Here is a 141480-nt window from a genome sequence, read left to right as displayed (position 1 = left end):
ATTTAAAGGCTATGTTTTACTGCTTTGTATTTTTAATAAGTTACTGTAGTAAAATATTTGGAGTGAAATTATATCTTACACGTCGCCTGACTTGTCACGAGCTATCCCCTCTAATCCTTGTGATGTTGACTGTCTGGTGTTGACTGTCAGGGAGATGCAGATATTTGATCGCGCTCTCTCGGTTTCTTAAAGCTGTTTCCAGCTCATTGTTCTGGAAACTGCTTCCATATGCTTAACATCAAGTGACATCTGCTCCTTGGGCAGGGATGGGAAGAGGACTTGGGAATAAGAAGCAGCAATTACTGGGCCTGCTCCCAGTGATTTGTTATCGTGATTCCTGGGGTGTGACTGGGGTTGTGCGGCCACAGTGGAAACACCATTATCATAGGCGGGGGAGGGGAGGGGAGGGGAAGCCTTTCATGTCAGGGCTCCTGAGACACCCCTGCTAACAGGGACACATGCCAGGAGAGGTGTGTCTGTGTGTGTGTGAACTCGGGCTGGGCTAACGAGGTACAGTTACAGATCTGAGCTGGTCCATACATCAGTATGTCATCAACTTCAGGTTCCACTTCCCAGCTGAACAAGAGACTGTTGTGGTCTCCACAGCTAGCGTATTTTGTACAGATATTTTAGATGATCCTAAAATCCTTTTGCTGTTTTCAAATACAGATGCTGTATCTATATTTTTCATGGTTTACAAAGATAATGTTTAAACGGAACGTGTCACAGGTCAGTGAATAAGGTTTGTTAATACTACTAATAATAATAATAAGAAGAAGAAGAAGAAGAAGAAGAAGAAGAAGAAGAAGAAGAAGATCAGAGTGTATACAGGTGCAAAAAATGGGCTGGCTGAACTATTTAAACATGTGATTGTAGAATTGTTCAATGTATGCAAGACATGTTTAATATCAAAAGTACAGTCAACACTTGAATCTCTTCTTTGAGAATGAAATGGCTTCTGTTTCTGTTAACTGGGCACTTCTGTCACTTTGTGTTTCCTATTATTGTCCCTATAAGAGCCTACAGTTCTGCCAAGACACACAAAACTGGCAAAGCAGATCAGTATTATTGCACTTAATGACCTGTAATGGTCAGACATGATCATGGTTCTAATACAAATACAAATAAAATAATAATATCTGTCCTGCACAATTCTAGAATGGGTTGGGTTTACCTGAACTATTCTAGAATGCTGTTTCCTGTGCATGAGAAGATTATTTTTATTTTTGATGAATCGTGCATTTTTATTGGCTAAGAGGGTACTGCTTATGCTGCACCAATTCTAAGAAATTGAATGACTCAATATGAGACTATGCATTTTGATTAAATAATCAAAACAGTGTGGTTTGTGGTTGGGTAACATCGCTCACCTGAAAATGAGTCCCTTTGTGTAAATCCCAAAACAGCCTCTGATCTCTGTCTGTAAATCACAAAAACAATTGTGATGGAGACGGTGTTTTGTATGGGGTTGTGGTGGGTGTTGTTCATGTGTTGCAATTCTTTACAAACACTGAATACAACAGGAGCAATATCTGTGTTTGTATGAACAATGTCTGCACCCTGCTCTGTAATTCACTTGTATGTACCTCCCAGAACATTCAAACTATGTTGATCGAATAGCCAACTTGCCTTTTGAGGGCGTTTAGACGCTTTTCTTTGTTATTCAATAATAGAATATAATTTCTTTATTTTTATATAGCGCCTTTCATAGTGGCCCACCATCACTAAGCACTTTCCAGAGGTAGGCTGTGCACTGTGCATTATATGCAGAGTCACTTACAATAGGACACTGATGTAACATTTGATCCACAGGACGGAGCACGAGGAGGTTAAGTGACTTGCTCAGGGTCACACAGTGAGTCAGTCAGTGGCAGAGTTGGGATTTGAACCTGGGACCTTCTGGCTACAAGCCCTGGACTTTAACCACTGGACCACACTGCCTCCTTAGCCCAATTATCACAGACAGGCTCAACATTTTGCCTTTAAGAATAAAAAAAAAAAATGCAATTTTATTGCTGGAGAAAACAGCACAGAGAATCTGCATGGAAATGTTTACTGAATTAAAGGACGTGACCATGTGATAATTGGGAAGCTAGTTTTGCAATATCACTGACGTGAATAAAAAGAGTTCGGAAAGAACCCTGGGCTCTATACAGTAAGTACTGGCTAATGAGCCTTATTCTGTATTATCCAATATTCAATGCATAACAGATATTGACTTTGTGCAACCCTAGCTCTATCCTCCTGAGTCTTGCATTGTTTACATACTTAAGCAAAGCAGTGTGTTAGAAATACACCCACAGAACCCGACTAACCCACAGAGCACATTATGGGTAGTATAGAGTTTCTCTTTATTTCACTCTCAGCTTTTACTGTCAACGTGGCCTAACCACGAATTACCAAACCGTGGAATATCGAGGGAGCTCTGTATACTGCGGAGTAATACAGCCAGTATAAACTGAAGTAGGGTCTACGTGTGTTAAAGTTTAATAAAACAATTGCTGTCATGAAACCCTTTAAGAGGGCTATGGCACCTCACAGATGGAAAATATATCCAAAGTCTAGTGATGTGAATCTTACAAAAAAAAAATGAATAGGGCTCCAGTATGATGTATTGCGCCTATGCCAAAAGGAAACGAAAAAGAAGCAGGTGTATACTGTTTTTGTAATTTCCTGCGATTACTACAGGATTCAGAGCAGTGTCATGTACACAGATACCGCTATATTTATAAGGTAAGTTATTAGGGTAGAGTGAATTTAGCAAGGCCAGGTGTTTTAATTAACTGGAATAACATTTTTATTTTGTCGTTACTCTGCCTCCGCGACCACTCATCGTTTGAATTTGCTGAAGAGTATTGGAAACTAGTGGTCTAAGACGGTTCATATCTATTTATAAACACAATATACAAAACACATAGATGGATGTGACTTAATCTATTTGCGTGTGACTGAAAGGGACACAAATAAATGCGGTCGATTCAGAACGTACAGCCACAGTACCACAAAGGTAGTTCGTGCGTCACTGTATGATAATTTATTTATTCACCCACCTCCAGTGTGAACGACAGAGTTCCTGCGTCGCAGAAATGCGGTGCGTTTCCCTTTAAGAGAATCTGCACTGTATCTGTTAAATAGATCAGAAACGGTGGAGCCGCCCCCGAGTGTGCGCGTTTATCCAGATCGGTGCACGCAAACAGTAGCGGCCGGGGAAGCTCGTATAGCACAGGCGATAGACATTTTAAAAGCAGTATCATGATTAACACTGTGTGACGGTATTGACAGAGCCATGCAATGACACAACAGCAAGGTAAGACGCGGTGCTTTCCTCATGCCCGGTTTCCAGTCATGGCATTGAACAGGCTGTGCGTCCTGTCAGGCAGTCGGGGTATTCATTGTGTGTGCAGTGGTCGGTAGCGTTAAGGGGACAGACAGTTTGTACAAGTCTAATTGACATCGCGAGGGGCAGAGGTTGCAGGGCTGCTGTAAATTTAGTGCCTGAGTGTGTTTTTTTTGCTTTACCGTCTCCGTTTACTCGCCAGACCACTGGTGCTGAACTAGGCACTAAGCAACAATCAAAGCGTGTATATCTTTACGGTTGTAAAATGTATTTTATTAGAAGAAGATCGTTAGAGAGGGTTTATAAGTAATCCATTTAGTAGAAAGAGAATAGACCTCCACCACAAGACTTCAAAGAAGTCGTCAAATTAAAGGTGTTTTTTTTTCTGTTTAAATCAAAAAGCGTAGATGAGTTCCAGGTGTCGTGGTTATCCCACGACCTTGGCTTGTTTTATATCAGAAAGGGTATTAAAAATCTGAGAGTGAGACAGACGTATTATTATTATTATTATTATTATTACTAGGGCAGGTCTGTCATATTCTCGAGATGAAAGATACACGCTTAAACCACCGAATCCCTATTCGGATTCTTATGAATGAAATACCGTACAATAGTAAATACAACTAGGTGGCTTATTATTATTATTATTGTTGTTGTTGTTGTTGTTGTTATTGGAGGAATGGTGCTGTGACGCCTTTTTTTTCAATTAGTGTTTGTGTAGACCATTTCATTAGAGACGGCAAATGTGGTATGCATATAGACTTATATATTTCTATATATTTTTTACCTCGGGTGGAGGTAATGTTTCAGTTACTGTAGCGTGTTATAGTCGCGTGCGTAGGCATTGAACTACCATGATACAGTATTTATTAGTTTCATATACCTCACAAAATTACCACAAACAAACACTGTACTAAGTAAAAACAACCAAGTGTGAAACAAAAGACACCCAGATAACAGCGAAAGCTGTCGTGCATGTGTGACACATCAATCATGCTGTGCATTGTATATTTACATAAACTATTTCACAGCAACACAAAGATCCCGTGTTATCTCTATTGTATTGAGCAGACCCGTGTTTAATATTCAGTTGTGCCGGAGAGCACTTGGGGATTAAGGGTTGGGGATTAATCCCAGGAGGGTTCTAAAAAAAATCCAGTGAATTTCTGTGTGACTGAATAGGAAGAACCACAGTTAACCCTGTTGAATAGAGCAGCAGTGGACACTGAGTGTAGCAGACCCTGTTCTGGATTGCTGCGTTTCCCTAATATGTATCCTCCCAAGCAACCTGCCCAAGCATTCCTGACCAACTTGGGGGGGGACATTATAATGAAACTATGAAAGAGGCATGCTGTGTGGGAAGTGTGGTGCTCCTGCCCTTCTGTCTGTATGGATGTATTTTGACATGCTGTGGCTGTAAGTCGTGATCTCATTTTCCATGATGGTGGGATTTCTCTCTAATGTTGTGTTTCCAGCCGTAGCAAGGGATGTCTGTGTGTGCGTGCGTGTCCCCGAGAGGCAGCGCTCGGTGTCTGAGAGTGAAACTGCCTCCTGGAATCTATTGATAGAACAGGAAGTATTTCCAAGCCATTTAGTTTCCTCTTCTGATGCCCGTGTTGCCTGCCTCCTTTTCCCACACGCTGTAAAGGTCACTCCCCTGCACTGGGAGCTCACAGTCCAGAGGTACTGCCAGCTCTGCTTGGCTTCAGTAATCTGGCCTGACAGTGTGGCTGAGAGGTGTGTTAAAACTGCACTCACACGATTGTAAATCTAGCTTCAGTACACAGTATTCAAATGGTTTCATGCTGCCTCTAGAGACTGGAATAAACAGATGTTACACACTGTTGTTTAAAAACAGCTCAAGGTGCACCAGTTCTGTGGGGTGTATTGAATGAATTAAACAGTGGGCTATATAAATACCTGTCTGCATATCTGTCTGTAAACATGCTAAATGCCAGAGGTGGTCCTGTTTAGTCATTTAAAGGACCTGGTATTTACATCCTTTTTGTTTCCCTTGATGTTTGTTTAGGAACACATGCACAGTTTTTAAACCAAGGCTTTAAACCCTCTGTCACCCTCAGCTTGGGGTGCATAGCCCCCGTGCCCGTACACTCTCTATTGAGAGTATAAGAATCTGGGGATGAAAGGAGCTGCTTATCTGTCTTTTCAAGTATATAAACTCCTCTGTCTACAGCTGTGGCATGATGTTTTGCATCACCTAGAATTATAGGATTAAAAAAAATAACTATATGAACATAATTTAGATTTATTTTTTTTATTTAACGTCATGTAATCAAAGAAACTACAAAATTATATTGCAAAAGTCTACCGGAAGCCATAATAGTAGTACCGTATTTCATGTTAGATTTCGAAATGTCACATTTTTTAAGTTGCTTAAGTGTATGGAACACTACAAAGTGGTTTGTAATTCAGTATATCAGCGTAACATTATTCAGCAGGTTTCATTCAACTTTGTGAAGTTAAAATTCGTTCATTCGATTGGGTGATGCAAAACTTTTGGCCATAGCTATAGATGATCTCTTACCCAGTTGTGAGAAAACTTAGCAAGGACATTCTTTAGAACAGAATAAAGGTCATTACTAAAACCTGCGTGGGTTTGGGACAGTGAAATGACTGTTGTAGCAATTGCTGCAATTTTCTATTATTTGTGTTTAAAAAAAAAAAACTTCCTCTTTTTTAATCTGAGCATCAGCATTCTTGTGAAATTCTTTTTTTCTTTTGCTGAATGAATGGAAATAAATATTTTATCAAACATCTGCTTTTAACTAATAGGGAAACATAAATGACAACACTTAGCATTCAAACAGGGGCAGACTGACGTGCATAGGGATTAACATGCATGAATTATTATGGGGTTGATTATCTAACTTTCAACACAGAATACGTGATGTGTCTTGAAGACGAGCGTTAGAAATAGGGGCTGAGGGTTTTAAGAGAAGGGGGGTGATTTGATCCACCTATGTACTCTATCGGGATGAACCACAGCATATTTTTAGCTTGTATTGAAAATGTATAGAAAAGATCTAGTTCCACTTTCAGACACCACACGTACTGCACTCACCAAGGCCAAGGCTGTTTCCGCTATCAGTGGTTCTTTGTCACACTTGAAAATATTTGCTTGTTCATGATGAGCTGACGTTGATTAGAGGTTTAGTCCATGAGGTTTGCAAATCCATTTCCGTCACTATGTTTAGCCTCAGTCCTATTTTCACTTCCGTCTCATCATTGTGTAATTGAACTTTTTCATTTTCTTTGAAAAAGGAGGTCTGACATGTTTGTCCACACATTAGTGTCCCTAATGAGAAGCTATGAGAAGTGAATTGCGTTCAGTGTGTCTTCTGAAAGGCACAACATGGGGGACTCACAACACTATAACTTCACTTCATCCTGTCACAGGTAATAGGACTCCACCTGCGCCTTATAGGAACTGATATCTCTGTATATGGTGAGGTGGGGTCTTATTGCCTGTAACACAGGAAGGACGTCAATGCGGATAGGAAACGAACTACCTGTATCAAACATTTGATTTGGTGGCAGTACTACAGATGGGTTTCATTCAAGTCGAAATGAAAAGAAAGATGAGCAGAGAATGTGAGAATGTTGTTCTGCAAATACGAGCCAGGGCAATGTTTTCATTAAAGACGTGGCTAGACCTGACCTACAGCACCATCCTGTTAACCCATCCATTTATTTTGATTACTATGAAGAAAACCGTGTACAGCACATCCCTTTTTCTGCCTGTTCAGTTTTCAAGAAATAAACCTGAAACCGAAAAACTAAAAAGCAGACAATATTATCTTCATACCTACAAATTCATTTTTATTCAAGGTTCCTTGTACATAATTGTACTGATTTAAATAATAACTGCAGGTCTCGCACGGTTCAGCAAACCTGTTTTATTGTCAGGTTGTCTTGCTCTTTGATTTTGTCTCCTACCCCATTGCTGCACTCTTTGCTGTCAATAAACAGCCAGCTGCTTCCCCTCACGACTGACATGCTTCCACTCCAAAGACTCTGCTCAGCTCAGGGGAAATGACATGGCAAGAGAAACACGTAACACGCTTTCTGGAAGTGAGCATGCACATTGAGGGATCTCTTTACCCTCGAATGAAACCAGATACCAGTTTTTAAAATGCACGTCTGGTCTACATGACGAATGGAAGTGTGTGACAGGTATGCTTTTTACAATCGTTCGCCCTCACTGGAGATGCTTGCTATAGTGGAGGCTGTCTGTCTGTCTGTCTGTCTGTCCGTGTGGCTCGCTGTGTAACTGGCACTGACGGCTCTAAGTTTCTATCTATAGTCCTGGCAGGGTATGAAAGTCGCTGACTTGCACGTTCCATTAGCTACCAGCCCTCTAAGCAGAAAGGGAAAAATAATTCTATAACAATAAAACAATCTCCTACTTGCATACCCAACTTTGCAAACCTGAGTCGAATTGCAGCAAGCAAACCAAAGATCTTTACAGTGTGGTCTAATGTATGTGTGTGAGTGTTTTGTGGCCTGTGCTGTCTGGCAGTCGGCCACACAGTAAGGACTGGAATGACCTTTCTCTTCAGCAGTCCCACTCACTCAGCACCTTCCCTGGCAGACAGTCTCCTCTCCTATCTGGAGGGCTGGGTGTTGCTGCATGTTTGTGTATGCTTGTAAAAGTGTTTGAAGCAATGCGTCATCGCTTTGGTTTACCTTGCACAAAAGAAGTATACTTTATCTTAAAGAATTTAGGGATGTATAATATAAAGGGGTACAGACTGAGGGAGAGTTGGGGTCTCTGTTACAGTGACGTATAGGGGTACAGGTGGAGCTGTTTGAAAGTTGTTAGCTCAACCGCACTGAATATCTCAGGTTGATGAATCAGTGACTGCCCTAACCTTCGCTGGCAAGTTGACCTATTCTGATTTTAAAAAAATATATTTTTAGACATGACAAGAAAGCCGTTTGCATGGAAAATTCCACCAGCACACTGTGAAGATACACACACACACACACACACACACACACACACACACACACTCACAGTGACACACACTTACGTCACCATAAATTCAAGGAGTAAATTGATTATCTTGTAACTGAGCCAAATAACTTGCAACAGTTTAAAGTCGAGGAAAACAGACAGTTTTTCATTTTTCTTAAGTAAAGTACATTTTTCAGAAATGATCGTCCTTGAGTTATTGCTGTTCAGAGGCAGAAAGTCCTCTGCAGGTGTATACGCAGACACACACGCTGCAGATTCTTTGGTGTGTAGCGAGTCTCAGCACTTTTTGTCAAACACAGTCATCAAATCCCATTCCCTCTCCATTTCTTTCTGTTCTGGGTGAAATTGAATGCTTCACTGTAGACCCTTTATTCCAACGACCCTCGCACCTGCACTCTCAATAGTGGGAAAGAAAAATTGAACCAACCGCCGCTATGCAAATTCCATTTCTCTCCTTGAGTCCTTCATGATCTTTCCTATCAGATTTGTAATTCTTGTGGGGAGCTACATTTTCTTACCCTTTTACAATCTTTGTGTTTTCTGTGTGATGCTATATTGTTTCAATGGCTGGAAAAACTGGCTTTGAAAATATTTTTCTGCAGTGAGGTGGTGGAAGTATGTACGAGTTGCACAGGCTGCAGTGCGCAGTGCTTCACCTGCGGGCTCCAGGGCACAGCGCAACGCCAGTCTGCTTCCCCACCTCACTTCTCCTCAATCAGCCTTGAGGTGTCTTTTCAGAAGTAAGTTGGAATCGTTGCTAAGCACGGCAGATAATGGAGAACAGAATACACTTGCTAAGATATGAAACCTGAAAGCAGTGACACATTAGGGGAATGTTGATGTATATATTAGGGATGATGTAAAGGATAAATTTAAACATGCTGCAGTTTCTTTTCATTCTTCCAGTAATGCTGCTGACTGGCCCTGATCTCCCATTGCTTCAGAAAACCACTATCAGCAGCCCTCCCAGTGCCTCTGCTCAGTATTTAGCTCTTCCACTGAGTGCAAGACGAGGCTTAACAATGATTAACCCCCACAGTGGCTGGTTGAGTGGAGAGGGCAGCACATGCAAGCCACTCTTCAGTTTTCCATATATCTGGAGGCCTGCTAATCCAATTGTGCTCGCCTTCTCTAGCGAGGTGTTGGGCGGGCCGGTTCAGGGGGGTATGGACGCATCTCTTGCATGTTAACATGTACATGTGATGTATGTAGCTCATGGATCTGCACTGTTACCTGTGGCTCTAACCATGTATTTTACAGAACATCTATAAAGAGGTCAGTGACACGATGCTACTAAGTGGTAATAAATGGATTTGAAAGCCTTGGTTATCCTTGCTGTCAGTGTCTAAATTAATGGGACCTCCAAAGGGGGAAGCTCATAGCTGTCTAGATTAGAAATTACACAATAGTGAGGTTAAAAAGTTCATCAATGCAGCATTATATTAAGTGTCTAGCAAACCAGTTTAAAGAAATGCTGACTCCAGCATTCAGGGATTGTAACTTTCATGATATTGAATTATCTTTTCACTTCTCTCCTGATATTTATTGTAAAGTTATTAATTATCACCAGTCCCTAGTAGGAGTGTAACGATACCCTAATGTCACGATGCGATGCGTGTCACGATATGTATCATGTTGCATGCGATGGTCCTGGTGGGCTACTTGTGTGATACATAATAAGATCAAATGATCAATTAATTATTATGTTAAAAAAAGTGTATTGAGTGGGGGAAGAGTATTAATTCATTCCAACTATAAAATACACTTTTCAAGAACTACTTGGTGAACTACAGTGTTGTGCTTTTGGTCTTGTGTCACAAACCAGACCTCTATTACTGTATGTTATGATATATCCTATTACACCCCAAGTCACCAGGATATATCAGTGTGTCTCGGTCTCTTTTCCAATTGTGATGACAATTGCAAAGGACATTCTTTTATTCTTTAATAATATCTGGGTGTATATGGAAGCGCTGGTTCTTCTGTATGTCCATAGCTGTAGGTCATGATAATTAGAAATGAGGATTTATGGGGTTTAACTGTTAAATTCAAACCCTGATGTGTATATTGCTGTGCCCTCACCCCTGCCCCCTCCTTTCCGCAGCCCTCCCTCCCCGCGGTGGAATGGAGCAGAAATGAATGGGGCCGCCCCTCCCAGCCCCGAGCTGCCTGACTGGAAGGAGTTCTGTGAGCTGCACGCCCGCGCCTCCGCCGCGGACTTCGCAGACAAGTTCCGCCGCTTCGTGAGCGAGAACCCCAGCTACGACTGTCCGGGGGCCGGCGCCTCCTTCTCGCAGCACTTTACCACGCACTTCCTGGACTGCTTCACCAGCGAGCTGAGCCGGGCGCACGCCCCGGGCTCCCCGGGCCTCGCCAAGTACAGCATTGTGCCCTTCGTGGGCATCCAGAGCTGCCCTCTACCCTACGGCCGAGACCTGTACCTGCGCAGGAGAGAGGCGGGCGCCTCCAGTGAGTCTCTGGACAGCATGGACAGCGGCCAGGGCAACCCCACCAGGGGGCCTCAAGCCCCGACGGCCCGCCCACACAAAGTGTCTGCGTTCGGGCAGTCGCGCAGCTCCGAGGACGTGTCGGCCGGGGGCCTCCCCAAGGCCAAGTTCAAGAAGGGCTTCTCCCTGCGCAACATGAGCTTGTGCGTGGTGGATGGGGTGCGGGAGATCTGGCACCGACGTGCCTCCCCCGAGCCCGAGCAGGGCAGGAGAGCCAATGGGGAGAGCGGGGAGCGCTGGAGCCAGAGGCTGCGCATGTCCAAGGCCTCACAGAGCCCCCGGGCCGAGCTGCTGGAGATCCAGAGGGAGGGCACGCTGCGCTACATGGTGGCCGACGACACCAGCTGCGTAGGCAGCTCTCAGTGGCAGAAGTGCAGGCTGCTGCTGCGCAAGGCCGTGCGCGTGGAGGGGGAGCGCTTCCTGCTGGAGTTCTACGTGCCGCCCAAGGTAGGGTTTCTAAGTGATTGTAGCTAACAGAATAAGTGCATACATTTTTTTATTTCAATGGTTTATTCCTAGTCAAGATGTGTATACGACCAAATAACTCAAAAATGCAGACTAGAAAACGAATTGAATACATTAATACGTATGCACGATTGTATTTACTTTTCAGTATAAGTCCCTGAAACTCTATTTTTAGTTATCCTAGGGAAGTCATGACAACCCCCAAAAATAGATCCACCGACTTGTCCTCTTTGACGATGGAAAAAGGCGCACTTTCTTGCATTCTGGACAGGAAGCTGATGTCACACTGTCTGGCTGCAAGTCAAAACGAAAGAGAGGTTTTCCTTTAATCATCAGATGAACTGTTAGCCCTCTCTCCCTCCTGCCTCCTCTCTCCCTTCCTCCCTGCCTCCTCTCTCTCTCCCTCCCTCCCTCCCTGCCTCCTCTCTCCCTTCCTCCCTCCCTCCCTGCCTCCTCTCTCCCTTCCTCCCTCCCTCCCTCCCTCCCTCTCACACACACTCTTCATTCTGAGTACCCACTGTGCAGCTTCCTTCATGCTCCAGCTGGAATGGCAGCCTGCTGTAATTTCCTTGGTTCAAAGTGCTTCTCTGTGTACTGTGATCCGTTCAGGAGAGACCTCTCCCTCTGGCCAGGCCTGCGGGGCTTCAGCGAGCTCCGTTGTGGGCTTTCACAATCGATTCTTCACTAGCGCAGAACAAAAAAAGAAAAGAAAAGAGTTTGTGTTTGAGTGAAGGGTTGCTGTGTAAACTGTGTGAGCTGCTGTGCTGAACTGCGTGTGTGTGTTGTGCGTGTGGATAACTGCAAAGCATACGACATGGTTTATTTAGATTTCCAGAAAGCTTTTGACAAAGTCCTGCATAAAAGATTAATTCTCAAACTGAACGCAGTAGGGATTCAAGGAAATGCATGCACATGGATTAGGGAGTGGTTAACAGGTAGAAAACAGAAAGTACTGATTAGAGGAGAAACCTCGAAATGGAGTGAGGTAACCAGTGGTGTACCACAGGGATCAGTATTAGGTCCTCTGCTATTCCTAATCTACATTAGTGATTTAGACTGATATAGTAAGCAAACTCGTTAAATTTGCAGACGACACAAAAATAGGAGGAGTGGCAGACACTGTTGAAGCAGCAAAGGTCATTCAAAATGATCTAGACAGCATTCAAAATTGGGCAGACACATGGCAAATGAAATTTAATAGAGAAAAGTGTAAAGTATTGCATGCGGGCAATAAAAATGTGCATTATAAATATCATATGGGAGATAGTGAAATTGAAGAAGGGAACTATGAAAAAGACCTAGGAGTTTATGTTGACTCAGAAATGTCTTCATCTAGACAACGTGGGGAAGCTATAAAAAAGGCTAACAAGATGCTCGGATATATTGTGAGAAGTGTTGAATTTAAATCAAGGGAAGTAATGTTAAAACTCTACAATGCATTAGTAAGACCTCACCTAGAATATTGTGTTCAGTTCTGGTCACCTCGTTACAAAAAGGATATTGCTGCTCTAGAAAGAGTGCAAAGAAGAGCAACCAGAATTATCCCAGGTTTAAAAGGCATGTCGTATGCAGACAGGCTAAAAGAATTGAATCTATTCAGTCTTGAACAAAGAAGACTACGCGGCGATCTGATTCAAACATTCAAAATCCTAAAAGGTATAGACAATGTCAACCCGGGGGACTTCTTTGACTTGAAAAAAGAAAAAAGGACCAGGGGTCATAAATGGAGATTAGATAAAGGGGCATTCAGAACAGAAAATAGGAGGCATTTTTTTACACAGAGAATTGTGAGGGTCTGGAACCAACTCCCCAGTAATGTTGTTGAAGCTGACACCCTGGGATCCTTCAAGAAGCTGGGATTCTGGGATCAATAAGCTACTAACAACCAAACGAGCAAGATGGGCTGAATGGCCTCCTCTCGTTTGTAAACTTTCTTATGTTCTTATGTTCTTATGTTGTGACCACAGTCGACGAAGCCCAAGGTGAGCGTGCCTCTGTCCGCCATCGTGGAGGTGAGGACCACCATGCCCCTGGAGATGCCAGATAAGGACAACACCTTCGTACTCAAGGTGAGACTCCACCACCCCATTGCAGTTTTCCATATAGAGCTAATGTGGGCTGCCTAGTTTCAAGTAGTGTTACAGAAGATAGCTGGGGGAAAACATCAAAGTATTGCTGTTTATCGCACAACCCTGTGGGTTCGCTGAGCTGCTGGCCACACACACAGCCACTGAGAACGAAACCTGAGCCCGGCGCATGATGTCAAACTGTAGAGATTTGTATTACACACTAGAAGCAACTTCTCAGATTCTGGTGAAACTTGCTGAAGATTGTAAGGCGATGTAATGTGTCATGTTCTCGGAATAAGGGGCGGTACGGTGGCGTAGTGGTTAGCGCTGCTGCCTCACAACGCCAGGATCCTAGGTTCGAATCCGGCCTAGGGTACTGTCTGTGTGGAGTTTGCATGTTCTCCCCGTGTTCGCGTGGGTTTTCTCCGGGTACTCCGGTTTCCTCCCACAGTCCAAAGACATGCTGTCCAGGTTGATTGGTCACTCTAAATTGCCCTGTGTGCGAGTGAGTGTGTGTGTGGTGCCCTGCGATGGACTGGCGTCCCGTCCAGGGTGTAGTCTCGCCTTGTGCCCTGTGTATGCCGGGTTAGGCTCTGGCTCACCACAACCCTGTAAAGGAGTAAGCTGTTAATGATAATGGATGGATGTTCTCAGAATAAACATATAATATATATATATATATATATATATATAATATATATATATATATATATATATATATATATATATATATAGGCTGTTTGTTTGTCTCTTTGACACTATGTATGTCACTCTTACTTTTTTCATTTATGCTAACCTGTTCATTTGCTAAGAACCTGCATTCGCACAAGGTGTATGTAGAATATTGTCAGGGTATAGGGAGGCTGTCTGTGTGACTGTCTGACACTTGCGTTATTACATAAATCTGGAGACCTGCTTATACAGGTGATGAAGCTTGAAAATAACATTCTTTAGTTTTGCAGAGCATCAGAATCTGGTGGTAAGTGGAGGCAGCCTGTATGTTTGTCTTTATCTGTTCATGTGTCACTAGGTTTTTACAAGTCTCTAGAACAGCTGTGATTCAATGCACATGGAGAGCCCCTTTATTGTGCTGTGTAAAGTGTCATGCTGCAAAAAAAGCACACCAGTGAATACACGTCATGAATAACTGGGGTGGAGAAGTGTGTGACTGCTCAGAAAGCATTAGCAGAAACGCATTCCAACAAAACAAGGAGCTGCTGTGAAATAAAAAACAGAAAACAAAAGCAGTCCTATTGAGAAATGAGCGCGAAGGCAAATCAGATCATCTTAACAGCTTAAACCGGTGAGAAATCACTCAGAATAAAGTGCTCCTGTCTGTAAATAAGCTGCGTTTTTAATGACATTTTGAGACAACGTTATGTCAATTGATAGTTGACAATACAACCTTCATAGAAAAAAATAATGTGAGGCTCGTCTCCGTCTGTTTCCTGTCGCGTTGTACTTGAAGCTTGTCTCCAGGGCAGCCAGGCGTTCCCACGGATGTGTGTGTGTGGGGGGGAGAACATGACAGATGTTTAAGCTGGAATAAAGAAATAAAGCAGATTTATGCTTTTGAAAACCATGCAAGTGTAAATCTACTACTATTTGATCATAGTAAACAGGATAACGTTTGAAGTTTTACTGAGCTTTTGCCACCAAATAAGGCCACGGTGACTGTTTTAAGAAGTTCAGTCTCCTAGCAGTGTAGTCCTTTTTAGGAAAATTCTACAACTCTGTAGAGCTGTGTGTTGCAGGTGGAGAATGGGGCGGAGTACATCCTGGAGACTATCGACTCTCTGCAGAAACACTCCTGGGTGGCCGACATACAGGACTGCATAGACCCGGGGTAGGTGTAGAGCACTGATTACACACACCACAGGACTGCATAGACCCGGGGTAGGTGTAGAGCACTGATTACACACACCACAGGACTGCATAGACCCGGGGTAGGTGTAGAGCACTGATTACACACACCACAGGACTGCATAGACCCGGGGTAGGTGTAGAGCACTGATTACACACACACCACAGGACTGCATAGACCCGGGGTAGGTGTAGAGCACTGATTACACACACCACAGGACTGCATAGACCCAGGGTAGGTGTAGAGCACTGATTACACACACCACGGGACTGCATAGACCCGGGGTAGGTGTAGAGCACTGATTACACACACCACAGGACTGCATAGACCCAGGGTAGGTGTAGAGCACTGATTACACACACCACAGGACTGCATAGACCCGGGGTAGGTGTAGAGCACTGATTACACACACCACAGGACTGCATAGACCCGGGGTAGGTGTAGAGCACTGATTACACACACCACAGGACTGCATAGACCCAGGGTAGGTGTAGAGCACTGATTACACACACCACAGGACTGCATAGACCCGGGGTAGGTGTAGAGCACTGATTACACACACCACAGGACTGCATAGACCCGGGGTAGGTGTAGAGCACTGATTACACACACCACAGGACTGCATAGAGGAATCAATTGCACACACAAATACAGTGAAAACAGATTGCTGCCTGCAATCTGTACCATACTAAAAAATGCCTTATCCAATCTTTGTTTTTATGTTTTTTTACATGATTTTTTCATCCAGAATTTGTATTAACCCTTTCAATAAAACAGACACAGCCAACTGCAACTGCTTCACACAGCTGGGACTGGCTGGTGCGTCTACTGAACTAACTCGCAGTGCACCTTGTGTTAACACAAGTGCGATTGTCTGCATTGTTTCAACTACAGACACGGACCCAGGCCCATTGTGACAGGTCACTGATCATCAATAATGTGCTGTTGAACTGGAGAACCTCGAGAGTCGCTTTACCTAAACAAACAGACAATGCAAAGCTCGTAGTGACTGTATAAAGAAGGATTGTATAGTGCTGTTTGTCCGCGGGAGTGCTTGAGCGTCTGTCTGTTCTTGTTGACAGGGACAGCGGAGATGATATTGAACTGGCCTCCTGTCCTCACGGCCCTGACCTGCCCTCCCGAGACTTCCCCATCGTCTCATCCTACAGCTGTGAGCTGCTCGACGAGGGTGAGCGACACGCTGACACACTCACACATGCTGAGAAACACACATGCTAACATACACACTCCCACATGCGACACATGCTAACACTCCCTCTCTCACACACACACACACACACACACACAGGCACTAACACTCCCTCTCACACACACACACACACACACACACACACACACACACACAGGCACTAACACTCCCTCTCACACACACACACACACACAGGCACTAACACTCCCTCTCACACACACACACACAGGCACTAACACTCTCTCACGCACACACATGCTAACACAACACTCTCACTCTTCTTACCCCAGTTTCACACAGGGTCTCGATTCTCTCTCCTACCCCAGTTTCACACAGGGTCCCTATTCTCTCTCTCTCTCTCTCTCTCTCCTCAGGGGTACACAGAGTTCTAGAGAGGCCTTGCCCCACGACCACCCACGAGCCCCACAGCGCCCCCTCTGTCCGATGCAGGGAGGTCCCAGCCACGGAGCATCCAGCCCACATCCCCCTGGAGAGGTTTTTGCAGACCCTGGAGACCCCCAGCCCGGGCCAGACCCCCGGCCAGCCCCCCAGCCAGCCCCCCGCAGGTACAGAGGGCACTCCGCTGTGTGGACCCAGCATCAATCAGCAGTATAACACCTGGGCAGACCTTGTGCTGGAATGACCAGTAGGTCTGTGGGGCTGAATGTGAACAAACTGTGTTTCCCTAGAAAGAATATAAAAGAGTAACCCTGATGTGTTGAGTGCAGCGCTCAGGCTGTGGCGAGGCTCTCCTATCCGTGGTGCTCTCTGTTTTAAAGTCACTGTCCTGCCTGTTTGCAGGGGTGCCAGGTGAAGGCGGGGAGCCAGAGGGGGAGGTGTGCCTGACGGATTACCCATGGTTCCATGGGACGCTGTCTCGGGTGCAGGCAGCCCAGCTGGTGCTTGCGGGGGGACCTCGCAGTCACGGGCTCTTCGTGATCAGGCAGAGCGAGACGCGCCCGGGGGAGTACGTCCTCACCTTCAACTTCCAGGGCAAAGCCAAGGTAGTGCCGGGCTGGGTCATAGGTTTGAAAACACTGTATGCAGAGAGAAGGCCATACAGTGGAGCAACATCCAGAAAGAGGCGGACTCTACAGCTGTGGCCACAAGTTTTGCATCATCCAGAATTTTAAGATTGAAAAATATGATTTTTTATGTAACGTCATGTAATCAAAGTAACTACAAAATGATATCGCAGAAGCCAGAATAGTAGCACAGTATTTCGTGTTAGATTTCAAAATGTCATGTGGAAAACTACAAAGCAGTATGAAGCTCAACATGTTAACATAACATTATTCAGCAGGTTTTATTTGACTTTATGAAGCAAAATGTGTTCATTCTACAGGGTGATGCAAAGCCTTTGGCCAGAGCTGTATATTGTTCCGTAGAGTGGTTCTCATTTAGAATCTTGAATACATCTACAGAACCAAATGTCAAATTACGATGCTTTTTTTAGCACAGGTTATTAGAGGATTAGAAATCAGTGATATTAGGAGATACCTGTCTGTCTGTCTTTACATACAAGCACTTTCATTTTTACCACAATCTATTTACAGCATTACGATCTGGTTTAGAGGGAGTGTAGCTGTTTGCTTCTGTAGAAACAGTTGACCATTTTCACTGAAATTAAGGGGTTGAAATAAAGCAAAGGAAAACTGCAGAATCGCTGTACAAATTGACCACGGTAAACTTACATCCGGGACTCTGCACATGAATTCCTGTCTTGTGTGTTTGCTCTATTTCTGTGTTGCTGCTGCTGTCCCTGTGAATGATTAAGAAGAGCTTGCAATGCATCAATAATAACTGCGGAATCATTGCTCCTCTGCCTGCAGCACCTGCGTCTCTCAGTGAACGAGAGTGGACAGTGCCACGTGCACCACCTGTGGTTCCAGACCGTCTCGGACATGCTGCGCCACTTCCACACCCACCCCATCCCCCTGGAGTCTGGCGGCTCGGCTGACATTACCCTGCGCAGCTACGTGCAGGCACAGCGCCCCCTGCCAGGTACACACGCACACTGCAGGCCACCAGTGGGATACTATACTGTATAAGAGCAGATTTTTAAAGCGTTCGCTCCCAAGAGAAAAAAACACCAGTTTATTTTACAAAACTAAAACAACTAGGCTCTTAAAGGGGTTCTCTATATCAGCAATGTTTTCCTGATACTGAGTTTCTTACATGTTTAATATCCTGTTGTGTGATCTTCATCGTTCTCTGCTGCATTGCTTCCAGCAGAAAGTGTGAGTTTTCAAGGATGATTTTAAGGGAAGTGAGGTTTACATGCATGTGCTGTGCACGGTAGCCCATAGGGGAGGCATTATGGACTGAAGCAGTAGAGTAACTGCTTTTCTTTCCTACCTGAAGTTGCCATAGAACTATGACGCAGGCGCTGTAGTTTCTAGTAACTGAATGCACTCCCGAATGTGAAGCATTTCGTTTTTCATGCCAGAGGCCTAGCCTCCCTTCTCTTCCTCTCTCTCATTCTCTCCATCATTATCAATGTGTAGGTCAAATGTCTTTGTAGTGCTGATATAGATTTATTAAGTATGTAAAGGTATGGATGAGCCTCGCCTTTGTTTTGGGAGTTCACATTTTTTGCCTTTCAAGCCAAAGTACCTTCTGTAATATTGTTTTTGTTTTAAGTTGAATCCATAGGTAAGCGTGTTGGAGTTAAATTGACCAATAAATGCTGTATTGAATCTGGGAATGAATGTCTCTGAAACCATAAAGCATTCCTCTGGGAGCGCTGATGAATTGGAAACAGCTCTGCAGCTCTGAGAGCCAGACTGCGGGCAGGGAGCAGGGAAATGAAACTCTCCCTGCCGCGTGAGGACAGGCCGCTCATTATTTATTGGTTTGGTTTACTTCTCATCAGCTAACCTCCTGCAGAGACTGAGCTGGAATCTTAACCACAGCCTCCCTCCCTGCTCTCGCCAGCAGTGTGGCAGAGTTACTGCACTGTGCCTGCACTCAGCCGTCAACTGAGAGGAAACAAACTATAAAGAAGACGGGGATCCCGAGTGGCTCCCCGTGTGGCGAGTGGTACAGTCAGGGGAGCGCGGATTTGTGTCCTGACCGTGCAGAGTCACTGGTCTTCACTGGGGACTCCAGAAGGAGCGGCACATTGGCTCTGGTGCACCCACGGGTTAGGGAAGCAAAACCGGCAAGGACGGTTTCTCCTCTCCCTAGTGAGCTTGGGCGGACACCTGCAAGGCTGGCCTTTTATAAAAGAAGCTTACTGTTTCCTCCTGTTTCCCTCCTACACCCTTAAGCTCCATGTGTAGCGGTTGAGTCCCACCTAATCTGGGCCAAACAGAACTCACATTCAGTGCACTCTGAGAGTGTCAGTGTAGGACTGCACTGAGTAGGTGGAGGGTCAGACACATCAAGCCTAACTCTCTCTGTCTCTCTCCAGACCCCGGCGCCCCTCCACTCCTCACACCTCCCAGCCAGCCCGGCTGCCGAAACGAAGCCCACAAATCGCAGCACTACTTCTCCGGAGCCTTCCAGCCTATCGCTTCCCCGTCTGAGGGCCCGGTGTCCTCCTCCTCCTCCTCTCCCTCCTCCATGCCTCCGTTCCCCCGAGGGGAGGGCCCCGGGCTGCCCAGCCGCAGTAACAGCTCCGAGCGCCTGCTGGAGCCCCCTAGTGTCGGCTCGGAGGACTACCACGAGAGTGACGGCTCCCGGAGAGCACGGGCGGTGGAGAACCAGTACTCCTTCTACTGAGGGCTGCAGTGCCAACCGGGGCCTGGGACAGGAAGAGGAGGGAACCCCACCCCCAGAAGTGATGGCAAGGGCTCTGCTGAATTCGATTAGTTTTGTTTAGTTTTTTACAAGATGTACATGTAAATCTAGAGCCCCTGTGTTTATGACACCACTTTTCGTTCGCTATGTAGATGGGTTCTAATTCACTAATTCTGAAGTACCCCTGGAATTTGTTTTATTTCCAGATTATTTCTTTCATGCGCTACCCACGCAGAAGTGACTAGGGGATAAAGTGGGACTTACCCAAAACATTGGCTTACTGAACCTTTTAAAAAATGTAACCAAGAAAAAAACATGACAGTACAGTGTTAATATACGCATACATGTCCTTTGGTAAACAAAGGGTTACTGCTTTCCAAGCTACAGTGCCATTCACCTCTCCTTTACCTCGAATTTGCACTGTATTGAATCAGTCATCCTGCAGTGCACGCAACTTCAGGGACTTGTTTGACAGTCCAGTTTGTTTACCCGCCCCAATGCTTTTCCACAATGTCAGTCAGTGAGCCATACAGTGAAGGAGGTTCTAAGTGGTACTTTTAGAATGTGTGAAGAAAGCAAAAAGGAAATAAAGGCATACAAGTGTTTTGTTTACAGGAAACAGCTGCAGAATTGATTTTAGATGTGTAAAAACTATTTATAAAACCGTCTAAGGCACTACACATTGAGCATCACGCCGTGACTCTGACACCAGGGAAAACTCCACAGCGATCAGAGGCGAGGTGATCATGGTACTGGAGCAGAGGAAAGGTTGGGGAATGTCTTTGACAATGCTAGCAGGTACACCTTCATTTGAACGACTACTACTGAGAAGCGATCTGCACTGCAGCAGCTGCATGGCATGCGAAGGACACTGCTTCAGAGACGTATGTTGTGTACTTCAATGCAGTCAATATTGCAGCATATGTCCCTGCAGATTATATACCCCGGATTCTTAACCTCAGCGCTGTCGTATACTGATTGCACCAGATCACTAACACATTGAAGTGAATGCAGTGCGATGCAGCTGGATAGAGAATAGGAATTCTAGGGTCCTATTCACAAAGCTTGAAACTGATTTATTTAGCCCTTTCATGCATGGCAACCTCCTATGGGGACGGATACAAAAACTCTTCTAGTCTTTATATGGAAGATGCACATGCATGATACCCTCATGTGGATGCCAATTTCCCCCCATATAAAGCAATGGGAAAAAAAAACATTTCAATAAAGCCTTCAAAACTTTTTTCAGCTGTTTTCAATATTTAATGCATGAAAGGGTTAAAAAATGTTTTTTAAACTGCTTCAGTGGTTTAAGTATTTCACCAATGATATTGAATCTGTCAAATCAGACTTGAACTCTTTCAACACTGCAGACCTGCATAGAGATCTGTGAATGATAACTCCTCTTCAAATAGCAGAACTGTAAACTAATCGAATATACCGATATGCCCATTTTCTTATTTCTTTTTGAGCCTGAGATGCTGGAAGTGTTTATGTAGGACTCCTAACGTAATCTTTCTGTAAAATTCCGTATCCCAAGAGTCAATCTGAATGATGGCACTGCTTTCAAACAGTACAAAAACTAAACCTCGAACTGCGTGCAATTATTTATTTGTGTAGCGCTGCTTACAATGCCAAAAAACGTCGGTTGTGTTTCACAGAGTTGTTTGCTTTGGTCTACGGTACTTTTTAAAAGCTGCAGTAAGGACAGCACTGGCGTCATTGGAATGTGACCTTCGTGTTGGTGCTGAGAGAGAGCAGTCACTCGAGAGGTCTGCTTTGTGAAGAGGCCCATTGAGCCAGGTCACTGTAATAGTCATTAATGACAATGTTACAGTTCATCTAGATGTTGATGCTGCGCTCGTTTCCCCTCTGTTGTCTGTGTTGCTCTCGTTTGTTTGTTGTTCTGGTTTCTGTGTTCTGTGGTAAGGCTGTGGAAGAGTTGGGAAGCATTGGCAGCAGAGGGTTAGCAATGAATGAACACGTGTACGATGATTTACGGCTCTCAGTGTTTACTATTTATTATTATTAAAATAAAGACTTCAGGTGTGTGTTATTTGTTGAAGTGCTCAGTAAGCATCACTGAAAGCGGGTCGGGTTTAATGATCCAAACAGACAGATGTACATGAAACCCTCTGATACACACCGTGGATCTGAACAAAGAGAATGTGGGCTCCATTACATTTGAAAGATTCCTACGAAATCTCCTGTGCAACCATTATCTATCTGTGCCGTTTCCCCCAGGGGTGAGTCATTAACAACAAAATACAGAGAGGCTCACGAGTATAAAGGCTGGTGGTGAGATCATTAGATCAAAAAAGTAACTGCATTCCCAGTTCGGTCTGTCCCAGCAGCAGAGGATTGGGGGGGTGGGGGAGGTTGTGAAGGTCAAAGTTTTGAACTTGTCTGTTTTGTTTGTTTTTAAAAAACTGAACTGAATAATTTGTCCAGCTAACCGTCAGTGCACTTTTGTATAAAGTGATGTATTTCTTTATATTTCTGTGAATAAACACAGTGACAAATCTGTTTAAAAAACACCAGTCTGTGGTTTTACTGTAAAAAAAAACAAAAAAAAAAAAAACTTGAACAAAGCAAAACATGAAGTAAACCAAACAAACCATTTTGAAAGCTTGTACACGATTTAGACTTGACACATCTACACAAACAATGAGGAAAACAAGGCGGCGTGGTTCTGCAGTGGGGCGTTGTGGTACAGTTAGCTCTAACATGTGCAGAATGAATGAGTTTCGAAAGGGCATGTCTACCCAGTCAGGGTCGGGGTCGATTCCTGTTTCTCCATTCCTGTTCCAGTTCCAATTCCTTTTTAAAATGAGCTTCTCACGGCGGCAACAAATGACTCAAATGACCATCGATTCAAATGAAATCACAACAAATATTATGTCTCTAAAACATCAATTCCAATTCCTTTGAAGAAATTGGAACTGGGAATTGATTTTAAAAAGGAACTGCAGCATCATTCTTATGATTCAATGTTACAGATTTCAGAGGATCAAACTATATCGAGCACCAGTGTAATGCAAGTTGAGGTGGCAGCTGTGAGCAGATCTATATAAATATCTACAGGAGATGTAGAAGGGGAGTGAATCCTGGGCTTCACAAGAAAAGTCTAAATTGCATTGTGTAAATATATTCACTATTGAGGCTTATTACGTCATCATAAATTAAAGTGATTTGACTGATTTCAACACTTCACACGATATACTGTGTGTGTATATATATATATATATATATAAAATCTGCATAAGTGTACAGCTTTTTGAAGCCTCGCTGACCATCAACATGGGTGTTTATTACCTATGTTACACATCAAGTGTAATTCAGTTAACTTAACATTCTAGATGTATTGTCAGTTATTTCAGAGTGTTCTTTTTAATAATAAAACCCCAACACATTGTTGCACTGTGTACTATATGTCACATTTTCTACCGATGGGTCACCTTTATTCATTAAATACACATTGAACATTCCTCTTTGCATTTACATTATGATACAGTAAAAACACTGGCTTTTTCAAATGAGACCGAGGCACCTCTCACACAATCAGGCCTGATTCACGACACACAACGTGGGGTCCTTCCAACACCCGTCCCCTTGAGAAAGAAAAAACATTAGTCTAACAATATACAATATCTGAGAGCCAGGGTCCTTGCAATCTCTATTTACAATACAGTGACACAATGTATTTCTACTGTACAGTACAGCTACAATGGTAGGGTTAAAGAACCAAACCAATGTGGCACTAGTGTAGTAATGATATTAATCATTAATCGATTAAAATCCCATGTCTATCTATGTATCTATCTGTGACTGCAATCCCCAGCGTTATAACTGCAGAAGGAAACAGCAGGCTCTACCTAACAGAATACATTCTTTATGCACAGATGAGTAACAGGACTGTGAACAGAGACTAGGAGATGCATTGGCCTACTGGATTCTCACAGAGAAGACCCTAAGAGTGCCTTATAGTCTTTAATAAGAAAGCTACAGTTACAGTAACTGCCTCAATAGTTTATGCCACTGTACACATTATTTTTTCCCCTGTAAATTGCTGACTCTCTAATAAGCATAATCGCTTTCATTGATTCAAACATTAACAAACTCTCCATTTAGTAAAATTGAGGATACATTGGTGATCTAGACAGAGCACCGAATCATATTAACACTTAAATGTGATGATTCTAAAAACTGATTAGGGATTCCATTTAGATAAAACAGAGGATGGGCTGAATACCGTACCCCTTTATACCAGATCAATACAATAGGATCATTTTTGTACCTAGGTTATAAAACCAACAGTTCTGGGAGTGTGTTAGTCTATATACCAGACAGAGTCCTGTCTACTAACTGAACAATTTATAACCCGTTTTTTGCATCAAAAACCTGAGCAGCATTACCAAGTGTGTCCACTAGATGGAGCAATTGTGCCCCTTATTACAGTAATCAACTGTACTATCTTATTTTGCATGCAGGGAAAGGTGTTTTGTTAAAGCTGCAGTACCACCACAAAAGCCCCTTGTCTTCAAAACCATTTTCACTGCTCCACTTGTCACTGTGTAGCTGAAGTTGTTATACATTCTCAAAGGCACGTTTCATCAAACTCACAGAGCACTGCATTGCTTAAAAATGAAAACATCTGAAACTAAAACTTGAACTTAACAATAAAGGGGGTAGTGAAAAGGTACTGAAGCTATAGAGGGATGAACACATTTCAGAACAGTGACAGAGTGTTCACTGGGAATGGGTTCCAGAGCAGGAAATATAATTAACAAGGCCTTCTGAAGAAGTGTTCATCACAGTCAAGTAAACCAAACAAACCATTTTGAAAGCTTGTACACGATTTAGACTTGACACATCTACACAAACAATGAGGAAAACAAGGCGGCGTGGTTCTGCAGTGGGGCGTTGTGGTACAGTTAGCTCTAACATGTGCAGAATGAATGAGTTTCGAAAGGGCATGTCTACCCAGTCAGGGTCGGGGTCGATTCCTGTTTCTCCATTCCTGTTCCAGTTCCAATTCCTTTTTAAAATGAGCTTCTCACGGCGGCAACAAATGACTTAAATGACCATCGATTCAAATGAAATCACAACAAATATTATGTCTCTAAAACATCAATTCCAATTCCTTTGAAGAAATTGGAACTGGGAATTGATTTTAAAAAGGAACTGCAGCATCATTCTTATGATTCAATGTTACAGATTTCAGAGGATCAAACTATATCGAGCACCAGTGTAATGCAAGTTGAGGTGGCAGCTGTGAGCAGATCTATATAAATATCTACAGGAGATGTAGAAGGGGAGTGAATCCTGGGCTTCACAAGAAAAGTCTAAATTGCATTGTATAAATATAATCACTATTGAGGCTTATTACGTCATCATAAATTAAAGTGATTTGACTGATTTCAACACTTCACACGATATACTGTGCGTGTATATATATATATATATATATATATATATATATATATATAAAATCTGCATAAGTGTACTGCTTTTTGAAGCCTCGCTGACCATCAACATGGGTGTTTATTACCTATGTTACACATCAAGTGTAATTCAGTTAACTTAACATTCTAGATGTATTGTCAGTTATTTCAGAGTGTTCTTTTTAATAATAAAACCCCAACACATTGTTGCACTGTGTACTATATGTCACATTTTCTACCGATGGGTCACCTTTATTCATTAAATACACATTGAACATTCCTCTTTGCATTTACATTATGATACAGTAAGAACACTGGCTTTTTCAAATGAGACCGAGGCACCTCTCACACAATCAGGCCTGATTCACGACACACAGCGTGGGGTCCTTCCAACACCCGTCCCCTTGAGAAAGAAAAAACATTAGTCTAACAATATACAATATCTGAGAGCCAGGGTCCTTGCAATCTCTATTTACAATACAGTGACACAATGTATTTCTACTGTACAGTACAGCTACAATGGTAGGGTTAAAGAACCAAACCAATGTGGCACTAGTGTAGTAATGATATTCAATATATATATATATATATATAAATAAATGTGGATTACTCCATTCTGCTGGCATTCTGCAGAGTATCATACTGCACTCAGGTAGACAAGGTTAATAGATCAGTTCTTTGTTTAACTGATCAAAGCCCACGGGTGTGATTAATTAAAGAATCATTAATCGATTAAAATCCCATGTCTATCTATGTATCTATCTGTGACTGCAATCCCCAGGGTTATAACTGCAGAAGGAAACAGCAGGCTCTACCTAACAGAATACATTCTTTATGCACAGATGAGTAACAGGACTGTGAACAGAGACTAGGAGATGCATTGGCCTACTGGATTCTCACAGAGAAGACCCTAAGAGTGCCTTATCGTCTTTAATAAGAAAGCTACAGTTACAGTAACTGCCTCAATAGTTTATGCCACCGTACACTATTTTTTCCCCTGTAAATTGCTGACTCTCTAATAAGCATAATCGCTTTCATTGATTCAAACATTAACAAACTCTCCATTTAGTAAAATTAAGGATACATTGGTGATCTAGACAGAGCACCGAATCATATTAACACTTAAATGTGATGATTCTAAAAACTGATTAGGGATTCCATTTAGATAAAACAGAGGATGGGCTGAATACCGTACCCCTTTATACCAGATCAATACAATAGGATCATTTTTGTACCTAGGTTATAAAACCAACAGTTATGGGAGTGTGTTAGTCTATATACCAGACAGAGTCCTGTCTACTAACTGAACAATTTATAACCCGTTTTTTGCATCAAAAACCTGAGCAGCATTACCAAGTGTGTCCACTAGATGGAGCAATTGTGCCCCTTATTACAGTAATCAACTGTACTATCTTATTTTGCATGCAGGGAAAGGTGTTTTGTTAAAGCTGCAGTACCACCACAAAAGCCCCTTGTCTTCAAAACCATTTTCACTGCTCCACTTGTCACTGTGTAGCTGAAGTTGTTATACATTCTCAAAGGCACGTTTCATCAAACTCACAGAGCACTGCATTGCTTAAAAATGAAAACATCTGAAACTAAAACTTGAACTTAACAATAAAGGGGGTAGTGAAAAGGTACTGAAGCTATAGAGGGATGAACACATTTCAGAACAGTGACAGAGTGTTCACTGGGAATGGGTTCCAGAGCAGGAAATATAATTAACAAGGCCTTCTGAAGAAGTGTTCATCACGGTCCCGCCTTTCAGAATCTGCTTTTAATTGTATTTTGTCACACTTGTATTTTGCTTGAACAAAAGTCATTGTATTTATCTTGCTCTTATTGTATTACTTGTACTGTAACACTTGAAATGTATTTGCTTATGATTGTAAGTCGCCCTGGATAAGGGCGTCTGCTGAGAAATAAATAATAATAATAATAATAATAATAATAATAATAGAGCAGCAACAGAAATCTGAAAATCCAGTTTCTTTCTCCACCTACGAGGAATAGGAGAGAATAGGGACAGTGCTGGATTGGACACTGCTTGGAGTTAGGGGTAGGTGCACGTCCCTGTTTCAGGACTCAAAGCAATATCCCCTATAAACCCCCCTCTTGTGCAAACTTCATATTACATGCAGGTGGAGCGGGGTGCGCTCTGGTTGCAATATAAGGCTTAAGAAAATCAGTGACACACGTTTCAAGTAGAAGTCATTTTCAATGTCTTGAAGACACTGAAATCACTTCTAGTCGCTCCATTTCTCATTGAATTTCTTACAATTCTTTTACTATTTTTAAATATAAGGCTTGCCTGGTGTGTCTCTTCTAGGGGAAGAAATGGGTTAAAAGTTGTCAATTACATGTCATTTAGCGCATTACAAAAAGCTGTTTGTGTGTATGCATTAATTACAAATAAAATGGCATTTTAATGTTTTTTAATTTGTGTTTTTCCACTCCCTTGTTATAAGGTGTGCATCTTTTCCTGTAGACTGTGTTGCTCCATTTGTGAGTTGATTCATTCTTTTGATAATTGTCTATATCAGCTCAATTGTTGTCTGTGCATATCTTTGGTTTCCTCATTGCAGAACGCACAGTCTGTGACCATTCAACCCCCAACCCCCAACCCCCAACCCCCAACCCCCAACCCCCAACCCCAACCCCAACCCCACCAGAGAGAGACCTGGCAAGGTTTGATCAATAAAGCACAGTCCCTCTCTTCCACAGCAAGCAGGGTATTTAAAGAAAATCCATCTCAAGAATTCATGCTAATCAGGATGCCAAACCCAAGCGCTACCAGCAACCCCATGGAGAGCTCGGTCATCTTGCCCATCTGCCAGCGCCGGTGCAGGTCCTGCTGCCGCTGCTGCTGCTGCTCCCGGCGCCAGCGCAGCAGCTTCTCCCGCTCCAGCTGCTCTCCGTAGTGCGCGCGATAGAAGGAATCGAAATCGAAGATGGGCTTGTTCCCCACCCCGGGGGTCGGCGTGGTGCGCGATGTCTTGCGCTGGCTGGTTGCGCTGGGGCCCGGCATGTCCTTCGGCGAGGGCCTGTCTGCTCTCTGGACGTCAGCCTGGCTCAGGATCCCATGGTCATACTTCCTCCGGAGCGCGATGCTGCCCAGCACGTTGTACGCCTCGCTGATCTCCGAGAAGCGCACGGAGGCCCCCTCGCTGCCCGCGTTTTTGTCCGGGTGGTAGATGAAGGACTGCTTGTAGTACGCGGTCTTGATCTGGGCCTGAGTGGCGCTGGGGCTCACCTCTAGGATGTCATAATAAGCCGTTTTGCTTTTACAGAGAGGAGGGCTGACGTTGGTTCTGTTGTTTTTGGTGTACGATCGAGCTGAAGAGAGACTCCAGAGGTTTTGAGGCTGCAGCAAGACCGCCTTCCAAACGCTGCACTGAGCTCCCTGCTGGAGCTGCTGCCTCCACCTGCTTTTATTAAACCCTGCTGCACCCGAACCGAGACAGGGGCTGCTCTTGAAGCCCGGGTTAGCTGCGTCAGTTGCAAACGACCCATTGCTATCTGCACACTGCCAGGGTCCTGCTCCATTTGTATCATTAAAGTCCAAGTAAGCGCCAGCACAGTCAAGAGCACTGGCTTTGCAGACAGGGAAGGCTTCAGCCAGTGAATGCAGCTGCACGTCCCTTTGTTTCCTAACAGCCCTCTCCTTTAATAACAGCCTGTCACTAACAAAAACAAACACCGCGTCCTCAAAGGCAGACGTGGGTCCTAGCAAGTTGAGGGTGCTTCTCTTTACGCCCCAATCTAAATCTGCCGTTGAAAAGGACGCATCTTCGCAGCTGTGTGCAGTTTCGTTGCGCAGTACCCCAGCTTTATCACAGCTACTACTCGAGGTCGGCTTCCGCGCACGACTTACCGAGATCCGCAAACTTTGCTGACCGACCTCAGACAGTTTACACAGCTGACATTGGCACCGGTCGCCGGCGGGTATCAAGAGCAAAGTTCCGCTGTCTAATAAAGCTCGGGCTCCAGCGGGCGGGTCCCCCTTGTGTTGTCTCTTTTGTTCTCGCTGATTGACTGTGCGTGGGTCGCCGCTGCTTACTGAGTTTAACGCGTTATACTGGTTATTCAAGACCACATACACTCCCCTCCCCAATCTCCGGCTGACCTCCGCCATCTTGGCTAGCCGGCCATCCGGAATTATGGGAAAGCTACCAATCAGAAAAGAGGTTGATGGGTAATGGGCGGGGAGATCAATAGTGGCTGAAAAACATCCAATCAAATAGGGAGCAGGTGATTGACACCATTATTATCCATTCGTGTGTCTATATGAGGGCATGGCCCCGGATGTTACGCAATGTCGCGCCCCATCATGATGTCATCCTAGTCCTCTGTTCCTAAAGGGAGTACAATCTATTTATACATACCAATAAAGTAAATACAATAGAACGTGTAATTTTTCTTCAAAAACAAAAGCGCGTATTCTTGTTCTTATTATTGTGAGCTGCGACAGGTTGCTTTGAACATGCAGCAGCACAGTTTTGGACTTAAATCTTACTGCTATATCTGATCCTGACACTGCTGCGTGCATTTCTAAAAATAAAAAGCGACAAAACCACCCATATACTCCAGCTCATAATAAGGGTTACACTTTCCAATAATTCTTAAAAATGTCAAGGCGACTTTATTATTATTATTATTTGTTTATTTAGGGTGTGTGGACTATGCATCAGCTGCAGAGTTACTTACAATTACATCTCACCCGAAAGACGGAGCACAAGGAGGTGAAGTGACTTGCTCAGGGTCACACAATGAGTCAGTGGCTGAGGTGGGATTTGAACCAGGGACCTCCTGGTTACAAGCCCTTTTCTTTAACCACACAGACTCCTGGCCTACTTTCATTTAGAATACTATTAGCTTGACAGCTAGTACTTGACTGCACAATTTAAAAAAATACAAACTCATACCTGTCTTGAGTATTTTAGACCATGAGGCAATCACGTGTCATGGACAACCCATCATACTTTCTATTCCGTTTCAAAGAAATGTGACACCTGCCCTTTAAATTAAACCCCCTCCCACGTCACTGTCGCGAGCAGATGATGTCAGGAAGGTTTCTGTCCATGCGGTGTCTGTATTGCTTAGTTTGTAAAACGAGTGCTCTAGTAAATGTAAAAGCATGTCTTCCAGTAGCCGTAGACCCGAGCACACAGCGCCTCCAGAACTGGTAAATACACATTTTTCTTATAGGGATTAAGTGTGCCGCACTGTGTTACTGTTGATCAGAATTGTGGTTGTGATTGGTGTTGTAGAATTGTTAAATGTCCATAATAATAAAAACAGTTTCTGCGGCTATACTGAAACCTGCATGTTGGTGGTTGGGTGATTCGTAGGACACAGTATTTACAGATACAGTATACGGGTAGTGCTGGTGATTGTTCATGTAAACAAGTCCCGTGAGCTGAAACTTTTATTAAAACCGTAAATCACGTGTCTTTCGTCTACATACACGGGTCTCATTCGAGTTATAGAGAACTGAACGAGAATCTTACCAGTTGCGTGATCATTTCAACTTCCTGTGCAATTTAGCCCGCTGCCCACCCCAAAACACACCAATATCCAACCCCAGAGAACAACAGTTTATTATTTACTGAGTTCCGAGACAGACGAGATCAACAGCAGGTGTGTGGGGGAATGCATGTTAACATGTATAAGTGAGCTGTGATATATCATGGTGTATTTAGGCGGTCAGTAAGCGGTCCCTGGATCTGAGCAGTAGATCTTGAGTTACACATGAGATGGTGAAGAGTATAAAACGATGATAACCCTTCTGTCTTTTTTCTCTCCAGTTTTACAATGAAGCGGAAGCCAGGAAGTACTCCCAAAAGTACGTCAAATTTGATTTATTGTAATGTTTCCAGGTTACAGTCCCTTATATATAAAATACTCCTAAAGATCGAGGCATACGGTACAGTATATAGTACAGTTACAAGTTCACATTGTTCTGAATTGGAGCTTCTGTTTTGAACTCTAATCTCTGCGGTCTCCTTTCTCCCCCAGTTCTCGTATGATTGAGATTCAGAGCCAGATGTCAGAGAGAGCTGTGGAGCTCCTGAACCTGCCAGAGGATCAGCCCTGCCTCCTGCTGGACGTGGGGTAAAACTGCGCTAGAGTAAAGCTGGGAGGGGGAAGTGTGGCTGAGTGGTTAGGGCTGAGGGACTGGGAGGCAGTGTGGACTTGTAGTTAGAGCTGAGTGACTGGGAAGGTGGCATAGTGGCTAACAAATGCTTATTTTTTTTTCCAAGATTAGATGTGTGAAAATGTTTATTTATATTACAGGGAGTTTGTGAAAAGTGCTGAAGTAACATCGTGGTTTTTCATGTGTTTCAGGTGTGGCTCAGGACTCAGTGGAGACCACCTCTCCGAGCAGGGACACTGCTGGGTGGGAGTGGACATCAGCCCTGCCATGCTGGGTAAGTCAGTCTCCTCTTAGTGGCGTGGAGTCTGTTTCTTTGCCTCTCATTAGCACGTCTGTCCAGAAGATCTTTGGGTTCTTTGCCTACACATGTGTTTCTCAATTCCAGAGGTTGCTTTGGACAGAGAGGTGGAGGGAGACCTCATTCTGGGAGACATGGGCCAGGGAATCCCGTTCAGACCGGGCACCTTCGATGGCTGTATCAGGTAGGACAGGGGTTTGACTAGCACAGAGCCACTAACCCCAGATATAGGGGAGTGGTTACCTAGCATAACACAGGTCTGTGTGTATATCTGGAGGTATACTGTGCTGTTTTGGATGTAAACAGAAGGTTTAAATGATTGAAAAAAACATTTATTTCAGGACATTTCTGATCATTTAAATCTTTGGTGTACATCAAAATTTTTTTTTTTTTTTTTTTAAAGTGCGGTCATGGTAAGTGAACCTGTATGGAATAATATCTAACATAACCCCCTTTGCTTTCCTGACAGCATCTCGGCCCTGCAGTGGCTGTGCAATGCTGATAAGAAGTCCCACAGCCCCCCCAGGCGGCTCTACAGATTCTTCAGCACGCTCTACTCAGCACTGGTATGTAGCAGCCCTGTCCCGGGGGTGCAATGGAAAGAGTGCTTTAGTCCAGTCCCTCACAGCTGAGTGAGAATTGAAGCAGATCTCTTAAACGCTGCTCTCTGTGTGTTTTAGGCGCGGGGATCCCGAGCGGTGTTCCAGCTGTACCCTGAGAATTCAGACCAGGTGAGGACTGACACAGTGACGCAGTCAGGGGGATAGGACTGACACAGTGACACAGTCAGGGGGATAGGACTGACACAGTGATGCAGTCACGGGGATAGGACTGACACAGTGACACAGTCAGGGGGATAGGACTGACAGTGACGCAGTCAGGGGGATAGGACTGACACAGTGACACAGTCACAGGGATAGGACTGACACAGTGACGCAGTCAGGGGGATAGGACTGACACAGTGACGCAGTCAGGGGGATAGGACTGACACAGTGACACAGTCAGGGGGATAGGACTGACACAGTGACGCAGTCAGGGGGATAGGACTGACACAGTGACACAGTCAGGGGGATAGGACTGACACAGTGATGCAGTCACGGGGATAGGACTGACACAGTGACCCAGTCAGGGGGATAGGACTGACACAGTGACCCAGTCAGGGGGATAGGACTGACACAGTGACACAGTCAGGGGGATAGGACTGACACAGTGACCCAGTCAGGGGGATAGGACTGACACAGTGACCCAGTCAGGGGGATAGGACTGACCCAGTGACACAGTCTGGGATAGGACTGACACAGTGACCCAGTCAGGGGGATAGGACTGACACAGTGATGCAGTCAGGAGGATAGGACTGACACAGTGACCCAGTCAGGGGGATAGGACACACACAGTGAAGCAGTGAGGGGGATAGGACACACACAGTGAAGCAGTGAGGGGGATAGGACACACACAGTGAAGCAGTGAGGGGGATAGGACTGACACAGTGACCCAGTCAGGGGGATAGGACTGACACAGTGACCCAGTCAGGGGGATAGGACTGACACAGTGACACAGTCAGGGGGATAGGACTGACACAGTGACACAGTGATGCAGTCAGGGGGATAGGACTGACACAGTGACCCAGTCAGGGGGATAGGACTGACACAGTGACCCAGTCAGGGGGATAGGACTGACACAGTGACACAGTCAGGGGGATAGGACTGACACAGTGACACAGTGACCCAGTCAGGGGGATAGGACTGACACAGTGACACAGTGACACAGTCAGGGGGATAGGACTGACACAGTGACACAGTCAGGGGGATAGGACTGACACAGTGACCCAGTCAGGGGGATAGGACTGACACAGTGACCCAGTCAGGGGGATAGGACTGACACAGTGACACAGTCAGGGGGATAGGACTGACACAGTGACACAGTGACCCAGTCAGGGGGATAGGACTGACACAGTGACACAGTGATGCAGTCAGGGGGATAGGACTGACACAGTGACCCAGTCAGGGGGATAGGACTGACACAGTGACCCAGTCAGGGGGATAGGACTGACACAGTGACACAGTCAGGGGGATAGGACTGACACAGTGACACAGTGACCCAGTCAGGGGGATAGGACTGACACAGTGACACAGTGACACAGTCAGGGGGATAGGACTGACACAGTGACACAGTCAGGGGGATAGGACTGACACAGTGACCCAGTCAGGGGGATAGGACTGACACAGTGACCCAGTCAGGGGGATAGGACTGACACAGTGACACAGTCAGGGGGATAGGACTGACACAGTGACACAGTGACCCAGTCAGGGGGATAGGACTGACACAGTGACACAGTGATGCAGTCAGGGGGATAGGACTGACACAGTGACCCAGTCAGGGGGATAGGACTGACACAGTGACCCAGTCAGGGGGATAGGACTGACACAGTGACACAGTCAGGGGGATAGGACTGACACAGTGACACAGTGACCCAGTCAGGGGGATAGGACTGACACAGTGACCCAGTCAGGGGGATAGGACTGACCCAGTGACACAGTCTGGGATAGGACTGACACAGTGACCCAGTCAGGGGGATAGGACTGACACAGTGACCCAGTCAGGGGGATAGGACTGACACAGTGACCCAGTCAGGGGGATAGGACTAACACAGTGACCCAGTCAGGGGGATAGGACTGACACAGTGACCCAGTCAGGGGGATAGGACTGACACAGTGACCCAGTCAGGGGGATAGGACTGACACAGTGACCCAGTCAGGGGGATAGGACTGACACAGTGACGCAGTCAGGGGGATAGGACTGACACAGTGACACAGTGACCCAGTCAGGGGGATAGGACTGACACAGTGACACAGTGACACAGTCAGGGGGATAGGACTGAGACAGTGACACAGTGATGCAGTCAGGGGGATAGGACTGACACAGTGACACAGTCAGGGGGATAGGACTGACACAGTGACCCAGTCAGGGGGATAGGACTGACACAGTGACACAGTCAGGGGGATAGGACTGACCCAGTGACACAGTGACACAGTCAGGGGGATAGGACTGACACAGTGACACAGTCAGGGGGATAGGACTGACACAGTGACCCAGTCAGGGGGATAGGACTGACACAGTGACACAGTCAGGGGGATAGGACTGACCCAGTGACACAGTGACACAGTCAGGGGGATAGGACTGACACAGTGACCCAGTCAGGGGGATAGGACTGACACAGTGACACAGTGAGGGGGATAGGACTGACACAGTGACCCAGTCAGGGGGATAGGACTGACACAGTGACACAGTGATGCAGTCAGGGGGATAGGACTGACACAGTGACCCAGTCAGGGGGATAGGGCTGACACAGTGACCCAGTCAGGGGGATAGGGCTGACACAGTGACCCAGTCAGGGGGATAGGACTGACACAGTGACCCAGTCAGGGGGATAGGACTGACACAGTGACACAGTCAGGGGGATAGGACTGACACAGTGACACAGTGACCCAGTCAGGGGGATAGGACTGACACAGTGACCCAGTCAGGGGGATAGGACTGACACAGTGACGCAGTGAGGGGGATAGGACTGACACAGTGACGCAGTGAGGGGGATAGGACTGACACAGTGACCCAGTCAGGGGGATAGGACTGACACAGTGACACAGTCAGGGGGATAGGACTGACACAGTGACACAGTCTGGGATAGGACTGACGCAGTCAGGGGGATAGGACTGGACTTGACAACAGCAAGTCCTGACTCTCGGCTGCTCCTCACACATGGATGGGATTCCGAGAGCATTCCAAATTGTTAATTCTCAAGTTAATAACACATTTATGTATGTATTCTATTTTAGATAAAACTAAGTGAGTCTCTTTGTGCTGCGCTTTGGTACAGCCTGATTCAGGGATTCAAAAATGTGTATTTATTTGAATGCTTTGGGGTAAACTGTTAGGATAATTCCATAACCTACGGGGCTTTTAAGATATATCTATATAATGTATCTCTTGTTCCCATGCTGTGTTTAAAGCCCCTGGATTGTCTCCAGTGTGCATTCAGCATGTTTGATCTCTTGTGCAGGTGGAGCTCATCACATCCCAGGCTATGAAGGCTGGCTTCACTGGAGGCATGGTGGTCGATTATCCCAACAGCACCAAGGCCAAGAAGTGAGTCCTGTTTCCTGTAGTTTTAATTAAAGCCGTTATGCAGAACTTGGATCATACAAACCCACTGTAACCACTGGTTTAAAAAAAGGGTTAATCAAAATGTTGTTGGCAGAATATTTTTACAAATGTTAGTACGGTTGGCATTTTATTCGTTCCAGACTGGAATTCAACACTGTGTTGTAAATGATCCCAGTATTTCTGGGTATTGTAACAGCATGTTGACAGTGGTAAACCTTCTTCATTAGGAACTCACTCTTTCCTGTTTCTTCCTCTATCAGGTTTTTCCTGTGCCTGTTTTCTGGCATCTCTGGAGCCCTGCCAAAGGTAACCATTAACCCCTAAAGTGCTGGTCCTGTGAATGGACCAGGTAGCCTAAGAACTGGAAGACAGTTAGCTTAGGAGACTACGGTTCTGGATCGCAGATGCTTTTTTTCTTTAATGAAAAACAAAATGTTATATATTAGTGAATTTAGTGAGAGTGTTTGCACCCAAAGGAGTAATTACTAATATGTGTTTGTGCTTGAATGGTTTTGCATAAAGATTTCACAAGCAGACGTATCATAGGTGATTTTGCATTCATTTGTAGATCTAAGCTGCCCACAGATAATGTGCTTAAATGAAATTGGGTGTGGTTGTAATTCTCCATTGACCTGTGTTTCAGGGGCTTGGCTCAGAGACTGTGGAGAGAGGGGTGTCTAATCAGGCCCTGTTCACAGGGGAGAGGTAAGGGCACGGTGTGCTTCTCCTGATCTCCTGTAGGGGGTGCTGCAGGTCTCTGCCCACACTGCAGTGCAGGGCTGTCTCCCTCCTGCCCTGGTGTAGAGACCGAGAGAGATGCTCAGAGGTTAAACGTCGTGGCTGCCCTCAGAACCTGCAGTCACGTTTTCCTGCCTCTTACACCAGCTTCAGAGGAGCCAGATACTTAGTGTAGAAATACAACAGATTGTTAAAGTTTTTATGAAACAAGGTTCTAAAAAATGCAGCTTTTCAGGAATGTTTGTCCTCAAATATAAAATAGGCATGTCCCATTTCCCGTAGGCTCATACTAACCTGTGTGTGTCTGTGTGGTGTTTTTCCCCCAGGTCGCGGTTTAGACAGATGAAAGGGAAATCAGTGAAGAAGAGCAAGGACTGGATTGTGGAGAAGAAAGAGAGGAGGCGAAGGCAGGGCAGGTGAGTAGGAGAGAGCTGCAGAAGGGGTGCTTTCACACAAACACATGGATATATAATGTATGCAACCTGGTGGAACAGGCTTTAATACAACTGTCACGTTATATATCAGTTGTTACTTTGTGGGACTTCTGGTTTGAATGTGTGCTAAATGATAAAATCAGTCGCCACCTTACAAAGTTCTGTTCCATCTGTGAGGCGGGTTGTTTCTGTTGCTGTTTGTGACGTCTTTGCGTTTTCTTTCCCCAGGGAGGTTCGGGCCGACACCAAGTACACTGGGAGGCAGAGGAAGACCCGCTTTTAACGGATTTCAAGTGCAAACTGGGTTTGACTGCAGAGCGTTTTTAATTTTGATTTAATAGCTGAAGCACCCCTTCATTAACCTGGCCACCAGAATGGTTCAGTTTAGTGGTGGAGACTGGACTCCTTTCACGCGTGACTTAAAGGGGTTATCTCTCATAGACTTTACACAGCCCAGGACGTTGCTGGACAATCACAGCAATGCTTCTATAAATGAGTCACCGCCTGATCAGAACATACAGACTCTGATCTAGAAAACATAAAAATACAAACGATATCGGGTTCATTATAAACCCAGGCCCTAGACACTTCACATAATCAAAACTAGAGAGTACAAATTCAGGCTTTGTTTCACTATATATAAAAAAAACATAGGCTGTGAGTAATCTTTTTCTGTGTGCTGGAAAGCAGTTCACAGTGGTAAATTATGCTTTGATTAGAACAAACCCCAGGACTGGAGTAGCTCAGAAGGGTCAGGAGTGGGTGTGCCTGGGATGAATGGCACTGAAGCTGGCCTCTGTGTGTGCACACGTTACCAGCTCCAGCAGATCATTAGAAACATGCATTTTCCACACTCCCACAGCAGTGTGCACATGTATTACAACACCCCATTGCTTCTGTAGGTGCATATGAAATCAAACCACTGTGACTGAGAATCTTGGAAAACTGTCAAAATATGCATACTGGTGATTGTCTAATTGAATTGATGACTTTAATAGGCCACACATGTAATTCATTTAAAACAGAGAAAAGGAACACTTCGCCACAAATGGTAAAAGTTGTTTCAGATGCTTAATTAAAGCACAAAGTGGTCTAACATTTTCACACACAAGTGCCTATTGTTTCTATATCTCTGATTACTGAGCAGAAATTGAAATTGTCTGGTTTTCATGCAGGTAGATATATAAAGGATATGAATGACACATCTTGAGGTGTTCTAATACATTTACACACGACTGTAGGCTCTGTTATGGATACTGTTGACATTGTAAAATAATAATAAAAACAAACTTTTTTTTTTTTTTTCTTTCTGAAAATGGTACTTGCCTTATTTTGTAGTCTCTCCCCTTCCACAGGCACAAACGTATTTCTTTGTTACAGTGGCCAGACAGCGTCACACTTCACTTTTTACACCAGAACCACAAAAGAACACGAGAACTCAAGCAGCTTTTATTCATATCATCATTTGTTTATTACACATACAAAAATGGGAAGCCATTTGCAACACAAGCTCCACACCAAACAAAAATCAAATCCAAATGAAAGTACAACTGATCGGGCCGTTCCGAGGTGCAGAACAAATTCACAACATCACATGAAGAGTAACCCGCTCAAGCTGCGGAGACAGCCAGCATCAGACCTCACGAGGAAAAAACAAGGACACTTGGATCACAGTACAGGAAGTACAAAAAAAAAAGTGCTTTGTATTTACAATCTTTATACAGGCAGGCACACACACCAACAGAACAGAGAACCAACAGCAACAATTAAAGCTTTTGATTTCTTAACATCCATAATAACACTTCAAATGATTCTTTAGTCCAGTGACGTTTCTTTGATCAGGGATCACACTAAATAGAGTGCCTTTACCGTTCTGCATTTGAGAATGATAAAAGACTGAACATTGCTACACAGGTGCACATGTGAAAGTTTGTTTCACTTTGTCCTAAAGGTAATCTGCAGAGGAGTTCTGTCTGAAATTCAACTGCAGTCTCCCTTGCACAGCTGCTGGAAGTCCTACCACAGATCCAGTGGGTGTGGTAAGAAGGGGAGCTCAGATTAGAATTGAAGAACGCTTTCCTCCTACTCTACACCTGAATAAATATCTGCGTGTTTCAAGAATCTTTGCAAAAGCAGACAGAACCGATGACGGGGATGCTTGTAAAAGAGGCACGACTGTATAAACCCAGTCAGGGTCGCTGGAAGCCATCCCACAGCTTCTAACAGATGCCACAAGAGGTTTCGATAGACTTTTGATGTGAAAAGAGCACTCATTTGTTTAGTTATACTTTCATTTACACATACTATAAATATGTACAAATCGATCGACAGGACAAGACCAAGCGAATATCAACGGCAATGTTCTACACTAAACACACAAGCTCGTCTTATACATTGGACAACACACAGCCTTCTCGCTGTTTTTGGAATGTAAATCTCATTTTGTTTGTCAAGAAGACTTCTCTGCCAGAGAAGATGCATAGAAGCAGCTCAGCATTGTACATACCTAATTATACATAATTATAAATATACATCAAATAGGTTTTTAATTTGTTTTAAAAAGAAAATGGCCAGAAAGCAATGTGTTTTTAATATATGTCTATATCTCTATAAAAAGGCATGTGCTGAAACTCTTAACTGCTTGTTGCACTCTGTATTTGCAGCCCATGTGAGGCTTGTTTGAATAGAATAGAATAGAAGGTAACATTTTTATTGGAAGAGATGAATGAATACAGCTACATAAAACAAGAACCACACTGCATTCAGATTGTTTCTAGTGTATTATTTCAAACATAATGTTCATATTTATATTTATGTGTATATAAAATAAACCTTGTTTTTGAAAGAATTCTATTTTTTTATAAATATTAAACTACTAAAGAGACTGCTAAACAGGGACACCAACTACCTTCCAAGCCAGGTGTAGTTTAGATAGCACATGCGCAAACACATTACAAAAACAGCAAGGCAGAATTTATACAAAGACCACAATATAAAGTGGAGGGCTTCTGCAGGAATGATGGGACTACAAACAACACCATTGAATGCAGCCTGACAGCCTGTCCAGGTGGCACATATTGAGCATGGCTTTCTGACAGCCAGCGTATGAACTGATATAGTGGCTGCATATGAGAAGTATGAAATGAGAAATTTCCTATGCACACCTTGAATTGCATAGGACTGGGCGCTCTATTAGGAAACAAAGCCTGCACATTCACGTTATGCAATGGAGCTGCACTACTTAAAAGGACTTACAATGGCTAGAATCTATGGTTTAGTTTGAAAAGGGTATAACATACAGTAGCGTATCCAAGACTCATTGGTGCATATATATTCTGGACTGCAACTGCAAACAGGACATCATGGATCACAGTCTCGTGCATCCGTACTTAATGGAAAACGACTGGGGTAAGGACTGTAAGTACCGTCGGAAGCACCTGGTGACTGATGGGAAGATGACAGCTGCAGAGGACTGGCATACGGACAGCAACCCAGTTAGTGTTAGGTAGACACAGGATGGAGTTTCACTCACTTATGAGGGTGGCACTCTTTATTAGAGACACACCGTGCATAATGGAAGTAAAGAGGTTTTTCTGCATTGCTGTTTGTTGGATGTTGTCATTTGCTAGTAAAATATATTTCAATCTAATGGAATGAGCGTCCTGAAATTGCTGTTTGGCAAAAACCAAAGACGACTACCTGTTGTTGTTTTTGTGTTGCTGTTGATCCAGCATGGTTACAGACTCGTATCTGATATGGTAAGATCTTATAAAATCAGGCTGTGTTCTTGCAGAGCCTTGGAGAGTGTATGTGGTGCAGCTCACACAGTAGATATATACAGTCCTGTAAAGCATTGCAAACCATGGCGGGCCAGACACCTGCTTCCTCCAATAGCTCCTTACTGATGTAACAGGAGGCGAAGGAAAAAATATACTTGGGTATGAAACAAGACTGTCAATGTGTTCGGATTGTTTTAGGGTTAAACATGTGCAAGAACGTGCCCCAGTACATCCATGACAGAGCGTGTGGTGCTGCTGTAACAGGACGGAGGCTGGGCACGAACCAGCAACCCTGCACACTGCAAGCGAGTGTCTGCATTCGTGGTGTTCGAGCTTTAACCTCATCTCATGTCACCGACAGGGGGCAGAGCAGACTCTGTAACTGCAGGGCATCACACATCACTGCCCGTCTCACTGACCGTGGTCTATGCAGCCTCTGAACTTGACATCAGTTCCAAGACATTGTGCTGCATGCATAAAGCACTGTCATAATTATCCACTGCCTTTAGTGCTGTGACCATACTTTATGAACAAAGCCAGCTTTATCTTGGCGAGAGTCCAATATCAGCATGACGTTTTACCACCTACTCTCATGTAATGGAAATCACACACACTGTCTCTTGGGAGTGGGTTGCACTGTAAGCCTTTCCTCCTACAGACAGTGGGGTCCATTCAATTGCTCTCAACATTGTCGGATCTAAACACAACCACCCTTTACATCACGAATAGGACTCTGTGTTGGCGTTTAACATTTTAACAGTCCAATGTTTGATTTTCTCACTTTCCAATGATCTCAATTATTAGTGCTATTTAAACCTGCCAACATTGAGATCAACTGAAAAGACCCTCAACATCTCGTCTTAAGAGCCTCACAGGCAGAATAAACCCAGGCTTTGTTTAGTAACTGTCTGAATGCAGACACTGGCTGAGAGTCCCTTAGCTGAACCCTTCTCTAGGGAGGAAGCATCATTACAACTACATTTAGAAGCTGCTTCTATTGCCCAGATTGAGAACGGCCTCAATGCCATTTCCACCCGACTCCTTCTTAAGCTGGCCCTTTTATAATGGTGGCTCCTTCCTTGTACCCACAGCTTGCTTTTCATCTGCATTGTGCTAAAGGCAGAAAATGATTATATTGGACAAAATGTAAGATTTTATTCCCGTTTTGGGGTGTATGCACAATGAATTCATGATGATATACAATAGCATGGCACTCTTTATAAACAATTGTAATACCCAGTGCCCACCATAGAACCCTTGATATAATGATTGAATCATGTGCTGTTAACTGCTTTCACTGTTTTTTATATGTTACAGTGTCTAAGATGCGGTTACTGCAGCTTCTATTGGTCCTTTTCAATCCTTAGTAAAGTTTCGAATCAGTTTCCCTTCTCTTTTTCACACTAGCAATGCTATCACCGCCCTGCTGTTGTTCTGAAGAGCCTTTGGTTCCTTGCTTGCTTTTTCAGAATATTTGGATTTGCAGGACAATGCTATGGAAGTTGAAGCTTCAGACCATCTGTCCTACAGTACAGGAAGTAGTTATCTATATATCTATACATTTGCATTGAAAGCAAAGGCCAATGAGGTCTTTGGCACATCATGTTATAGGGGCAGTGATAATGTTGCCAGTGTCGATAAGCGCTTTTATTTTTGGAATGTATGCAGAATACAGTATAACATTTTGAATTGCAAAACCACTGCCCCTTTATAAAAATGAAAAAAAAATTCAAACACATTTCTTCATATGACATCCAACACTCAAGTAAACTCACATTGCAGAACCACAGATTTACAAAAAGAAACCATGCATAACAAATACTCCTCTTTAAAATGTTATTATCTCAAAAGATCACTGCGCTCTATGCAGAACTGTGTGTGTGCGTGTGTGTGTGTGTCTGTGAGTGCGTAAGAGTGTGTGTGTGTGTGTGTGTGTGTGCGAGTGCGTGTGTGTGAGTGCGTGTGCATGTGCGCGTGTGTGCGTGTGTGTGTAGAGTTGGTAATGGATATTTTGTTGCTGCTGCTTTTTAGGTTTTAGGCTAACGTCCCCCCGACACTGGACGCGATTACGATCCCCAGCACTACGCAGCACACAATGATCATGATTTTCTTCTGTGAGTCCGGAGAGCAAATTATAATAAATCCATTTAGAAAATAAAATATTACAAATCCAGGCAGCATGAAAATAGAATAGAAAGAAGAAAACAGTTAAAGCCTTGTCTGATCATATTTATTATTACAGCATCTGCACAATATTAAAGTAAGAAAGTCCAAGAAATCCACAGGTATTTAGTGCTCTATTATCAGCGGCCCCACATGTATTTAGTGCTCTATTATCAGCGGCCCCACATGTATTTAGTGCACTATTATCAGTGGCCCTCAGAACTGTTTGGCCCAGGCAGGCACATGTGTATTCCTCAAAAGATCAAGATCATTTTACTCATTTCTAATACGGATTAGTCAGCTGGAATGGAGACAGAGACTGAGCTCAACAGTAGTAGATTGATGATCTCAGCTACTCATCACATATGCTGTGCCCTGTAAACCCATGAACCCCCTTTTATCTGTGCGCCAATCATTTGAGCTCATTGCTCTAGGTCTATTAAAGCAGCAGATTAAATAGCTGCTAGTTTCAATGTACTGTATACTGTGCAATACAACAGCTGGAAAAAAAATGATGACTAATTTGGTCGGGGGTATAGAGGGGTTTACAGTTACATAATCAAACCAAGGATAGAATTTTCAACCATGGATGTGCTAAAAAAACAATTCATATTATGGCTGAGATCAGCACCCTTTAACACAGTTTACTTACCTTGTTCTCCACCAGGACATGTGCACGCAGTGCAAAGTGTAAAACACTGGAACTGCAGCGTGAAAGGGTGGGACAGTCTCATGGCTTGGCAATGTTGTGAGTCTAATAGAAACAGCTGCATTATTAATGCAATGTTACTATAAAGGGATATTTCCTTATTAAAGAGACTGAAAACACTAAATGCTAAAAGCCTCTCCATGGTTGCAAACTCGTTTTCCAGCTAAAATATACAGTAAACACGGCACATTCACAATGCATTCACAATGCATTCACAATGCATTCACAATGTATTTACAATGCATTCACAATGCATTCACAATGCATTCACAAATGCATTCACAGCAAGGAGAAATACATTTGGCAAGCTACACAACACAGTGAGCAAAAGCCTTCACAGAAGGATAAATAAATACAAATTTCAATGAAAAGCACACAATAGCACAAGACTGAAACAAATGAATGAAAAAAGTACTACTCAATCCCTGCTGAGTTGCTGTAGCAGAGCCCAGACTATATCCTATTTCCTGTGAGAGCTACACTGAGGATCTCTGGAGAGCATGTTGTATACATTCATGCTGATCATATGGTTTTGGATATGATCAGCATTAAGCAGTGATTATTTTACACAGTTTTCATAGTTATTAAACTACTTGGATATAAATGAATGGCCACTGGTGTGCTACTCAACCTCTGATACTCAACAAGTACGACCCCACAGGATTAATGAAAGAGCCGATCACCGTGACCTACATCCACAGGATGTGCATGAAAAATGTAAGTGTGACAAACTGCTTAACAAGCTTAACAAGTTTCAACATCACTGGACAAGTGCTTCTCTTTTAAAAATGCAATTGATCTCAATCACAACTGAGAAACGTGTTTATAGTAAAGTTGATTTAATTTACAGGGTTTTTATTAATGTAAATATAGTCACGCAGAACAATTGTAATAAGGTGTATCCTTCATAAAATACTTTTGATTCTAGCTTTAATAAAGATGAGTCGCTTATTAACATGTTGCGATCTCGTTTGTACGTTCAGCTTGTTAATCAATTAAATCAATTTTACTATCAACGCGTTTCTCTGTCATTGAGACACACAAGTGGCTTAACATGTATTAATTGAATTCTTAAAGGAGAGTAGAAAAGTCGAGGGAAAGCACCGGAAATCAGAAGCCCTAGATATATAGAACAGTCATCAAAAAGGAAATGCCTGACATATTACCTAACCATAGTACCTAACAAACGTGTAACCAACAGCATACTGAACAAGAATCCTTTCAATAACCAGGTAACCCTCATCCTCAAAGCTGTTTAGAGCTGTATTCAGAAAGCATTAGTGTTCCAGTACCTGCATAGGAGTTACTGGAACACCATCTCTATATGAATACACAACATTATAACAATGACATCGGAATTAAAACCACAATACCTATTCATACACATACAAGGACTGAGGAGAATGCAGGATGCTTATGAAGCTCTGCAAATCTGCATGCCTGCTGTAGAGGTACAGTAATACCATTACTAGCTAGATCCCAAGCTCTTTCTATGGTGATCCTGTCAAAACACAAGGCTCCCCAAATCCTTTCCCTTCCTCCAGCTGTTCAGCAGCCCTCACACCTCATGGACAGAGAACTGTGCCCAGTATGCATGCTTCATGCTGTGGACAGGACATGCCCTGAGGGCTGTTTGAGATCCTATGGAACTATAAGACTCTAACACCACAGAGTAAACACTATCACACTGCGTGCCATTGCCCTCATTTCAGGACAGGCTACTTTGTAATTTATTTGGAGCATTTTTAAACCTTAAAATTTCTCTTTAATTATATTGCTATGATAACGTATTCTAATTTTTTTAACCGTGAAAGTTAAGTCTAAATGTAACTGTTAATTCTGTAGCTATAGCCCTCCAGATTATTTTATTACACCTCAATATAAAATAAGAAACTGAACCTTAATAACAATACATTTCTTGGTGTTTTCCTGCCCACAGTGATGATGAAGCTCCATTTTCTACGTGTTGAGCTTCATAGCCGTCTGATGACTGTCCTCAAATAGTTTATGTTCATATTTTTTCAAAGAAAAGTGTATTTGGTACTTAATTGTTGTCAACATATCTTTACAGCAAATATGTGTAGATTAATTTTATATAAAAAAAAAATAAAGGCAAGTCAATTGACTGTTCAGTAAAAAAAAAAAAAAAAAAAAACGAAAGAAAAAATGTTTTTTTTTAATTACAAATTTAAATTCCAGTAGCAACATGACAGACAAATGCTGAACCAGAAATACTTTTGGTTTGGTTCTTATTTTTTCAAAAGGTTAAAGCATGAAGAACAATTATAAAACCAGCTTCTTAATTCACAGACAAACAGAAATAATAATAATAATAATAATAATAATAATAATAATAATAATAATAATAATAATAATAATAATAATAATAATAATAAAACACATCTATTTTCAGTCTTATTTGGTGTCTTGGGAGACGGTGTCTTTGCTCGTTAACTGAGTGTAGCCGCCAAGGAAATGAGAAGAATCGCTAGCGTGACTGCAAGGCAGATTCCTATAAAGAGCATCTTCTGTGGGAGGGAAAACAAAACACACAGGAATAAATACTGTGCAGCAGGGTCTCCCACAGGGCTGAGCACTCCCTCCCTCCCTCTCACACACACACACACACACTGATACAGGAATAAATACTGTGCAGCAGGGTTTCCCACAGGGCTGAGCACTCCCTCCCTCCCTCACACACACACACACACACTGATACAGGAATAAATACTGTGCAGCAGGGTCTCCCACAGGGCTGAGCACTCCCTCCCTCCCTCTCTCTCACACACACACACACTGATACAGGAATAAATACTGTGCAGCAGGGTCTCCCACAGGGCTGAGCACTCCCTCCCTCCCTCTCTCTCACACACACACACACTGATACAGGAATAAATACTGTGCAGCAGGGTCTCCCACAGGGCTGAGCACTCCCTCCCTCCCTCTCATACACACACACACACACATGCACGCACGCACACACACACACACACGCACACACACACGCACAGGCCCACACTAGCTATTGTGATGCAGACCTTGCTTCCACTCTAATGAAGTGGAGATTTTCTGCAGAGGAGCATGGATCTTTTACTAATTACCATCACTGTGCGGACCAATTAGTCCACATGAAGAAAGCTATAAAAGTAGACACACACACACACACAGACACTGACTCACAAACACAGACACTCACGCACGCACACACACACACACACACACACACACACACAGACACTGACTCACACACACAGACACTCACTCACGCACGCACACACACACACACACACACACACACAGACACACACAGACACTGACTCACACACACACAGACACTCACGCACGCACGCAAACACACACACACACACACACACACACACACACACACAGACACTCACTCACAGACACAGGCTCACACACATACACAGACACACACACACAATACTCTCTCATACACACAGACACACGCACTGATACACACTGACACTCACACACACATAGACACACACACAGACTCACACACACACACACACACACACACACAGAGTCCATGCTTCTCAGAGATGAATTCTGCTCATTCCGTTCTCATAACAAGGGGCTGAGCGAAACAAAAAGAAAGAGATCTTTCCATTTTCAGAGCTGAAACCTTTTTAATGCCGGACCGATATTCTTGAAGTGAAAATGCAAGACCGGTGTGATAACAAATCCTATTTAGGTAATCTTGTGCTGCTAACGAATGGAAAAACCTGAAACCTTTAAAACAGCGAGAATTCAATTGAGGCTGTGACCACGTGTCCTAACTCTGCAAAACAGCCAGGCTCATCTGTAAGTGTGCGATTTGAACCTCATCCCACCAGCCGGGGTCAGTGCACCACCACGGCCCATTCACCACGGCCCATTACACAAACATGACATTCAGAGCATTTCAACGAGAGAAACAAACTCAGAGACAGCACAACCGAAGAGACGGACCACAAGAACGAAAACTACGTGTGAAAGAAGTAGCATCAAATTCAAAAACACAACGCTTAGTGTCGAGTTTCAAAGTAAAAAAAAACTTTAAAAAAATATAAATGATAAACATACAGCATGAATACAGCGTATCAGCGTTTACTTTTAGTTTTGTAAAAATGTAACTTTTCTTCTCACAATCCACGTCTGCTGATAGTTATGAAGCCTGCATTTCAATGGGAATATACCACAGCTCTGCCTTTTAGTCTAATTATAACAGAACATCTGCTTTTCTATTCTCATACACTGTGAAGATTCTACTGCACTTGACGACTTCATTGTACTCCATTTGACAATACCGCTGAGAACTGTGCAGGGAGCTGTACTGATGAAGAGTGCCGTACAATTTACAATGTACCAGGAGAAAGAGACCACAACAGCTGTGTAAACTCAAATAGCTACGCCAACAAGAACACTGGAAACCTCCATTGTAGTTTTATCCTTCAAGTGAACACTGGCTTATTGCGAAGACCAAATTAGAGCAAGTGCCATGAGTTGTAATGCTGTTAACTTCCAAAAGGTGGTGCTGTTGATTTAATGATCATATCTGGAAAAATTCACTTGCAGCCAACTAGTTTGTTAGGCACAACACGTCAACCCATCATATTTCCATGTACCCACAAGACAAATGAAGTCTCAGTTAGTAATTATTTCATTTTTTATAATCAATGTGCTGTGCTGTTGTAAAGGCACAGGAGATCTAAGAAGCAGGACAGAGAGGGTCAGTGGTTAGGATTGTATGCTGTGTTTAGGAAGGTAGTGGGTTTCAGTGTAGAAGGCAGTGGGTTGAAATAGAGTGCTGGGCTGCAGTGTGGAAGGCAGTGGGTTTGAGGAGCTCAGTGGTTAGTGCTGGGCTGCAGTGTGGAAGGCAGTGGGTTTGAGGAGCTCAGTGGTTAGTGCTGGGCTGAAGTGTGGAAAGTAGTGGGTTTCAGTAGCTCAGTGGTTAGCGTGCTGGGCTGCAGTGTGGAAGGCAGTGGGTTTGAGGAGCTAAGTGATTAAAGTGCTGGGCTGCAGTGTGGAAGGCAGTTGGTTTGAGGAGATCAGTGGTTAGTGCTGTGCTGCAGTGTGGAAGGTAGTGGGTTTCAGTAGCTCAGTGGTTAGCATGCTGGGCTGCAGTGTGGAAGGCAGTGGGTTTGAGGAGCTAAGTGATTAAAGTGCTGGGCTGCAGTGTGGAAGGCAGTGGGTTTGAGGAGCTCAGTGGTTAGTGCTGGGCTGCAGTGTGGAAGGTAGTGGGTTTCAGTAGCTCAGTGGTTAGCGTACTGGGCTGCAGTGTGGAAGGCAGTGGGTTTGAGGAGCTCAGTGATTAAAGTGCTGGGCTGCAGTGTGGAAGGCAGTGGGTTTGAGGAGCTCAGTGGTTAGTACTGGGCTGCAGTGTGGAAGGTGGTGGGTTTCAGTAGCTCAGTGGTTGGAGTGCTGGGCTGCAGTGTAGAAGGCAGTGGGTTTGAGTAGCTCAGTGGTTAGAGTGCTGGGCTGCAGTGTAGAAGGCAGTGTGTTTGAGTAGCTCAGTGGTTAAAGTGCTGGGCTGCAGTGTGGTTACTTGGAGGTTCTACTGTAGTAGGCTTTTATTGCATGCTTAACCTACTTGGAGATTTCAAAATGTTCTGTGGGAGACAAAGTATTCTCAAAGCTCTACACAGATGAGGCAAACCACGCCACGGCTCGCCATGCCTCATCACGCCACGCCCCGCCACGCTCTGCCACGCCACGCCACATGCACAGACCGGCCAGAGCTGCAGGCCTCTCCCCCTTACTCACCCGCCGCGCTTTGCTCTGGTACTTAACAGCCTTTTTCGTGTCAGAGACGGCGCGCTCCACGTAATCGACGGAGTGCTCCACGTTATACTCGATGCGGTCGATCATCTCCCCCTGGTTTGGGCAGCAGTGAGGAGAGACACAGAGAGAGAGAGACAGAGATGGGTTGAGAGCGGCGGTTTGGACCGGAGACTAGCCACTCACCCGGCGGCTCTTGCCCTTAAGGCTCACGGCTTTCTTAGTTTCCTCCTTAGCTCGCTCCACGTAGTCCACCGATGACATCACGTTCTTCTCAATGTTGTTCACCAGCTCCCCCTGCAGTCAAGGAAGGATACAGCTCTGTAAACTGCACAATTACACTTGATAGGTTTAGACTGATGGAGATTTCTAGATATTCTCCTGTAAGGGGCGTTTATATTTTATACATTTGCACAAGTATTGGAATTTTATTTAACTGCATGCATATCACACACACACACATATAGGCGTTCCCTTAGTGTGTTTGCAGTAGTGTGTAAAGTGTATGGTTCATTTTTTGCCATGTGAATTATTCTCTACTGCTGTTTCTGATTTGACCATTATTGGCCATGCTAACAAGCTATTCCATCCAAAACTGAGGGCATGTGAGGCGGGGGAGCATAGCAGTGTTGCACACGCTTCAGGGCACAAGGTTTCCCCTATGGGCTCTGTGCACAGCGCGACGCTGATATGCTTCCCCGCCTCACATCACAAAACCTTTTCAGAAGCAATGCGTGCTGAAATAGCTTGTAATGATCTGAGCAGAAACAGAAACACAGAACACACAATAAAACATGAAATATTCACAGAGTGTAGTGGATACTCTTTGCACTGACTGCTTGAGACAGAGATAAACAGTGAAGGAGAAATAGAGAGAGAGAGAGAGATAGCAAGTAAGAGACAGAGAGAAAGGGAGGGGGAGAGAGATAGCAAGAAAGACAGAGAGAGAGAAAGGGAGAGTGAGAGATAGCATGTAAGATAGATAAAAAGGGACCGATAGCAAGTAAGAATTGCCCTTGTGATATCAATGCCCCTTTAAGGGTCACTGCATTGAAGAAGGGATTGGTGAACAGATAATCAAATAAAGCAACAAAGTTTGCCATAGTTTCACTGTCTTTAAATGAACTGAATATTGTCAGCAACATTAACTTTTATTTTCAAGTGTGCCATTACCTTCCAAGTTGTAATCTGCTGCCCAAAATGCTTTTCCAGTTTCTGCATTAATGATATGGTATGGCACTGCTTTTAATTTGTCAAGGACACACAGCAAATGATGAGATGAAAGATGTATCTCTTCATCGTGACACACACTGGGTCCTGTTCACAAAGTCACAATTCTTTTCCAGGTTGTTTCGATCAATTCAATAGAAGTGTTCTAAAGGGTGGGTGACTTTCTTCACAAGCGTCACTTATATCTAACTTTATTTTTTTCTTTGATATAATTGATTTGTTGTGGCAGCACTACCCTTAAGTTTCCCACAGGAAAATCCCTGCAAGTGTAATAAAGCACAATGAAAGCATGATAAAGCATAGGCAAGCCTTGTAAAGCACAGTGAAAGCACGATAAAGCATAGGCAAGCTTTGTAAAGCACAGTGAAAGCACGATAAAGCATGATAAAGCATGACACTATGGTAAATGCATTGTATAAACACTGGAAAGGTTTGGGATAACTGCACAATTACTGTTCAAATTGACAGTGGTAAACTTCCATAAGGGTAGCTACCTTGCTACCATACCATCCTGTGAATACATGGAGGTCTAGTGCACAGAAACACACATGCACAAACACACACATGCAACAGCATGCAGAAGGAAAGCTCACAAAGCAAAGCAGTGTTAGTAGAGTGAGACTGGGTTACCTTGTGTGAACCAGGCCGTCTTCAACAGGGGAGCAGCAGAGAGCTTACGAAGCTTTACAAGGTTAGGGGGAGAGAGACAGAGACAGAGGCAGCACGGGCAGAGACCGAGTCTGTAAAGTTATTCATATTATTGGATAATTACAGAACCTCAACCAATTTCTGGCTAGACTAATTTCATTAGTACATTAGTATTTCATTTTTGTAAAAACAAAAACACAATCATATTGGATTAGGTACAAACATTATAATTACGATCTTTATTTACTCATGCTTTTAACAAATGTGTACATTCAATCACCATCAAAATGAGCTCTAGGGGGAACACATGCAAACTAGGAAACCATTCAGACACACCTGTGAATTTACCCGTTTAGCAACAATCATACGTTTATTTTCCTTTCACAAAAAATGGTGCTAAATTGCAGTTTGGTGTAAAGACCTTGGTGAAGTGAGTGTTCTGTATTACCTCGAGGAGCACCTGTGTTTTCTAATTTCTCTCTCAACGGGCTAAACGAGGTCACAACACTGCACACCTCCATTTGAAACCACAACGAAACTGACAGGGTTACAGTCATAGCAGCTCCAAAGAACCCCCCTTCCACCAGTTCCAGACTTGCTACATTTTTAATGTAAAGTCTGTGTGTGCGCCCAGCCAGCCGTGGAGATGGAGGAGGCAGCGTGTTCCAGTGTGTCTCGACAAGATAGCTGCCACCCCCGATTGCCCTCTGCTGATTTCAGGATTGCCAATTACTGGAGAGACAGACGGCTTCTATTCCCCTGGCAGGAAGGGATCTTCATCGATTGCTGGCGCTGGGATAGCTCATAGTGAGCACAATGCACTGCAATGTAATGTACTGCAATATACTGCAATATACTGCAATATAAGGCAATGCACTGCAATGTAATGTACTGTAGTACACTGCCCCTCACTCTCCCAGCCAGACCGCCCTGATAGCTTTTGTATGTTTGCTGGAGAGGTACAGTAAGCTGATCCTCCATGTCTTCAAACAATCGGACATTCCAGTGTAAAACACTTACATTTCATATACAGTCGCAGACCAAAGTATTGGCACCCTACACTTAATATAAGATCATCCAAGATAACGGGGCTCCCGAGTGGCGCATCCAGTAAAAGCACTCGCTAGAGTGCAGGATGCGCTCTATAGCTTGGACGTCCCCAGTTCGAGTCCAGGCTATTCCACAGCCGACCGTGGACGGGAGCTCCCAGGTGGCGGCGCTCAATTGGCCGAACGTCGCCCGGGGGGAGGTAGGGTTAGGTCGGCCAGGGTGTCCTCGGCTCACCGCGCATCAGCGACCCCTGTAGTCTGGCCGGGCGCCTGCGGGCTTGCCTGTAAGCTGCCCAGAGCTGCGTTGTCCTCCGACGCTGTAGCTCTGAGGCGGCTGCACGGTGAGTCTGCAGAGTGTAAAGAAGCGGGCAGCTGACGGCACACGCTTCGGAGGACAGCGTGTGTTCATCTTCGCCCCTCCCGAGTCAGCGCAGGGGTGGTAGCGGTGAGCTGAGCCTAAAAATAATTGGGCATTTCAAATTGGGGAGAAAATAATAAAAAAAAACTAATTGGCAATGACTAAATCTTAAAAAATAAATAAATAAATAAATAAGATCATTCTAGATAACATGTTAAGGGGGTCCCTGAGTGGCTCCTCCAGTTAAAGCGCTGCCGCTGGGAGCGCAGGGTGAGTCACACAGCTTGGACGCCGCTGGTTCATATCCAGGCTGTGCAAAGAAGCTGAACTTTGCTGGGGACTCCGAAGGGTGCGTCACATTGGCTCTGACTCTTCCGGGGTGGGGGATGGGAAACCAACAGGGATTCCTTCTCCTCATCGTGCAACAGCGAACCCTACTGGCCAGACACAGAGCACATTCAGAGTGGATAAGAGGCAGGGCTGGTCTGTGTTCTCTGGGATCGGTAGCCCGCCCACCTCTGCTCTGGATTGCTCAGCGTAAAAGCGATTCTGGCTTTAGGCTTGTGAGATCGGAGGACGCTCACACGCCCTCAGAACACCTGTGCTGTGTGGTGACTCGCTGCGGCGAGGAGAGAAAACATAATTGGACATTCCAAATTAGAGGAAAAATAAAGATAAATAATAATTGGTCACTAAATAAAAAAATAAAAAAAACATGTTAAATACAAGCATTTAGTGAATATTAGCCACTAATTAATACGACAAAGACCAAAATATACAATTTCTGATAGTTTAACAATCTTTACAAAAATAAAAAAGCACTTAAGCAATTTCAAATATTATTTTTTTAGTTAGTTTAAATTAGTGGCTAATGTTCACTAAATGAACATGTTTTCTTGAATTATCTTATATTAAGTGTAGGGTGCCAATGCTTTTGTCTGTTTTCTGCCCGTAGGAGGTAAAAGTACCCCTCGCCCCCTCTGCTTTACATGTTTAGTTTGTTGGCAGTAAGATTTTCTGCTTTCTTTCTGCGTCTGGTACACAGTATGTAGTAAAATCAGTACTGGGTGAAATTGGCTGTACATATGCTTTCTATGAGTGTAATCAAAATTGATTCTCCAGAGCTGGGGTAAAGAACTTGGGTCCTGCAGTGTGGTTCAGCTCCAGGTGAGATAGGGACTATATGAGTTGTCCTGTAACCAGCCCTGGCAGTGCAGGAAGCCCCTCCCCAGGTTCCCAGAGTCCTGCTCTCACCTGGCTCTCCACCAGCATGGCCATGTCCACGAACATGTCATGCAGCTCGCGGATGCTGTTCTCCAGCTTGATGATCTCGGTGTGCCGCGTCTCGATCTCGTTCATCGCCTGCTTTGTGATGTTCGAGTCCATGATGATCTGGGGGGAGGAGAAAGGCAGGGTCAGAGGGCGTAGCCACACACAATACAGACACAGTGGCATGGGTTCAGAGAGTCTGAGGAGCTAAATGAGAAAAACACGCTGTGTATAGAAATCTAATTTTTATGTTTTATTTAACATCTTGTAATCAAAGAAACTACAAAATGATATTGCAAAAGTCTACCGGAAGCCATAATAGTACTGTAGTGCAGTATTTCATGTTTGATTTTGAAATGTCACATTTTTTAATTTTTGTCAGTTATTCGTTAAGCAGTGTGTAATTCAATATGTTAACGTAACATTCAGCATGTTTCGACTTTATGAAGCAAAATGAGTCAATTCTATAGGGTGATGCAAAACTTTCGGCCATAAGTAGAAAGAAAAGAAAGACAGGTGATAAAACGTCTGTCATTTTTGTAGCATTTTATTTTCTGTCTCAGTGCTATCCCTGCGTACCTCCACAGTGGAATACTTTTGGAAACAATGTCTTTTCTTGCTTGATATGTGTGACAACAGAGTGCACAGCTCGCCTGCAGACCTGAGCTCTGACTCAATGGGCCAGGTCTGTTTGCTGAGAAATCGATCAAACAGCCAGGCTTCCTCTCTCAAACCATCTTTTCACAATGACACTGTCTGCCCTGACAGACAGGTGAAGCCGGGGAGCAGAGCTGAAGCAATGCTGGAACAGGACATTGTTTCCAGATCCCTCCGAGCTCCTTTCCGTCTGTGTCTGGAATTCCAATCCTTCGTCTGCTGGCAGGCTGACAGGTATCTCTGTCATTGCCAGTCTGGGGCTTTTAAAAGCTGAGACCATTATATATAGAATATGGTCTAGGGTGCTGCATTATAAAAGCTGACCCATATTATATATTGTTTTAGAATATATTGCAAAACGAGAATTATTAAAAAGTACAGCTAATGTTAATGTGACATCATTTCTATCTGGTACAAGCTATCTGATATAAAGACATTTCCGATGGCTGTATCACATCAATAGCAGGGTCTACTATGTATTACATAGAAATATTGTAAGACTAGCTCTCAGAGAGGGACAGGACCTTTTCCCAAACCACAGACACTTTTACAGCAACTTAACCAACTGTCTGGAAAAACTCTAGCTGGAAGCACTAGAATTATATAATAAATAATTAACGGTATGTTAGAGCTAACAGTAAAAAAAGATCACCATGACCTACATCTACTGTAGTTACATTTCAAAATGTATGGACAGATTCTGGAGACAGACAGACACCTCCTTATGTCTCCAGATTCTGACACTCCGAATAACTATGCAAAACTGTGTGACGTAGATATGGGAGTCACCAGGGTTCTGTATCCCCAGCAGTCTGTGTGGAGTTCAGGAGCCCCATGCTGTCGGGTGTGTTGCATGAATATCAGAGTGGCTCTGCTCAGGCTCTGTGTGGAGATCAGGAGCCCCATGCTGTCGAGTGTGTTGCATGAATATCAGAGTGGCTCTGCTCAGGCTCTGTGTGGAGTGTGGGAGCCCCGTGCTGTCGGGTGTGTTGCATTAATAGAGTGGCTCTGCTCAGGCTCTGTGTGGAGATCAGGAGCCCCATGCTGTCGGGTGTGTTGCATGAATATCAGAGTGGCTCTGCTCAGGCTCTGTGCGGAGTTCAGGAGCCCCATGCTGTCGAGTGTGTTGCATGAATATCAGAGTGGCTGTGCTCAGGCTCTGCGTGGAGTTTGGGAGCCCCGTGCTGTCGGGTGTGTTGCATGAATATCAGAGTGGCTGTGCTCAGGCTCTGCGTGGAGTTTGGGAGCCCCGTGCTGTCGGGTGTGTTGCATGAATATCAGAGTGGCTCTGCTCAGTCTCTGCGTGGAGTTCGGGAGCAGCGTGCTGTCGGGTGTGTTGCATGAATATCAGAGTGGCTCTGCTCAGTCTCTGCGTGGAGTTCGGGAGCCCCATGCTGTCGGGTGTGTTGCATGAATATCAGAGTGGCTCTGCTCAGGCTCTGCGTGGAGTTCGGGAGCAGCGTGCTGTCGGGTGTGTTGCATGAATATCAGAGTGGCTGTGCTCAGGCTCTGCAGCAGCAGGGAATGGAGATGCTCATTTTCCCTGGCAGCAGTTCATGTGTGAGCGCAGGCTGCTGCAGACCCTGCTGTACACACACACCCACACCTGTCAGTACACACAGGGCACACGTACCTGAGATCTCCACACACACACGCACGCACGCATGCACGCACCTGTCAGTACACACAGGGCACACGTACCTGAGATCTCTCACACACACACGCACGCACACACACACACACCTGTCAGTACACACAGGGCACACGTACCTGAGATCTCTCACACGCACACACACACACCCACACCTGTCAGTACACACAGGGCACACGTACCTGAGATCTCTCACACGCACACACACACACACACCTGTCAGTACACACAGGGGACACGTACCTGAGATCTCACATACACAGACACGCACATGTACAGCTATGGCCAAAAGTTTTGCATTACCCTATAGATTGAACAATTTTTGGCCATAGCTGTAGGGACAAATAGTGTGCTATGAAGGGACGAGCCTCAATAAGTCAAACTGCTTCTTGTCTTTCCCACACTTTTCATCTGATCTTGTTCTGCTTTTAGGTTTCCCTGCACTCTCTGGTGTAGGTCGGTTTCCCTACAGTTGCCAGCCTGAGGGTTAGGTTCACTGTACACTTTCAATGCTCACTCCACTGCCCTTGCTTGAAGCAGACACAACAGACACGTGAACTTGAATCAAAGAGATACAGGGAGGAGGGGTGACAGCGAGAGCGGAGGCGTCCTCCAGGATGTGAAGGTGCTGGTACTCACCCCGGAGGTGAAGATGGCAGGGTTATCGCTCTCCAGCATGCTCTCCAGCTCCTCATTGGTCGTGTTTCTGCCGGCTGAAACAACAGGAGCGGCTTGGGTCACTCACACAGACATCACTCCAGGACACATTTATCAAGGCCTTCACACCAAGAGGCAATTTGCACTACATTCTCAAAGCTATTTACACCAAATCACCATCAGCACTGCTGCTTTCAAAGAGGAACAGAAACATGAATTACAATTCTAATAAGAATAAAAAACAACGCAAGGTTTATTTGTGGTTCAGTGGCTTCATTGGGTGCAGTTGTCCTTGTGCTAATCAGCTCCTGAAGGGCTCTGCTACGCTCCTCTCAGGGTAGAGCCACTGAGCACTTTCCAGACATGGGTCCCACTGTTACCCCAGAGGCCACCCCCTCTCAGCGATGGCTGAGGGAGAGAAGACACTTTTCCACTTTCCCTTTAGAAGCTATGAACCACAAGATTATCAGCTCAATAAAGCTTTTGGATTTTAAAGCACTCCTTCACAATAATGGTTGTGTTAACTTGCAGACGGCTGCAATTGTCTTAGATGTACCCCTACACACTGACTGGTGTGGCTACGCTCAAACCTATAGTGCTGCTTTAGCTACAAAGTTTGGCACACAAAGGTAATCCGATTAAATAAAATACCACTTAGACTGTATTGAATACTTTTGTAATACTCTCATTTGGACACCTCAGATTGGTTTGCAGTGAGAGTCCTTTGGGAGAACTCAGCATCAGAACACTGAAACTCTGCACCGACACCTCGGCAATTAACCTACAAATGAGTTCCTGCAGGGTGCGAATAATTGATCGCAGAGGACGCTTGTATTCAGACTTCATCATTGTGTGCAGCCCGGTGGTGTTATTAAAAGTCATGTAGTAAAACAGGTCTGATAAAGAAATAACATGAGCACGCTTCAATGGTTCTGCACACTCCGCTTTCACAGCTTATTAACACAGACCTGGGTGTCGATACTCAACTACTCAACTCAAACATCCAGTGGGATTTTGTAGTGGTCTAGCTTTAAATGTTTCTTTTATTATAATTATTTTTTGGAGGCAAGGCTCTGGCTAAACTTTATTTAAATTAAAAAAACAAAAGCAAAGGACCTTGCTTACAGTATCTGAAATCTCTGGATAACCACAGTTAAAGAATTCAAAGACAAGCAAAGGAGTGAAAGACCTTCCACATAAGGACACGGGGAGATCAGGAATGATGTTGCTCGAGCTAATGAGATAACGCATGTTAACAGCTTTGGACAGCACTCCTTTAATGCAGATATGCAGAGAACCCAAATATCTTCAGCACAGTAATGATGTTGCTAATGCTAGTAAGAGATAAGGAAATGCATTTGAAAGCCTTGGTTAGAACTCTTCTTAAAGGCAGTGTCCTCGTTTTCCACTTCCCTTCATGGAAATACCCCTACGTTTAAGTTAAGTGTCTCTGTTTAAAGCATGGAGTATCTAGGAGTAAACATTTATCATTACAGTAAGTGAGATTACAGCATCCTTTTTTGATCTTACTAAATTAACTAAGTCATGCCTTATCTTTACAGCAGTGTGGAAAATTGGACCTGGTGTCTTCTCTTGTAACCTGCTGTGCCCAGGCTTAATTCACTGGGATCAAACACAATCCTGACTTGCCCTGTCTCATGAAGTTACTAAAAAAGGGCCGGTATGGGCTCTATGGGTGATGCGCTGATGTGCGTTGACAGCTGGTGATCTCTGTCTTGATTTAACAACTGACAGGAGCGCAATGAAAAAAACAATCCCTGATGAAATGTTCACCCAGGATGCGCAGAGACACATCCTTGCGCTCATTTGACAGCCTCTAATTAAGGCTCAAGGAAGGCGGGAGGGAGGGAGGAAGGCAGATGGAGAGGCCGGGAGAATCAGGGAGAGAGAGAGAGAGAGTCACAGCAGCCCGGGCCTGACTGTGAATAATAGAGAGGAGAGGCACAGAACCAGCAGACTCCTGATTGAATTCATGGGCTGCATACAGATGGCGCCCGTCAGTGACATTTGGAGAGCCCTGATGTGAGTGCATGTGAAGGCTGCTGAGCTGCTGCAGGTATTAAATCAGGTCCGCGCTGCAGCACACAGCTTTCTGAAACACCATGTTATATACTGTATGCATGTGCCCTACAATCGAGTCCCAGCCCATAAATAAAGCACTCGATGATACGTCAAATGTGTCGTCACATTCAGTAACTTTGACTTCTCCGAGCGCTGCAGTGGCCTGTTTTAGTCATCAACCAACAAGAAAATAAAACCCAAGGAAGAACAGCCTTTGACATAGCCTTCGTGAAGAGACACACAGGTACCTACAACAAGGCACTGCAGGCTACTTGGGACTATTATTTTCGTGTTGTTTTACTTTTATTGGTAACACTGTCTCTAATTACTGTGTATTTACATAGTAGTTACTTAGTAAATACATTTGTATTTACACAATTATAATGGTATTATGCATAGTTTAAATGTACTTAATGTATAATTTTTTTTGCATTATATAACCCTAACCCTAACCCTAACCCTTTCCAAAACAATTGTGTACTTATACATATCGTGCAAAACGATTCACATATTAAGTACATTGTAACTATGCATAATAACATTGTAATTATGTGCAAGTAAATATGTAAGTAAATAGTTTCCTATATTATAAAAAAACAAAACAAATGGAGCTGCTGTGATTATATTTTCCATCTCGGGTTTTGGGTGATTTAATAATAACCTAGAAATTCACTGCAGCCCATCTCTATATAATACAGCAGGATCCACAGTACATAGGGTTAAGCCACTTGTGTTAGCTACACCTGTGCTTTTTTACCACCTGTATCATAAACCTACCTTACCTCTCAAACCAACACGGTGCCTCCCTATCCCCCAGCATGCTGATACTTAATAGATTGGCTGTTAAAAAGATCTGCCCACCTCCACGATATCCCCAGGGGCGTTTATGCATCCCCATCGGAGGTTAGAAAAGCAAATTAAAGTGAAAGCAAGTGGTTGATGTAGAGAAGGAGGATGCTGGGGCTGGAGAGAGCTGTTATTATAGAGCGTGCATTATTAATGCAGCAGTGCGGTTTGAGGCTGCATTCTCATCATCACAAGGGCCCTGGGAGTCTCCACAGCCAGTGGCTCTTTCCCTTTCTTCTGCACAATAAATGTTTACCACCTCCCAGGACATCAGCAATCGATTTACTTGCTTTAGTGCTTCTCGCTCGCATGCGAATGAACTACCCTGTACGAGGATTATAAATCTCACACATTCGGAGCCTTCCAGGCACTTTCTCTAACCACTGAGCTACTCAAACCTACTCACACTTAGATTGCATTCAATACTTTTGGAATATTCTCATTTGGACACCTCAGATTGGTTTGCAGTGAGAGTCCTTTGGGAGAACTCAGCATCAGAACATTGAAACTCTGCACCGACACCTCGGCAATTAACCTACAAATGAGTTCCTACAGGGTGCGAATAATTGATCGCAGAGGACGCTTGTATTCAGACTTCATCATTGTGTGCAGCCCGGTGGTGTTATTAAAAGTCATGTAGTAAAACAGGTCTGATAAAGAAATAACATGAGCACGCTTCAATGGTTCTGCACACTCCGCTTTCACAGCTTATCAACACAGACCTGGGTGACGTGGAATTTTTGTAGTGGTTTCTTTTATTATTATTATTTTTTGGAGGTGAGACTGGCTAAATTTGACTTCAAATAAAAAACAAAAGCAAAGGATCTTACAGCATCTGTACGAGTATTATAAATCTCACACATTCGGAGGCTTCTAGGGACTGGCCCTCAGGAATCTTATTGAGGTATTGAAATACTGGTTTTTTATCTTGCTTGTTTCGCCATGCAGCGCGTCTGACTCACAGTGTTTCATGTATTCTAGAACTAAAGGACAGTGTTTAGCCTTCCCAGGTCCAAGAGCATTATCAAATCTGAAAAGCTGTAATTAACTTGGAATAACCTGCGTGGGAAGTGTGAGGATAATGGCTCAGGGATAACAGATGCTGATAGGAGGATTGTAGAGCTTGAAATTAACTTTAAAGTATTTTAATGAGAGAACCCATTTTAAATTGATAGATCACTTCTCAATGATTTAACCCCAGTTTAAATTCTGAATGTCCAATTACGTTGCTGTAGCAACTCCCAAGAACAGCTCGGGAGAACTGAAGGGCTGTGGTCCTCCTCCATTCCCACAACCAAGATGTGGAAGGGTGAGGGTATTCACTGACACAGGAGACAGAAGATTTTATTTGGAAACACCGCACAGGTGCCCAGATTTATTTAGTTTTCCTGTTACTTGTTTTATTTACTTTAGCCCGCAGAGGGCGCTGTTGTCCGTGGTCTGGATACTGCCGACAGTAAACCAGGACCACGGGGTTACCAACACAGGTATCCCAGTCCGTGCACCTTCAAGTGCTTCAAAATAATAATGAAAACAGAAGGCGAAAGAAAAAGGGAAAATAAAACACAGTAATAAAACTACAAACAAAAGTGCTGCTTATGCAGTGCCCCCGCTGCCGCTAAGCCGGTCAGCATGGGTCTCCGTCCTACACTCCGCTGTGCTTATACACTGGGGTTGGCCAGGGTTCCCCGTATATCTATACACGTCCCCGCGGGTACGTAATTATTTCTTTTATTTATTTCTTTTTAAATTATTTTTACAGACGGCTGTCCCCTCAGTCGGGCTCGCCTGCTCCTTATTTCACGCTGACCTCTTCCGCCAGCGACACTGTACTTTCCCCAACCCGGCCACCCGAGTGCATAACTAAGCCAGTTCTTATGGGCCGAGCAGTCTCCCAAGGCCCGCCCCTCAGCCACTCAGAGAGGGAAAGCACACACACACTCTTCCCCACCTCTCCGTGTCATCGCCATGGCCGACAGGCGGATCCCACGAGACTGCTGCCCTCTACCTGCAGTAATACGGATGTGCCAGACAGTCAGTCCAGATCTCCCCTGTTACACAAGACAATAGCTTCTTTACACCCTGAAGCTCCACGATGGATGTTGATGAGCTAGCGGCCCCTGGAGGACAAAGGCCCTGCAGGACTCCGCTTGAGCTCACCAGGCACCCGGCCAATAGGGTCTGATGTTTTGCCTCCTTAACCCACAGGAACGCCAGCGCCAATGCCACGCTCCCTAGGGAATACCAAGCAGAGACAGGACATGAACCCACATGGTCGTGCTTTATAGCCACTCGGTGGCCAGAGATATCATTTCTGTATCAGAACCTGTTTTAAGAGGCAGCAAAAACAATTGCAATTAGGGGTTGTTGTATTGCTTTTTTTACAGCCCAAGAGCCACACTTATATTGGATATTGCACGGCTGATCCAGCAGACACAAACACTGCTGAATACCTGCGCTTTCCTCCACTGCATCTCGCTTGCCTAACAGATTGAATGTGAAAAAATAACCTTTCCTGATGTAATTAGCCAGCACTCACTTGACTCCTCAAAGTGCCAATCAGTCACCTCGCTAAGCAGAATAGAATAAACTGTTTGAGTCGCCGCTCTTCATCTTTTCAAAGGAGTGCCGCTGTGAGCAATCTAGTGCTGACTGAGGGGAGGGGGCTGCGTTCGCCTTGTAGAGCAGACTGGCACCGTGAACCACACTGAAACCAGGACTCCATCGCCCATCAATCACTAGGGCTCTATTTTTTTGACAGGCTAAATAAGTTATTCTAATAAACAGTCAATCAGTTCTATATTTAACGCATATTATTATTTTCATTTTGTAACTTGAAAGGTTGTTATTTTTCACTGGAACAAATAAAAATCCCCCTGATACTGTATCGTAATGAATCTTCAGTAATTTGTGCAGTCTTGAATACGGAAGCGTCTACATAGTCTATCAGATCTGCTATTTGCTCCCTGTGATCAAAACTCACCTGCAGCAGGGAGATGCAGTTTTATACATTACAGAATATATACCTGGGATTCAATTTTACGTGAGCAATTAATCATTCCTAGAGCCTTTTCACACAAAAGTGTGTGCTTCATGTTGCAGGCATTTCTGTTTCTTTTTATTTTTATCAGACCACTTCAAACCTAGCCGAGTCTTTAACTGGTCTTTGGCTAGCTTCTGATTTAGCCAGCTCCAAGACATTCAAAATACAACCAGCTTTACTCCGAACAACTGCCATTGGCAGTCTTGGGGGTTGTCATGGAGACTGCTGAATTAGTATTGGCTGCTGCAAACTCTTTTAAGCTCACCTGAGCAATTCATTACAGTATTTATTACATTATTTTACTGAATAAAAAAGCATTTTCAGAATTTACATATTGTGCAGGAGAGTGTCCTGGGGGCTGCAAGCAATGGAATGGAAGGGGAATATTAAATTAGGCTCCTGTTTCAAAGTTAGGTCAGTCGCTGCATGTGGCTGTATAATCTAAGTGGGAACATGAGCTGTTAAAGGACTAGCACTTTGGATCTATACTGAACGTGCTGGGGACCCACAGGGGGCTGTCACCCTGCTCTACAGAGAGTGCTGGGGACACACAGGGGCTGTCTCTCTGCTCTACAGGGGCAGTGCTGGGGACACACAGGGCTGTCTCTCTGCTCTATAGGGGCAGTGCCCGGGACACACAGGGGCTGTCTCTCTGCTCTACAGGGGCAGTGCTGGGGACACACAGGGGCTGTCTCTCTGCTCTACAGGAGCAGTGCTGGGGACACACAGGGGCTTTATATCTTTTTAAATCTCGCAAGCATGTTACAATCCTCCAATAGCAATGTAGCAATTTGCTGCCACTCAGCAGTTGGGGTGGGTGTAAAGTATTCAGAACGAATCAATGATAGATACAAGTCAGGAAGGAGGGACACTGCCCAGCTGCACTGGAAAAGGGGTCAAGTCAACGTGCACTGAGTAACCATTTCCAGTGTTTCCCCGGTGTTTATTGGATATACACCGATTTCATTTTTAACACCGAAAATCAGAAGCCCTAAATATATCTTGGTGTTCATTAAAGACGCTGAGTTGGCAGCCCTGCTGTGGGAGCACAGACAACGGCAATGTGAGCTCATTCTGCCTGGATTGGAGGGACCTGTCCTTTCTCAAGTCAAAGTCAATGGCACTGCAAATTACAAATGTGAAGTCTGTATCTCAAATGGTATCTCACCTGTAGAAGATTTACTGCATAATAGCAGGATGTTAAATTGCAGTTCTGAAACGCAATGATGTACCAACTCTACATACCCCCCTCTCCTCCAAATTAAATATGTGATTAAAACAATTTATTGGAAAAGATTGGATAGCTCTCATTCGCCCTGGGAGTTCAGGTTAAATCTATATAAGGGTCAATAAAACTCTTGCCTTGCAAATTCTCAAAACAGGTGTTCAGTTCCCCTTCGCCTTTAAATGGGGGCTGCACTTCTCTTAGTGGATCCATCCAGCAAAAACATTGATCACATAAAATCAAACCATAAAATCACGGTACCGTACACACAGCGGTATCAGAAAGTGAATAAAAAACTAAAATAAATACATTTGCTTACAGAAACACAGACATGTCAAAGCGGCTGTCTATCAGTGGCTAAGGCTCCTGAGCTGTCCAAGGCAATGTGTAGGAGTGAGAGCCTGTCAGATGAATTTAATGGAAATGACCCCCGAACACACAAACACAGTGCAAACACAATGCCCAGGGAGAGGTCTCACCAGCCTCTTAACATCTGGAACCACAAACAATCATTACAAATAAAATGTCCATGGGCATTAACTCCACTGCTGTCTGCACTCAAGAGCCCATGGCTTTGACATCCAGGAAGCCACTTTGTGTTTGTGTTGAGTAAACACATTGCTCCCCTCCCAGTCGCTCAGCTCTAACCACTGAATTGTGTGCTGTAGACTCTGGGACTGCTGCTATAATTGATTACAGTTTGGTTAAACAGTAGTCTAACACAGCTAATCAGCCTAGTTTAACAGCCTTTCAGTGCAGTCAGAATGCTGTGGTTTCAGATATGTGTTCTGTACAGGGTGTAGCCTGTGAGGTGAGCACCCCTGCAGGTGCACAGGAAGTCGGGCGGCTCCCCCACAGTCTGAGAGGGATTAGCTGGTCTCTCGCTACTCGCTCCTGCTGTTGACAGGCTGCAGACGACCTTCACCAAAGGACAGCACTGCATGGAGCATATGATAGATAACACTGACCTCAACAGATTGTGTCTCTGTGTGTGTGCTGTCTGTGTGCATGCATGCTTTACAACTCCATTCTTCATTCACTGATTCAGTAATTCAGTCTTTGATTCACCCAATTTATTTGCAGAGGACATTCCCGAATAATAGCGGTTGCACAGTAACAGAAAGCATCCTTTTCTGTTCTTTGTTATCTGTCCAATGACACCAATCTTCAAGAGAAAACAGTCCTGCTGGAATGATCATACCCCTTTGAACATCAGTCGACCCATACAATATATCTAACACGGTTGGCTAGCTTGGAAATATTACAACTAAAATAACAGACAAGTGACTTTTTCAATACATTTTTTATGACTGATTGACAGTCATCAACAAACAACATGCCCCTCTCTATTAGGGAAGTGAAAGTGCCCCACTGACAGGGGCTGAACACACTGGCTGGGGACTGGCACAAAAACACCAATCAATAAGAAACCTGGTGCTGGAATCTGTTCTGGTCTTCATTAGCAGATAAAGAGAGAAACCGAGCAACAGATGGTAAAAATAAACAATGTGCCAGAGAAAGAGAGAGAGGGACAGAGAGAGAGAGAGAGAGGGAGGGACAGAGAGAGAGAGGGACACAGAGAGTGAGAGACAGAGATAGAGAGAGAGAGTGAGAGAGAGATGGACAGAGGGACAGAGAGAGAGAGGGACAGAGAGAGAGAGAGAGAGGCACAGAGGGACAGACAGAGAGAGCAGCAGTGTGGAGTAGTGGTTAGGGCTCTGGACTCTTGACCGGAGGGTCGTGGGTTCAATCCCAGGTGGGGGACACTGCTGCTGTACCCTTGAGCAAGGTACTTTACCTAGATTGCTCCAGTAAAAAACCCAACTGTACAAATGGGTAATTGTATGTAAAAATAATGTGATATCTTGTAACAATTGTAAGTTGCCCTGGATAAGGGGATCTGCTAAGAAATAAATAATAATAATATAGCCAGAACTCTTAAGCAAAAACTACTGAATGGCATCCTTCCTTTGTTTTGTAGTTAATTCACGGGGGTAAAGTAAGGCCTTTCTTACTTTGATAACATTCGTCAAGTGAATGATTCTTTGAATCTGAATCTTGCACAGATATCCGAACATGATATATTAAAGAACGCATACGTTTGCATAACAAACGCATCAGTCCTGCTTACACAGACCTGTGTGGTAAAAATGGCAGGTTTTTCTATGGCTGGTGGAAGGGTTGGGAGGTGGGTGGGGTGTTACTCACTGATCTCCAGTTGCCGCTGGATCCTCCCCTTGCAGCGCTCCCTGTAATCTGATTGGGTGGCGTTGTACTCCGACATCACTTCCACAAACTTGCGAGACAGCGTGGAATGCTGGGACAAGATGACCAGAGTAAAGAAACAAGTAGGTCAGTAACAACATACTTCCATAAGTTGTGTCCCTGGAGATTCTTAGCAGACTAATCATTTGGCCTTACACAAGACCTCGTATCACTAATTCCTCAAGTCATTTCCCTATCTTGACTTAAACTGGGACTGGCATATCCGATGCCTGTATCATCTTACTGTCTTATCAATCGATCTGATGTACCTCTTAGGGCTTTTATGATGTCTACTGGCATCAACAGGAGTTAATTCAGTTGGAGACCTTTGCTGTAGAATGAAGGGAAAGAGTCAAAGGTGAAAGAGCTGTGTTCACTTCTGGTTAGCACATCAGCAAAATGACATTGTTGCTCTGGAGAGAGTCCAACAAAGAGCAGCAAGACTAGCCCTGAGCTCTGAAATAGAGTGCGGGAACTGAATTAATTTAGCTTCGAACAAAAAAGAATTAGGGGGATCTGATTAAAGTTTTTAAAATGTAGAAGATTGAACTGGAAATGAGGTCGTGAGAATCAGGACAGAGGGCAGGAGACACTTCTTTACACGGAGTGGTGAGAGTTATTCATGCTGAATAATCAGCCACCATCATTTCAAGGTAAAATTTACAAAGTCAATGTATCAGCTTGCAGTCCTTTAAGTGGCACTAACTCCAGACAGGCTGTGAGAGGGGCTGAGGCTTTAGAGCCAGTCAGGTTTATCAGTGGAGAAACAAGGGATTGAAGAGGAGCCAGTGAAACTCATTAACTCCAGGGCAATGAGGGCTGAACCCTGAGCCCGCCCACGCAGGCCAGACTAATCTCCACTTATTGCATGCATTACTGTTGAATTAATAACTGCTGGTCTGCCACACTCTCTCTGCACGCCTCTTAAAGGCCATGTAACAGAACTTTTAGGCAACGATTGTTTTCTGTCTGCTGCTGAAGGAAGCAGTTTTCATGAGTCCAACATTGTTTAAATTGCTGTAATGACAACTCTCGCAAATTCATGGCGAGACACGCGATTTCTAATTTAAATTAAAACCCGTTCGCGATCTCTCGACAGTACTGTGGGATCTCAGGATTTTTCGCTTTTCGAAAGATATACGTTAGTCAAGGTGGCAAACTCAAAGAAGCGCAAACACTGTAGATGCAAATTCACCCAGACTGGAGCAGTTGCTTTCCAGCTCCTTCATATTGCTAAACATGCAACACTCCAGTAGCTGTCATTGCAGCAGCTGTCTGCGCAGCAGTAACAGGTACGATAATAGATAATATTAAATTATCTGGATTGTCTGATTTTGTTAGGTTTGTAAAGAGATTTTGAGGTGTTATAGACACAACTCAAAATATTGGTTGTCTCTTAGCATTGAAATATTGGTTTATGTTTTGAAAAATAAAATCTCGCAAATCGGACGCCAAATCTCTTAATTTGTAAGAGTTTGTCTCATGATTTCTTTTAATTTATTTTTAATTTAGTAGTCGCCAATTGATTTTTACCCAATTTTTCTCCCAATTTGAAATAGCCAATTGTATTATTTTAGGCTCAGCTCACCGCTACCACCCCCGCGCTGACTTGGGATCAGCGAAGATGACCACACGCTGTCTTCCGAAATGTGTGCCGTCAGCCAACCACTTCTTTTCACTCTGCAGGCCCGCCATGCAGCCAACCCAGAGCTACAGTGTCGGAGGACAATGCAGCTCTGGGCAGCTTACAAGCAAGCCCGCAGGTGCCCGGCCAGCCTACAGGGGTTGCTGGTGCGCGGTGAGCCGAGGACACCCTGGCCAACCTATGCACTCCCCACCCAGGCGACGCTTGGCCAATTGTGTGCTGCCCCCTGGGAACTCTCGTCCACGGTCGGCAGTGAAATAGCCTGGACTCGAACTGGCGACTTCCAGGCTATAGGGCGCATCCTACACTCCACGCGGAGCGCCTTTACCAGATGCGCCACTCGGGAGACCCCTTGTCTCATGATTTATGCAGTGGTGGGGTTGGCAATGCTGAATTTGATGTAGCTTGAACTTGTCACATGGGGGAAATTGATCAGGATATTAACCAGGCACACTGAAAGTAAACTAAAACAGGAAGCGAGACTAGCAGAGGGAAAAAGGGGTAAGAACGGAGAGGAAAAACTTAAAATAGCCACTAAAACAAGTAAGAAAAGTAAAAAGCCAGTCATTAATGCCTTGATTCCAGGTATAGCTGAGCTGGCTGGTCTAGGTGAGGTGCAGCTGGAGGGTGTTTCCACTAACACTCAGCTACACCTCAGACAGCACAGTTTCGTATCTCATACCCAACAGGTGCAAACTGTGCTGTGTGGAAGCACACCATCAAAAGGCATGTGCTAAAGAGACAAACTGTTTTCAACAGTGGAGGCTGTTTTCCACCTCTTTTCTCTTATTGCGTGACGAAACCTCATTAAGACTACTGACAGCTGTGTAAAGATGGAAAATAAAAACAGCCACAAATGTTTGTTCAACATCGTCCATCTTCACTTGTTTGCATTTATTCAATCAATCCCATAATCCAAAGTGACCTTTTACTGACACCCTATGACATTTACTGATGCACTACTACTTCCTGGGTCAGCTATAGCTGACAAAATTACACTGGAACACAGACAGCCATCTTTAACTATAACTACACCACACCCAGACCAGCCAGCTCAGCTATACCTGAGAAAAGACAGTGGAAACAAGGCATTAGTCCACTGTCTTTTCTCAGCTACACTTCACCCAGACCGTCCTATTCATCTATACCTGGGTAAAGGCACTAGAATCGAGGCATTATTTACAAACCCCAGTAAATTGTAGTTTTAACACATAGCCATTCTTCCCTCTCACCTGAGTCTTTCGTATTCGAAGGTCAGCCGACGATCTGTTCAGCCCTTCCTCATGTTCGATGCTCTGCTCAATGCCTGCAACCAACAGAAAAGACTGTCAGGGTCCCGATCGCTGCCGTCTTTGCTGCCCGATAATAAACAAGGACAGTACAGCCAAAGATCTGCTGTGGAGTGGTTGACCCTCGTCACTCAGTCCCCTAGAGAGACCCTTCTGTACAACACACTGCAGTGCCCGCTGGTGTGTCAGCTGGGCTTTGAGGGATGGATTGTGCTCTTTGGAAAAGGCAGAAAGCAATCCCCTATTCTGAAGGGAAGGACAGCCCTTGGGGCTTGCTACACAGCAGGCTTACCTACTAGATCTGTAGCCTTCCACTTGTTTCCATTAGAGAACCACACTATCAGCCTGTCACTGTCACAGGGCGCAAACTAAAATGTCATGTTACACAACAGCATCACATCAGATCACAACCCTGCTAGTGCTTCATATCTCACTCTGCTCTGCATGTGCACCAAATTGTATTAATTACATTGCAGTGTTGTGGGTGCTATATACATGGGTGCTATATAAATGATAAATATACAGCAAAACACATACTGTACCTTGCAGTGTTGTGTGTGCTACATATTGATAAATACACAGCAGTGTAAATCGTACATGTAGCACTGTTATTTTCCAAAGCGGTATTAGGAGGAGTAGAAATCAGCTGTATGACCAGTGAGTGATATTAGGTGTGACATTAACTGAGTGATATTATCAGCAGCTCATCCTCACTGACTGCCATGGTACTCTGGCCGGGACTCTGCGCTGGGGTGACACTGCGCTGGGGATATAAAGAAGGTCTGACTGTCGCAACAAATGTCATTTACTTTGTTTTTTATTTAGTGTTTCCAGTCACTTGGAGTGGTTCCCAGCCAGGTTTATTTAGTATTTCTTATGTTTTTTGTGATACCTAATTGGCGGTGCACTCTACGTGTGGTGTGGGCTGTACTGCAGGGTTGACGTTCTTGACCAGTAATTCAATTTGTTTGACAATTAAATATAATTGCCTTTATTAAACTCTCCATCATATTTTAATTGACTGGGTTCAATTACAAAAGGGGTAGGTCATTTTCACACTGGGTATGCTTGTAAAGGTACCAAGTACAGCACACTTACCAAGTGCACTCATCTTTTTCCAGGGGAAACATCCTCAGATCATTTCTCTTTCACACTGGAGGTGTGCTGAGTACGCTTGGAAATGTACTGAGCACACTTGCGTCTTTCCAGGAGTCCTGAGAACATTTCCCTTTCACACTACACACCAGCAAGAGTACTGAGAACACAAAAACACATCATCTCCTTGAAGTGCATGCTGGGACCTTAACATGTTTACAGCCATTGGGAAGATCCTGGTTTTTTGGGTTTTAATGCTGTGCTATTTGACACATTTTGTGGACAAAATAAATGCACAGGCAAAGGTGACTTGCACCCAGACGAAGGCATGACAGGAATTGTAGAATATTTCTACAGTTGCAGAAGAGGCCACAGAACACTTTTCTTCATGCACACCAAATGATGTCAATATCTTCAAACCCATCTCAAGTTCCAAGGTAAGTAATAATAAATTAATGAATGAATGTATTTGTTTTTACCAGAGAGCTCCATGAACTCCAAGCCTGGAATATTTACTGCTCGTGGATTTACCACTAACATAGCAACAGCTTCCGAACCGAGTACACTTTTCTATCACACTGAAGCAAAAATAAGTGAACCGTAGTGAGTACGGAGGCAAGGTGTCTCAGTACGGTTTGTTTAAACGTACCCGTGAACATCCGTACCGAACCCTACTCAGGCACGGATTGTCTGGGAAAACGTACCCAGTGTGAAAGGACCCCAAGAATCATCTCTTTGTAGAACCAGACACACTGACCTTTCAGGGGAAATAACTTAACTTTATTTGTGTTCCATATGTTCTAATAGTATTTTGGTGCTGTTTCCATGGCAATGACAGTTGGCACAGGTCTCCAGGAAGAACAGCCAAGTATACTGCTGATTTAAAGGCCAGGGGGTCGGCCATTGATTGAATTGTGACCCAAATAGGCTGAAATTAAATAGTTTTTTTGTTTGCCTGAAATAACCTTCAGTACTGTGTTTGGTATAAATGGGAGGTGGTAAGGTTTTAAATCCATTGTATTGTGGTGCTTTCTGTTGGAATGAGCCTTCAGTAATTCATGCTTAAACAAGGTTACTTATTGAGTTTTTTATTAACAGCACAGGAGAATGATCGAACCAGTGACAAATACATTAATCCCACAGAAACACCCAGAGATAGAGAGACACGTGGAATAGATGCATTTCAGTAGATTCAGCAGATGGATTGATTATAGTTCTGAGGACTGGTGTTGACTGCTTTTGAACAGGAGGATGATTATGTGTTTCTCAAGATGAGAGCAAGTACTCCCCCCTTGTCTTTGTTTGAAGTTCATACTGCTATTTAATCCTAACGACTTCAGTCACTGTGCTGTGCACAACCCTTCCAAGTTTCCCTTTAACTCGTGTCAATTATCCCCCCACACAATCCCACAGCCTGTCCTCTCTCTTGAAAAGTAATCAGTGTGAAAATGACATGTTTTAACCCTTCAATCCCTGGGATACCTGTCAGCATCTTGAATTCTATAAGCTTTACATGTTGAGTTATTTAAATGTTTTATTAAAAGTCTCTGTAGGTCTCACTTGTGTAGTTTTGAGAATGAATATGTTCAGGTTGTGCTCTATACTTACACTTCCTAGGTCACTTGCCCTGCAGAGCACAATTCTCTCCACCCTGTATTTTACCAACCAGCTAATTTCCCTAATGACTGGCGTGCTTGGCTTTGAGACCATTGCTGGGTTAAAGTGTTGCATACTTTTAACCTAACAGGCTACCAGACATCATTAAAAAATAAAACATATCAAAACTACACACACAGCAGACAGAAGTGCAGGGCAGGTAGGGAATCATTCCATTAGCTAGAACCCCTTTAAAGAAACTACCCAAGCTCCCTAACCACTGCACAAAAGCCATTTCCAGAGCTTCTAACTCAACCCAAGCTGCAGGATGCTTGCATGGGGAGGGGCTCAGGTCTGCAGGATGCTTGCATGGGGAGGGGCTCAGTTCTGCAGGATGCTTGCATGGGGAGGGGCTCAGGTCTGCAGGATGCTTGCATGGGGAGGGGCTCAGGTCTGCAGGATGCTTGCATGGGGAGGGGTTCAGGTCTGCAGGATGCTTGCATGAGGAGGGACTCAGGTTTGCAGGATGCTTACATGGGGAGGGGCTCTGGTCTGCAGAATGCTTGCATGGGGAGGGGCTCAGGTCTGCAGGATGCTTGCATGGGGAGGGGCTCAGGTCTGCAGGATGCTTGCATGGGGAGGGGCTCCGGTCACTTACTCTTTAACTTGGAGCGCACTTTGTTAGCCAGTTTCTTGATGTCAGTCATCAGCTCCTCCAGCTCCTGCTTGGTTTCTGTAAAGCAGACAGGAAGAGGCTGTTAGACAATGCAGAGGCAGCTGAGGGAGTAGTGAGAACAACCAGGGATAACATTCCTCATCCGTTAGCAGCATTATCACTGGGGATGAGAAAACATCTGGCTTGGCAGCAGTGAGGAGTAGTGGTTAGGGCTCTGGACCCTTGACTGGAGGGTTGTGGGTTCAATCCCAGGTGGGGTACACTACTGCTGTACCCTTGAGCAAGGTACTTTACCTAGATTGCTCCAGTAAAAACCCAACTGTATAAATGGGTAATTGTATGAAAAAAATAATGATATAATTGTAACAATTGGAAGTCGTCCTGGATAAGGGCGTCTACTAATAATTTTTTTTTTTTTTTTTTCAATTCAGGGTTATGCAGATTTTATTTAAAATACAAAGTTTAGTTAAAAGTTAAAACAGTGTTTTCCTGTTACCTAAATTACACTGGTACTTCCTGTGATGCAGGTCACTTGGTCCATTCAGTTAAACAAACGGTGCACTACTATAGAGAGGAGCCATGCAGAAAACTGTCTAATAAGTTATACTGCATCTGATCTGAAATATCCAAGTCATTGTTATATCTTCTAGCCAATAACAGTTTGTATTGGAATCATATTTGAATTGAATATGGGAATATATATTCAGCACCCATCTCTATTCCAAAACAAAATAATACATTTTAATATTGGAGGCACAAAAGGTAAAAATACATAAATACAAATGAAAAAGCCATTTCCCCTTCATCGATATTGTGACCTTATAGCAGTGGTGCAGTCCTAAATCTAAATGTACCGGAACGACACTAAAATATCGATTTTCCTAAACAAGAATCATTAATAGGAATTCACATCTTCTTTTGAAGAGTGCTTCATCGGTCACTACAGTAACTGCTTCACTGTATGCCATTCCAGGAAGAGCTTTGTTTGTGTTTGTGTCCACAGCCGTAGTCGATGCGCTGCTGCTTTTGTCTTTGTCAGCATTTTTAGCATTCATAAAGACATGTTTCGTAATAGATGAAGTTCCTAATGCGATTATCATTGCATCAAGAGGACTGTACTGACTGAACCAGACAGTTGTGTGGGAGGTGGGAGTCATGTGGCTTAGCTTGCCTATTATGCAAGTTCCAGTTCGACTTCAAAATAGTGCTTGGCATGTTAAAGACTGAAATGTATACTCTTTAACTGTAAATAAACACTTGAATTTGTACTGGTCTACTTTGACAGGGAATTTCTGTTGTATACTCCAAGCATACCGGGTCACTGACTCATTGTGTGACCCTGAGCAACTCACTTAACCTCCTTGTGCTCCATCTTTCGTGTGAGACGTAGTTGTAAGTGACTCTGCAGCTGATGCATAGTTCACACACCCTAATCTCTGTAAGTCGCCTTGGATAAAGGCAGCTGCTACATAAACAAATAATAATGGAAACTATACTGTTGTGGATATCAGCTTGTACAGAACAGCAGCCTGCCCTATATTCTAAGGGTTAACTCGATTTCCATCATTTTTAAGGGACCTCTTCATATTTAGTCCTGGATCTCAGGGTGAGAATCTTTATGCTTTGCATTAAGTCCAGTTAACGTAACGGTTACTGTATAGCTTGTAATGCCTGCTGCAGGGGATATTAATGCTTCATTGCAAACACCTGTGCCACTGCAATGCCAGTCTGTCACTGTAAAAACCTACTAATGTAGAACTGTATGCCAAAGACCACAATCCCAATTAACATTACTGCCAGCAGACTGTTCCATCTATTCAAACTGCAGAGAAAATAAAGAGAAACAGGAATCAAATGCCAGTTCCCCCGCAGTACAGACCATGATATTGAGTCTGGTTTGTGTTGCGGTGCAGTCTGGGTGCACACTGTGGTATTGAGTCTGGTTTGTGTTGCAGTGCAGTCTGGGTGTTGTGGTGCAGTCTGGGTGCTGTGGTATTGAACCTGGTTTGTGTTGTGGTGCAGTCTGGGTGCACGCTGTGGTATTGAGTCTGGTTTGTGTTGCAGTGCAGTCTGGGTGCACGCTGTGGTATTGAGTCTGGTTTGTGTTGCAGTGCAGTCTGGGTGCTGTGGTATTGAGTCTGGTTTGTGTTGTGGTGCAGTCTGGGTGCACGCTGTGGTATTGAGTCTGGTTTGTGTTGCAGTGCAGTCTGGGTGCTGTGGTATTGAGTCTGGTTTGTGTTGCGGTGCAGTCTGGGTGCTGTGGTATTGAGTCTGGTTTGTGTTGTGGTGCAGTCTGGGTGCTGTGGTATTGAGTCTGGTTTGTGTTGCGGTGCAGTCTGGGTGCACGCTGTGGTATTAAGTCTGGTTTGTGTTGCGGTGCAGTCTGGGTGCACGCTGTGGTATTGAGTCTGGTTTGTGTTGCGGTGCAGTCTGGGTGCACGCTGTGGTATTGAGTCTGGTTTGTGTTGCGGTGCAGTCTGGGTGCACGCTGTGGTATTGAGTCTGGTTTGTGTTGCGGTGCAGTCTGGGTGCACGCTGTGGTATTGAGTCTGGTTTGTGTTGCGGTGCAGTCTGGGTGCACGCTGTGGTATTGAGTCTGGTTTGTGTTGCGGTGCAGTCTGGGTGCACGCTGTGGTATTGAGTCTGGTTTGTGTTGCGGTGCAGTCTGGGTGCACGCTGTGGTATTGAGTCTGGTTTGTGTTGCGGTGCAGTCTGGGTGCTGTGGTATTGAGTCTGGTTTGTGTTGCAGTGCAGTCTGGGTGCTGTGGTATTGAGTCTGGTTTGTGTTGTGGTGCAGTCTGGGTGCACGCTGTGGTATTGAGTCTGGTTTGTGTTGTGGTGCAGTCTGGGTGCACGCTGTGGTATTGAGTCTGGTTTGTGTTGCAGTGCAGTCTGGGTGCACGCTGTGGTATTGAGTCTGGTTTGTGTTGCAGTGCAGTCTGGGTGCACGCTGTGGTATTGAGTCTGGTTTGTGTTGCAGTGCAGTCTGGGTGCACGCTGTGGTATTGAGTCTGGTTTGTGTTGCAGTGCAGTCTGGGTGCACGCTGTGGTATTGAGTCTGGTTTGTGTTGCAGTGCAGTCTGGGTGCACGCTGTGGTATTGAGTCTGGTTTGTGTTGCAGTGCAGTCTGGGTGCACGCTGTGGTATTGAGTCTGGTTTGTGTTGTGGTGCAGTCTTATCTTTCGTACACTCAGTCATTTCCACTTGACATTTTTATTTTCTATACATAGTTCACTGAGCACATAATTCAAACTCCCACTTATTGCTAATTATTCTCCACTCAGCTATAAAACACTCTCACTCCAGTTGCTGGTCCACTTGTTATGCATGATCCAACTCAACCCTGCACATACAGGTACTGACCCGACTTAACCCCTCCACATACAGGTACTGACCCGACCCAACCCTGCACATATAGGTACTGACCCGACTCAACCCCTCCACATACAGGTACTGTTCCGACCCAACCCTACACATACAGGTACTGACCTGACTCAACCCCTCCACATACAGGTACTGATCCGACCCAACCCTGCACATACAGGTACTGACCTGACTCAATCCCTCCACATACAGGTACTGATCCGACCCAACCCTGCACATACAGGTACTGACCCGACTCAACTCTCCACATACAGGTACTGTTCCGACCCAACCCTGCACATACAGGTACTGACCCGACTCAACCCTTCCACATACAGGTACTGTTCTGACCCAACCCTGCACATACAGGTACTGACCTGACTCAACCCCTCCACATACAGGTACTGATCCGACCCAACCCTGCACATACAGGTACTGACCCGACTCAACTCTCCACATACAGGTACTGACCTGACCCAACCCTGCATAGCTTCTGATATCCACCAAGCTCAGAATTAAGCAAACCGGTGGTTCTGGCAGGGAACTTTATCAAACTTCATGTAAATATGAAGCATATTTTAGGCGCTTACAATACCAGATCAAATTATCAATCGAACACCTAGCATCTTATTTGTCCTTCGATAAACAATGTCCAATGATCGGCAAGGAATGGACTTATATCTTAGCTCAATCCATTACGTCCCGCTGTGTGCCAGGTTTCGCCTCCTCCTTACCAGCCTCCACCTGCTTTTTGGCTTTGTATAACAGGGGAGGGCAGCTCTCCTATCCCCCTGCCCATGGCTTCCCTACAGCCAGCCTTCCCACTTATCTGCCAGGTAATTTATGGGCAGGGGTACCTCGAAAGACGAGGCCAAAGAATGCAGTGTAAAATATGTATAATGTAGTAGTGTTGTGTAGTCTATGTTTTAATAAATAATCTAGCACATGCGTTCCCTGACTGAACAGCTATGGCTGCAGACAGGGATTCATGACCAAGGTCCTTGTGCCTCCCTGGGGGGGGGTGCATCACTACCACTCTCGTTCTGGCTGAGAGGCCATGAACACAACCATATTGACCTGGAAGGAAGGAGGGAGGGAGGGGTGTTTATTTTGCACTGAAAGATTGATTGTGGTGCCAAAGTGAGATCAGAAGAATGATCCTGGAAACCTTGAGGTTTGTTCAGATTTCTGATTCCAGGGCTTGATATCCAGCTCTTCAGCAGTGTCTCTGATAAAGGGATGGATTCCTTGAACAACAAACTGCACGTAGACTTCAGTAAACAGACTGCAGGGTGCACTGAGCTGAGATAGATGCTGGACTGGCTACATATTACAGCTGCAATATTCAGCAATTATGTTAAATTTTATAGGGACTCCCAGTGCACAGCAGTTTTATCTAATCCAGGTTTTACTGCCTGAATTAGCTACAGTGTATAGACAAGAGGTTTAAGTGTGAGGCTTGTAGTAAAATGGCTCTAAATGCCAGGCAAAGGGAGCCTTGCAGTATGTCGATTACGCTTCAATGCTTCAATCTTTATCACAAAGCGGGCCGTGTAGGCATGCGTCTGTTTACATTCCCTGAAGGTAGCTTCTTGGCAGTGGAGCTCAATGAGAACCAGCAGCTGTTTAATCAGCTCTCAGTCCAGGCCTGCGAGTCGTGGGTCGTTTCAATCTAAAACACATTATAGACTGACTACACATGAAAGTGGAGTCCAGTTTAATAATGCAATCAGAGCTGCATGTTTCATGCTTATTTAGAGGGAATGCGGCTGCTTTTATGCAATGGAAAAATAACATGATTGCTTTGCATGCTCAGCTCATCCATAACATTTCATATTTAGTGCTTATAAAAGGTGATGGACAACGGCACTGGCTACAGCCAGGCTCTGTGCCATTGGAGCTCTGCAGGTGAGTGAGAGCATCTCAGTCCTGACCTGAGCAGCCCCTTGCCTGCCGTTCAGTCTGTGTGCTGGTTTTGTGACCTGATTCAAGTGAAAGGCACAAGGGTCTAGTGAATTAGCCTGCTGCGTCACTTACAGCCTCCATAATGTGTACTGGACCTCATAAAGTATTAGATTTCCACACACTGGTGTTAACCTGGTCTTTATCACACACAAGCATGCTAGGATCAATGCAAGGTCTGCCTGCACGCCCCATTATTACTGCAGCATCAAAGTCAGCTAGCAAGCAGGAGTCAGAGCCCACTAATCTACCATCAAAACCAGCCAACTGGGACCAGAGCAAGAAGGATCAGTCACTTCCTCTCAGGTGCTTTGATTTCAAATGTGACTCATATTGGAAATCAGGCGATGGAATAAAGAGCCTGCCTCTGCTGTCAATGCTGCTTTTCCAGCCAAGACCGCTGCAGAGTCTTCTTTCACTCTCATTCAAAAAGATGCACAAGCATCCGGAACCTTATTTGTTTTTAAGGGTTCTGGTTAAAAAAATGGGGACTCTTACGCACTGATGGTGTCTGTCTGTCTCACACACTCGACATGAACACATCTGTCTCACACACTCTACATGAACACAACAACTGCCTTGATTTTTATCATGCACTCCTAGCCTCCTATAGACGTGTTGGATAACATTTGGCTACGACTCTTGATTTTATATAAATATTTTGAATCTTTCAGGTACTGTGCATTTATGAGGACCCTCTGTGTGTACATGCACTGTTTTTTTTTTGTAGTTTTCTTGCCCTGAGAAAGCCTTTGGGGAAATGAGTGACTGTGGACCATACTTATTATGATGACATCAGTACCAGGCCCCAAATTTGAGTCAATATAAAACATTTCCCCCTAAGCTAAGAGCTTTTAACTAGATTAGAGACTAGAAAGAAAGACAAAAGAATTCTGATAATGAATAATGCAAGAGAAGCAGCAGCACAGATGCCACAGACAGAGCCGGAGACTTTCCTTTTCACACACAGCCATTAACAGATGTTGCCAGAAGCCATTAAAATCTCATTTTATCTGGATTTCGATCTCAGCTGCTTAAACATTTGAATTATCCTTGTAACTGTTTGTGTACGATAAGCTTTGTTTTCAGCAGAGCGGTTTACGAAGGTGTTCACAGACCACTCTCAAGTTTAAGTAATCATGTGTTCAAAAACAAAACCCTAGGAGATTTCTATAGCCAATTAGAAAATGAGCGAGATGAGATATGTGCTGAACTTTTCATGTATAATTCAGGTCGGGTGGGTAATTTGGTTTGGATCAGGGCACTGTAAAGGCAGCCTGCTGCTGTTCATACAAAATCTAGATAAACTAGGTCACCATGACCTACATCAGCTTAATGCATATGTGAAATAAGTGTGACAGAGACTATCAGAGCTCTTTTTACCCCCTAGAGTCCATAAATTCTGATGCACAGATTTATGTAAAAATGTAAGAGTGACAGTAGGATTGACAGATCTACAGACAGACAGAAAATTCCACATTAAACATGCTTGTTGCTGTGAGGATCTCTGGATTCAAAGCATGTCGTTATAGTGATGTCACTACGCCGACAGCATCTGACTCCCTTCTGTAAAACCAGACATTTCTTAAGCCTTCACTAGCTCAAGTGTCAGGACCGATAGCTTGCGGTTCTACCATCAACAGGAAGGGAAATGCGTGACAGGCAAGTGTACGAGGATAGTGCTGTGCAATTGATTTCAAATGGGACTGTTTCAAGTTTGTCAAGTAGTAGCTATGGATTTGCTGTGGATAATGTGATTGTAAGGTATGGGTCTTCTGGTGCAGTAATCACAGCCTCATCAGGTTATTATCTCAGCCATCGCTCCAGTGTGTGAGTAGGAAGCTGCAGCCATTTACATTAAACAGACGTCGGACAAAATATTGAACACCTGCCATAACACTGTCAACAGGGTGAAGAGCTACTATGAGCATTCCTTGAGGGAAGCTGGAGGTGGGAATCTGCAGGGGAGGCCATGCTCCAGATAGGTCTGTGCCCTTATGAAAGTTAACTGTAGTAAAAGCATAGCAGAGTTTAATAAGGTAAAAATTAAAAAGCCCAGAGAGGTATGATAAAGCGCTTCACAAACTGATGATTCGATTATTCAGATTAAGCTCTCCACAATCAGATGAGGGTCACTGGTGTTGATTCACTATTCAAAGTGAAACGAGTGAATAAACAGCTGCTTGGATTTGTGATGATTGTTGCTATTCTTAGTCTCAGTGGAGAACAGCAGTCATCACAGATCCAAGCACCTGTTTCTTCACTTATTTCACTTGACATGGTAAATTAGCCCGATAAACAGCAATGACCCTCACCTGACTGTCAGCACCTGATTTCTGTGGAGAGCTCAGTCTGAATAATCTAATGATCGGTTTGTGCAGCTCTATAAGCATATTATAAATGCACAGTATAACCATGGAAAAACTGCAAAAATACACTTTTCTAAGGACAGGGTCATCACTTTGAGACTTTTTGTGAAAGTTCAGATATTTGCACAGTCCGCTCAAAGTCCAGAGCTCAGACTCAGTGCTCAGTCAAGCACTCTGTGTTAGTAAGTTTCAATGGACGGGCAATAAGTTATGTGCATCTAGTTGATAAATGTGTAATAAAACAGATAAACTGCAACTAATTGATGTTGAAGAATCCTTTGGACCTTACTAGTTCCAATTGGGAGCAATTAAGACGGTCCTTCTATATTAAATCCTGTCTGGGTTGCCAACTGCATTTGAGCCACTAAACTAGAAATTAGGAAGTGTCTGCCACAGATTGACTAATTAAACCCCCTGGAATAGCAAAGTTGCTGAAAAACTTTCTTTGCTGTGATTCTCCTCTGGAGGTTTGTGCAGGTCAGCATCACAGACCTCCAGTATCCCATCAGTCACTGAATGAGCTCCTGTGACCCATTTTCCACCTCTCGCTGCCGCTCCCAATCAATTAGATCAACAAGCAGCCGAATCCCCTTCATCCTCTCCCGAGAAATCTCAGCTGCATGGATATGTTAATTTCACCCTAGTTTTCTTCTTTGTATTTCATTTATCCAACATGAAAAGCGGACGCCTCTCTTAATGAATTCCATCACTTGCCTCTCGACACACCACAGGCATGATAGTATTTTGTTTTCTTTTGTTAATCTGGTTTTAAAAAATAAACAAGTATTACCATGTGCAACCAACTAGCTGAAATTCGACTAATGAAGCTGTAATCCTTGCCTAGTGTATACACTGCTCTCTGGATACCTGATTAGAGGAAGCAAATCTATGTAAGCTCTGTGTCCATTTCAATCTATTTTACCTCATACTGTAGCAAGGCAATTTGCGACACACAAGAATACCTTGCAATGTTCCTATTAATAACTTGTGCCCAGATACAGTAAACAACCAGTTTGGACACCTATATTACAGGTATTATTATACGTAAAAAACAAACTTTGATACCACTGATATTTTTTTATATAAAGCACGTGTAATAATTGGTAATGCATTGGTATTGCATGAAGAGACTTCCCATTATCTCTTAATAAGAACTTCAGGGCGTCAAAAGAATATTTGTAATTAGGTTGAGACATAATTATACGTGGGCTGGGGGGATCACCTTTTCCTTTAGTGGGTGAGGGAGCAGTGTGGTCCAGTGGTTACAGTCCAGGGCTTGTAACTAGAAGGTCACTGGTTCAAATCCCACCTCTGCCACTGACAGTCACTGCTTCAAATCCCACTTCTGCCACTGACTCACTGTGTAACCTGGAGCAAGTCACTTAACCTCCTTGTGCTCCATCCTGCAGATGAGATGTTAAATCAATGTCCTATTGTAAGTGACTCTGCATATAATGCCTACCTCTGTAAAGCAATTTGTGATGGTGGTCCACTATGAAAGGTGCTATATAAAGATATTATATTATTATTATTTAGTCTCCAATGTCTCAAGCTTGCCGTGGACTGGAGGGACCACCCTTTCTCTTAGGTGAGGGAGCAGTTCAGTCTCCATGTCTCAAGCCCTCCCTGCCCTGGAGAGAGCACCCTTTCTCTTAGGTGAGGGAGCAGTTCAGTCTCCATGTCTCAAACCTGCCCTGCCCTGGAGAGAGCACCCTTTCTCTTAGGTGAGGGAGCAGTTCAGTCTCCATGTCTCAAACCTGCCCTGCTCTGGAGAGAGCACAATTTCTCTTAGGTGAGGGAGCAGTTCAGTCTCCATGTCTCAAACCTGCCCTGCCCTGGAGAGAGAGCCCTTTCTCTTAGGTGAGGGAGCAGTTCAGTCTCCATGTCTCTAGCCTGCCCTTCCCTGGAGAGAGCACAATTTCTCTTAGGTGAGGGAGCAGTTCAGTCTCCATGTCTCAAACCTGCCCTGCCCTGGAGAGAGCGCCCTTTCTCTTAGGTGAGGGAGCAGTTCAGTCTCCATGTCTCTAGCCTGCCCTGCCCTGGAGAGAGCGCCCTTTCTCTTAGGTGAGGGAGCAGTTCAGTCTCCATGTCTCAAACCTGCCCTGCCCTGGAGAGAGCACCCTTTCTCTTAGGTGAGGGAGCAGTTCAGTCTCCATGTCTCAAACCTGCCCTGCCCTGGAGAGAGCGCCCTTTCTCTTAGGTGAGGGAGCAGTTCAGTCTCCATGTCTCAAACCTGCCCTGCCCTGGAGAGAGCGCCCTTTCTCTTAGGTGAGGGAGCAGTTCAGTCTCCATGTCTCAAACCTGCCCTGCCCTGGAGAGAGCACCCTTTCTCTTAGGTGAGGGAGCAGTTCAGTCTCCATGTCTCTAGCCTGCCCTGCCCTGGAGAGAGCACAATTTCTCTTAGTTCAGTTTTCTTTGCAGATTTGGATTGCCTTTTGCAATCCTTGGTAAGAATATAACTGGCATGTTTGGTCTCAGGCATTATTAACTACAGGGTTCCACTATTACCTCTTAACAAGCCAAAACATTATCATTAAAACAAACTAAGCAAGCTAGTGGTGGGAGGCAGGTGTGCTGTATTAGGAGAGACTGCAGCTTGGCTCTGATGCCCCACGCTGTTATTAGGACCTTTACAGTGTGTCAGTTTGAATCCCTCGCTTCTCTCTGGAGTCTTTTGTATTCTCGAGGGTCCTAGTAGTGTATACTCTTCCTTCTTTTGTTGCCTGTTTTCAGTTTGTACATTGATTTTTCCAATGTTCTCATCAAGCAGAGTTTTCGTTGTGTTTGGTGAGGCAATGCTGTTTTGATCCTCCAGTCCCGAGGTCCCTGGGGAACATACACTGATAGAAAAGCCGTTCCTTTATTTAGCTAGTCCTTCCCGTGCAGTTTCCTGAGCATTCTTTTACACATTTAGGATGACTGACCCACACTTTGTAAAAAACACATTTGTTTAAAATAAGCACTGTCCATGTTAACCCATGCTTTCCTGGACGTTTAAATCTGTGTTTTTGCTATAGTTACAATTTCAACTTAAACTGAGCTTTTTTCCATTTATAGTTTCGTTTTAAAGACATTAGGACCATAACAATATGAGTATTGCATTACTGTGCTGTATGTTTGTATTATTCGTCAATGTACACGTTTATTAAAACCATATTTCAGACTTACAAACAGCCTTCATTCCCAAGGTGTTCATAGCTCTGTTCTGTTCTGCTCTGCTCTGTTCTGTTCTGTTCTAGTGCCAGCAATACAAATGGACCACTAGATGGCGTTGGTGCTTCCTAGTAAATAGACACTATGGGTGATCTAGCCTACATGTCTATGGTTGGCAGCTTGAACTGAAGAGCACCTACTGGACTCAGGTCAAAACATGTTTGCACAGACACCATCAAACAGTGAAAAATAAAAAACAAACACATATTTTACTAAGTGCAAAAAACCCACTAGGGATGTCTGCAAACATCATAAAAAGTCCAGAGGAAAAATACCCTGTAACCCTTCCCCTTTGTACTCTATAACAGCATTTACACGTGCTGTGCACACACTAACCATTCACACAGAGGGGGGATCATGCAGATCACCCACAGGAGAAACAGAAGCGGCTTAAAAAACTGAAAACCCAAAGTGTCCACTCACAAAACACAAACCAATAAAGCAAAACTCCTCCACAGGACTGACCCAAATCCTACAGCAACACGGCAACATGCAGCACATGCCCTGGAGCATTCCTGCACATGCTGCCATACCGTGTGGTTCACATTTCAACAATAAAGACATGATGTGTGTGTGTGTGAGACACAATCAATCTGCACCAATAAAACAAGAAACAAGAGTCCATTAAACAGACTGAACAAATTAACAAGGAAAAGGGACAGAACAAACTACTCAGAGGCTTCTGCATCCTCAGGTTATTTCCTGGGTGAAATAAATAAATACATCAATAAATAAATACATCAGTAAATACATTCATAAATAAATAAATACATAAATAAATGAATACATAAATAAAACCAGATTGCTCTGCTGATTAAAAATAAAATCACACTTATTCCATAAACAGAATGTATTTTCCAATGTCAGTTTTAAATTCCTTTGTGGAAAGAGACAAAAGGAAGTCCATGAAGGTTCCTTAGCTACATTAATACCTCAGAGGCTTCCAGCACCCCGCGGAGCTTCAGAAAGGGCTTTGTGAAGATCGGAGGTGCTGCGCCCTGCTCGCTGGCTCTCTAATCTGAGGTGCTGCTTCCTGCTCGCTGGCTCTCTAATCTGAGGTGCTGCTTCCTGCTCGCTGGCTCTCTAATCTGAGGTGCTGCTTCCTGCTCGCTGGCTCTCTAATCTGAGGTGCTGCTTCCTGCTCGCTGGCTCTCTAATCTGAGGTGCTGCTTCCTGCTCGATGTCTCTCTAATCTGAGGTGCTGCTTCCTGCTCGCTGGCTCTCTAATCTGAGGTGCTGCTTCCTGCTCGCTGGCTCTCTAATCTGAGGTGCTGCTTCCTGCTCGCTGGCTCTCTAATCTGAGGTGCTGCTTCCTGCTCGCTGGCTCTCTAATCTGAGGTGCTGCTTCCTGCTCGCTGGCTCTCTAATCTGAGGTGCTGCTTCCTGCTCGCTGGCTCTCTAATCTGAGGTGCTGCTTCCTGCTCGCTGGCTCTCTAATCTGAGGTGCTGCTTCCTGCTCGCTGGCTCTCTAATCTGAGGTGCTGCGCCCTGCTCGCTGTCTCTCTAATCTGAGGTGCTGCTTCCTGCTCGCTGGCTCTCTAATCTGAGGTGCTGCTTCCTGCTCGCTGGCTCTCTAATCTGAGGTGCTGCGCCCTGCTCGATGCCTCTCTAATCTGAGGTGCTGCTTCCTGCTCGCTGGCTCTCTAATCTGAGGTGCTGCTTCCTGCTCGCTGGCTCTCTAATCTGAGGTGCTGCGCCCTGCTCGATGCCTCTCTAATCTGAGGTGCTGCTTCCTACTCGCTGGCTCTCTAATCTGAGGTGCTGCTTCCTGCTCGCTGGCTCTCTAATCTGAGGTGCTGCTTCCTGCTCGCTGGCCCTCTAATCTGAGGTGCTGCTTCCTGCTCGCTGGCCCTCTAATCTGAGGTGCTGCTTCCTGCTCGCTGGCTCTCTAATCTGAGGTGCTGCTTCCTGCTCGCTGGCTCTCTAATCTGAGGTGCTGCGCCCTGCTCGATGCCTCTCTAATCTGAGGTGCTGCGCTCTGCTCGATGTCTCTCTAATCTGAGGTGTCTGGGCAGATATCCGAAGTCTTCTCGGGCAGTGCTGGTGATTGAGATGGTAGGGCAGGACTGGAGGGAGCCTCTGGGAGGCTGATTTCATCGCAGATCTCCTCTTTTGATCTCCAGGATCTCTGCTGCAGAGCGGCTCAGCTTTCCATTCCCTTTCTCACAGCTCTCCTAGGATCTTGTTAAATAAATTCAGTGTAGCTCCCGAGTGGCACATCCAGTAAATGCGTTCTTCGTGGAGTGCAGGATGCGTCCTATAGTCTGGACGTCGCCGGTTCGGGTCCAGGCTATTCCATTGCCGACAGTGGACGGGAGCTCCCAGGGGGCGGCGCACAATTGGCTGCGCACCAACCAGGGGGGGGGGTTTAGGTTGGCCAGGGTGTCCTCGGCTCACCTCGCCTGCAGGCTTGCCTGTAAGATGCCCAGAGCTGTATTGTCCTCCGACGCTGTAGCTCTGAGATGGCTGCATGGTGAGTCTGCAGTGTGAAAAGAAGCGGTCGACTGACGGCACTTGCTTCGAAGGACAGTGCGGGGGTGGTAGCGGTGAGCTGAGCCTAAAAATAATTGGATATTCTAAATTGGGAGAAAATACAAAAAATAACTGCCGACTACTAAATTTAAATAAATAAATTCAGTGTGAATTGTTTGCTTCAAACTGAGAAAATATTGCAGCATTGTTTGATTCAGACACTGATTAGAGGGATGTAAGTGAGATTTACATTTTAATAATAATACCTTCCACTTCCATGCTGCAGTCCAGCACTTTCTGTAGCCACTGAGCTCCTCAAACCCCCTCATTCTCACAAACAACGGCTCCCCTTGCAGTCTCCTCCAGGGCTGCGCTATATTATGCATTCTGGCAGCGGCGCTGGGCTCTACACAAAGCTTTAACTCATGAGCCATTTAACATTTTTATGAATAATATACAGTCTGATATTCATGAAACGGATCAAGACGCCAACAATCCTGAAAGTGTTTATTAAGTAGGGGGGCAGGTCGCTCGGGACTCATTCACTGCCCTCTCACAGGGGGCCAGGTCATTGAATCCCAGGATGAGGAGGAAAGAAAGGCCACTAAGTAAACACAGCCCTCCTGCCAGGACCAGACCCTGGCTTTAACAATCCAAGCTGAAGCAGCAGCCTGTTGCCCAGTCCCAGTAAAGCAAGGCGATCCTGCACTGTATTCCCAGTCTGGGAAGTCTCCGTCCGGACTGGTAGGTGTCACTGACGCTCCACGATGAGAACGACTCCCAGATCAATATTCTCCCTGACCCTGCGGGCTACCTGTCGACACCACGGTCAAAATCAGCAACTCTGTGCAAACGTGATTGAACCATGAACACATTGCTCACCCTTCACTCCACGCGGCAGTGCTTTTAAATGTGATCGAACCATCAACACATTGCTCACCCTTCACTCCACACGGCAGTGCTTTTAAACGTGATCGAACCATGAACATATTGCTCACGCTTCACTCCACGCAGCAGTGCTTTTAAACGTGATCGAACCATGAACACATTGCTCACCCTTCACTCCACACAGCAGTGCTTTTAAATGTGATCGAACCATCAACACATTGCTCACCCTTCACTCCACACAGCAGTGCTTTTAAACGTGATCGAACCATGAACATATTGCTCACCCTTCACTCCACGCAGCAGTGCTTTTAAACGGGATCGAATCATCAAAACATTGCTCACCCTTCACTCCACGCAGCAGTGCTTTTAAACTTGATCGAACCATGAACACATTGCTCACCCTTCACTCCACACAGCAGTGCTTTTAAACGTGATCGAACCATGAACACATTGCTCACCACTCCACGCGGCAGTGCTTTTAAACGTGATCGAACCATGAACACATTGCTCACCCTTCACTCCACACAGCAGTGCTTTTACTAGCTGAGCTCTTTGGTAAAGGGTCTGAGTTTGGAAAAACAGGCAACAAATGGGTCTGCATTTATTCATCTTTCCCCAGCTCTCGCCAGTCCAATCCAGGGATTGATTTACAGTCTAAACCGGGCAGATATTAGGAATGTTATGGTGCCTAGTCTTTGTATAAGTACACTGTTAGTACAACAGTGGCTACCGAATTGTCAGTATTTGCACAATCAGATAGCAATAGTTACATAGAGATAAGGTGGTTTTATGATGAAGATATGACAAGATTAATAGACAGCTCTAAACGGAGACTGAGCTGTTAACATAACTACCATACAGTATATTCTTTAGAGGTCAGCCAATTACTGATATTGATTTAGCTCAATATTTATATCCTTCTCTGGTTTTATTATCAATCACCACTGATTACTGTACAAACTCGAGCAGGTATACAGGATATTATTTAGCCCGCTGTGTATTATTTGTAGGGGAATATTGATTGTTTGAAGTCTAATGTCTAAATTCCTGCTGCTAATACAGGCTAGGTAAATAATGAGACAGAGAGGAGGCGGATTCTAGAACTGAATGCGGATCTCACTGGCAAGTTAAACACAATGAAAGTCACAATCTCATACGAAACAAAGATAAAACAATAATCATATGTGTCAAAACGAGCCCCGTATGTCTGTAACATACACTCCCGCCACCGCTGTAATTACACAATTAGAGAGATCGTTTTCATGAAAAAGTGGCTCACTATCACGATGGATGTGAAACACCTTTTTACATGTAAAGAAATGTAAGTGCAACTGGCCCACATATTTAAAGACTGACAGACAGGCAGACAGACCCCCCACGCTCAGTTCTGATACTCTCAATAACATGTGCCAAAGAATTTCCGATCCAAACAAAAGAAAAATTGGGATGTGAAACTCAAATTGTGAATGCGGCCGCCACTTTTAGATCCTTGTCTCCCCAATCAGAAGGGGCCTGTGTATCTTTGTCACATTGTCACAAAGCAAACGGCATCATGAGGTCTGAGTTTATAGACACCTGTGGCAAAACCAGCAGATATACAAGCAAGGAAATAACTGAATAACTGAATCTCATTCCCACTGAATTCCCACATAGGAATGCTTGTACTTTGCTTCCACTAATTCTGCATTCCTGACTCGTAATGAAAGCCAGGAAATCCTGCCTCTCCAGCACCGAAAGGGTTACTGCAGTTCCTGACCCATTCCTACTTTCCATTTGATCTATTATTATTTTTTCCCTTTTTTTATACTGCAGAGGGAAAATAGAAATGCTCAGGAAATGGCTGTCGAAACACAGGCCAGAGAACAATAGAGGGGAATGTGAACACCTGTTTGTGACAGATAGCAGTGCCTCCCCTACCACCTACCCATCTGCCAGTCAACACAGGGAAGCACACGCACCCTCCTCCCCCACCTGCCAGCCTGCAAAACAACACAGCCGCGCTTTGAGCGCGAGGGTCGGTTCCATTAACCACCTCCATGCTGATGCTCCAGAGATGAACTGCTTCCCTGCCTTGTGTCCGGATCTCAGGTGTGCAAGTACATCAGCACATCATCGCTTTCATTTCTCTGACCTCATCATGCTCTACTTACACGGAGGATACTCTCCAGGACACTACAGCTATGGCCACAAGTGTTCCATCACGCTATAGAATGAACCAATTTTGCTTCATAAAGTCAAATGTTAACATATTGAATTACATACTGCTTTGAAGTTTTCCATATACTAAAATATATAAAAAATGTGACATTTCGAAATGTAACATGAAATACTCTACTACTATTATGACTTCAGGTAGACTTTGCCATATCATTTTGCACTTTCTTTGATTATGATGTTAAATAAAATATCTAAATTATGTTTGCACAGTTATGACTCAATCCTAAAATTCTAGGTGATGCAAAACCTTTGCCCATATTTGTACACACGGTATTGGGGCCGTACTGGGAGTGAGATTGTACGTGTGTGTGTGTGTGTATGTGTGTGTGTGTTTACCATCCAGATCTTCAAATACTCGATCATAAACTCTCTGGTAAAGCTAGAAGCAGCTAGGTCAAGTAGACATGACTTCCTCTTGTTCACAAAGCTTCAATGTGTTTTCAAAGTCTGTTTACACTATGCAATGCTCATGAGAGACATCCTCTTTCTCCTGGCAAACACTCCAGAGCTGAGAAATTTAGAAATACTGAAAGAAACCTTGTAAATTCAAGGACAAACATTTCCACTTTATTGGAAATTCATTTTCTAAACGAATCATAAATCAGTGTTTTATAATACTGATTGAAGAGTAGTTTTTTTCATGAACCAAGATGTGTGAAAAGAAAAAAAGAAACATTGTATTAATATGGTATTTCACTGCCAGGGATACATCAATAGCAACCCTAGGCTGAGCAGCTGATAGTGTTCTTTATTTGTGCATCTTCTTCCCAGAAGGGTCCTGGTTCAGCAGCTGGGTCGGGGAGGGACACTGACGTGCCTCTGCAGCTGTTTCCTCTCGGCTCTCATCGACTGGGAGGAATGTTGATTTTCAGGCCCTGTCAACGCTAGGAGATGCTCACATTTCTGGGCTGCTGTCCACATTGCTGTCTCCCTAGCTCCCACAGCATTGCACACACACACACACACACACATCATTTAATCATATTATGATCTCAAAGCCGATGTCAGAAAATTACTGGAATAAAAACCCTAGTGAAGTTAACAATTCTCAACAGGAGCAAAAGCCCCACAAAAAGATAGAAAAGTCTTGATGGACATGCACACTAACACAAGATAAGGACTCCAAGACATTATTTGATTGCAGAAACGTATACATTTATTGACACGTAGACAACTAACTGGATAAAGTGCATCAGTGTAAAATAAACGTAGCAGAATCCATCCCACCCCACTATGTACAGACTGCTTGAAAGTTTGTTCAACTTTAATTCCTTCCATGAATATTATGAACATTCCATCACACAGCACACTGGAGGCTCTAACCAGTTCTGCCACTGGGATTTCTCTTTCCTCCCACCCTTGCACCAGGAATAATCTGTTTGTGTCACTACACCCTTTAAAACCACTTGAACTAATGCATCTGTCATTATTGTTGTAGACAACACTCTATTCTCTTCTTAGAGGTCTATTCCAACTGAGATCTCAATAGATTGCTTTATTTCACACCATGCCAAAAGAATATTCTATTCCTTGCATTGCGGTATATTTCAATACACAAATCTGATTGATTCTATTCCACAGGGTTACTTTTGCATTCCAATAGAGCTGTCAATTTGGTCCACAGAGATCCATTCATCTGATTGGTAGAGAAGGTCCCGCTCCCCTTAAGAGAAACCAATGCCGTTCCTCCACTCACAGCTTAACACAAGGCTCAGCTATCTCACTGCCTGTCAGACCACTTCACACCTCCACACCTAAGTGCTGTCACACGGCTCCCGACCTTCCCTCTGAACAGGCTCTGCACTTCTCAAAGGTCACAGAAGGTGTGTGCAAAAACATCTTTGGGCTTTTAATGTTGCGGTTGGAATGTACTACATATTGTTTTAAGCACATCGCAAGTGTTTTTGACTTCTTTATCCACATATTCCTGGCTATCAATGAACTGGTAATTACACTCCCTATCCTGTGCACTGTCTGAGTAGAAGAAATACTGCCAAGCCTCGGAAATATATGGCGCTCAGGTGTCTCGTCAACTACAGGAGCAATCCCCCAGTTGATCACTGACCCATTACATGTGGGTAAAAATATCAAACCAATCTATAACAAAAACCACATGCAAAGGATGCAGCGAGACACTGACGTGTTCTGTAGGTTCACACGCATTTCGTCAGTCTGCCATATTAGCCATATTTACAGAGTTGCATACATTAGCTCCATGTGTGCTACCAATCTGGTGTCAGCCATAGAAGCAGATTGTGAGAGGCTACAGAAACTGTGATTCCAGCTCCTTTAGTAAAAAAAAACAATGAAGAAAATACACTAATATTATCTCAGTGCTGTCTGGCACCAGAACAAGAGCAGCTAATGCTGACACTGAGCTTTAAATCACAGGTGGGTGTCCAGTTGTCCTGCTTTGTGTAGTGGAGCCAAATTCACCAGGGGCTGGCTTGCTTTCTGTTTTTGTTTTCCTTCCCTTGTAAATGTTTAGCACAGTAAACCTGCACAGTCATTTTGCAGTTTCCTCATGTTTTCCCCTTGGTTATACCATAGTATACCATGTCATGTTTGTTATATGCTTTATCATACCACTCTTTACAATGCTTGCCTGTGCTTTGCCATGCTTTCACTATGCTTTATAGCACTTAATATTAAAGGGTAAACAAGCCAATCAACCCTAAATGCTATGTTGTATAAGCGTCTTTGAATTCTGTCACTTGCTAGATCTTGATTTGCTGCAATACTATTCATTTCCTTTACCTTTCATCACCAAAAGCTGACAGCAATATCCCAGTCCAAAACTATATAAGGAGAACTAGGAAACGAAAGGACATACCACTTCCCCGAAGATTAATATCCCTGTAATCCTAATTTTGTTTTAATCTTGGCTGTGCTGTGGTTCTTATACCCCTTTTACATTGGCACACCTGACCCGTGAGGGCCTGGGACCCCCACGAGTCAGGTGCTTTTACACTGGCAATATACCCAACCCGAGCTGACCCGTACTCTGAATCTGGCTCAGGGCAGAAGCAGGCCGTGGGCAGGGTTATTGACTTTCGTGCATCTTGACTGTTGCATCTGTAACTGTCACAAAGACGGCCAGAGTGGGTGGCGTCAGACCGGAAGCAGGAAGGAATTCAAACACAGACAGACGGTGATGGTGATGAGCTGAGTGCAATGGCTGCACTCAGCGTTTATTAACAAATAAAAGGTTTTAACACAAAACAAAACAGGACACGGCACTTGACGCCAAAATAAACAGACAAACAAAACGGACTACACAGACAAACAAACACGGTGAGCAGATACTCTAACTATTATTATTATTACTATTCTCTTTACCTCCGTCTCCAATCCCGTTCTCCACTCACCGAACACCTAACCCTGACTGACTAAAAATGTGCCTATTTATACTGTTGTGCTGGGATTCAATTACTAATTAATTATTCACTTGAATCCCAGCACGTGAATTAATTCTGTGCAACCCCGTGCTCACATATTACATTTAACCAGCACGTGAAGTGATTTGTGCCCTCCTCGTGCCTACATACAAATCTACACTTTTTAAATATACGTGAAACACAGACCCGTTTATATCCCGTGTACCAATCTATACACCAACATTAACATACGCACGCATACATACACAAAACACACAAATGCACACAGGGGCGGGGCACTTTGCCACATATACCCCCCCTTGTGCGCAGCACACATGGCCTCAACGGCCACCTCCCCCCTTAAAAACCCAGCAGTCCAGGACAAAGTCTCGGGCTGGGAAGGGAGGCTTCAGTGGGCCCTTGGCTGGCAATGCTGTCAGCACCCCTGCCGGTAGTGGCACAGCTGACAGCCTGTTGGTCCCGTCCTGCAGCGAAAAAGCTGCGGGGGCAGGTGGTCCCCCGACCTCCCCCTTCTTCGTAGCCGGCAGCTCCCTCCTGTGGGGCTCCGGCCACAAGAACTCCTGCAGCGAAACTGCTGCTGGGGAAAGTGGTCTCCAGACCTCGTCCCCCTTCTTCGTGGCCGGCAGCTCCCCTTTCTGGGGCTCCGGCCACCGTACTCCCTGCGGAGGTACGGGCAGCAGAGGCAGCTCCTGCTCCTCTGCTCCGGGTGGTGGCGGAGGCAGAGGCAGCTCCAGCTCCTCTGCTCCCGGCGGTGGCGGAGGCAGAGGTAGCTCCAGCTCCTCTGCTCCTGCTGTGGTGGAGGCAGAGGCAGCTCCAGCTCCTCTGCTCCTGGAAGTGGTGGAGGCAGAGGCAGCTCCTGCTCCTCTGCTCCTGGCGGTGGTGGAGGCAGAGGCAGCTCCAGCTCCTCTGCTCCTGGAAGTGGTGGAGGCAGAGGCAGCTCCTGCTCCTCTGCTCCTGGCGGTGGTGGAGGCAGAGGCAGCTCCTGCTCCTCTGCTCCTGGCGGTGGTGGAGGCAGAGGCAGCTCCTGCTCCTCTGCTCCTGGAAGTGGTGGAGGCAGAGGCAGCTCCTGCTCCTCTGCTCCTGGCGGTGGTGGAGGCAGTGGCAGCTCCTGCTCCTCTGCTCCTAGTGGAGGAAGCGGTGGAGGTGGTGGAGGCAGAGGCAGCTCCTCTGCTCCTGGCGGCGCTGGCTCCCTCCGCTGTGGCGGCTGGGCTGGTGCGCGCCGTGCTGCCTTCAGCAGCATGAATAGAGGCTGCTGGGGGACACCAGCCTCCTGCCCCTCTCCCCCCCAAAAATTTCCAGGGGGTTGGGCCTGTAACCCCTCCCCTTCCGGCTCTTGGGGCTGAACCAGCAGGCATTTTCCCTCTGCTGGTGGCTTGGGTCCCAGAGCTGTGGAAGCCCCGACTTGCCTCCCTTTGGGCTGTGGACGCACCGACTCCTCCCTTTTGGGCTGTGGACGCACCGACTCCTCCCTTTTGGGCTGTGGACGCACCGACTCCTCCCTTTTGGGCTGTGGACGCACCGACTCCCCCCTCTTGGGCTGTGGACGTTCGGGCTCCCCCCACTCAGGCGTAGGACGTTCAGGCTCCTCCCACTCAGGCGTAGGACGTTCGGGCTCCTCCCACTCAGGCGTAGGATGTTCGGGCTCCTCCCACTCAGGCGTAGGATGTTCGGGCTCCTCCCACTCAGGCGTAGGACGTTCAGGCTCCTTCCGCTTGGGCACTGGCGAGCTGGCATAGGGGCATCCTGACCAGTCATGTCCCCCTTCCTCACATCGCCCGCACCAGCTCGGTGGCACCTCGGAGCAGTCCCTCCAGCGGTGATCCACCTCTCCGCACCAGGTGCACCAGGGGAACAGGTTCTCTGGCTCCTCTGGCCGCTGTTGCAGTTGTGGTTGGGGCGGTGGGAGCAGCAGTCTACCTCCCCCTGCTGGTGGTGGAGACTGAGGCGACCCCTGCTCCTCCCTCTCCTGATGGACAGGGCAGTGGGCCACGAAGTGCTCACCTCCGCAGATGGGGCATCGTTGGGGTAGCTGTCCGAGGGGGTACCAGGGGCAGTTGGTGCGGGAATGCCCAGGCTCAGCACAGCAGTAACACCCGGGCTGCTGTTCCTCCTCCTCCTCACCTTGGAAGGGGCAGATCGCCACCGTGTGTCCTTGGACCCCACAGGCCATGCACCAGCCTTGGTCCTCGAGGCCCCCGAGGAGGTCCTCCAGGTCCCGGCAGCCGTCTCTCCAGCCTTCCATTTTCCCCTCGGGGTGCACCAACCAGTCCCATATTTCTCGGGACGGTGGGGAACCCGGTGGCAGTGGGGTGGCTACTGCTGGTTGGGGTGACCGCTGCTTCTGCTGCTTCCTGCAGCTCTTTCTCCCCATCCCTCTTCTTGCTCTTACTTTTTTTTTTTTTTTTTTTGTAATCCAGACCCCTCCTGGTCTGACGCTTGGAGGCGCGGCTATCCCACGAAGACACCACGTGTCACAAAGACGGCCAGAGTGGGTGGCGTCAGACCGGAAGCAGGAAGGAATTCAAACACAGACAGACGGTGATGGTGATGAGCTGAGTGCAATGGCTGCACTCAGCGTTTATTAACAAATAAAAGGTTTTAACACAAAACAAAACAGGACACGGCACTTGACGCCAAAATAAACAGACAAACAAAACGGACTACACAGACAAACAAACACGGTGAGCAGATACTCTAACTATTATTATTATTACTATTCTCTTTACCTCCGTCTCCAATCCCGTTCTCCACTCACCGAACACCTAACCCTGACTGACTAAAAATGTGCTATTTATACTGTTGTGCTGGGATTCAATTACTAATTAATTATTCACTTGAATCCCAGCACGTGAATTAATTCTGTGCAACCCCGTGCTCACATATTACATTTAACCAGCACGTGAAGTGATTTGTGCCCTCCTCGTGCCTACATACAAATCTACACTTTTTAAATATACGTGAAACACAGACCCGTTTATATCCCGTGTACCAATCTATACACCAACATTAACATACGCACGCATACATACACAAAACACACAAATGCACACAGGGGCGGGGCACTTTGCCACAGTAACCCTTATTGCTTTTGCCTTTATTTTGTACCTTTAAGTTTCTTTTTTCAGTATATTCTGTCGTTGAAGTTGTCTTTTCACATATTAACAACGCTAAAACTAAAGTATTACGGATTTGTACTGTTTTTTTTTTTGTAGATTCGACTAAATGTGAATCTCCATACATTACCAGTTTGTAATTATTTGATGAGCGAGTCAATGTTTTGATTTAACTTGGGCCCTTCTGTTAAGTATTAAACAGAAATAATAAGACTCCTTTAACTTACGTTAGATAAAGACACATGGCTTTAATGTTGCTTTATAAATAAGTTAATCATAAATAAAATAACACCGAAAACTAAGGACCACCTACAATAATCAACATACTCAAGCATGACTTCATGGTTTTTTTTTATTATCATTATTACTAATTTTAGGCTATAAAGTTTATACTGCATGCAAATGTTTCAACGACAAAGCATGAGGGACTCGGCACCTTCATTACGCGTGACGTCATTCGCTCGGCTCTTCGGTGTAAAAGCAGCTCAAGGTACCCGAGCCGTACCAGGCTGGCTGGACTCGGCACCGGCTCGGCTCGGGTGTGCCAGTGTAAAAGAGGCATTAGAGACTAAGAGACAAGCCTCACCCTCAATAAACCCAGCCAAACATCTCACTCCCCAAATGTGTAGCATAACGATGGCACTGTACTCACCTATACTTGTCTATTCATTTCAAACATCCTCCCCACCACCACTGCATGGCTTATTCTCTTCCCAGACGATAGAACAAGTCTCCTAGGGCAACACAATGGCGCTTATGTGATGATTATCTTACATATTCTTGCCCAGGAGTTCCCCTCTGGCTTGCTGAGAACAACAGCAACAACAACCACAACAACAAAAATTCACATTTCTATAGTGCCTTTCATCACAAGTATCTCTCTCACACACACACACACATACTCACACACACACTAAAAACATACAGAATTTGATAAAAACAGAAATTAAAAAAGAGAAACAAAATGTGGGTTCATTGTAAAATTTGAAAAACTAAGATAAAAGCTAGTTTGTAGAAATCGAAAAATTAAAAGACTAAAAATAAATAAATTACAAAATTGAAATAAAAAATAAATAAATGAAGATAAAGGAGGGGAGGAGTCCCTGCTCCTGACCTCTTAACCGCTGTCATGGTTACAATATAGACCGGTTTGGAATAATAGCTTCTCCTTGACACATTACATGAATCAAGTTTGTAATATTCTTGGTGTGATTCCCTACGCATTTCCTTAATTATTAGCAGTTAAAATAAAATGTAAAGGGTGTATTGTACATTTACTTCCAAGGTTCTCGGCAGTGTATTTCAATTCCTTAGCATTACTAAAAGCCCCGAAGCCTTCTCCCATCAGAAAACACATTAACGTTAAACAGTCAAGTTGATTCATGAGCTCTGGGGTGGGTGGACAGGTCGGGGTGCCGGGGGGGGAGGCTGTAATTGGAAAACGCCAGCGATACATCACACCCCTACTGCATCATATGTAGCATATAAAAGAGATTGAGAATTCAGCAGGTAAGCAGGGAAAATAAACACAATCTTTAATAAGATTATAAAGGAAGCAGTCTGTGAAAATGACATTGTTTCTGATGCTCATATTGATGAGTTTCTTTCACCCCACATCCCCTCGCTGTGTACGCTGCAGTCTTACTGCCTAGGGTTATATTGGAGCTAGAGCTGCAGGTAAAGGGAGGAGGTTTGCTGCCTTCTATTTTAGAGATGAAAAAGCTGTACCACAGGGCTCTATCCTGCCAGTTAATGGCTTCTTTAAATTGAATGTCACTGATTTGCGTGTAAAACTGTCATAGGTCTGTTTGTCAGGTTATAGTTTACGATCCAGTCTTACACTTATTTATCATGTGCCTTGGAGAAGGTCCTGTGTTGGCTGATCTGCATTTAGTTACAGCGTCCCTATTGCATGGAATAGTCTGGACCAGAGTATCCAGGATATGATAAATAACAAAAATGTATCAGCTAAACGGAGAGCAAGGACTAAGATTACATTGATATTCATCTAAACGTTGAGCAAGGACTAAGATTACATTGATATTCATCTAAACGGAGAGCAAGGACTAAGATTACATTGATATTCATCTAAATGCTGAGCAAGGACTAAGATTACATTGATATTCATCTAAATGCTGAGCAAGGACTAAGATTACATTGATATTCATCTAAACGTAGAGCAAGGACTAAGATTACATTGATATTCATCTAAACGTAGAGCAAGGACTAAGATTACATTGATATTCATCTAAACGTAGAGGAAGGACTAAGATTATATTGATATTCATCTAAATGCTGAGCAAGGACTAAGATTACTTTGATATTCATCTAAATGCTGAGCAAGGACTAAGATTACATTGATATTCATCTAAATGGAGAGCAAGGACTAAGATTATATTGATATTCATCTAAACGTAGAGCAAGGACTAAGATTATATTGATATTCATCTAAATGCTGAGCAAGGACTAAGATTACTTTGATATTCATCTAAATGCTGAGCAAGGACTAAGATTACATTGATATTCATCTAAACGGAGAGCAAGGACTAAGATTACATTGATATTCATCTAAACGTAGAGGAAGGACTAAGATTATATTGATATTCATCTAAACGTAGAGCAAGGACTAAGATTACATTGATATTCATCTAAATGCTGAGCAAGGACTAAGATTACATTGACATTCATCTAAACGGAGAGCAAGGACTAAGATTACATTGATATTCATCTAAATGCTGAGCAAGGACTAAGATTACATTGATATTCATCTAAACGGAGAGCAAGGACTAAGATTACATTGATATTCATCTAAACGTAGAGCAAGGACTAAGATTACATTGATATTCATCTAAACAGAGAGCAAGGACTAAGATTACATTGATATTCATCTAAACGGAGAGCAAGGACTAAGATTACATTGATATTCATCTAAACGGAGAGCAAGGACTAAGATTACATTGATATTCATCTAAATGTTGAGCAAGGACTAAGATTACATTGATATTCATCTAAATGTTGAGCAAGGACTAAGATTACATTGATATTCATCTAAACGTAGAGCAAGGACTAAGATTACATTGATATTCATCTAAACGTAGAGCAAGGACTAAGATTACATTGATATTCATCTAAATGCTGAGCAAGGACTAAGATTACATTGACATTCATCTAAACGGAGAGCAAGGACTAAGATTACATTGATATTCATCTAAATGCTGAGCAAGGACTAAGATTACATTGATATTCATCTAAACGGAGAGCAAGGACTAAGATTACATTGATATTCATCTAAACGTAGAGCAAGGACTAAGATTACATTGATATTCATCTAAACAGAGAGCAAGGACTAAGATTACATTGATATTCATCTAAACGGAGAGCAAGGACTAAGATTACATTGATATTCATCTAAACGGAGAGCAAGGACTAAGATTACATTGATATTCATCTAAATGCTGAGCAAGGACTAAGATTACTTTGATATTCATCTAAACGTAGAGCAAGGACTAAGATTACATTGATATTCATCTAAACGTAGAGCAAGGACTAAGATTACATTGATATTCATCTAAATGTTGAGCAAGGACTAAGATTACATTGATATTCATCTAAACGTAGAGCAAGGACTAAGATTACATTGATATTCATCTAAACGTAGAGCAAGGACTAAGATTACATTGATATTCATCTAAACGTAGAGCAAGGACTAAGATTACATTGATATTCATCTAAATGTTGAGCAAGGACTAAGATTACATTGATATTCATCTAAACGTAGAGGAAGGACTAAGATTACATTGATATTCATCTAAACGGAGAGCAAGGACTAAGATTACATTGATATTCATCTAAATGTTGAGCAAGGACTAAGATTACATTGATATTCATCTAAACGTAGAGCAAGGACTAAGATTACATTGATATTCATCTAAACGTAGAGCAAGGACTAAGATTACATTGATATTCATCTAAACGTAGAGCAAGGACTAAGATTACATTGATATTCATCTAAATGTTGAGCAAGGACTAAGATTACATTGATATTCATCTAAACGTAGAGCAAGGACTAAGATTACATTGATATTCATCTAAACGGAGAGCAAGGACTAAGATTACATTGATATTCATCTAAACGTAGAGCAAGGACTAAGATTACATTGATATTCATCTAAATGTTGAGCAAGGACTAAGATTACATTGATATTCATCTAAACGTAGAGCAAGGACTAAGATTACATTGATATTCATCTAAACGTAGAGCAAGGACTAAGATTACATTGATATTCATCTAAACGTAGAGCAAGGACTAAGATTACATTGATATTCATCTAAATGTTGAGCAAGGACTAAGATTACATTGATATTCATCTAAACGTAGAGGAAGGACTAAGATTACATTGATATTCATCTAAACGGAGAGCAAGGACTAAGATTACATTGATATTCATCTAAATGTTGAGCAAGGACTAAGATTACATTGATATTCATCTAAACGTAGAGCAAGGACTAAGATTACATTGATATTCATCTAAACGTAGAGCAAGGACTAAGATTACATTGATATTCATCTAAACGTAGAGCAAGGACTAAGATTACATTGATATTCATCTAAATGTTGAGCAAGGACTAAGATTACATTGATATTCATCTAAACGTTGAGCAAGGACTAAGATTACATTGATATTCATCTAAACGGAGAGCAAGGACTAAGATTACATTGATATTCATGAGTAGGTTCCAAGACCTATGGAAGTGTAAATGTTTTCAATCCTAGACATATAGGATGTTGTTTTTAATGATGCGAAATTACTGCTGTCTGTTTCTTGTATATGAGGCCTTGGTCTCAATGGGTTTATTCGTAGTTAATAAATAAATAAATAAATAAATAAATAAATAAATAAATATCCCATTCCTAAATACACTGGGGTTGTATAAGACAGGTCTCATTTTCATACACAGTATATTCCCAAGCTGGATTGCTCCTCTCAATGGTTACTGAAATCCCCCCCTGCCGATATCTGCATAAAATGTACTTGGTTACTGAATTCATTTTTTTGCAGGTTTTATTCTTGTTATTTAGCTAAAAAGATTTTGTTGAATTTTAATTCTTCTTCTTCTTCTTCTTCTTCTTCTTCTTCTTCTTCTTCTTCTTCTTCTTCTTCTTCTTCTTCTTCTTCTTATTAGCAGTAGTAGTAGTACAGTATTATACCCAAGCATCCTTTACAAAAGTTTCTCACTGTAAAAGCACAGCAAAGTATAATAAAGCACAGTGAAAGCATGGTAAAGCATAGGTAAGTAATAGCGAGGTATGGTAAAACATAGTAATAAACATTGCAAACCAGGGTACACTATGGTAAATGTATAGTGTAACCATGGGAAAACTGCAAAAATACCATGGTAAACTTTTTTTAAGGGATACTGTGCAAATCAGTAGAAGAGTGGACAAGAGCACTGCCCCCCAGTGTGTCAATAACAGTGTGAATGTAACACAGCCTGTCTTCAGCGGGAGGGGCTCAGAGCCTGGTCTCGGGTCCCATCAATCACAGGCCAGCCTCGCATCTCACCGGAGATGGCCTTTAACTATCAGGGCTTAGCAGCTGGCTGAGGGTCGTAAAAATAAGATACTGCCCATTAGCTATAAAGCCAATACTGGATTTCATCGACAAAGCAGCAGTGCCGTGATTCATTGCCCTGCAAGCCTGTTGAAAAGGGTTAAAGCGAGGTCAATGTGCACTCTGTGTGCGTGTGTGTGTGTGCGTGCGTGCGTAAGTGATTGTGTGCATGTGACTGTGCAGGGCTTGTGCAGATGTGCGTACAAGTCTGTATCAGTATGCATAAACTATACCTGCACTGAGACGGCTTGCTTACTAAATGTCTTAGTATCTTGGTACACTGAATATATAATTGTTCCCTCTTTGAATGTACACAAGAGATTTTAACGACCAAGCCATTCCATAACCACAGTGATAACACAAATATTAATCTTACTTCCCTTCCGTTTCTACAGCGGATCAATGGGTTTTAGCAGAGGGAGCTGTCAAGGCTGGTGTCAGGCTCTGTTCCCTTCTTTTTTACCATGCTAGATTTGATGTCATTGGCATCGCAGATAAAAGAGACACTCAAAAGGCTGAGCGATGCAAACCGTAGTTTCAAGCTGCAATACCTCAGCCAGGCTGATTGAAAAACAGCTTAATTAGCTTCAGCGCAGGGCCCTGCTGCAGGTGACCGATAGCCCAGCAAGAACACAGGCAGACCAGGCCAGCGTCTACTGCTTCAATACTGCAGGTCAATGCTAGCAAGGCTCGTCCTCAGACTGTAATGAGAATGGTGTGTTTCTACATTTGATTTTTGCACAGTGGGATCAGACTGAGAAACAGGCATACGCATATGAAGTATTGACTCCAATGCTAAACGTAGTCCAAGCATTTAGCAACCCACGCCCCTTGACGTCCCCCTGCTGCCTGGTGGGGCTGCAGATCTTTTTTTAAACACAGCTGAGATCGTGTTGATCTTTTGATCCACTTGTCCCCGATTGCACTCCGTGAGAACACTGTCCATTTTGCCACTCAACGTTTCCTTAGTTTCCTTAGTTTCTTTAGCACATTGTTTTGAAGCCAGTTTAATTTGGTTTCAGATCCTTGTGTTATACTACTTGGATGCAGCTCATCTGAAACCCAGATGCTTTTGGGCAGACGTTTGAAAACAATGCCATATTGTACGAATCCCTTCAATTGTGTGATAGGATTTAACATTTTTAAAAATTGCATGCGTGCTTAAAAGAGCATCTGCAGCATGAGCAGCAGCAGTGCCCTGCTAGCGGTGTGAATGACAGCAGAGCCAGGCCCAGCACTACGCAAGTAATCTGTCTGCATCCGTAATACACTGGTCGGTGTGACACATTCTCCTCTTGAGTGAATGCATTAGGAATTGTTGTTCGATATGGAGAAGTTTCTTCCTCCTTGTTGTATAAGTTGCTTTGGCAGTAATGACTCCCTATTGATTTCTCACCATGTGTGGATCACTCCCGCTGCTACAGAGCATGCTGCTTTGGAGCGCATTCCTTTTTTTTTAAATCAATTGTTCTATTAAATTTTCATGACAACACATCAATAGTATACGGCATGAATCCATAAGAATGCAGCACAGCTGATACAAACAAGCTTTTATAAAAGTCTAGATTACATACATCACCCTACAGAATTAACTCATTTTGCTTCATAAATTCAAATGAAACCTGCTGAATAATGTTACGTTAACATGTTGAATTACTTGGAAACTGTGTTTTCTGAAAGGAGGATCCTCCCTCTCATCACATACGTAATCAGACTGTTTCATCAATCAGCATCCTCCTGCACAAAGGGTGATGAAAACTTTTGGCCATAGCTGTACATAGGAGTCCAACAACATTTCACTGGTATTCATAAAACTCCATAAACAACTTTTTTGGCTAAATGGGGTTAAATATAATTGATAGACACAGTTCAGTTATAGTTAATAGTGACTGAATAAGCTAAGATCAAGACTTAAACCAGCCTTTCTCTTGTTTAATCTACTTTATTTGTTTTAGCTGCATCGACACATTAGAAACAGGCTTAATTGCATGTAAAGAGATCCCAGGGAGATTTTCTTCCTGAACGCGCGGGAGCACAAATTACCTCTCAGGACTCAGCAAGCACATGTAAGAACTTATAATTGCAATCAAAATGTCTACATGTCTCCTGTGAAATGTTAATGACTTGCTTGACTCTCGGGTTGCAACAACAAACAGTGCACAAGAAACTACTTACGACAAGCAGCAAACTGATTAGAGATGGGAGCCAAACACAAGCATCTAGTAAAGCCATGAATGCAGCATGGTACACCAGTTGACATGACCATACTGTACTGTGTGTATTGAAAGCTGCTTGTTGTCTCCCAGGCCCACCACTGAAAAGAAAGATGAAGGCTTAAAAAAAAAAAGCTCTCATAGGAAGCACAAGGTCAGCTGTGAAATGAATGTGTGACTTTACTGTTAAAACTTCATCAAGCAGGCAGAGGTTTGGTTACAATGAGAGATCGCTGTTCAAATATTTGTCAGCCCCCTTCACTTGGGAAGCAGTCAGACGGAGATTGCAGTGATTCATACCCGAGTGTATCGCTCTGCAGACACATTACTGATACTTAAGTGGAACACTGTGCAAGGATTTGTCATGGGAATAATAGGTCAAATACTTCCTGAAAATGACTAATAAATGAATGTAGTCATTCTTACCGGTAATACAGAGCAATATCATTAGCCAAGAACTCCATCTCCCTGTAGCCTTTGAAACTCTGATTCCAATCGCTGTGTCTCCCACGAGGTATGTGATTACATGACTCTCTAATAACTGCATTTGGGTCTTGTGAATTTACTTGCACAGTAATACTTTATGACTTCACCCTTACAAGTCTACACTGTACAGAACCGTTCCATTTTTACACGAGCCATTTGTCTACAGCTATGGCCAAAAGTTTTGCATGACCTAGAATTTTAGGATTGAGATATCAATTTAAAAAAAAAAAACTATATGAACATAATTAAGATATTTTATTTAACATCATGTAATCAAAGAAACTACAAAATGAGATCGCAAAAGTCTACCAGAAGCCATAATAGTTGTACAGTATTTCATGTTAGATTTTGAAATGTCACATTTTTCAATTTTTGGCAGTTTTTCGTGAAGTACATGGAAAACTACAAAGTGGTATGTAATACAATATGTTAACATAACATTATTCAGTAGGTTTCATTCGAATTAATGAAGCAAAATGAGTTAATTCTATAGTGTGATGCAAAACCTTTGGCCATAGCTGTATGTCTATGTGATATATTGGTTACAGCATTTCTTTAGTAAATTTCTGTGCCTAATTGTTTTTGCTGGGTTAATTAAAACCACAAAAAAAATCATTGATTTTCTTGTGCAGCAATGGCATAAATGACCTCAGGGTCATTTTATAATCAATTCTTTCTTTTACAGCTGGACAACAGAGTTTGTTGAACAGACAACATTACCAGATCATAGAGCTCTAATCAGCATCACCTTGAAGAAAGGGGTCATTTAAGTTCATACCCCATAGAAGCCAAGAAGCAAAGGTCACAGGTCAGTTTAACATGATATACACAGGGGATGGGAACATCTGCCAGAACACTGTCAATATGGTATAGGAGCACAATATCATATTAGTAGGGCACTGATTCATGCAATTACTTTAAATGGTTCTGGAGGCATATGTTTCCATCTCTCCAGCCAAGTCTGTTCTCCTGAATGGTACATTCCTTTAGATACCAAATATGTGCATACAAATACTGTACAATTACTGAGAATACAAAAAGCAAACAATTCAGAATAAAACAAAAACGATTCCTCAAGTGCAGTGTGTGCTTGTGTCCAATCCATTTTGGTACCCACCAAGGGAGAAATTCACAAAACCATTCAAACTCCAAAGTGTCATGAGCACTATTTGTTTTGGTTTTTTTTTCAAAACAGGATTTGAATTCAAGGGCTCTTGTGTAGTGTAAGTAATGCACTTCTAGTTGATTTCTTTCACAAATCCAGGGAGAATGCACATGCAGACAGCATGCTTTGATCACTAATTAACAGCCTCCACAGGTTTCTCATACCCTCCAGCACTGGGGTCTGCTACTGCAAACCACACAACCCATTTCATTGCACACCAGGGAGGAACGGCCATGGCTTTCAAAATACTGACCCATAATTCATAATAAAGTTAGACGACTACAGCACACACATACACAGGCTTCAAACGCTGCTGGAAAATGTACATTACAATAAAACATTTCCTGAAAACAAATCTGCCGCAGCGCTGTAGAAGGATATACTGTACAGAGATGGAGCCACTTCACAACCCTTCGTTTGTACCTTTTCATTAATGAAATCAGTTGACCTTTTACAACTGTTTTGAGAAGGTTATACGTTTTTAAAGAACTGTTTAATTGAAGAGAATGTTTATAATCACTCTTCAAAAAACAGACCCTAAAGTTTGGTGGATAGGGCCCGTTTCATGTTTTGCAAATGAAATGCCAAACTGAAACATATTATATGTGGCAACAACAGAAACACTGTTTCCAAGTAAAAAGTAAAATCATGTAAATGGGTAATGTTGTCAGGGACAAGAGGTAAAACTACAAGCACACACCAAACAATTATTCTGCTAGACGACTATTCGTAGCACAGCATGTCTTCAAACAGACTCTGTGCTTCCTAGTTGCCATCTGTTCATCTATTCCTTTGATTAAAAAAATGTATTTCTCATTCTAGACTGAATCAACCACTGCTCAAACCTGAACGCGTGTGATTTCATTTGCAATTACAAAAACAAGACTGTACCAGTTTCGAAGCGTGTGCTGTCTTTTATAAACGGATCTAGGTGTGACTGATCTAAAATACCTTGTGCTGTTAGAGTTATGATTTGTGTTTTAGTGACAGAATCGTTGGCTCTTACTTTCGTCAGGATTGGGGGCTGCAAGAATGGCGCTGTGCTTCCTCTTCACCTCCTCCACCTTCTCGTAAAGCGCTTCGATGAACCCGCGGATCTCCTCCACCTGAGCGGGAACAAGAGAGAGAGAGAGAGAGGTGAGCTTCCTGTGTACCGCAGGGCAAAGACGATGGCCAGCCAGCTGGCATTCTCCAAACAAGCTCCGACTTACACATACAGACAGCTACTGAGATCTATGGAGAAAAATGATTACATTTCAATATTTGGGTAGCAGAAGCAATATTGGTATGGAATCATATCAATAATATCTATGGCAGGCAGCTGGCACTGAAGAGCAGTACCTGAACTCACATGAATGCACCTCAACACTTACTGTTCAATAAAAACAACTCAGAATGATTGCAAAGACCAGAGAAAGGCAAGGGGACAGCAATGAAAAAGAAGAAAACACTACTTACTCTTTCAAAGGGATTTTACAGCTGTATACTTGTTTCTTTATAGGAGTTATAATCAAGGGTATAAGCCTGCTTCTCTGTTTGTTCACTTTAATTCAGGATACTGGAAGTGGTGTCTTTAATATTGTCTGGTACACACATGATATTAACAGCATGGGCTCCAGAATGAACATGCATACTGCTTTTAAAACCACATGAGCCAACAATTAGAGATCTCATCTTCAATTAGAAATGTTCAGACTTTTCCTGCTGGCATGCTGTGTTTTTCCTGTCCCATCTATTCAGCTTATTAGGCTTTCTATCTAGTTTTAATTAGCCAGCACTTCCTTGATTGACCAGTGATTGCATCTGTGTTGTTTTAATACAGTTGCAATCTGAGCCTTTCTAATCACTGAGATAGAGTCTTATTAGATTCTTATTTGGTAATCTTATTAGATTCCCAGAGCCAGGGAATTAGCCTCTTTGAGCAGATGCACATATTGTAGTGGAATTGCGCATTATTGCTACGGAATATGTAAGTAGGGAGCCGAAATGCTGCCAAAATGCTCCTGGCAGATCCCTTCGGTAATATTCTGCAAGATGTTATAAATGTAGAATGTTTTCTTAACCACTGATCAGTTCCTTTTTGTAAAAACAGTAGTTATAATAACTGCATTTTCCGGTAGCGTTGATTCCAATGTTACGTCCTGCTCTGTGTAAGTGTTAAAATAAAACCATATTAACCATAAAACACATCCGATTCACACAGCAGAAGCTTGATATTCAAGACTGCGGATTAAATGATGCAAGCACAAATTCAGATATGTTTCAAAGAGTGCAATTAAAACTAAATCAATGCTATTGAAGCAATCCTTTAAAATATACAGTAGAGTTTTGCCATCTGCTTTCAATGAGAGACAATATGGTATAGGAACACAATCTCATAGGAGGGCAATGATTAATGCAATTAGTTTACATTGTTCTGGAGGGACATGTGGCTGTAATGGAGCAACCAAAACTACTCAAGCTATCTGAGCCTGCCAAACTCATTTCACTTTTTGACCAGAGCTGGATTTGAACCCAGGCCTCCAGAGATCAAAGGCTAGTAGTCACATGCGTATGCACTTCACTCTCTTTCTGTCAGTGTTAGGCACCTGCTGATGACTTACTGGGCTTCATCAACTGTTGCTTGATACAAGTAATACAATGATCAGTTACTGGTTTGACAGCTGAATTTAAAGGATCGCTGAGGAGTGTATTTCACTCTAATAAAACCTCCAGCAGCAGCCACTCGCTGTGTCCGGTTTCACCGTCTAGTGATAAAGAGTGTCCTCAGTGGGGACAGGTGTGATTAGCAGGAGGCACTTTCACTGCACGGTCCTGAATCATCACTGCTACTACCTTCCTGTCTGAAGAGGCCCCCACCGCTACATCCTGAACCCGCTCTCTTCAAACACACATCCGCTGGATTTCCTTCATGCTTGGTGCACCACTGCAGGTATTCCCATGTTATCAAGACTATCCCCTACTGTTCTACCACCTGGTAAATGCATTACACAGTATTCACTCCCTGGGTGAAATATGAGCCCCTCGCTTTCTGAACTTGCTTTCCTCCCAGGAGTTTGCATGCCCTTTTGTCCAACACTTCCTCAGCTCAGTTCTGAATTCCAGAGGTAGTGAAGATCGTGGGTAAGGTTTAGTAGTACCGAATCCGGGTTGAAGGCAAATTTGTGGATGTGGAGGTGTGGCAATGTGCCCCGTCCCTGTGTGCATTTGTGTGTTGCGTGCGTGTGTTAATGTTGGTGTATAGTCATTGGTACACGGGATATGAACGGGTCTGTGTTTCACGTGTATTTAAAAAGTGTATATTTGTATTTAGGCACGGGATTGCACATCACGCACGTGCATTTAAAATATAATATGTGAACACGGGGTTTCACGTAATGAATTCACGTGCTGGGATTCAAGTGAATAATTAATTAGTAATTGAATCCCAGCACAAACAGTATAAATAGATGCACGTTTAGTCACTCGTGGTTAGGTGTTCGGTGAGTGGAGAACGGGATTGGAGACGGAGGTGAAGTAAAATAATAATAATAGTAAAAGTAATAGTTAACGTGTTTTCACTCACCGTGTTTGTTTGTCTGTCTGTCCTGCACCGTCTGTTTAGCGTTTAGTCGTTTTGTATGTCTGTTTATTTTGGCGCAAGTGCTGTGTCCTGTTTTGTATTCTGTTGTTTCAAACCTTTTATTTTCTGTGCTGTTTTATTAAATGCTGAGCGAAACCATTCGCTCAGCTCCACCAAAATCCAAGTCTCTGTCGTTTGTGTTCCTGTTTCTGGTCTGACGCCACCCACTCCGGCCGTCTTTGTGACAGGAGGATATTATTGAGATTACGTGTCCATAAAAATAAAGCATTTTGTTATTACTGCTTTATCTCTTATGCACTCCAGGTTTTGTATGCTCCTGTAAGTGTTTCTGAAAAAGCACTAGGGTTGGCCACAAAACACATTACTTAGCGTTGCTGCCTGCTGCATAACGTATTCCTGCAATATCCTTTTCAAAATACTCGCGATTGTACACCCTGCAACCTGTTAATTCACAATGTAATGGGCAAAGGCAGAAAGAGGACAACTACAATGGTATATGTATGAGCCATTGGTTGGATGCTATGACAGGAGTAACATTTTGACATGTCAAAAATGACATGAACAAGTATTCACTGCTGGTAACCCATTGCAGTACCACTGTGCAATGTTTGTAGCAAATCCATTGTGTTTCCCTTGCTGGTAATGCTGTGGTCTCATAATGGCTCTGCTCTGGTTTTCTTCAGATGCAATACACTGGTATTATAATGGAACCCCAATAGTATGTTTCCCTGTTAGGTAAGACCACAGCTTGCCTACAACAGGCTTCGATGCAGTAGGAAACCCTGCCTCTGTGAGCCCCCCGGCTCAGCTCACGCCTCTCTGTTAGAAAATAGTTCTCCACATCTCTCCTGCTGCTTTTCTCTTAAGCAGTTCCTGTCAGGAAGGATGAAGGTTGTCTGGTTTAATTGTAGAATCGTTTAATAATTCAAGGCTTGTCTGGAAGGCAGCTGCATGGTCTGCTTTGAAAAGCCTCAAACGCTCCGCCGAGCTGCGCTGGGACCTGCAGGGAAGAGCTTGATCAGTTCAGGCATGGGCTCTGTCAGACTCTCCTCCCAGAGCAAGCGCTTTGCAGCTATCTCAGGGAGTGTCATGTGCAAGGGTTAACGACAAGGCTTTCAAATGAGTTCACCTCCTTTAGCACTGGCAGCGCTATCACCGCTCCCATTGTCTTGTGCTGAAGATCTTTTCATTCCCTGCTTGTTTTTTTATGCAGGTTTTTAAATACAAGGCTGTAGATTAAGGGACTAAACTGCTTCTGAACTGTGTTTACGCATGAGGAAGCAGCAGGTTAAGCAATCTAAATCAATCTAAAGCTGAATACTCATTATTTGTACTTCTTGAAACATGAGGAAGGTCAGCTTATCCTGTCTGAAATCAACATGTTATGAATGGATTTACTGAATACCTGCCCATAAATACTTCTTAAAGAAAAGTATGAATATTCTGTACACCCCTAAATGCAAAATAAATGAAAAAATGTAAAATAAAGAATTCTTGAAAAATATCAAGTTTACTGCACTGTGTTTACTTTTCGTTCTACACAGCTGAAGAAGGGCTTTTGACCGAAACATCCTGAAATATTTTTTTATCATTTAAACCTTATGTGTACATCCACAAAAATAATGCATTTATATATAAAGTAGCTAAGCTGATAATATCAGTTCTTTATTTGTTTACATTTCTGTTTTGCTTCCCTGAGCTACAGTGCAGCTTGCAGTCAGACACATTTATAACCACCTCCTGCTGCAGGTAGGAGCAAGAGAATGCCTGTCGGTGCCAACATGTGACACAGAGGAAATATTTCAAGGATGGAAGAAGCCTTGAGGAAATGGAAAGAAAAACAACTGGTAAGCCAACAAAGTCTGATTTCTGGTAAAGTACAGTTTACACAAAAGTGAGCTGTGGAAGGATGTAGTAACCTGTCACATTTTACTACACATCAACATCATTTTGGGACATTGCAGTTTTACGATATTAAATTACCAAAGCCGGCATCCTGCAGTGTGTCCCCGAATTATATTCCTGGTAGTTGTAATTGTACTTGTAGTAGTGCAGCGAGCTGCTGTCCTCGTGCTTGCTTTAGCCCGTTCCTGTAATGACTGACCTTGTGGTGCCAGGCCAGTAAAGACAACACACCCCTCCTCTCCTCCCTCCCACTGTATGTATACAGCTAACATGCAAATCACAATGTCTGTCACATTCTACAGACCGAATCTCACAGATAATGGCACGCATTGGCTGAGAGTGCTGCAGCTCCTGCAAACAGGCTTCACAGTGTCCAGCAGTGCGGGGGTGTGCACAAGCCTACATGCATGAACACACACACACACACTCAATCACAAGCACACACATCTACACACACACACACTCAATCACAAGCACGCGTATCTACACACACACACTCACTCAATCACAAGCACACACATCTACACACACACACATACACACTCAATCACAAGCACGCGTATCTACACACAAACACACACACACTCAATCACAAGCATGCGTAGCTACACACACACACACTCAATCACAAGCACACACATCTACACACACACACACACACACTCAATCACAAGCACGCGTATCTACACACACACACACACTCAATCACAAGCATGCGTAGCTACACACACACACACTCAATCACAAGCACGCGTATCTACACACACACACACACTCAATCACAAGCACGCGTATCTACACACACACACACACTCAATCACAAGCACACACATCTACACACACACACACACTCAATCACAAGCACACACATCTACACACACACACACACACACTCAATCACAAGCACACACATCTACACACACACACACTCAATCACAAGCACGCACATCTACACACACACACACACTCAATCACAAGCACACACATCTACACACACACACACACTCAATCACAAGCACGCGTATCTACACACAAACACACACACACTCAATCACAAGCACATGTATCTAGATAATGTTACTGGCTCACAGGTGGAAGTCTTATTGTCTGAATTAACCAAAAACGATTCTCTCAATACAGCAACGAGTCAGTTTAACATGAATACTTTATATACATCAACATCGGCACACAATACAGAAAAGGGTTTATTTTGTAATTGTTCTCCATCACAGTTTTGGTATCCTCTTGGTCATTCTAACACACACAATTCACGCATTCAACACACACACCCTGCTAGTAAGATATATCACTGCAAGAGATTACAAGACACATGAAGAGTACACATTGCCAACCTCCATATATCAAACCCAAATAAGAAACGTGTTCTTATCAGTAAGTTTCCACAAGCTTGTCTTTACATTGAATTCAGGGAAACACACAGGCAAAACACAGCAAAAAGTTACAAAAACAACGCCTTTTCTTTCAACAATGAGGTTTGTGGCTGGGTGTGACGTGACCTCTCACCTGCTCGAAGAACTCGTCCATGAAGCGGTCACGGTCCACAGCGACAGTGACCTCATCATCCTCTTCATTGTCCTTCACCTGTCAGCACAAACAGAGCTGGAGTTAGTATGCGACGGACCTGACACATTGCACTTACACAGGGATATTTATCATTTTGTAAATAAATGGGGTGTTTGGCTTTTGTGGTTTTTTTTTAATTTACACTTTAGAGTAAAACAATGGACAATCCAGCTGCTGTGCACTAGGTAATAGTTTAGGCAACTTATTCTGCCAGCTGTGGAAGCAACATTCACTAATCCAAAGTGACCTCTGATCCAAACCATCGATCAGGCTGACAGCATCTTCAGAAACCAAACCTGAACATCGTCATGCTGTGAGCAAGGAGTGCTGCTTGTTTGTCTGTTTGTTTTAAGTACCTAGTTGGAATGTCTTATTAAATTGATAAGCCGGTAGCACTCAGACCCAATTCTGTGGTTAATATAATTGGGTTTTGCTCCATGGTTACCTGGGTCTCTTCCAGCAAGCAACCAATTAGAGACGGGAGTGGGAGTTATTGCTGGTTGCACTTCTGACCAGTTCATTTCGCAGGGACTTAATTGCTCAGATTGCTGGTGTGTGATCATTTTTGCAACACATCTCATGCAATATTCATGATCCCCACTGCATGTTTGAAAATGCATTTTAACAGTTGACACTTTTCAACTATATAAACACATCCCTTATATAAGTACATAGTCATTTTGCGGTTTTCCCATGTTTTTCCAATTGTCTTTCTATGCAATTACCATAGTTTACCATGATTGGCCATGTTTTTTTAATATGCATTACCATACCTCTCTGGGCTTTACAATGCTTACCTATTCTTTCACTGTGCTTTATTACACTTACTTTGGGATCTTAGAGTACCTGAGTGCTACTGCATAGGCAGGCAGCATGCTTCCCACAGATTGCATTCTCTGTTCTCTCATACAGAGAGCGAACAGCAATACAGTATTAATGTTCCACCTCCCACCGTGGAGATTGCATTCCCTTTGCAGTGACACAGCACTGTCTCCTGGAATTGCTTCAGTGTGTAAGCGCCCACATTAACGAGTCATTACCCACAGTGACTGCGCTCCCACTGCTCGGCTAGAGAGCCAACTGCCAACCTACTACATCGTAATGTGTAACCAGCAGACCCATTCCACTGAGACAAGTGCCCGTTTTCAGTGTACACTGCAGCCAGTTATAAAATTGTGTTTTAAGTGATTTCCCCCCAAGGATCACAACCAGCAAGGGAACAAGAACATGTAATGTAGGTATTCAAATGACAAACTACGCAAATACCGACGGTTCAGTATCAACAACATGGCTGGGTAATACCATCACCGCTCTCAGTGTAACGAAGTGTCTCCAATCCTCTGTCCTAAGTCTGTCTCCACTTACTTTCCAACTGCGTCCTCTCAGTAGTGGGGTAAAACGGGCAACAAATGTCCAACCCGCAAGCACCACAAACCAGCGGGCGGTTGAATACCTGCAGCAATGCTTGTAAGATGTGTTCGGGGGTACAGAGCTTGTTTGTTGAGTCAAACATCAATTACTGCCAGTAAAACAGATATGCGCTGGCTATTAACTGGCTGCACTTTCTATCTGAAATCAATATTGAATTCATTACCACAACAAACAAGCAGTCCTCTGGGTGCAAAGAAGACAGTGATTGAAAATGGGTGGGGGAGAGGATAAAAAGATACAAATTACAAAATTGAAACATGTCTCATCAGTGGTGGTAGCTTCCATGTGCCTCCGCCTGCCCATCTTTCTGTATGGTGAATGTGTTCTTTCACAAGACACTATAAGCACCCTGCACACACTGCTGGTTACTAATGGAAACACAGCCCAGCATGCTGTAAACCAGGCTGCCCTGACCTGCATGGCGGGTGCATTCATCCACGTGCTGCTGCAGCCACGGCCTGGTAGGATCAAGTGCAGTTGATGAGATAAAGAAAGTAAGCAAGAAGCTTAGAGCAGCCTATACCTGCAATCAGCTTTACTTTACTATAGCCATGCCAGCGAGAGCCTGCTCGCAATTATCAGACTCCCACTTTGTGCACCACCCTCCAACAAGTACTGGGACAGACATGCACCATGAGGGCTGGGGGGGAGGCGTTTATTGACCATTTAGCGGCTCATATATCTTGGCATCTCTGAATAGACAATCACCCCCTCTTCAAATGCAAGTGTAGGGGTGTCACACACCGGTTAAATATTATCACAGTTAAATATAGCAGCATCTTTCCATTCCATTAAAACTCACGTCAAAATGAATTCACTTTGTTTGTTTAATAGAAACGTATTACAACGCACAGCAATTGCTGAACTACAGTAAGTTGATAGGGCTTTGTTTAATTAGGTTAGCTTTTTCAAGCTTGTTTTCAATTATCAAAGGGGCGAAGGTATTTAATGTGTGAAATATCTAACAGCTTTGATCATTTTTGGCATGCAATGTATCTGTATCCACATTTCAACTAATTAAAAGCAACTGCATTACAGTTCGGGCAGGAGTGATGTATTTAATGTGTCTCAAGCAATGCTGCCAAGCTGCAGCGCCCAGCTGTTATGCTATGATGTCCGAGCCCAGCTAGTTTTCCTTTTAAATTACAAAGTCATTCCTTTACAAAAAGGTTCAACTAAGGCAGACAAAAACATTTTGGCTGAATGCCTTTATCAGCGTCGGATGTAAAACCTGCTGAAATATTTTAATACAAGCCCTTCTGATTTAAAACACTGACACCCACACCTTGGAAAAGTTTATTCAAATGTCACTGTAGAACAGGGAAAGGGTGGAACTTTTCCATTTAATTTCCCAAATGTTAAGCTTTAGAATCAATGACGTTAAAATGTTCAGACCAAATTTTTAACACTTGGCTGACCTTTTAAACTCTAAACTATTATCACTCTTAGTTTTACTATTGAATACCAGCTGCCACTTCAAGCAAGACATGCGACTGATCATTCTCATTGAACAATGAACAGCCAGTGCGGGTGAGTGTTTGCAAGGCTTAGGGGGATTGCACAGTTCCTAAATCCATATGCAACTCTCCTATATCATCATGACGGCGCATACACATTTTCAATTCAACACTTCACACCAGTTATAACAAGTCTTTGTACAAATATCAAAAAAACAAACATGCCTATCAAACAGGAAAATGTATAAAAACAGTAGATTTGCCCTTATAAAAGTTTTCCATAGTAAAGGCATAACATAGTGTGATAAAGAATACAGAAAGCATGGTAAAGCATTCAGATATGGCCAAAAGTTTTGCATCACCATATAGAATTAACTAATTTTGTTTAATATGGTCGAGTGAAACCTGCTGAATAATGTTACGTTAACATATTGAATTTCATACCTCTTTGTGGTTTTCCATATACTTAACAAAACTACTGAAAAAATCTGAAATACTGTACGACTATAATGGCTTCCGGTAGACCTTTGCGATCTCCTTTTGTAGTTTCTTTGATTACATGAGGTTAAATAAAATATCTAAATTTTATTCATATAGTTTTTTTTTAATTATGTCTCAATCCAATATCCGAAAAGGGCATCCAGCAAAGTGTAGGAGCTGCAAGTCAGCACTAACTGGCTGCTATCAGCCAGTGCACTCATGAAATAAACTTTGAAATGTATGGGCAATAAAAGCCCTTCTAGGGACTAGCAGTGCAGCCAGTGGCTTTCCCTGCCTACACCCCCACCAGCACGCTTGCTTTTTATTGTGCAACAGGGATCCCAATCACTGAAGTGCGGTCCTGCCCGACACGGTGTGCTGATCGATTCATGCTGTGATCCTCTTTACTGTAATGCATTGATTTCCACCTGAGAAGCTCTGAATCTGCACTCTCCATTGTGAGAAAATGCAAACAGTGTTAAGGATTCAGTTCCTTTGTGAAAGATGAGATACAATGATGTACATCACAGCTGTACAACCTTTTTGAGTTTATGAAAGAGCCGTACATGAAGAATTTGATAAAATGAAGAAGAAAAAAAAAACCCACAGAAACCTAAAATGCATTTTAGTTTAGTAACATGAAAAAGATAACTAAATATTAGAAGAGAAATTGAACAGATTAAAAAAAAAAATATCAAGTTGAACCAGACTATGCTGGGGTAAATTTCAGTGCGTTCTAACCTTGACTATGCATTCTTTACAAACCCAGTAACAGCCTTCAATGGGACTGTTCACCTCGAAATCCAAAAGCCATATTGTGGAGCTCAATCATCATGCTTCAAGAAGCTCATCAGTACTTTTAAACCCTGAGGAATTTATGCAGGTTTCACAGGTTTTATATCCAGGGTAGAGCTAGTATTATTATATTTAAAGTGGCCAATTATTCTACCCCCATTTTTCCCCCCCAAGCTATATAACTGCACAAGGATCTGGCTGCACACATTTAAATAAAATATGAGGGGGAAAAAATGATCCTCTAGAATATAAATGGCTGGGTGTTGTATAGAGGATAAGCATGCACATAGATTTTTGAAATGAACATTTTGTAAGGGGTCTGGGTGTAATACAATCACACTCAATGATGTATACTCACGGATCGTATAATCACCAACTGGAGGGTTTCGGGGTGTTTGGGGAGAATGCTTCATTATAAAAATCCATCCACAATGGTAGTTACTGCACACTTTTTCACATCAATCCAACAAGTTATATTCTAATTAAATCAGGCTTCAAATGTGAACACTTTGTTAGATTGTAATCAGTACACTGAGTAATGCACTGGCCGAAACGTTGGTCTTCTTGGCATCGTTGCTCAAGTTGCAAGCCCTGTGCATGTAGCTTGTTCACATAAATGCGCTTTTCTTTTCTTTTTTGTTACCTAAATCATAGGAAATTTAAAAATGAAAGTGCAAATACCATGGTTAACTGTACTAAGGGTTGGACTGGAAAGCACTGCAGATTTAAGAAAGGAATCCCTATTGAAACAAAGATATGCACACCACTCGGCGCTGTGAAAGAGCACACTTTACACAGAATTGAGACAAGAGGTCAGGGTCCAGTTTAATTACAGCTGCCATGCAGGATATACCAGCATTGTGACTGGTATAGTGTTTTCCTATCAATACTCATTAAGTCACAGTCATTGCCCGGGTCAGACTGGCTATCCTTCACCGCTCAACTCCCACCCCCAGATAGGTGGCTCGCAGCCCTTACAGTCGGCAGAGGGGATTACCCAGTCTGATAAACTGTCTCTGTGCCAGCAAGTCAGCTGTTAGACATGCAAGCAATTGCCTCCCAGAAAAGTTCAGTCAATCCCATTGGGATACAAGATACACCTAGGATATCCATTAGCACACCCTTCATAATTACCAGCAACGGCAGCACAATGGATTGCAGACAAATATTGCAGTGGTCCTGATACAGTAGTACATGATACAGAGTCATGCCACTGCACTGGATCATGAGTGAGTATTGAGTCCTGATACAGTAGCACATGATACAGAGTCATGGCACTGCACTGGATCATGAGTGAGTATTGGGTCCTGATATAGTAGCACATGATACAGAGTCATGGCACTGCACTGGATCATGAGTGAGTATTGGGTCATACAAGTCAAGAAAGGGTCTACCATATCAGCACTGCAGTTTGTTGCTTGTTCTCAATGAATTGTGTTGCCATTGCTGGCAATGCTGTGATCTGTAATAGTTCTGCTGGTGTTTCCTCAAGGGCAGTGTGCTTGTATTTTTGGTATTTGTGCCATTGTTTCCCTACATTGACTGGCTCCCCAATTTGTTCTGATTTTGCTCACTCTCAGTTTTATATTCTCTGTGTCCAGGTTGAGCGTTCTCAAGCCTCTGAAAGATGTCACATGATTGACAGGTTTTTGTTTTAATAACAGATCTCAATCCGCAGGAAAGTAAAACTATTGCACCTTGAAAACGGAGAATCTGAATAGTTTACTGGCATACCTCTAGGCAGTGCAGTCTGACTGCGGGGAGGCAATCAACAGCGAGTAGCCTGCCATTGATTCTCATTCACTGTCTGCCTTTGATCACTCTCTCAATTCTCCTCCAAAGAAAACACAAACAAGCAGCTAATCAGTGTCCCCACATGGACTGGGAACACATTGTCCTGCTGTCCCCCTGAAACACTCCAGGAATAAACATACAGCAGGGATAAATATAGAGCCGAGCAGACTCCCAGGGACTGGCTGGAAGCAATTAGGAGCAATAGAGAAGGAATAATATATAGGGAAGGTATAGCATGGATATAGCTTTGGAGACTGAAGCCCAGGGAAAGGATGGGTTTAGAACCTGTGAACAGTGAGACACAGACTGCACTGGAGACTGAAGCTCTCTGTCTGTCTGTCTGTCTGTCTATACAGCGCAGGTACAGCACAGGAATTGAGTGCCTATAAGAAGTGAGCGACTGAAGCTCTCTGTCTGTCTGTCATGCCCATGAAGTATGGTGCTGTGTGACAGATCTTGGAACTGACACACACTCCACTACACTACATACATACACTGGGTTTTTCCAAATCAGGGGGCTGCAGCACAAGCCAGCGCAGATCACTGCTGCTACACAAGGCTTATTACACACAGCAGCTATCACTCATCCCATGGAAAACTGGCCCAATTACCTGCCTCTCTCATGCCACACAGAATTAAACAGACTCCCTCACAGCTCTGTCTCGCTATGGAAATCTGGAATGCAATAATTCAAGTGCTAGTACAGAACGCCCGTCCTGTTCCATCTTACAAACCAGAAAAACTATTTCAGAAGCACTTCACTTTGCCTGCTAATTCTTTCCATCCCGGTAACCTCCACAAATCAATCATGGTAATATGATTAAAGCCCACGTTCTCATGGGTAAGTGTGCACAGTAATTTACTTTCTCGATGTGCATATTTTTCTATGCATGTTTCAATACACTTCACCATGCTTTACTTTTTTAACTTGTTTTTTCCCGTAGTAAATCTTAATAAGTGTCTGAATGGAGGAGGCTGATTTTATAGTCAGCACTCGGATATGTTACCCAGATACAGGTCAGTCACATTTTACCGCCCTTGTGTTAAGAATAAAATCAATTTAGAGGAGGCCGTGTGGTCCAGTGGTTAAAGAAACAGCCCAGTAACCCAGAGGTCCCTCGTTGAAATCCCACCTCAACCACTGACTCATTGTGTGACCCTAAGCAAGTCACTTAATCTCCTTGTGCTCCGTCTTTCGGGTGAGACATAATTGTAGTGACTCTGCAGCTGATTCATAGTTCACACACCCTAATATCTGTAAGTGACCTTGGATAAAGGCGTCTGCTAAATAAACAAACAAATAATAATATATACAGATGTGCTCAAATTTGTTGGTACCCCTCCACAAAAAACAAAGAATGCACAGTTTTCTCTGAAATAACTTGAAACTGACAAAAGTAATTGGCATCCACCATTGTTTATTCCATATTTAATAGAAATCAGACTTTGCTTTTGATTTTTTATTCAACATAATATTGTAAATAAGAAAACAAATGAAAATGGCATGGACAAAAATGATGGGACCGCTAACCTAATATTTTGTTGCACAACCTTTAGAGGCAATCACTGCAATCAAACGTTTTCTGTAGCTCTCAATGAGACTTCTGCACCTGTTACAGGTAGTTTGGCCCACTCTTCCTGAGCAAACTGCTCCAGTTGTCTCAGGTTTGATGGGTGCCTTCTCCAGACTGCAAGTTTCAGCTCTTTCCATAGATGTTCGATAGGATTCAGATCAGGACTTATAGAAGGCCACTTCAGAATAGTCCAATGTTTTGTTCTTATCCATTCTTGGGTGCTTTTAGCTGTGTGTTTTGGGTCATTATCCTGTTGGAGGACCCATGACCTGCGACTGAGACAGAGTTTTCTGACACTGGGCAGTACGTTTCGCTCCAGAATGCCTTGATAGTCTTGAGATTTCATTGTGCCCTGCACAGATTTAAGGCACCCTGTGCCAGGCGCAGCAAAGCAGCCCCAAAACATAACCAAGCCTCCTCCATGTTTCACTGTAGGTATGGTGTTCTTTTCTTTGAAAGCTTCATTTTTTCGTCTGTGAACATAGAGCTGATGTGACTTGCCAAAAAGCTCCAGTTTTGACTCATGTGTCCAAAGACCTTAAACTTCTTAATAATATTTGCAACTGTTGTCACAGGAACATCAAGCTGCTTGGAGATGGTCTTGTAGCCTTTACCTTTACCATGCTTGTCTATTATTTTCTTTCTGATCTCCTCAGACAACTCTCTCCTTTGCTTTCTCTGGTCCATGTTCAGTGTGGTGCACACAATGATACCAAACAGCACAGTGACTACTTTTATCCATTTAAATAGGCTGAATGACTGATTACAAGATTGGAGACATGTGTGATACTAATTAAAGAAACTAATTAGTTTGAAATATCACTATTATCCAATTATTTATTATCTTTTCTAAGGGGTACCAACAAATGTGTCCAGGCCATTTTAGAATATCTTTGTAGAATAAGCAATAATTCATCTCTTTTCACAGCTTCTTTGCTTTATTCTATGACATACCAAAGGCATGCAAGTATACATGATAAAATAGCTTTTAATGTCACCACTTTTCAGGAGGAATGAAGCATTATTTCAATGAGCTTTAAGGGTACCAACAAATTTGAGCACGTCTGTATGTAACAAATTAATGCACTTACTCATCACATGTGATTTCCAACTCCGTCACCAGTTTCCTGATACAAAGCCCATCTCATTTCAATCTTACAATTTATTTGAATATCCGTTTTTTATTTCTCTGTATGCCAAATCAGTCTGTTTTCATTGTGCAGTTACACAGCGCTTCCTCCAGTTTCACCTGACGAAAATGCAGCCAAAACAAAGTGAAGAGACAAACTACGGTAATGTAAAAGTTAATCATTAAACAGTTTTAGATACTGTGATGTATTTTTTTTAAATCTGTGATCTTTAGTTGTTTTTGTGCATTTTCATTTGCTAGTGAACTGTGACATTAGGGCCTTATCGAGCATTATATTCTGCAATTCTGAATACTGACTTTGGATACTGTTTTAATTCTGGAAACTGTTGTTGTCGTTTTTTTAGTATCTTTTGCTAAATTGCATTGCCTTGTATGTTGTACGCAGTTCTCTGCGTGGGTAAAATTGTGATTTAATTTTGCTGTTGGGTCATTAACAGGGAATTTTACATACGGCTACAATACGCACCGGATTTAAAAGTATGTACTGTATTACAGTCCACGTGTCGTCTCTTTTGGCAAGGGATATTTTCAGAATCATATCGTTCTAAATTAAAATACTTCTTCTGTTGAAAATATAGTACTGTACCAACAAAACCAATACAGTACATCTAAATGGAAGCCTACGTATTTTAAAACACAGTCCTTTCAGCTGTGTATTATTGACATTGTATCTTTTTTGTTTTCCCTGAAAAACAGACAAGGCTTGGAACGAGCCAAAAAGAAATAATCAGATATGCGTCACACTCATTTAACCGTCACTGAAGTCACCAACTCACTAAAGTGTGCCCGAGCTGCCTCTCTCTCCTCTGTCCTAATTCTCCTCGACCTCTCTGCTGCCTTTGACACTGTTGATCACTCTATTCTACTATCATCTCTTGCTGACCTGGGGATCTCTGGCACTGCTCTGGCCTGGTTCTCCTCCTACCTCTCCAACCGCACTTACCAGGTAACCTGGCGTGGAGCAACCTCCACACCTCACCCTCTCTTAACTGGAGTCCCCCAAGGGTCAGTCTTGGGTCCTCTCCTGTTCTCTCTCTACACCCGCTCCCTGGGCCCCCTCATCGCATCCTATGGTTTCTCATACCATTTCTATGCTGATGATGCTCAGATTTTCCTCTCCTTCCCCACCTCTGACTCCACCATCTCCTCCCGTATCTCTACCTGTCTGTCTGCTATTTCCTCCTGGATGCACTCGCATCACCTCAAACTCAACCTCTCTAAATCTGACCTCCTTTTCTTTCCCTCCTCCTCCCCCTCCTCTGATCTCTCTATCTCTGTTCCTCTGGAATCTACCACACTCTCTCCCTCTTCCTCCGCTAAGAACCTTGGAGTCACCCTGGATCCCTGCCTCTCTTATTCCCAGCACATCTCCACTCTGGCACGCACTTGTCGATTCTTCCTGAGCAACATCCGAAGAATCCGACCCTTCCTCACCAACTATGCTACCCAGCTCCTGGTCCAGGCCCTGGTACTCTCCCGCCTAGACTACTGCAACTCCCTCCTGGCTGGCCTCCCTGCGTCCGCCACCCGTCCGCTCCAGCTCATCCAGAACTCTGCTGCCCGCCTGGTGTTCTCTCTGCCTCGCTTCGCCCACGCTACTCCACTACTCCGCTCGCTCCACTGGCTCCCGATCACCGCTCGCATCCAGTTCAAGACTCTTGTACTAGCCTACAGATGCCTTGACCAGATTGCACCCAGCTACCTCCAGACCCTCATCTCTCCCTACACCCCCACTCGACCTCTCCGCTCCGCCTGCACTAGAAGACTAGCTCTACCTCCACTACGCTCCCCTGCCTCCAGAGCCCGCTCCTTCTCCACCCTTGCTCCGCAGTGGTGGAATGACCTTCCTACAGATGTCAGGACTGCCCAGTCCCTGACCACATTCCGGCACCTCCTTAAGACTCACCTCTTCAAACAGCACCTGTAGAACTCCTCTGTTTGTATCCTGGGACACTATCACCCTTCATGTAAATGTGCTTTATTTTGCTCTTATCTGCCCCTATTTTACTGCATTTAATCCTGTACTTCAGAATACTGTAATCTGCCAAGTGTTTAACCTGTAGTACTTTGTATTTAATCATATCCTGATGTAACTATCACTATTTAATCATATCCTGATATAACTATCACTATTATCTGCTGTATTATTGAATTGTGGTTTGTCACACTTGTACTTTGCTTGAACAAAAGTTATTGTATTTCTTGCTCTTATTGTATTACTTGTATTGTAACACTTGAAATGTATTTGCTTACGATTGTAAGTCGCCCTGGATAAGGGCGTCTGCTAAGAAATAAATAATAATAATAATAATATAGGGTCGGATATGTAAGTGCTGACTGTTGTAACTAAAAGATTAACTTAATATGATAACAAGAGGTGGTTTACATCTGTGTGATGAATTCGGATTTCACAAGTAGGCTTAGCAAGGATGCTTAGCAGGAGACTAGCGCTTTTGAAAATACTAGTGTGTACACAACAATGCTACTTTTGCTCATTGCAAGCTGGAATTTCTAGAATACCATTATCATCATAATTCATTGAGTGTTACTTTAATGAATTACCTTATGTAGGTATGATACACTTGGTGATGGGCAGTGTATGGATGGATGGATGGACAGACATACCTACTGGACAGATCAATAAATAATGGATTATTCTGGTTGCATCTCAGTGGTTTAGCCTTTCATCTGTAGAGGCAGATGGCTGCACACCCCCCTCCCCACCCCGGACGCAGCTCTGATCCCTGCCTGCTGAACATGCCTGGAATCGCTGTGTGATGGATGGATAGGGCGCGGTGGAGGCTGCAGTGTCACACACTGCCTCAGTCTGTCAGCCCTCCAAGTAGACCAGTGGAATGCCACACATTGGCATAGTCACAAGAAGGAGCTCCACACTGAAGACAGATTTACTCTTCCCAGTCATTGAGGTTGGGGGTTGTGTTGGTTAGGGTTAGTCATTGAGGTTGGGGGTTGTGGTGGTTAGGGTTAGTCATTGAGGTTGGGGGTTGTGGTGGTTAGGGTTAGTCATTGAGGTTGGGGGTTGTGGTGGTTAGGGTTAGTCATTGAGGTTGGGGGTTGTGTTGGTTAGGGTTAGTCATTGAGGTTGGGGTTGTGGTGGTTAGGGTTAGTCATTGAGGTTGGGGGTTGTGGTGGTTAGGGTTAGTCATTGAGGTTGGGGGTTGTGGTGGTTAGGGTTAGTCATTGAGGTTGGGGGTTGTGGTGGTTAGGGTTAGTCATTGAGGTTGGGGGTTGTGGTGGTTAGGGTTAGTCATTGAGGTTGGGGGTTGTGTTGGTTAGGGTTAGTCATTGAGGTTGGGGGTTGTGTTGGTTAGGGTTAGTCATTGAGGTTGGGGGTTGTGGTGGTTAGGGTTAGTCATTGAGGCTGGGGGTTGTGTTGGTTAGGGTTAGGGTTAGGGTTAGGGTTAATCATTGAAGTTGGGGGTTGTGTTGGTTAGGGTTAGTCATTGAGGTTGGGGGTTGTGTTGGTTAGGGTTAGGGTTAGGGTTAGGGTTAATCATTGAAGTTGGGGGTTGTGTTGGTTAGGGTTAGTCATTGAGGTTGGGGGTTGTGTTGGTTAGGGTTAGTCATTGAGGCTGGGGGTTGTGTTGGTTAGGGTTAGGGTTAGGGTTAGGGTTAATCATTGAGGTTGGGGGTTGTGTTGGTTAGGGTTAGGGTTAGGGTTAGGGTTAGGGTTAATCATTGAGGTTGGGGGTTGTGGTGGTTAGGGTTAGGGTTAGGGTTAGTCATTGAGGTTGGGGGTTGAGGTGGTTAGAGTTAGGGTTAGGGTTAGTCATTGAGGTTGGGGGTTGTGGTGGTTAGCGTTAGGGTTACTTTATTGAGGTTGGGGGTTGTGTTGGTTAGGGTTAGTCATTGAGGTTGGGGGTTGTGTTGGTTAGGGTTAGTCATTGAGGTTGGGGGTTGTGGTGGTTAGGGTTAGGGTTAGGGTTAGTCATTGAGGTTGGGGGTTGTGTTGGTTAGGGTTAGGGTTAGGGTTAGGGTTAGTCATTGAGGTTGGGGGTTGTGGTGGTTAGAGTTAGGGTTAGGGTTAGTCATTGAGGTTGGGGGTTGTGGTGGTTAGCGTTAGGGTTACTTTATTGAGGTTGGGGGTTGTGGTGGTTAGCGTTAGGGTTACTTTATTGAGGTTGGGGGTTGTGTTGGTTAGGGTTAGGGTTAGGGTTAGGGTTAATCATTGAGGTTGGGGGTTGTGGTGGTTAGGGTTAGGGTTAGGGTTAGTCATTGAGGTTGGGGGTTGTGGTGGTTAGAGTTAGGGTTAGGGTTAGTCATTGAGGTTGGGGGTTGTGGTGGTTAGCGTTAGGGTTACTTTATTGAGGTTGGGGGTTGTGGTGGTTAGCGTTAGGGTTACTTTATTGAGGTTGGGGGTTGTGTTGGTTAGCGTTAGGGTTAGGGTTAGGGTTAGGGTTAGGGTTACTTTATTGAGGTTGGGGGTTGTGTTGGTTTTGTGAGTGACACTGCTTGGTTGGCTGTTTGCTTGTTTGTTTGTTTACTGTGCACTTTTATAAAGACATCATTTAAGACTGATGTTACCGTGGCTTCTTGACTCAGGATCCGGCATCCTGTTTACTTCCCTGATGTAAAACAGACAGTGATTATAAAAGCACTGGGCTCTCTCTATTTGCACTTTGATGGCTCTCAGATCCACAGTACAGCATTTCTTATACTTTACTGTATTGAGCTCACTGGCTCTTACATTCCTAGTACTGCGTTGATCATACTATACTGTCTGGAATTTACCTGTTTACCTCAGAATCCCAGTTGTTGTCTTTCAAAGGTAATGCCCACCCTGTTAGTTTAACACTAATCTTAAAAAGAATACTGCAAGAAAATCTATATTGCAACAAAGTGGAATGGTATAGAGGCAGTATTCATTGTGGAATGGTCTAGAGGCAGTGTAGAATGGTCTAGAGGCAGTGTAGAATGGTATAGAGGCAGTATGCATTGTGGAATGGTATAGAGGCAGTATTCATTGTGGAATGGTCTAGAGGCAGTGTAGAATGGTATAGAGGCAGTGTGGAATGCTATAGAGGCAGTATGCATTGTGGAATGGTATAGAGGCAGTATTCATTGTGGAATGGTCTAGAGGCAGTGTAGAATGGTATAGAGGCAGTATTCATTGTGGAATGGTATAGAGGCAGTATTCATTGTGGAATGGTACAGAGGCAGTGTGGAATGCTATAGAGGCAGTATGCATTGTGGAATGGTATAGAGGCAGTATTCACTGTGGAATGGTCTAGAGGCAGTGTAGAATGGTATAGAGGCAGTATTCATTGTGGAATGGTATAGAGGCAGTATTCATTGTGGAATGGTATAGAGACAGTGTGGAATGGTACAGAGGCAGTGTGGAATGCTATAGAGGCAGTATGCATTGTGGAATGGTATAGAGGCAGTATTCATTGTGGAATGGTCTAGAGGCAGTGTAGAATGGTATAGAGGCAGTATTCATTGTGGAATGGTATAGAGGCAGTATTCATTGTGGAATGGTACAGAGGCAGTGTGGAATGCTATAGAGGCAGTATGCATTGTGGAATGGTATAGAGGCAGTATTCACTGTGGAATGGTATAGAGGCAGTATTCATTGTGGAATGGTATAGAGACAGTGTGGAATGGTATAGAGGCAGTATTCATTGTGGAATGGTATAGAGGCAGTGTAGAATGGTATAGAGGCAGTATGCATTGTGGAATGGTATAGAGGCAGTGTAGAATGGTACAGAGGCAGTATGCATTGTGGAATGGTACAGAGGCAGTATTCATTGTGGAATGGTATAGAGGCAGTGTGGAATGGTACAGAGGCAGTATGCATTGTGGAATGGTATAGAGGCAGTATTCATTGTGGAATGGTATAGAGGCAGTATGCATTGTGGAATGGTATAGAGGCAGTATTCATTGTGGAATGGTCTAGAGGCAGTGTAGAATGGTATAGAGGCAGTATTCATTGTGGAATGCTATAGAGGCAGTATGCATTGTGGAATGGTACAGAGGCAGTATTCATTGTGGAATGGTATAGAGGCAGTGTGGAATGGTACAGAGGCAGTATGCAGTGTGGAATGGTATAGAGGCAGTATTCATTGTGGAATGATATAGAGACAGTGTGGAATGGTATAGAGGCAGTGTGGAATGCTATAGAGGCAGTATGCATTGTGGAATGGTATAGAGGCAGTATGCATTGTGGAATGGTATAGAGGCAGTATTCATTGTGGAATGGTCTAGAGGCAGTGTAGAATGGTATAGAGGCAGTATTCATTGTGGAATGATATAGAGGCAGTATTCATTGTGGAATGATATAGAGGCAGTATTCATTGTGGAATGATATAGAAGAGTATCATCAATGTCTTGCCTGCCCATGGTGGCCCTGAACCTCACTAACAGGTGTTTAAAACATAACAACACTGCAATCTGTGGGCCAGAAGCACACACAAAGCTAGGAAGCAAACGGTTAAACCCAGCGGCGCTTTCTTGCAGTGTTAAAGGCAGGATATTAACAGTGGCAAGTAGCAAGGAAAAGCGCCTATTTGTGTGAGCCTTCCAGTGATGCGACTAGGCAGAGTAGCACAGCTCTGGACAGCTGATGTGCTCCGGTTTGAAGTGTATATCTCGCTGGTTCAAAAGCACTTCTAACAGAAGATATAACAGCAACAAAAAACTTCATTTGAATAGGCACAGTTTGTGAAGACAGGACCTCACATTGCCTGCATTCATTTGCTTGGAAATCCAGTAATAACAATAATATATACAGTGCCAATTATTTTTATTGTGCTGTTTGTTGTGCGTGAATGAGCCAGTTCTTTTGGGTTTTAATATCGCTTTGAAATGATTGCACAGCACCTTTTAAGTAGTCAACGGATAAGCTGTAAAACCCATATAATGTAAAGCAATGGCATGACGAAAAATACGTTGGTTTGCTGTAACCCATCATTTTCACCCCAGTTTGAATATTTGTTCCTGTACATAACTATGTGTTATTATCTTCAAACCTGCAATCTTCAAGCCTGAGTCGGGTTACAGAAATTTTACAAGGGTGGCACAGCTGCTGATACATTATGGGGCTGATGTCAGGATATGTGCAAAGTGATTTGCGGCTGCAAAACACCCATACTGCAGCCAAAATCAGTGTTTTGAACACGTGAAAGCGGGACTTTAGCAGCCACTAAAAATGAGGCGTATGTAACAATAGTTTTCACCTGCCGTTCAAATTAGCACTTTGCCATCATTAATCCATTTAAATTATATTGAAATGTATTTAAATGAAGAAAAGAGCCGGGATCTGGAATACTAAGATGGTGCAAACATTACAATGAGATGTAAGGATTTTGCCTTGCACTTGTGCAATTGCTGACTCTCCAAAAACATTGCACCTCCTCTTACAAGGTGCAAACCATTGTAGAAGCGAGTAATTGAGCTGTATGAAACCACACACCTGAAGAGGCCTGTCATTGGCCTCAGGATGGCTGCTGTGGACACTTCCTGATGCGGCGACGCTTGGCTCTTGTTGAGGAGAGGCAGGAAAACCTTTGAGGAGAAGGGCAAGACGGAGAAGACCCTGCATATTCAAACCCAGGGTCAAGCCGGAGGATGCGGTGGTAAGGCGTTATCGTCTCACTCCGCAGGTCATCCTAGACCTAATAGCTGAATTTCACCTTTTCATCACCTCGTTGACTGTCCTCCTGGTAACACCGATGGCATTGACTATTAAAAATGTGCAGGGATGAATCTACCGATCAAAATTTGTAATCGAGTGACTCTAATATATGTATATGTATATATATATATATATATATATATATATATATATATATATATATATATAATTTGAAAAAGTAAAACTGCTGTGTACCAAAAGGTACAAAATAAAAAAGGAAAGGGTAATGTAGGTACACAAAAATGTGAATAATTGATAAAAAAAAAATCTATATTCTATCAGGATGTTTTGGACTACAAGTCCAAAAAGAAAAGTTCAGGAGGACGACGGCATGATGGCTTCAGAATACAATGTTCATTCCAAGAGGTTCTAAAGTGCCTCATTTCAAAATAAATTTGCATTCTTTTTGCTTCCTGGCTGCATCTGTCCCATAGCAGTGATTTATCCCACAGATTGTGATGTCTTCTGCAGCGTTGGCATCTGTGTTAAAATGTCTGGCAACAGGAAATGTAGATACAGGGCTCGAAATTAACACCGGCCATGCAGAAATTCCATGGGGGCCCTTCTCAACGCCGCAATGCCCCTCAAAATGTATGTCTATTCTCAGCCATTATGAGCACAGTGCCCTTTCAGCTTCAGCAGCTAGAGAGGCGTCTGTATTAGGAAATGTTTGAGTTCAAACAATGACATGATTATATAACCTGTGTGGTCAAGTGGCCCCAATTCCATACACAACACGACATGACATCGGTCTGTAAAGGAATACAAAGCCGGGATATCACATGTTTTAAACTAAAGCGCGAGCGGGACGATAACAATCTGATCGAACACGATTGCTTGGAAGTCCAGAGGTGCTGTATTAACACCAGCAGAATACAGGAACCCCAGTTTCACGCAGCAGCTGTGATGGTGACCCAACGTGTACGAGTACTGCTGTGTAAAATGTTTGCTTAAAATGAAACATTCCAGTCAAGAAATTTAGAACAAGAATAAGGAAAAACAAAAATACACTTAACACTGCCATTAACAATAAGCCCTGAAAAGCAGGCACGGTAATTTAAGACGTTACCATAATGAAAAACAGTAAATGTAGCGTGGGTTTTGTACTACAGCAGGGTCTGCAAGGAAAACTACGTTTATTTCTCACAATTAAATTACCATTTTAAGAACGGGGACAGCAGAACACAATTGCCAATGTTGTTGCCAATTTAGAGCCTGCATATTTACAGTATATATATATATATATATATATATATATATATATATATATATATATATATATATATATATATATATATATATAGGGTTCTGTAAGATACAAGCTGATTCCACCCCATTCAACACCTGATAAGATGTTCTATATATATATAACATCAATATGAACCCCCACCACAACCACTAACAGAGCACAGCATTACCAGCAATGGCAAGATATTGGACCTGGAACAGATATTACTCATTGGTCCTGATGCAGCAGCACACTGTGTGGTACTGATGTGGCACCACGGTGCTGCAGTGGATCACCAGCAGTGTGTATTGGTTACCATTAGAATGTCACAATCTGAAAATTCACTGTGGTGCCATAGCCCTCTAGTGCAGAGAAGAATACAGCTTCTCATCATTCTGTTACAGTACTTAGTGTCACATCAGTCTGGATCCTGTCTTTCTTAAACAAACACATAACACACTTGCACCACTGAGGCATGACGAGACCTTGAGCATTTTAATATCAACGACTGAATTATGAACTTCAGATGCATGTGTTAAACTGATTTTGCATTTTCTTACACCAGTTTACCATAAACCACATTGAAATGTCTAAAGTTTACAGTATTTTAAATACACGTAACCATTCCCAGTAATAAATATGTGAGCAACAATGCCTTTGCATCCCAGCTCAATGGTTATCAACAAGGAGCCCATCACATCTGTAAAAATGCTTCTGCAACGGCCAGCTAACCTCACATTGTATGCATGTATTTATTACTTTATATTAACGGGTTAACCAGGAATAATCACTCACTGAGACTGCCTGTGACTTTTAATCTGGTGCCCTCTTTCCCAGCACTCCCCGGGAGGGCGGCAGTCCCAGCGCCACACGAGGGTTAACACAGCAGCTGTGCCCGCTCCCAAGACCGGTGTAGCGTGGCCATCGACGATCACATGGAAATAATCACCTGGTGAAAAGCTTACAGCGAAGCAAAATATGAGCAAGGAGGTTTTTATTAAAATTTCAAAGGCGCCAAGCCAAACTGGACCCCACATTTAAGTAGATAAACATTTTGGCTACTGCCTTCCTCAGTGTTGTGATCAAAACGTTCATCACCCAAGAACACTGAGACCTCTATTGTTCTTTGAGGGCCGACAAGAGTTGAAAGGTCACATTCTCTGAAACCATGAAGACATCCTGCCCAACATCTCAAACTGGAGCTACGGAACACAGAGCCAGACTGCAGACCTCCTGCAAAGGGAAGAAGGGTATCTGTGCAACCTACATTCTGAGGCACATGTGCTTAAAACACCACGGGTCTGATAATGACACAGAGAAACTTTCTACAGCTTCTGACGGAGGGGACGAGCAGCGTTGTGCCCAGCATAGAAATGACAGCACCTCCCTATGGTATCTAGAGGCTGGGTGAGAGGGCTCAGTGAGGCCATACTAGAAAACAGGCTGCTTTGCTGTCACCCGCCTGCCCACTTATTTTAACCCCGCACTAGTCTTTACTCAATCAAAGAAACAATATCCCACCACCGTGGCTGAAAATATACAAATGCAGAGCTATCAGTGTCATGAAACGTCCACCATACACACATGTAAGGAAGAAGGACTGCTTTTATCCCTTAGATTCACAATAAGTAGAAGATTGTAACCAAGTTTTATCACAACTAAGCGTATTTCTACATATAAGTGAGTCAAACGTAAACAGCATGGTTACAGCCCACTCTCCCTCTCTCCCTCTCTCCCTGCCACATCCCCCATTGATCCCATGGCTTCCACATTACTGTACCCAGGGTTATAATGGCTCACACTTTTCAGTGCCTTGTATCTGGGCTGACTCCCATTATCATCCCCATGATGACATTCTCTGGGTCAGCATGAGTGTTAATAGGCTCCATTGAAATCACCAATAGACTGCGGAGCATGAAATGAGCATCTGTAAGTAGGGAAATAATTCAAAGGGCTTTTTCAAGATCAGTACGGGGTGTAAAGACCTTGCATCACAAAAGACTCATTCCAAAACCCTGAATGGCATTGCAATAGAAAAGGAAAGGTTGTGTGCTGCCTGGAGCCCCCAGTGTATAACCACCACTGCCCCAATGGTACAGCGTAGCACCAAATGCTCCATTACATACATGCGTGGTATATTTCTACTTGTATGAAAAGTAACAAAAGGTTATTCTGCTCTGCTGTAATTGAGGGTCCCTGGGTCTCTTTGATCAGCGCGCTGCATTTCTTAATGAAGCACCCCCTTCCCGCTAGCCGTGTGAGACCTGCTATGTTTTACTGTCTGAATGCGATGTAATCATACTGATTCTATTATGGTCACTCCATTAGCAGGTTGATTGTACTGTGCAAGTCTGATAATCTATACAGCATGGAAGCTTGTGACACTGGTACTTGCTGCAAGACACGTTTCATTCCAGACAGCTTGTCATCTTTCTAAACTCAGAGCATTACAAAACTGTGCCAGGTATGCCAGCCACCGCGAATCTGAAAAGAGTTTGAACACTGTGTGGAATTCAAAGATAAGCAGCGGGTTTACCAGTAAAAGCAAAGTGTAAACATGGTAAAGCATAAGCAAGCATTATAAAGCCCAGAGAGGCATGGTTCAGTTGAAACATGGGAGAAAACAGCTAAATTACCATTCAAAATTACCATTCAAAATTACTATTCAAAATTCAAAACAGGCCTGCACGGGTGTTAGTTTGTGATGGTGAAGGTCCGGAGCTGGTTATGTGTTTGTTGTTTGGTGTAATTTGTAAATAAATGCGCGTGAGCACTTGAACTGCAGTGTTGGGTCGATTGCAGCGTACCAGTGATTCAGTCACATCAGTGGGCTAAAATAGAGACTAGAAAATCCTGTGTATCTGTAGTAACCTAATCCTGATTGCAACGTACCAGACAGATGATCCTGGTAATTGGTTTAACTGATCGGAACAAGTGGAACAAGTTAGACCGATAATGGGGACTAGCCTACAGCTCTGGCCAAAAGTTTTGCATCACCCTGTAGAATTAACACATTTTGCTTCATAAAGTGGAATGAAACCTGTTAAATAATGTTACGTTAATATATTAAATTACATACCGCTTTGTAGTTTTCCATATACTTAACAAAAAACTGACAAATTGAAAAATGTGACATTTCGAAATCTAACATGAAACACTGTACTACTGTTATGGCTTTCGGTAAACCTTTGCAATCTTATTTTTGTAGTTTCTTTGACTACATGATGTTAAATAAAATATCTAAATTATGTTCATGTAGCTGCATAAACCCTTCTTTACTAATCTGATATGTGGAATTGTAGATACATATATATAAAGGGATCCCTGCACAAAAAGATTACATCAAACATATTTAAGTAAAAATAAATGTCATGTCTTTTCCGTGCGCATTTCAAACTGGTGGATCTGACTGTACTTGCAGTTAAGTTACCAACACTAAACTGAAAACTGCATCAAAAGTACATGATTAATTGCACGATACTTTATTGTCACGCATCTGACTGCCTGAACATGACGGACATAAGAAATGTACACAATAAAGTTTTCAGACTCGTCATTTTAGAGGAATAATGTAGCTGTCTCTGCAAAAAAAATGTAAGCAGTGAATGATTAGGACAAGCAAGCGTACTAAGTCTTATCCTTCACAGAGCTAAGTTAATCCACTTGAACAGAACCGTCACGAATCTGATTTGGTACGCTGCTGCAATCGGGATCTTGTTTAGTCTGATTTAGCAGATGATCCACCTGTGATGATTCACCTGGTACGCTGCAATCGGGATTAGAAGTTAGACACATCAAGTGGACTAAATTTGGTACGCTGCAATTGACCCTAAGAGTCTCCTTACCTGTCGCATGCCTAACACAAAAAATGGCAGAGTTAAGCCCGGTGGAACAGTCGAGGTCAGTCTTCTCTGTAGTAAATCATTGCAATGCCTGTATTTACTGTTTATCCTGTTTAAAATAATATATAAAATAACACCAGGTAGGTGATGATGTCACATTTAATACAGCCCTGACTGGCCAGGAACATTTATCGTTATCGATTTAGCAGGAAAAAATCGCTCTGAAAGCGATCGATACGATAGCTATCGTTATCGTTTACAGTGATCGTTATCGTTATCGTTGTGGTGTGACCACCTCCATTCATTTGAACTGGAATGATTTTTAAAAACCGTTATCGTTATCGTTCCAGGTGTGACCGGGGCTTTACGCCTGTATGACACAAGGGATGCACGGATCACACCAGGAATTTGCAAGATTTGAATGGTGCTCCGTAGCAATGTTTGTTTGATATCCCCATTCATGGAATCAAAGCTTTGCCTTTATAGAAGAAAAAAAAATTACCAGCTACTTGAGGTCTTGCTACATATTGCAGGTTGTTCTAATTTGTTGTCCAACCACTGCATGCCTTAAGAGGTGGCTTGGGCTGCAAAACCATGACAAAATCAATCTTATTAAGGAAGAGATATATCACACAGTATCGGTCGCATATATCACACAGTATCGATCGCATGTATCACACAGTATCGATCGCATGTATCACACAGTATCGATCGCATGTATCACACAGTATCGATCGCATATATCACGAAGAATCGATCGCATGTATCACACAGTATCGATCGCATGTATCACACAGTATTGATCGCATGTATCACACAGTATCGATCGCATGTATCACACAGTATTGATTGCATGTATCACACAATATTGATCGCTCCGCCATGTGTATGAATAATTAGGTGGGGCAGCAAAGTGGAGCCCCGCCTAACAAAGGGGGACAGACTTTCCTAACACAAAAAAAAACTACAGTCTGAATCACTAGTGTCCAATAATACACTACAGTATGTAGTACTACTTGAATAATAATAATAATAATAATAATAATAATAATAATAATAATAATAATAATAATAATAATAATATCATTTTCATTTTCATTGAAAATCCCAAATGTCCCATACTAGAGTATATTAAGTAAGCACGGTAATCTGTTTCACAATACCACTAGACCATTATTTGTTATTTCAAATACAATATTATTATTATTATCGCCGTAAAATACATCTTTAATAAAGCCTCATAACGGCAGGAAACGCCTTTAAAAAAACAGAGCTCCTGAGAGACTTCAAACTGGAACTCATATAAAAAGCTTTTAAATACTGAACTCGGTCATCATCAAGTAGAAAACAGCACTCTGAACATAAAATAAGTTATTTTCAAATACATGCAGAGCATTTATTCCTTTAAAAATAAAAATGTTTTGTTTTTTATTATTGCTGGGTGGTAGTGGACTGTCATTATGAAATGCCACTACTACTACACTATTAATAATAATAATAATAATAATAATAATAATAATAATAATAATAATAATAATAATAATAATAAAGTTGGTGCTATCCGTTGCTTTGTACTGTATGTGAACAGGAAAAAAATACATGATTTTGTTCAAGTCTCGCTGTAACGCAATGTAATGTACCTGTACAAATGGTGAAGGAAAATAAATGAATTTCTGATATTGTAACCCTTTCTATGACAAACATAACCACAGCAAGTACCAACCGCGCGTCGAGTTCCCGCTAACTCCAACCAGCTCGTCTCACCAAACCGTTACTGTCTGTACAGTCTTCAGTGGTCATGCCACAAGACGTTTAAACATTTCTGACAAGAAAGCACTTGTCCCTTTCCCTTCAGTTATTGAATAAAAACATCAGTACTTACAGTCCTGAGCTCTGCTGTGCGGTCCTTCATGTTCAATTTGTGGACTTGTGTATTTCCAGGAACCTCCTTTTACAAGAAATGAAGAAATGAACACTCGCTTCCCCAACTCGCCTGCTTTCCAGATCTGAGGAGCAGCGGAGGAGCGGGGGCGCGCGAGGGGGTGTGTAGCGGCGGGAGCGCGCAACCAGGGGAGTTACTGTGTGGGGGGGGCGAGCAAAGGAATAATAAGAGAGAGGGGCTATCAGGGAGCGCGCACAAGGTTAGATTGGGGGCTTGTCTGCTTAATTATTACACCGACAGAGGCATCACGACTTCTTTAGAACTGTACACAGGAATTATGTAATTCAATTAGCCTGTCCTCCCTTTCTGATGAGAAATCAGCTATACCACCCCCTTTCTAAAATAAAAATGCAAAAATATTATGTGTGTGAGAGAGAGAGAGGGAGGGAGAGAGAGAGAGAGAGGGGGTACATTAAGCATTAAAGGGAACAGGCTAGGACATCATTCGTTTATACAACTGATAGCAGTTTCATAAGAATAAGTGCGACCTCCACTGGTAATATGGGTAAACTTCATGCAATAATAACCATGTTAATCACTGTTGCACTGAAATACAACAGCAGTAAAGGGTTTTCATGAAATACATGTTTAACATCTGTTTTATAGGCCAAGAAGCAAAACAGAAATGAATGGTGCTTTGTTACCCCCGTGCTACATTTGCACAGTAATCCCGGTGCTTTTTCATGTATTTTGTGATTTGCCATTCCTGCTCCCCTATGCGTTTATGTGCTTGACTTCTCTGTGTTCCACATTTGCATGACACACCTCCGTGAACAGTCTACAGGGAATGTCATCTCAGCGTTTCAGATAGCACACTGTAGATTGAATTTAGTTTACAGTTGGTATGCATATTTGTTTTCTGTTTTTAAATCCTTAGAGAGAGAGAGAGAGAGAGAGAGAGAGAGAGAGAGAGAGAGAGAGAGAGAGAGAGAGAGAGTATTGAATCGGGTCGTGTGTGATATGAGAAATTCTCATTTATCACAAACTACCCCATGCACTATGTTTTATAATCTCTGGTGAGAATGTTTTATTCCCAGCAAGAGAAAACAGCCACTATGCGAGGTACGGTTGGAATTCCTTTAGATACGGTTGGAATTCCTTTAGGTTTGACAGCTCGCCGTGTTGCTAGTGTTAATGAGCGTGTGATACAGGAAATATCAACTGGATGAGCCCATATAAAATTGCATTACTAGAAAATATTTCATGGAGTCTAGTCGAGGAGGAGTGAAGGGGCGCAGGCTAGGGGTGCTGGGGGTAACATAACAGTCACCAAATGCATGGCTTCCATCACATACAGATGGTTAGTTAGGTTAACTGGTTCATACATATGATGTAAGATGTCGCCCCGACCAAACACTAACAAAAACAGAGGTTGTAATTTATTAGGAGTTCCATTAATCGCCACAGGGAGGCAGCATTGCTTAGGAATTACAAAGAGCATTTGTTGTTTCGTTATTTATTTCTGTGGCCGTTTTTAAAAATGATGGTACGTGATATTCGCCGCGGAGGGCTGACATGAATCTCCAGTCTGCTCGTCGGAGAGACCGCGATTTTCCAGAGAGTGTCACGCGGACGCCGTCGCCTACACTGAGCGCGAGTCAACGACGGCATTGAGCAATCAGAGAACAGCTTCAATGCACGCGGTCCAGCAGCGCGAAGCAGCGTCCGAAACCACGGAGGACGCAACGTGTCGGTGAAAAAACACCCAGAGCTTTATGACAAACATCATCGCATTTGAAAATCAATATATGGGAGTCCATTTCGAGGGAACTGGATAAGACTGGTATGTATGATTTATTGCCATATGTGTCGAAATACCGTCAGAAAAGACACATAGTTTTTCTACATTCTTTAGAAAAGCGGTTGAGGCGAGTTTGTGCACGTGGTGGATTGAGGTAACGGTTATTAATTATTTAAATATAGAAGGGGATTGTAAAACAATGTTACAGGCTAAAACACTTGTCAGGCGAGAGAAGTATCCAGCGTGTTTAATTACCGACTGAAATTCAAGTAAATGGTGGCATTAGGATTGTTATGCCGTTTGAGAGATAAACACCCCTACAGAAAATGGATTTGTTGCACGTGACTAGTTCTGCCTTAACTTGCATATTGCTCGACATCATATATTATTTAACTCAATTTAGTTTTGTTAGCAGCATTATTACAAGATGAGCTAGAATAGGCGATTATGGGATTATAATAATGATGTACATAGCTGCGTCATCATAAACTTTCCCGCGTAATTTAGCAAGCAATGACAGGTATGGAACCTTCAAGTTAAACTTGTGTCCATGGTTACCACGTTTTTAAATTTATACCCGAATAATTCCTGAGTTCATTTTGGACATACAGATCAACTCAACTTGAAGACGACTTATTATTTTAAACAGAAAATATTTTTAAAAGTATGTTTTTATTTTAACAACTTAAAAAAAAAGAAATATATATACACACATCAGGTAACTTTAAATTTTGTATTTGTTACTGGTAGGCCTAAAAACATTATTTGTACTTATTTATTATACATGTTATATTTATGGAATTCTTGTAGTTTTAAAGTATGTTAATTAAATAAAATATTAGAATTGAAGAACATTCATTAATCACGTTTTTGTTTATATTTAAAAAAAAAAAAAAAAAAACAACGGTTGAATGGTATTTTAGATTCCCTCTCGGTAATTTAAATCTGCTTGTATTCGAGTATCAATTAAATCAGAACAATGTTTTGTCCTTAGCCCCACATCAAAGCTTACATTTTTCAGTTATAATTATTACTATTATTATTTTTTTTACTTTCAATCTTTCAATTAAGTCGACTACGAAGAAGTTATGTCAATGTATACGGGGAAAACCGGCAAGGTAAGGCGTGTTATTATTATTATTATTATTATTATTATTATTATTATTATTATTATTATTTACCATTACAGACGGTAAGATTTTAGATGTGAGATTTTAGTAGTTAGGCTCCCTTATTTATATAAACCTTGTTTCCACTAACCTGCAGCACCGTGCTGCATTGTTCTGTCACTGTTATGAAAGCGTGCCATATTGCTCGCATGATGTTTGTAAAAACCCGTACCGTGCCCTGGCGTGTCAGCACCGTGCCGTGCCAGCATCCTTTCGTTCCTGATACTGGCACGGCACGGTAGCTGCCCAGAGCCAGCGGGGTGACTGCGAAAATGTGTAACGGAAAACATGTCGGTAAACAAACAAAGAACCCCGTGGGAGGATTTTAAAATTCAAATGTTGATAAAAAAACATGTTGAGAAAATAACATCGAAAAGCAGCTGAATACTGCCGCGAGGAACATTAAAGTGTCACTTTATCGCATTTCGAAACGCATTTTGACCATTCACAAGGCTTATATTGAAATGGAAGAGAGAGGGAAAGTTACGGATTTGCAGCAGCTGAAAACCAGCGATTATGTGTAGATTTGCTTGTTTTAATAATAGCAGAAAAGTTTGCTATCATCACACAGTACTGCTGGTGAGACTGCTGCCTTCTATGTAAATAGTTCATTGATATTTTTATTCTGTTTTAAGTCATTTTTCATTTTTTTGTTCATGAAGTTCAATAGTTAAACCATACATTTTCTGTAAATAAGATCAATAATTAAATTACATTTAAACAAAACGTTATTGTCAAAGAGTGTTTATGCAAAACCAGTTTGAATTTACAATATAACTTTATATTGTTCCATATAACAGAAAATAGGTTCACTTTTTTATAATGGCGATTATAAATGACTTTTTGAATAGTTTTGTTCCGTGACACTTTATTAGGGCAGCGTTCATCTTCCTGTGGTCCATCCCCTGTACCTTATCTAAAGGCAAATAAAAACCATTTTAAAAAGTCATCATTGCTTATTATAATTCTAAAGCCTTTTTAAAATAACTTGAAACATACTTAGGAGGGGACCCCAAGCAATGTTCATACTCATCTGTTAAAAATAACATTTCATTTACATTGAATTGTGCTGAATTTGTAATGATGGGAGGGTTTTTTTTGTTGTTTCTCCAGAGACGACAGCGTGGGCTGGTGCCTTGCTACTGGGAGAAGCAGCCAGGAGGCTGTCTGAAGGTCCACTGTGCTTTCCACCACAGCAAGCCTCGCTCCAGCATTGAGCTTCACCTGCCAGCCTCTCGGGGTCAGTCCCGTTCATCTACCTGTCTGTCGATACGGCTTTATTTATTCAGTCTTTAACCAGGAAAAAAAAACACTGAGACCGAGGCCTCTTTTACAAGAGTGTCCTGGCAAGATGACCAGAAACAGACAGCAGTAATTTCACATCCCTAAAAACAACATCGCTCCAAAAGACTCATCATACATTCAATCTGAGATCAGAAATATTTACACTTTGATAATTCTTGGAACTGACATTTAATCTTCGTCACTATTCTTCGTTTGGCTGATACATTTATTTATCTGATGCATGATCATATCCCGGATACTCTTGTCCAAACTATTCCATGCCATAAGGGCGCTGTAGCTAAATGCTGGTCGGCCAACCCAGGACCTTCTCCAAGGTACTTGATAAATAAGTGCAAGACTAGATCGTAAACTATATTTGGTTATATTTGCCGGTAGCAACAAAGCTAACCTACATTTACACTATACTTTTTTTACAATAAGCAGGGTAAAATATTTGAACAACCAGCCTAGGGTGTCATTTTGTGGGTTTTTTACCTTAATTTTCAGAGATCTTGTGTGATGCACTGAAGAGGAAGAGTGTGTTTGACAGATTAGGGAAAAGAACATCGCCCCCCAGGGTAGATGCTGAGACTGCAGCAGTGGATGACTTTGTGTCATCTATGCGTGCTGCATCAGGTATGTATTGGCAATAATACGCTTAGGGCTTGAATCGATGTTTGTATGTTACATTTTTTTTCTTTTAAAACACCTGTTTTATATTCATCAAAAAAAAACTATGAATGACATACACTCCATATTGTGTTCCATTATATTAACTAATTAGGAATGTCTTGCAAAATAAGGACATCACTCTCTCATTTTTTGTGAATCTGGAGAATATCTTGGATATAACTCTCATGGGTTAGTAGCCCAATTCTTAATAAATATGCACAGGTCTGATTTTAACCTATGTTTGAAACAGATGTCTGATAAGGTTTAAATGAAGCAGTGTTTGCGGTAGGCTGTGCCATTGCGCCAATGCCCCGCTGAAATAAAAAATGTCCCGCTGAAATTCTCTTAACGCACCCGTGTGTCCCCCTTCCCAGACCAGACGCAATACCAATACGCAGTAAATTAATGCATTTTGTATTACCATGACATGTCTGATGACAGGCTGATCGTGTTTACACTTGCGTTTTCATAATTAAACTCCCGTGCCATTATTCTCCAGTCCAGTAGAATGCGCTCACACCCTCCCCGGTTACAGTCAGTTTCACAGTAAAGCCTGGACAACATCATCAGGCTTGTTAACAGCA

The 141480-nt window shown here is 43.4% G+C and overlaps 4 protein-coding genes and 1 non-coding gene across 8 annotated transcripts; 3 read left to right on the top strand and 2 right to left on the bottom strand.

The window, feature by feature from the left end:
* Window positions 1–3139: 3139 nt before the first annotated feature.
* LOC117429074 (SH2B adapter protein 2-like) lies at window positions 3140–22732 on the top strand. Its single transcript, XM_058998289.1, has 9 exons — window positions 3140–3307; window positions 10441–11290; window positions 13276–13377; window positions 15132–15223; window positions 16324–16430; window positions 16826–17017; window positions 17253–17455; window positions 18284–18455; window positions 19867–22732. The coding sequence occupies exons 2-9, from the start codon at window positions 10472–10474 to the stop codon at window positions 20175–20177; spliced, it is 1998 nt and encodes a 665-aa protein (XP_058854272.1). The 5' UTR covers window positions 3140–3307; window positions 10441–10471; the 3' UTR covers window positions 20178–22732.
* A 5564-nt stretch (window positions 22733–28296) lies between these two features.
* On the bottom strand, window positions 28297–29820 carry LOC117430618 (uncharacterized). Its single transcript, XM_034050863.3, has one exon. It carries the CDS (start codon window positions 29772–29774, stop codon window positions 28392–28394), a length of 1383 nt encoding a protein of 460 aa, XP_033906754.3. The 5' UTR covers window positions 29775–29820; the 3' UTR covers window positions 28297–28391.
* Window positions 29821–30673: 853 nt separating this feature from the next.
* LOC117430620 (probable 18S rRNA (guanine-N(7))-methyltransferase) lies at window positions 30674–39518 on the top strand. Of its 2 annotated transcripts, XM_034050868.3 has the most exons (13): window positions 30674–30824; window positions 31447–31484; window positions 31658–31753; window positions 31988–32070; window positions 32182–32278; window positions 32564–32660; window positions 32775–32825; window positions 36152–36237; window positions 36516–36561; window positions 36899–36960; window positions 37320–37409; window positions 37656–37720; window positions 39379–39518. In XM_034050868.3, the coding sequence occupies exons 1-12, from the start codon at window positions 30777–30779 to the stop codon at window positions 37708–37710; spliced, it is 849 nt and encodes a 282-aa protein (XP_033906759.1). In that variant the 5' UTR covers window positions 30674–30776; the 3' UTR covers window positions 37711–37720; window positions 39379–39518. The 2 variants fall into 2 exon arrangements, with proteins under 2 accessions (XP_033906759.1, XP_033906758.1); XM_034050867.3 differs by lacking the exon at window positions 39379–39518 and having other exon boundaries at window positions 30675–30824; window positions 37656–38372.
* On the top strand, window positions 37008–37139 carry LOC117430000 (small Cajal body-specific RNA 20). Its single transcript, XR_004548491.1, has one exon. It is a non-coding gene; the product is annotated as a small Cajal body-specific RNA 20 (non-coding RNA).
* On the bottom strand, window positions 38875–136132 carry LOC117429511 (syntaxin-1A). 3 transcript variants are annotated; one of them, XM_058998286.1, is made up of 10 exons: window positions 135971–136128; window positions 112624–112701; window positions 106618–106717; window positions 73123–73197; window positions 69717–69790; window positions 66783–66891; window positions 57361–57434; window positions 54399–54536; window positions 49845–49955; window positions 38875–43318 (listed from the first exon to the last, which is right to left on the bottom strand). In XM_058998286.1, the coding sequence occupies exons 1-10, from the start codon at window positions 135998–136000 to the stop codon at window positions 43241–43243; spliced, it is 867 nt and encodes a 288-aa protein (XP_058854269.1). In that variant the 5' UTR covers window positions 136001–136128; the 3' UTR covers window positions 38875–43240. The 3 variants fall into 3 exon arrangements, with proteins under 3 accessions (XP_058854269.1, XP_058854270.1, XP_058854271.1); XM_058998287.1 differs by lacking the exons at window positions 38875–43318; window positions 49845–49955 and adding exons at window positions 46226–46606; window positions 50046–50156 and having other exon boundaries at window positions 135971–136132; XM_058998288.1 differs by lacking the exon at window positions 38875–43318 and adding an exon at window positions 46228–46606 and having other exon boundaries at window positions 135971–136130.
* Between the last annotated feature and the right edge of the window lie 5348 nt (window positions 136133–141480).

Source organism: Acipenser ruthenus, chromosome 24 (genome assembly GCF_902713425.1).
Source record: "Acipenser ruthenus chromosome 24, fAciRut3.2 maternal haplotype, whole genome shotgun sequence".
In the NCBI taxonomy this organism is placed as follows: Eukaryota; Metazoa; Chordata; class Actinopteri; order Acipenseriformes; family Acipenseridae; genus Acipenser; species Acipenser ruthenus.
Note: the sequence above shows the minus strand (reverse complement) of the source record. Positions and strands in the feature narration are given on the sequence as shown.

Coding starts and splice junctions, on each gene's coding strand:
- LOC117429074 (XM_058998289.1), top strand. CDS start 10,472: ATGAATGGGGCCGCCCCTCCCAGCCCCGAGCTGCCTGACTGGAAGGAG. Junction 11,291..13,275: donor AGTTCTACGTGCCGCCCAAG/GTAGGGTTTCTA, acceptor TTGTGACCACAG/TCGACGAAGCCCAAGGTGAG. Junction 13,378..15,131: donor ACAACACCTTCGTACTCAAG/GTGAGACTCCAC, acceptor TGTGTGTTGCAG/GTGGAGAATGGGGCGGAGTA.
- LOC117429511 (XM_058998287.1), bottom strand. CDS start 136,000: ATGAAGGACCGCACAGCAGAGCTCAGGACT. Junction 112,702..135,970: donor GCACAGCAGAGCTCAGGACT/GTAAGTACTGAT, acceptor TTGTGCTGACAG/GTGAAGGACAATGAAGAGGA. Junction 57,435..66,782: donor CCAGCGGCAACTGGAGATCA/GTGAGTAACACC, acceptor CTGTTGTTTCAG/CCGGCAGAAACACGACCAAT.
- LOC117430620 (XM_034050868.3), top strand. CDS start 30,777: ATGTCTTCCAGTAGCCGTAGACCCGAGCACACAGCGCCTCCAGAACTG. Junction 36,562..36,898: donor TCTCTGGAGCCCTGCCAAAG/GTAACCATTAAC, acceptor CCTGTGTTTCAG/GGGCTTGGCTCAGAGACTGT. Junction 36,961..37,319: donor GCCCTGTTCACAGGGGAGAG/GTAAGGGCACGG, acceptor TTTTTCCCCCAG/GTCGCGGTTTAGACAGATGA.
- LOC117430618 (XM_034050863.3), bottom strand. CDS start 29,774: ATGGCGGAGGTCAGCCGGAGATTGGGGAGGGGAGTGTATGTGGTCTTG.